The sequence below is a fragment of the Hemiscyllium ocellatum genome, chromosome 16 (assembly GCF_020745735.1).
Source record: "Hemiscyllium ocellatum isolate sHemOce1 chromosome 16, sHemOce1.pat.X.cur, whole genome shotgun sequence".
In the NCBI taxonomy this organism is placed as follows: Eukaryota; Metazoa; Chordata; class Chondrichthyes; order Orectolobiformes; family Hemiscylliidae; genus Hemiscyllium; species Hemiscyllium ocellatum.
Genome location: NC_083416.1, coordinates 74,639,855 through 74,750,408, shown reverse-complemented (window position 1 = coordinate 74,750,408; position 110,554 = coordinate 74,639,855). Strand labels below are relative to the sequence as shown.

The window sequence follows — 110,554 nt, the reverse complement described above, 5'->3', positions numbered from 1 at the left end:
CACCACATCCTCTGGCAGCTCATTTCATACACGTACCACCCTCTGCGTGAAAACGTTGCACCTTAGGTCTCTTTTATATCTTTCACCTCTCACCCTAAACCTATGCCCTCTAGTTCTGGACTCCCCTACCCCAGGGAAAAGACTTTGTCTATTTACCCTATCCACGCCCCTCATAATTTTGTAAACCTCTATAAGGTCACCCCTCAGCCTCCGACGCTGCAGGGAAAACAGTCCCAGCCTGTTCAGCCTCTCCCAATAGCTCAGATCCTCCAACCCTGGCAACATCCTTGTAAATCTTTTCTGAACCCTTTCAAGTTTCACAACTCTTTCTGATAGGAAGGAGACCAGAAATGCATGCAATATTCCAACAGTGGTCTAACCAATGTCCTGTACAGCTGTAACATGACCTCCCAACTCCTGTAGTCAATACTCTGACCAATAAAGGAAAGCATACCAAACGCCTTCTTCACTATCCTATCTACCTGTGACCCCACTTCCAAGGAGCTATGAATCTGCACTTCAAGGTCTCTTTGTTCAGCAACACTCCCTAGGACCTTACCATTAAGTGTATAAGTCTTGCTAAGATTTGCTCTCCTAAAATGCAGCACCTTGTGTTTATCTGAATTAAACTGTTCCTGTGACTCCCTCTGTATTGAATTCCTTTCGCCCTTCCTCACTCTCTGTTCTAAAGTCTATCATTATCCAGTTGTCTGGAATTGTATCTTCTGTGCTTCTTCCTGAAGTCTGTTGCTATCCTCCTCATTTTGTAATTTTTTTGTGGTGTAGGGTAATGCCTACAATAAAGCTGCCAACTTCGCGCAATCCCAAATCTTACTCAAAAGTTTCTCAAGAAGCCAAATCCCTTGCAAAGAGTCAGTTTTCTGGAGGGTTTCTGTGAAGACCAACAGGTGTTCTTGCTACCTCTTATCAAACTTGCCCTGTAAACTACCTCCCATGACCCCCACGGTGCCCCTCCTTCCCCACTCTACCACCCACTGTTCCTGGAACAACTTTCCCTCTCACTGGATATCCACTTAAAGACCTGCATCCCCGCGCCACCTTTGAAAGGCCGCTATGTGCTCAGGCACATGTCTGCAGCTTGGTGTTACCTCTCATCAGAAGCATAAAGGCACAGCAACCACAATGCCAAGGTGGCACAACTGACACTAGAACCAAGTGCCATCTCGTCTTCGTGCTCTCAGGGAGGTAGTCGCAGTCAGCAATGCCCCACCAGCGCCTGTCTACATCATTCTATTGAAAGCAAAAGAAACAAAGCAGCAGTCAGTGGTGACATAGCCTGCTGATACTCCAGCATTCCCAACCCTAAAACAGGAATCTCATCTCCATCATTCAGTCAGCTCTAACCTCAGAGAGTACACTGGCAGTTGAAGTGATAGGCTGCTGGATGGAATAATTAGCAGGATGCATCTTGCCAATTGAAGACCCTTTGTGCACGTTCGCTCCCCAGAGCTCTACAAATGTAGTCCTTTCAAATATCTATCCAATTCCCTCATGAAAAGTACTATCGAAACTGTTTCCAAAGATTTTCAAGGTTGTGCATCCCAGATCACAACAGCTCACTGTGTCTAAGAGAAAGTCTGACATCATCCCTTCTCCTAATATAGCATCTTTACCACATCGTAACTCTGAGGTTTGTCTGCTCCGGTTATTACGTGTCCTGACCTTCAAATTGTTTTGGTTTAAGTGTGCGTCAGATATATTTTTTCTCATTCCTCATCTGGCAGTTTAATTCTTTCGCCTCCAACTTCCTCCAAACGCCTCCCACCCCCGCACCTTCTCAACCCTCTTTCCACTTCGTTTTCCACTTCTCTTAATTTTACTCCGTGAATAAATCAGTGGAAGTTTGAGTTCTTGTAAAGACATAATCTGTTCAATGAAGTGAAGAATACCGAAATTAAAAGAAAAAGATTTCCAACCACAACTCAAAGATTAGACAGGATTAGACCACAGACCCTGTTGAACTATTTGACATTGTCATGATGGATGGTAGGTTTCAACTCCACTTTCCTGCCCATTTCCCCTTCCTTGATTCATGAGAGACCAATTTGTCTATCCAGACTATAAATATATTGAGTGATGGAGAAGCCTCAACTCTCTGGAGTACAGAATTCCAAAGATCCACAGTCCTCTCAGTGAAGTCATTTCTAATAATCTAGAATCTCTGAACATCCACCCTGGCAAGCCCTCTCAGAATCAATGAAGCTGCCTCTCATTCTTAAAATCTTCAGAAAGCAGAAATTATCAGCAGTGCTTCGCCTGGAGTCCCACTGAAGATGTTACCTAGTAGGGTGACGAAACGTCTGGAAATGAGCCTTCCAGCTCAGTGAGCAAACCTACATCCAGAACCTCAACCTGAGCTACAAATCTTTTCAAATCTCGCTTACTCAGCTCGGCATTATCGGACAACTCCCTCAGCCCAGGGACCAACCTTGTACCTTGTATCTCTGCTATGACATTCCATTGTAAGAACATCCTTTCTTATCACTTACGGAGACCAAAACTGCTCACAGCCCTGCAGATCATATCATTCATAGCTGAGGTTGGATTTTTGAATTTGAACTTGTGGCACGTGAGTTTTCTGTGTTTTTGAATTAGGGCAACTCGGCTTACAGTGCTAGGGACCCGGGTTCGATTCCCGCCTCAAGCGACGGTCTGTGTGGAGTGTGCACATTCTCCCCGTGTCTGCGTGGGTTTCTTCCCACAGTCCAAAGGTGTGCATGTTAGGTGGATTGGCCATGCTAAATCATCCATAGTCCAGGGATGTGCAGGCTGGGTGGATGAACAATGGGAAATGCTGGGTTACAGGGATAAGGTAGGGGAATGGGTCTGGGTGTGAAGCTGTTCAGAGGGGCAGTGTGGACTTGATGGGCCAAGTGGCCTGCTTCCACACTGTAGGGATTCTGTGATTCAAAAAGGGTTTAATGATTAAATTGTACTTTTGTCGCCTGGTGTAAACAGGCTGAGAAAGATAGTCTTGGAGGCTCATGGGAATTTGTTTACATGGGGAGAATTTACAAGTGAACCATATAAACATAGAACATAAAACATTACAACGCGGTACAGGCCCTTCAGCCCTCGATGTTATGCCGACCTGTGAAACCAATCTGAAGCCGATCTGTCCTACACTATTCCATTATCGTCCATATGCCTATCCAATGACCATTTAAATGCCCTTAAAGTTGGCGAGTCTACTACTGTTGCAGGCAGTGCGTTCCATGCCCCCACTACTCTCTGAAGAAACTACCTCTGACATCTGTCCTATGTCTATCACCCCTCAATTTAAAGCTATGTCCCCTCATGCTCTCACTGTCCATGTGATCTAACCCTCTGATTATCTTATATGTCTCAATTAAGTCATCCCTCAACCTTTTCTCTAATGAAAACAGTTTCAAGTCCCTCAGCCTTTCCTCATAGGACCTTCCCTCCATACCAGACACCATCCAAGTAAATCTACTCTGAACCCTTTTCAAAGTTTCCACATTCTTCCTGTAATGAGGTGACCAGAACTGAACGCAATACTCTAAATGTGGCTACACCAGAGTTTTGTACAGCTGCAACATGACCTCATGCTCTGAAACTCAATTCCTCTACCAATAAAAGCTAACACTGTATGCCTGCTTAACAACCTTATCATCCAGGGTGGCAACTTTCAGGGAACTATGTCTATGGACACCGAGATCTCTCTGCTCATCTACACTACCAAGAATCTTACCAAAATCCAGTACTCTTTATTTCTGTTGTTCCTTCAGAGTGAATCACTTCACACTTTTCTGCGTTAAACTCTATTTGCCACCTCTCAGCCCAGCTCTGCAGCTTATCTATGTCCCTCTGTAACCTGCAACATCCTTCGGCACTACCCACAACTCCACCTGTAATGTTAAAAGATAAGTTGGAATATCTGTCTGGACATTAATGTAATATTAAAGGGTTAAACTGCACTGACTGAATATTCTGGAAGTGAGTGGGGATGACTTTCATGTAGGAATGTGGATGAATCCCAATCCATTTCGAAAGTCAGTTGCTACTATTCCCCTACTATTATCTAATTAAACTATTGTTTAGCCCCTTCCATTCAGAAAAACTTTCGTAGTCATTTCCCAGCCAATCAGGTTCACTTGTGTGATCATCCCCAATATGAGGCCTATCAGATCTACATTGTCTGGGGAAGTAACGGAGCCAGAACGGAGCCACTCTGAAGCTAGAATGTGTCATGCCTACATTGTCTTAGGGAATCACTGAGCCAGGAAATGGTCTGCATAACGATTCCCCAGGATTATGGCATTTACATTTACATTATCTCTGAGGATGATCTCATCCTACCATTGGTACCTGGGCTAACATATGGTTATGGGGGGAGTGGCCAGAGTATCTGTGAGCATTAACAAAGGGGATATGTTTCCTTATTTGGAGCCTCATTTTGACTCTACTTTACACACCTGTGAGGAGGGTCAAAGGGGGTCACCTAGCTGGCACAGGCTTTAATAAACTTTAAATGTTTGAAGGTGTTGGTGTGTGCGAACTGCATCTCATGTGTGAAACCTCAGGAAAAGAATCTAACTCACCAACTTTAGTGTCATCTGAAAATTTACTGACCATCCTTCTATGCCTTCATCCAGGTCATTTATAAAAATGACAAACATCAGTGGCCCCAAAACAGATCTTTGCGATACCCCACTAGTAACTGAACTCCAGGATGAACATTTCCCATCAGCCACCATCTTCTGTCATCTTTCAGCAAGCTAATTTCTGATCCAAACTGCTAAATCGCCCTCAATCCCATGTCTCTGTATTTTGTGCAATTGTCTACCAAATGCCTTACTGAAATCCATACACACCACATCAACTGCTTTACCCTCATCCACCTGTTTGATCACCTTCTCGAAGAACTCAATAAGGTTTGTGAGGCATGACCTATCCTTCACAAAACTGTGTTGACTATCTCTAATCAACTTATTATTTTCTAGATGACTATAAATCCTATCTCTTATAACCTTTTCCAACACTTTACCCACGCAACCGAAGTAAGGCTCACTGGTCTATAATTACCAGGGCTGGCTCTACTCCCCATCTTGAACAAGGGGACAACATTTGCTATCCTCCAGTCTTCTGGCACTATTCTGTAGACAATGATGACATAGAGATCAAAGACTCTGCAATCTCCTCCCTGGCTTCCCAGAGAATCCTTGGATAAATCCCATTTGGCCCAGGGGACTTATCTGTTTTTACATTTTCCAGAAATGCTAACATCTCCTCCTTAGTCACCTCAATCCCATCTAATCTAGTAGCCTGTATCTCAGTATTGTCCCCAGCCACATTGTCTTTTTCCAATGTGAATACTGATGAAAAATATTCATTTAACACTTCTTCTATCTCCTTAGACTCGATGCACAACTTCCTACTACTGTCCTTGATTGGCCCTAACCATACTCTAGTCATTCTTTTATTCCTGATATACCTGTAGAAAGCTTTAGGGTTTTCCTTGATCCTATCTGCCAACGATTTCTCATGTCCCCTCCTGGCTCTTCTTAGCTCTCTCTTTAGGTCTTTCCTGGTGAACTTCTAAGTCACAAGCGCCCTAACAGATCCATCACATCTCATCCTAACATAAGCCTTCTTCTTCCTCTTTACAAGAGATTAAGCTCCTTTACTAAACCATGGCTCCCTCGCTCAACCACTTCCTCCCTGCCTGACAGGTACATACTTATCAAGGACACACAGTAGCTGGTCCTTGAATAAGCTCCACATTCTAATTGTGCCCATCCCCTGCAGTTTCATCCCCCATCCTATGCATCCTAAATCTTGCCTAATCACATTGTAATTGCCTTTCCCCCAGCCATAACTCTTGCCCTGCAGTATAGACCTATCCCTTTCCATCACTGAAGTAAACATAACCAAATTGTGGTCACTATCACCAAAGAGCTCACCTCCCTCCAAATCTAACACCTGGCAGGTTCATTACCCAGTACCAAATCCAATGTAGCCTCACCCCTTGTTGGCCTGTCTACATACTGTGTCAGGAAGACTTTCTGCACACATTGGACAAAAACTAATCCATCTAAAGTACTCGAACTATAGTATTTCCAGTCAATGTTTGGAAAGTTAAAGACCCCATAAGAATTCCCCTGTTACTATTGCTCCTATCCAGAATCACCTTTGCTATCCTTTCCTCTAGAACTATTTGGAGGCCTATAGAAAAATCCCAACAGGATGACCTCTTCTTTCCTGTTTCTAACCTCAGCCCATACCACCTCAGTAGACTAGTCCTCAAATGTCCTTTCTGCCAGTGTAATACTGTCCTTGACTAACAATGCCACACCTCCCCTTCTTTTAGGATCTTCTCTGTTCTTACTGAAACATCTAAATCCTGGAACCTGAAACAACCATTCCTGTCCCTGCTCTATCCATGTCTCTGAAATGGCCACAACATTGAGGTCCCAGGTACTAATCCATGCTGCAAGTCCACCCACCTTATTCTGGATGCTCCTGGCGTTGAAGTAGACACACGTCAAACTACCTTCCTGCTGGCCAGTGCACTCTTGCGACCTTGAAACCTTATTTCTGGCCTCACTACTCTCAACCTAGTGGATGCTGGAGCTACCATTTAGGTTCCCATCCCCCTGCTGAATTAGTGTAAAACCTCCCAAAAAGCATTAGCAAATTTCTGCCCCAAGATATTGGTATCTCTGGTGGAGACGATAAGACATTGGAGTGGAACTAAGGCCAGTCGGCCCATCAAGTCCACTCCACCTTTTAATTATGGCTGATGGGCATTCCAACTCCACTTATCCGCACTCTCCCCGTAATCATAGAGTCATAGTCATAGAGATGTACAGCATGGAAACAGACCCTTCAGTCCAACCTGTCCATGCCGACCAGATATCCCAACCTAATCTCGTCCCACCTGCCAGCACCCGGCCCATATCCCTCCAAACCCTTCCTATTCATATATCCATCCAAATGACTCTTAAATGTTGCAATTTTACCGGCCTCCACCGCATCCTCTGGCAGCTCATTCCATACACGTACCACCCTCTGTGTGAAAAGGTTGCCCCTTAGGTCTCTTTTATATCTTTCCCTTCTCACCCTAAACCTATGCCCTCTAGTTCTGGACTCCCCTACCCCAGGGAAAAGACTTTGTCTATTTATCCTATCCATGCCCCTCATAATTTTGTAAACCTCTATAAGGTCTCCTCTCAGCCTCCGACACTCCAGGGAAAACAGCCCCAGCCTGTTCAGCCTTTCCCTATAGCTCAAATCCTCCAACCCTGGCAACATCCTTGTAAATCTTTTCTGAACCCTTTCAAGCTTCACAATATCCTTCCGATAGGAAGGAGACCAGAATTGCACGCAATATTCCAACAGTGGCCTATGCCTTGAAGACATTTAATGTCCCGGCCTCCACTGCACTTCGTGGCAATGAATTCCAAAGGCCCACCAATCTCTGGCTGAAGAAATGTCTCCTCATTTCTGTTCTAAATTGACCCCCTCTAATTCTAAGGCTGTGCCCACGGGTTCTAGTCTCCCTGCCTAATGGAAACAACGTCCCAGTGTCCGCCCTTTCTAAGCCATCCATCATCTTGTAAGTTTCTCCAGACCATCCTGTTTGTAGAGGTCCCACGTACCCCAGTATGAGTCCTAATTATCCAGGTATCTGAAACCTTCCCTCCTGCCCCATCCCTGTAGCCATGTGTTCAATTTCTCTCACTCTCCTTATCCTTCACCTCGCTAGCACTTTGCACGGGCAACAAACCAGAGATAATAACACTATTTGTTCCAGCTCTAAGCTTCCACCCTAGCTCCCTGAATTTTTGCCTTAAATCTCTGTCCCTTTTCCTACCTATGTCGTTAGTGCCCATGTGGACCAGGACTTGGGGCTGCTCTCCATCCCCTTTAAGGATCCCCTTTAAGGATCCCAAACTCTGGCATCTGGGAGGCAACACACCAACCGTCAGTCTCTCTCGTCCCCACAGAATCTCCTATCTGTCCCCCCTAACTATGGAGTCCCCAATGACTACTGCTCTGCTACTCTTCGCCCTTCCCTTCTGAGCAACAGGGACATACTCTGTGCCAGAGCCCTGTACCCCATGGCTTACCCCTGGTAAGTCCCCTCACCCCCACCTCCCCCAACAGTATGCAAAATGGTATGCTTGTTATTGAGGGGTAAGGCCACAAGGGATCCCTGCACTCTCTGCTGGTTCACTATCCCTCCCCTGACTGTAACCCATTGCCTTTTTCTTGTACCTGAGTTGTGACTAACACGTCTCAATAACCCACTCACCTCCCAAATGATCTGAAGAGTATAGTGTATTGAACTTTCAGGTAGAAGTTTCTGGAATTGTTTCTTTTCCCACCTGGAGTCCTTTCCTCGTCTACTATATTTTTAATTCTGAAAAAAATGCCTTCTGGAAATTGTGGTGCACCATGCTTGGTTCCTCCTTGTCAAGTCCATTAAGTCACAACCTCAAACAAAACTTTAATGAAATTGTCAAGCAGATTTTTCGGTCAGTAAAGCCATGCTGACTTGTTCTAATCATTCTGTGCTTTTCAAATACATTGTTAAGACCACTTTAAAAATAGATTCCAGTATTTTCCCAATAACCAATGGGAAACTAACTAACCCATGGTTCTCTGATTTCTCTCTCCATCCTTTCTCAAAAGGTAGTGAAATATTCTCTTCACAACTGTTCCTCAGATTACCGTGGAGAGTCCATCAACTCTTGGCGTACCTCAGGTGATGGACAAGTGGCACCCATTAGAAGACAGATATTGTGGGGGTTATTGTGGTAATAGGCGGTATTCATTACTCTGAATCAGAAGTCCATACATTTATAGAGCAGGACAGCATGAAAAGAGGCCATCCAGCCCATCACATTTATGCTGACTCCTTTGAAGGGCAGTTCTTATAGAATCCCTACAGTGTAGAAACAGGCCATTAGACCCAACAAGTCCACATTGGCCTTCCGAAGAGTAACCCGCTCCAGACACATTCCCCTACCCTATTAGTCTACATTTACCCCTGACTAATACATCTAACCTACATATCCCTGAACACTATGGGCAATTTAGCATGACCAATTCACCTCACATGCACATCTTTGGACTGTGGGAGGAAACTGGAGCACCCGGAGAAAACCCGCACAGACACTGGGAGAACGTGCAAAGCCTACACTGATAGTCACCCCAAGGCTGGAATTGAACCCGGGTTCCTGATGCAGTGAGGCAGCAATGCTAACCACTCAGCCACCATGCCACCCCTAATCGTTGACCTGGCCACATCTGCAGTTACAACCTTTTATTTTTCATTGTATCCCAGCATTTCATGGATTTTAACACAGAACTTGAGCACTCTCTCTCTCTCGAGAGAGAGAGAGAAGTGAAAACATTCTCATATTTCGGTTCCATTGTATATAAAAATTAGTTTGTTCCAATCTCCAGTTCTCACCCAATATTCCTCCATTTTGTTACCTCTTTCATGTTTCTATCCCATGCCTTTTTGCTTTCCCTTCCCTGTCGGTGCATTCCAATTGCTAACCACTCATGATATGAGAATGTTTTTCCTCAAGTCATTCTCAGTCTTTTTGTTAGTCACCTTCTATCTGTGCCGCAGGTTGTTAATCACTTCTCTACTCACTTTATCTAAACCCTTCAGAAGTTTAACTCCCCCCTGCCCCCCGTTATCTGCTCTCAGACGTCTCTGTCCTCAGGAGAATCATCTCAACCAGAAATTCAGGCTTAACGTGTAACATCAATCCATCATCAATGGAAACTTCCCAGGAAATCTTTACTGGATCCTCTCCCAAGTATTCATGCCCTTCTTAAAATTTTGCTGTCCAGTAAGGGGCTAACCTTCCAGCAGAAATATTCTAGCAAACAGACACCTGGACCATCCCAACAGACACCAACCCAACCATCCCGTGGCTCAACACTTTAACTCCCCCTCCCAATCCACCAAGGACATGCAGGTCCTTGGACTCCTCCATCGCCAGACCATAACAACACGACGGTTGGAGGAAGAGCGCCTCATCTTCCGCCTAGGAACCCTCCAACCCCAAGGGATGAACTCAGATTTCTCCAGTTTCCTCATTTCCCCTCCCCCCACCTTGTCTCAGTCGAATCCCTCGAACTCAGCACCGGCTTCCTAACCTGCAATCTTCTTCCTGACCTCTCCGTCCCCACCCCACTCCGGCCTATCACCCTCACCTTGACCTCCTTCCACCTATCACATCTCCATCGCCCCTCCCCCAAGTCCCTCCTCCCTACCTTTTATCTTAGCTGCTGGACACACTTTCCTCATTCCTGATGAAGGGCTTATGCCCGAAACGTCGAATTTCCTGTTCCTTGGATGCTGCCTGACCTGCTACGCTTTTCCAGCAACACATTTTCAGCTCTGATACTCCAGCATCTGCAGACCTCACTTTCTCCCCAAATGTTTATTCTTCAAACAATGAAAGATACAGATCTCCTGGTCTTTATTTGTTTGTGGGAGCTTGCTATGTATAGATTGTCTGCTAGGCCTCCTAGATATTGATTTCACTTCAAAATATTTCATTGATATAAAGGTTCTTTGGGACAACCCAAGGTGTCTTAAAGGTTTACAGCAGGTCCTTTGGCCCAACTTGTTCATGCTGCCCAGTTTTCACAATTAATCTCGATCCATTTGCCTCCATTTAGTCCAGATCCCTCCATCCCTATCCCATCCATGTTCCTGTCTAAATGGTTCTGAAATGACAAAGTTGTATTCGCCTCCACCACTACCTCTGGCAGCCGGTTCCAGACACTCCCCACCCTCTGTGTGAAAATGTTTTCCCTCTGGACACTTTTGTATCTCCCCTCTCTCACCTTAAACCTATGCTCTCTAGTTTTAGTCTCCCTTACCATGAGGAAAAGTGCTCTCAAAATACAAATTCATCATATTTTAATAGCAATAATTTGTGAGAAAGTCCTATATTTACATGAAAGTCTCGTGAAATCTGAAACTTTCTCAAAGGATGGGCTCTGTTGGAAACTTCAATTGTGTTTCTTCAGGAGGTGGATGGGACTAGTCAGTTCCTTGAAGCTTATTCCATTATTCAGTAAGATTATTCTTAACTCCACCTTTCTGTCTCAGATTCATTGCTCTTCTGATCATTTCTCAACAGAATTTGATTAACCCCCATTTTCAATAGACCCACACTATTTGGTAAGACTAGGTCTACTGTCAGGTGTGTGAACGTGAACTGTTCTTATTGAATGTAATGATATAGGGGAGATAACAAGAGAGAGTCTGTCTGGGACTCTTCATAATTACCAGGGTTCCATCTTATCCAGCCATCATCATGGCTCCTTACGCACATGCTCAGTAGCTCTTATCAGAGAAGCAGGAGAATCGACATTTCAGGCATAAGCCCTTCATCAGCTCATTCCTGATCTTCAGCATCTGCAGTCCTTACTTCTCCCCAATTCCTATTAGAGTAAAGATACAGTTAACCATTAGGGCTTTTGAAGTACAGAGGTAATGTCCCTACCTCTAGACCAGAAGGTCTAGGTTCAAATCCCAGCTGTTCCAGTCATGTCACGACGTGTCTGAGCAGTTTGATTAAAAATATCTGCATTTAACTCATTAATAACTATGATTTCATGAAGGAATTGGATTTAGCACTTGGAGCTAAAGGGATCAAAGGATTTGGGAGTTGAATGATCAACCATGGTCATTAATGAATGGTGGAGTAGACAGAGAGTGCAGGATATCACCCATTCTGTAGGTAGAAGAAAATTCTCCTGAATGGCCTTGATCTAACTTTGAAGTTATGTCCCCTAGTTTTATACTCTCTTCCTCACATTCCAGATGAGAAAAAAATAGCTTATTCCTACGTATGGTAATCCATTAAGGCACCTCAAATGATCAAGCCCTTAAATCTTCTAATCTCAAGAGAATGCAAGACCAGTCTATGCAGTGTGTCTTTACTACTTGATCCTTTTAACCTTGCTTTCCTCCTGGTGAAGATTTTACCCTCTCTCGAAGGCCCAGCGATCCTCGCTGAAGTCAGTGTCCTCAACTGAACAGAATGTCATTCTCCCCACAATGTTAACAAAACCATCTTTACCCTGACAACTATTTCACTGCCTGTTAATGTCCTGAGGTGCTACTGGCTTCCTCAAAGAAGGCTAATTTTGATTCATTTCGAAATGATATTCAGTGTAAGGAAGTATTTAGTAAACCTCTTTTTATTTTAAGATCTCCCTTCCCTTCTGAGCTGAGGTTTTGTTGGTGTCAGCAATCAATTCTGTTCTCATCTGGGAGTGTTGGTGTGGGTCGCTTGCGTCTGACATTGAGGAGGCTATTAACCTCTGAACATGACACCACAATGTGTCAACTGATTGGCACAGGAATAAACCACGCACAGCAAGATCCCATGTGTGACTCATTTACTCAGTGAAGCTGACCACAGCAAGTACTGTGACAGGTGCCTTACAAATGGAAGCATTAAAAACAGAATATCCTTTATTATCACATACTTGAGTACAGAAGTACAGGCGTACAGTAAAACGTTTACGAGGTCACCCCACATGGCGCCATCTTGGGTACAAAGTACCTAGGCACAGAACTTAGATACAAAATAGAGAAATAAAGGGGGAAAAAGGAAAAAAAAGGAACATTACTTGAAGATATTCAGAGTGTAAGTTTGAAAAAAGTGAAGTAAAGTTAAAAGATGACATGAGCCTTTCTAAGAAGGGCCTGCAGTAGGTCAGTGCAGCGGGTTTCCACACAAGGTCTGACTGGACTTACAGGCTGCAGACTGACCGCACCGGTCCCCAGACCAACATCATCGCCACTCTGGCCTGGGATCCCACCCCCCTGAACCTCCCCATTTTGCCCGGGCTCCCACCCCCCTGACCCTCCCCACTCCGCTCAGACACCCAGCCCACCGACAGTCCCCACTCCGCCCGGGATCTCATCCCCCTGAGCCTCCCCACTCCGCCCGGGCTCCCTTCCCCCGAGCCTCCCCATTCTGCCCGGGCTCCCACCCCCCTGACCCTCCCCACTCCGCCCAGACACCCAGCCCACTGACAGTCCCCACTCCGCCCAGACACCCAGCCCACCTTCAGTCCCCACTCCGCCCAGGATCTCATCCCCCTGAGCCTCCCCACTCCGCCCGGGCTCCCATCCCCCTGAGCCTCCCCATTCTGCCCGGGCTCCCACCCCCCTGACCCTCCCCACTCCGCCCAGACACCCAGCCCACTGACAGTCCCCACTCCGCCCAGGCACCCAGTCCACCGACAGTCCCCACTCCGCCCAGGCACCCAGCCCACTGACCCTCCCCACTCCGCCCGGGATCCCAGCCCACTGACAGTACCCACTCCACCCGGGATCCCAGCCCACTGACAGTACCCACTCCGCCCAGGATCCCAGCCCACTGACAGTCCCCACTCCGCCCAGGCACCCAGCCCACTGACTCTCCCCACTCCGCCCGGGATCCCAGCCCACTGACAGTACCCACTCCACCCGGGATCCCAGCCCACTGACAGTCCCCACTCCACCCAGGCACCCAGCCCACTGACAGTCCCCACTCTGCCCAGACACACAGCCCACTGACAGTCCCCACTCCACCCAGGCACCCAGCCCACTGACAGTCCCCACTCTGCCCAGACACCCAGCCCACTGACAGTCCCTACTCCGCCCGGGATCCCAGCCCACTGACAGTCCCCACTCCACCCGGGATCCCAGCCCACTGACAGTCCCCACTCCACCCGGGATCCCAGCCCACTGACAGTCCCCACTCTGCCAGACACCCAGCCCACTGACAGTCCCCACTCCGCCCGGGATCCCAGCCCACTGACAGTCCCTACTCTGCCCAGAATCCCAGCCCACTGACAGTTCCCACTCCGCCCGGGATCCCAGCCAACCCCCCTGACCCTCCCCACTCCACCCAGCCCACTGACAGTCCCCAATCCACTCAGGACCCTCTGGCTATTCCTGGTCCACTCGGGATAGAGCCATAGGAGCAGGCGTAAGTCAGTCAAGTCTTATTCTGTCATTCAGTAGGATCACAACTGATCATCCACCTCAGTCCCCTGTTCCTACTTTTCCCCATTGCCTTTGAATCCTTTAGCCCTAAGAGCTATATCGAACACCTGTACCACCCATGCCACTGTTAGCCAGTGATTTGGGCTCTAACTGCTTTATCATCCAAACCTTTAAATTCTCTCTCTCTCTCTCTGTCTGCTTGTCTGTCTTCATTTCCAACTCAACCACTTTAGTTGACATTTCTGTCCATGGGATTTATTGAAATTGATGCCATATACACCACATATTGGAGTGTATTCTTGCTGTGGCAGCCTCCAACATCTCCATCTCTATCAATATATTCACATGGATTTGTGAACGAAAAGGTACTATGATCCATCTTGGGCGGCACGGTGGCACAGTGGTTAGCACTGCTGTCTCACAGCGCCTGAGACCCGGGTTCAATTCCCGACTCAGGCAACTGACTGTGTGGAGTTTGCACGTTCTCCCAGTGTCTGCGTGGGTTTCCTCCGGGTGCTCCGGTTTCCTCCCAAAGTCCAAAGATGTGCGGGTCAGGTGAATTGGCCATGCTAAATTGCCCGTAGTGTTAGGTAGGGGGTAAATGGATGGGTTGCGCTTTGGCGGGTCGGTGTGGACTTGTTGGGCTGAAGGGCCTGTTTCCACACTGTAAGTAATCTAATCTAATCTGATTCACTTTCTATCACCCCTGGAACACCATGAGTGGTTAATGTTGAAGTTAATGATTAATGACAGGGGTCACATCTCTATCCATGACTCTACAACAGATCCAGGCATAAAGTGGGGAGAATTCTCGACAGTGGACAGTTTTGGAAGCCACAGATGCTAATTCACATCTTGCTTCGACGCATGTTCAGCCTGTCCCGGATTTTACATCCCTCCCACTGGCAGGTGGGATGGTGGAAGGGGGGTTGGCAAGAGAGTTGGAATCTAGCAGGAAACTTTCTCTCAGCTCGGCCTTCACCTTCTGACCTGACTTGTGTGAAATTTTACAGGCGACCTGTCTACCCTTGGGCTTATTGAGGACCTTGGCGCTAATTAGTGGCCTTATCCCGGGCCTGTGTGTTTGTTTTTAACCTGCAGTGAGGGTGAACGCATACTATATCAGCAGCCTGACAGCTTTAGCTGCACTGAATGCTCTTGGGAAAGACCCCTCCCTTGAAGCTGAGGCCCAGTTTTGCCTGGCATTCCAGCTGGGCTGCCATTAGCACTTGGGGAAGTGGCCTCACTTGTTGTATCAGTTGTGTCTCCAGGTGGCGGTACTGAGGCTATAGAAAGCTTCAGGTTGTGCAGATGAAGAGCCAGAATTGAGGTTACAACTCATCCTCAGGCAAAATGCTGCCCCCAACTGTGGGTTATCTGAGGTTAGGCATCCATCTCTTCCCCTTTTCTATTTTATAGCCTGCACTTTACCAGCTCAGCTCATAGTGTCTCAAAATGACTCACATGCTGAATCCCAACGCTTTATTTCTGATTAGCTTCTGAGCTGATTCCACCGTCTTTGCAGATTTTGTTCTATAGATTGGTGACTCACTCGTTGTTACCGTGAGTGAATTTTGAGGTTTGCCCCTTCAGGGGTCAGGTTGTTGTTGTAGTATGGGCAGGCCAACTCGCTGCACTGTAGTAGCTAGCGCTCCTGGTTGCTCCCTTCAAGTGGAGGAGATCACAGAGCCTGGTTAGTCGAGTGTAGTAAAGGAAAACCACACCCCGGTGCAACTAGAGGAGTTTGAAATTGTTATCATTTACTGGATGTTAGCAACTAGTTAAAGTTACATTGATAGGATAGACGTTGTTATAAATAATTTTAAATTAGATTCCCTATAGTGTGGAAACAGGCCCTTCGGCCCAACAAGTCCACACCAACCCTCTGAAGAGTAACCCACCCCCTGCTGACTAATGCACCTTAACAACTATGGACAGTTTAGCATGGCAAATTCACCTGATCTGCACATCTTTGGATTATGGGAGGGAACCAGAGCACCCAGAGAAAACTCATCCAGATATGGTGAGAATGTGCACACTCCACACAGACAGTCATCCAAGGCTGGGATTGAACCTGGGACCCTGGCACTGTGAGGCAGCAGTGCTAGCCACTGAGCCACCGTAACTTTGATGAAGGATAAGATGTCAGGTCTCAGTCCTTTAAGTCTGTGTGATATCATCATGGTGGGTAGTACTATAGCACATCTCATTTCCAAACACCTGCACAACATCTCCCCAAATCTCTTTGTTTGCTGCTATTAGCTTTGATATTTGTGTGTATAATTACATTTATAACTACCCCTTCATCCCCAAATCGCAAACTTCACAAATTCAGACTCTCGCTCTACTCCCTTTGGGAAGTGAGTGCGGTTCTGGATTCCACATTATAGGAGGGATGTGACTACACTGGAGAAGGTGCAGATGAGATTTACCAGCTGATCACTGACTTCAGAAGGAAAGGAGGAGAACCCACCTGTATCTACATTAATGGATCAGTGGTTGAGAGGATGGAGAGCCTCACGTCCCTAGGAGTGATGGTAACCGACAATGCGAAGGTCAAGAAGGCACAACGACACGTCTTCTTCCACAGTTGGCTCGGACGTTCAGCGTGTCCATACGGACCATCACCAACTTTTACAGATGCACCGCTGAAAGCATTGTATCCGGGTACATAACTGCCTGCTACAGCAACTGCTCTGCCCAGGACTGTAAGAAACTACAGGAGGTGGTGTGCACAGCCCAGACCATCACGGAAGCTGACTTCCCATCCATGGGCTCTATTTACACATCTCATTGTTGCTGAAAAGCTGCAACATTGTCAAAGACCCCTCCCTCCCCCCGTAATGCTCTCTTCCAACCTCTTCTGACAAACAGAAAGTACAGAAGCTTGAACACACGCACCCGCATGTTCAAGAACAGCTTCTTCCCTGTTATTATTAGACTGCTGAATGGGCCTCTCTAACTTCAGATAATATTAATCTTGCTTTGTGCACCTCCTGTAAGCCTCACTCTGTCTCAGCACCCTATGATCTGTTTGTCCTTACCTTCAATAATCTGCCTGTACTGCTCACAAACAAAGATTTTCAGTGTACTTAGGTACACGTGATTACAATAAATCAAATCTAATGTTGCCTGCATTGGAGAGTTTTAGTTATGAAGAGAGATTGAACACACTTGGACTGTTTACTTTGGAGCAGAGGAGACTGAATGGGGCCATGCTTCTGATGTATATAATGACAACGTGCATAGATAGGGCAGCCTGGAAGAAACCTTTCCTCTTAATGGAAGGAGCAATGACAAGGGGCATGCATTTAAGGTGGGGGTGGGGGTGAGGAGGGGGTGCGGTGAAGGTTGAAGGGAAATGTGAGGGAAAATCTGGAACTCACTGCCAATAATAAGTCATAGAGGCAGGAACCCTCAGAACATTTAAGCACTTACAATGTCAAGGCAGACAAGGCTATAGGTCAATTGCTGGAAAATAGGTTTAGAAAAGTTAGATGGTTGTTTTTGACCAGAATGGACATGATGGGCCAAAGGGCCTATTTCCATACTGCAGATCTCTATGACTCTATGACATAGAACAATGGTAGTTGCTCAGTTGGAAGCATGTATCTTTGATTTTCTTCCTAATGGTCTGGAGGTCCCTGTTAACTGGGGGACCTTTAAACTGATGGATTTCCTTTACTGAAGGCACCTTCTCTGCTAAAACAAACACTTTGCTCCTTGCTATCATCAGACCTTGGCCATTCCTTCTCAGTGATATCTTCGACGGAGCTCCATACCAACATCTTCAGCCTGCGTCAGCAGATTTTTATTTTCAAACTGCCTGTAGATTTGTGCTGATGCATGGAAACCTTTTTACTTCAACTTGTTGATCGGTTTGGACTCTCTCTTTCACCGTAATGATTACATTGGTGGTGAAACCACACAATGTTCACTTCCTCAGTTCTGCTGCTTGATTCCTTGTCACTTGTTACTGAGACTTCTTCCTGGGAAGAGAAGAAATTAAAGTGTTCTGTTTGATCTTGTCTCTTCTGCGTCTCCTCAGTATCAAATAGTTGGGCTTGAATCTGTCACAATTATTCGTTCACCAAACTGTATTACATTCTGAGCTACAGCAGCTACAGATTCATCAATCACCTGTTCATTGGCTATTTCTGTTGAGTTAAACAGTAAAGGACTTGCAGAAACTTAAAAGTTTTACAGTAGATTTATATTTTTCCATCACCCTCCAAAAATGTGAAAGGGAAAAGAATGTGGGAGATTGAAGGGAAGGCAAGGGTGAAGAATGGACAACTGGGGAATGCTCTAAAATCCCCTCCTCCAATCAGAAGGGATGGTGCTGAGGGTGGGGATGACAAACAAAGGCGTAAATGTTTCCATTGCAGCAAAGTGGGACTCATCTCTGCAGAATGCTGGAACTGGCGAAGGAGCTCTGTGGAATTTACTGGGGTTCACAAGAATGAGTCCAAAATGTGAAGGAACCTAGAGGTAAACACTGCTATGGGTGCAGGAGAAGTGCATGGAGTAAGTGAGAGGTATAAATGAAGCAGCCAAACCCATAACTATATTAAAGGATACAGGAGCTATTCAAACTCTTTTGCTGGAGTAAGATTTAATTAAAAGGGTGGTATAGTGGCTCAGTTGTTAGCACTGCTGCCTCACAGCGCCAGAGACCTGGGTTCAATTCCTGCCCCAGGTAACTGACTGTGTGGAGTTTGCACGTTCTCCCCGTGTCTGCGTGGGTTTCCTCTGGGTGCTCCGGTTTCCTCCCACAGTCCAAAGATGTGCGGGTCAGGTGAATTGGCCATGCTAAATTGCCCGTAGTGTTAGGTAAGAGGTAAATGTAGGGGTATGGGAGGGTTGCGCTTCGGCGGGTCAGTGTGGACTTGTTGGGCTGAAGGGCCTGTTTCCACACTGTAAGTAATCTAATCTAATCTCAGCGAGCAAACCTACACTCAGAACCTCAACCTGAGCTACAAATCTTCTCAAAACTTGCTAGTATTGGGTTTTGTATGTTCTCCCCATATCTGCATGGATTTCCTCTGTGTGTTCTGGTTTCCTTCCACAGTCCAAAGTTGTGCAGCTTAGCTGGCTAAGCTATGCTATGCTAAATAGCCCATAGCGACCAGTGAAGTGCAGGTTAGGTGGGTTAGTCATGGGAAATGTGGGGTTGTGGGCATAGAGTAGGGATGATGGCCTGGATAGAATGGTCTATAGAAAGTCAGTGCAGACTCAATGGGCTGAATGGCCTCTTTCTGCACATTAGGGAGTCTATGATTCTGTGAATTTTTCCCTGCAAGAAATTCATTGAAAACTGAAGTTTTGGTAAATGGGATAGGTGGGGAGTACATCCCGGTTCCATTCTACAAAATCCAGTTGGCATGTTGTCTGGACTAGTGGTAGTTGGGGTAATTAAGAAATTATTCATGGTTGGAATGGATTTATTCTTGGGAAATGATTTGGAATGAAAATTATAGCTTTGTCATTTGAGACGATGGTGATGGAACAATTATGAGAACAGGTTCCAGGTATTTTTCCAAGGTATGTAGTGACCAGAGCTATGGCTAAGTCAGGTCCATCACCAGAGAGAGGAAAAGTGAGGACTGCAGATGCTGGAGGTCAGAGTTGAGAGTGTGGTGCTGGAAAAGCACAGCCAGCCAGGCAGCATCCAAGGAACAGGAGAGTTAATATTTTGAGCATAAGCTCTTCATAGAAATGTTGCGGGGGTGGGCCAAGGGGGCGGAGACATAAATGGGCGGGAGGGGTGGTGGGGCTGGGGGGATGTTAGCTGGGAATGCGATAGGTAGATGGAGGTGGGGGTTGATGGTAATTGATCAGAAAGTAGGTGGAGCAGAAAAGATGCAAAGGAAGATAGACAGGTAAGACAGTTCAAGGGGGTGGTGTTGAGTTGGAGGGTTGGATCTGGGATAAGGTAGGGGAAGGGAAGATTAGGAAACTGGTGAAATCGGCATTCATACTGCATGGTTGGAGGGTCCCAAAGCGGAAGATGAGGCGTTCCTCCTCCAGTCATTGGGTGGCTAGAATTTGGCGGTGGAAGAGGCCCAGGACTTACATGTCCTTTGCAGAGTGGGAGAGGGAGTTGAAGTGGTTGGCCACGGGGCAGTGGGGTTGGTTGGTGCATGTGTCCCAGAAATGTTCTCTGAAATGGCCTGCAAGTTGGTGGAACAATGTAGAGGAGACTTCAATAGACACAGTAGATAAGGTGGGGCGTTATGCAGGAAAATCTCTATTGGATGTGGAAGGATCCTTTAGGGCCTTGGATGGAGGTGAGGGAGAGAGACGTGGGTGCAAGTTTTACACCTTTTGTGGTGGCAAGGGAAGGTGCCAGAATTGGAGGGTGGTTTGGTGGGGGATGTGGACCTGACAAGGGAGTCGCAGAGGAAATGGTTTTTAATGAAAATGGATAGGGATGGGGAGATATATCTCTGGTGGTGTGGTCCATTTGTAGGCAGCAGAAGTGGCTGAGGATGATGTGATGTATTCAGAGGTTGGTGGGGTGGAAGATGAGGACAGGGGGGCTTCTGTCCTTATTGCGGTTGAAGGGGTAGGGTTCAAGGGCAGATGTGTGGGAAGTGGAGTAGATGTGCTGGCCCCCACACCCAACCCCCCACCCTCACCCCCGACAATCCTGATGAAGAGCTTATGTTCAAAACGTTGACTCTCCTGTTCCTTGGATGCTGCCTGGCCAGCTGTGCTTTTCCAGCACCACATTCTTTGACCCATCAACAGAGATCATAGTAATACCACCAACAGATGTTAGGATAACAGAAACCCTCTTTAAACCTGATAGTAATTCCAAAGAAGCATTTGGCAAGTTTTCATTAAATGAGGCTCAGAAAGAAGTGAATGTAGTTAGCTGACACGGAAGTCAACGTTGAAGGGGTTCAGGAGAGCTGTTATATTAAAAGCTCTATTCTGCTGAGAACGTACAGCGATACCCTCAGACATAACAGATGAAGAAAGGACAGTTATTCATCAAATTATGGTGCCGTCGAGATAGCCTCGGTGATATTGCGAGTAGTGCATGAAATCCATAGAGCAGAAGACTCAAGTCTCAATGAGCAAGTATTTCACATGGCCAAGACTTCATAGGGATATAGTGGAATTTAATAAAATGAGTTATGCATGTCAGGTTATAGGGAAACCTCAATACGTAATTATTGAATTGAATAGCTTAATTGTGACATTGAGTACAACAAAAATCTCCACTTACAGTGCCATCTTCAGAAGTAACACGACACCAAGTTATAGTCCAACAGGTTTATTTCAAATCACAGGCTTTCAGAGCACTGCCCCTTCGCCAGATGAAGGCGCCATCTTTGGTACCAAGGTACAGATTCTTAATTATCAATTCTTCGGAAAAAACATTGAAAAGTAAAGAAATAACATGTCCAGCATTACAGACCATCAGAATAAATTAGAAAAATAGAGAGATAAAAAGTTCAGTATAACAATCCTTCCAACCCAGTCCACATTGCCAGCTAGCCTCCTGGAACTGATACAGAGATCTCCACCATCTCATAACCATCTCCACCAATGTAAAAGTCACCACACTTGAGAAGTCATCTCTTCACCCCTGGGCACACCACAGCCACACCATTGAGTCATGTGTTGATCCCACACTCATCCCACAACCGGGGGTCTCCGGCTCCACTCCTGCCACCACCTCACCCATAACTTCACACCACAAACCAGCACCTTTAGTGGCTACATATATACCAATGTGTGAAAAACCATCTAGTTAAACGATATTAGGTTGTGCAGGACAATGACCAAAAATGAAAGTAGGGCCCCTATTTGCAATCCTTACAATTATGGATATGGGAAAAGTGAGGACTGCAAATACTGGAGATCACAGTCAAAAGTGTGGTGCTGGAAAAGCACAGCCAGTCGTGCAGCATCTGAGGAGCAGGAGAGTTGACACCTTGAACATAAGCTCTTCATCAGGAATTACGGATATGTAAACCTGACTTCCACCAAGCTATTCCCTGAAGGACAATTACAGCTAAGCTCGTAATGGAAAAGTAATTTTTAAAAAATTAATTATGGACCACCAATTGAAATGTAATCAGATGCAGGTTCTAATTTTATGTCTTAGGTTTTCCAGGGCATCAGCAGCAGTTTGGGTATAAAACAGTTCACCTGAACTGTGTCTCATCCATAAACACAGGGAGCTTTGGAGCAATATCATCAGACTCTCAAAATCATAATTAAAGCTTACTATCACGACTTACCCACAGGATTGGGATATACCATTAGATCTCTCATTATTCACTGCCAGAGGGTCCCCCTATGAATCTCTTGGCTTTAATGTGTTTGGAATTGATTTAAGTCAACCTGATAACAGGTCCATTAAATTCAGTTCCTAAGGCAAAAATATGGTCCTCAATATTAGATTGCAAGTTTCTAGAAAGACTCACAGGAACATGTAAGCTAGTGCAAGTGTGTTTAAGCATCTCACAGGCAAACAAATACGATACAACTAAACTATAAAACCGAAATGACTGTGGATGCTGGAAATCAGAAGCAAAACCAGAAATTACTGGACAATCTCGGCAGATATGACAGCATCGAAGAACAAAGAAAATTTACAGCCCAGGAACAGGCCCTTCGGCCCTCCAAGCCTGAGCCAATCCAAATCTACTGTCTAAACCTGTCGCCCAATTCCTAAGCATCTGTATCCCTCTGCTCCCCACCTAGTCATGCATCTGTCCAGACGCATCTTAAATGAATCTACCATGCCTGCCTCTATTACCTCTGCTGGCAATGTGTTCCTGGCACCCACCGCCCTCTGTAAAGTCCTTGTATACCCCTTAAACCTTTCACCTCTCACCTTGAAAGCGTGACCTCTCGTTATTGAATCCTTCACCGTGGGAAAATGCTTATCTCTATCTACCCTGTCTATACCCTTCATGATTTTGTAGACCTCAATCAGGTCCCCCCTCAATCTCCTTTTTTCTAGTGAAAACAATCCTAACCTACTCAACCTCTCTCCATAGCTAGCACCTTCCATACCAGGCAACATCCTCGTAAACCTTCTCTGCACCTTCTCCTAAGCGTCCACATCCTTTTGGTAATGTGGCGCCCAGAACTGTACACAGTATTCTAAATGTGGCCGAACCAATGTCTTGTACAATTTTAACATGACCTGCCAGCTCTTATACTCAAAAGCTTGTCCAATGAAGGCAAGCATATCATACACCTTCTTGACCATTCTATCCACCTGTGCAGCCACCTTCAGGGTACAATGGACCCAAACTCCCAGATCTCTCTGCACATCAACTTTCCCAAGGCTCTTCCATTTACTGTATAATTCGCTCTAGAATTAGACTTCCCAAAATGCATCACTTCACATTTGCCTGGATTAAACTCCATCTGCCACTTCTCCACCCAACTCTCCATATTCTCCTGTATTCTTTCACAGTTCTTATGCTTTCTGCTACTCCACCAATATTTGTGTCAGCTGCAAACTTGCTGATCACGCCATCAGTGCCCTGTTCCAGATCATTAATGTATATCACAAACAACAGTGGCCCCAATACTGACCCCTGTGGAACACCACTGGGCACCTTTCTCCATTTCAAGAAATTCCCTTCAACTACTACTCTCTGTTTCCTGTTGCTCAACCAGTTCTTTACCCACCTAGCTAGAACACCCTGCACACCATGTGACTTCACTTTCTCCATTAGTTTACCATGGGGAACTTTATCAAACACCTTACTAAAGTCCATGTATATGACATCAACAGCCTTTCCTTCATCTATCAACTTGGTCACCTCCTCGAAGAACTCTATAAAGTTGCTAATGCTCAATCTCCCCCGCACAAAACCATGTTGCCTATCACTGACATGCCCATTCTTTTCCAAATATAAGTAAGTTTTATCCCTCAGTACCTTCTCCAGCAACTTTGCCACCACCAATGTCAGGCTCATTGGTCTGTAGTTACCTGAAATATCACTACTGCCCTTCTTGTATAGGAGCCCAACATGAGCAATCCTCCAGTCCTCCTGCACCTCATCTGTATTTAAGGATGCTACAAAGATACCTGTCAGGGCCTCAGCTATTGCCTCTCTCACCTCCCTTAGCAACCTGGGATAGATCCCATCTGGTCCTGGGGATTGGTCCAGCTTAATAATCTCTAGCCTACCCAACACATCTTCCCTACTTATGTCAACGTGCTTCAGAGTAATCAAACTTTTATCTCTAATCTTAACATGCATTATGTCCCTCTCCTCAGTGAACACTGATACAAAGTACTCATTCAAAATCTCATCCATTCTCTCAGGTTCGACACACAGCCTTCCTTCATGATCCTTTAGCGGACCAATCCTTTCACTAGTTACCCACTTGCTTCTTATATAAGAATAAAATGCTTTTGGATTCTTCTTAATTCCGCTCGCTAAAGCTAATTCATGATCCCTTTTAGCCCACTTGATTCCTTCTTTAAGACTGGCCCTACTCTCCCGATATTCCTCCAAGGTCCGTCCTGTTCTTATCCACCTGGACCTTTTCCTCTTGGCTAGTCGTATGATTTCTCCTGTTATCCTGTCATCTGTGGACAGAAATCAAAGTTAACGTTTTGGGTGCAGTGACCCTTTTTCAGAATACCTGCTACAGGTAGAATATTTGAAGAGGGACCTTGTTAGGCACTTGCATGGTGGCAGTGGCTGAGCGTTTGGCTCCTGAATGTGTGGCTCAGCTTCTCATTGTTCATGTGGCGGGTTCTGCTGTATCATCATTAGCGTGATGCTGCTGTCATTTTAAAAAGGTTACTTTGTCCTAGATTTTTTGGAGGAGAGGTTGTAAAGGCAGAGATGCTGCACGGTCTAGGGTGTAACAGCTAAATAACAGAAAGGGGAGTGGCCAGTTCAGGCTTTTTTCTATTTTATTTTAGCTGTAGCAGTCAGGATGTGTGAGTGTAGAAGAGTTGCAAGCTTCAGGAAAAGATTCCTCTGGCTTTCACTGAAATAACCTTTTTAAAGTGACAGTATTGTCACACAATGATGAAGTCGTGTGGATGCAACAGAACACGCCCCCACATGAACCATGGCAATCGATGCTCCTGACTTGAGGTAGTTATAATCTTACTGCAAGATGATGAATCAGGAATAGAAAGGCTAGGAGGGTGATTTTATAAGAAATTAAATCAATACCAGAGAAAGTACTGAACAGCAAAAAATGAGACTTTGGGATTATTTTCAGGTCTTCAACATTTTGCAGTCTATGTCTGACAGGATTGAAATTCAATGATCATCTATGCTGGCAATAATCCACTAGTATTCACTGTAAAGTTGAAATGAAAAATTGCTCAGAGGGAGTTTACTGAGGTGACTATTCAGTGTAATGATTATTCACATTGCTGATAAAAATAACATGATCGTGGATTTTTTGTCACAAACGTAAAGCGATGGAGTAAGTTTACATTTAAGACAATGACAGTAAAGACTTTAAAAGACTGTGGACAATTGGTTATACATCTTGTATTTTGTTGTCTATGTGTGACATATTGAAATACATTTTTGAAATGGTGTTTCGTCTGACTTGATTTATTTATTATTGTCACATGTACCATGTGAAAAGTGTTAGTTTGTGTGCTAAGACAAATCATAACTTACATAAATACATCAGGGAAGGTGCAGAGAAAGATCAACTCTAATAAATGAGAGATCCATTCATAAGTTTGCTAATGGTGGGGAAGAAGCTGTTCTTGAATTTTTTTTGTTACATGTTTTCAAACTTTTGTATCTTTTTCCTGATGGAAGAGGGTAGAAGAGAGGAGAACTGGGTTGGAGGGGTCTTTGATGATGTTGGCTGTTTTCCTGAGGCAGCAGGAAGTGTAGGTGGAGTCCATGGAAAGAGGCTTGGTTTCCACAATGAACTGGGCTGCATTCACAACTCTCTGTAATTTCTTACAGTCTTGGGAGGAGCAGTTGCAGGAGCAGTTGCTGTACCAAGCTGTGATGCATCCAGATAGGATTCCTTCCATGGTATATCGAGAAAAAATGGTAAGAGTCATTGTGGACATGCCAAACTTCTTTAGCCTTCAGAGGCAATAGAAGCGTTGATGTGATTTCTTGACTGTAGCATCTCTCCTAAGCTTGGAGGGTTGTAAAGGCCACTTTAATTCTTTGGATTGTGCACCAAACAAAATGGGAAACATACTGCTTTAAATCAAGACACAGTGGAATGATATGTTGCAGTTTTAAGAAATAAATTACTGAAACTCATTGTGAGTTGTATGTACAATGTTGCCTTATTCAATTTGTGGAGGTGAATATTATGCACCTTAGCTCCATGAGTGTGTGTACAATCAAGCTTTGCCCAGTGATAGGCTTTCCCCTGTTTTTTTTCAACGAGCATCAGAACATAGCAACAATGTCTTGACTGGAGTGGCTCCAGGTTACTGTTTAGACAATACGGCAGAAAAATCTCACCTGTGAAGAAGAAAGAGCAGAAATCTCTCTCTCCTTCTAACCCCCCACTCTCTTACTCCCTTCTGTGAATGAAGTGTAAGCACATTCTGAGCAGCTAACTACCCATCCTCTTTCTGTAAACCCCCTTCACGAAGGGAAAAACAAATGTGAGAAACACCTTCAAAGGTAAACTTTCAACCAATGAGTGAAACATTAATAACCTGGGTCCTCATCAGAAAGTCAAAAGGAATTAGAAGGTAACTGATCCACTGGACTGCTGTCTGACCTGTGCTTCACTGACCGTACTGGTTAGATTAGATTACTTACAGAGTGGAGACAGGCCCTTTGGCCCAACAAGTCCACACCTACCCACTGAAGAGCAACCCACCCAGACCCATTCTTCTACATTTACCCCTTCACCTAACACTACGGGCAATTTAGCATGGACGATTCACCTAACCTGCACATTTTTGGACTGTGGGAGGAAACCGGAGCACCTGGAGGAAATCCACGACACGGGGCAAAAGTGCAAACTCCACACAGTTAGTCGCCTGAGGCAGGAATTGAGCCCAGGTCTCTGGCGCTGTGAGGCAACAGTGCTAACCACTGTGCCACCGTGCCGCCCACAGCAGCAATGTTGTTTCTTCTCCCATAATGTTTGTGTCTTGTCTGTTTAAGCGTCTGTTTGTATGTATGTGGGAATTTTCTTAAAAGGGGTACAGCGTAATCTGTACAGTTAGCAGTCATGTTTCTTTCTTGCCATTGGTTAGAGCAGTTTGATTATAACAAATATGTATTTTCTTGTTCATAATAAAAATAGCTAGTGTGCATTTTCTTGTAAGCTAAATTAGACAGGTTAGTAAAGTTGGGAAATTTGGTTGTTTACTCAAACTTTCAAATTTGCAGCAACTCTGAGAATGTGCAGTCTGAATTCCAGTACTCCAAGGAGTCATTACTCTTTCCTACTTATATATTTTCTGTTCTGTGTGCGGACCTTATATGATTCATGTACAAAGACAACTGGGTCTGCCATTTTTGAGAAGCTCAGGTTGATGGTAAGTATGTAAGTTAGCTCGCTGAGCTGGAAGGTTTGTTTTCAGATGTTTCATCATTATGACTAGGTAACACCATCACTGAGAGTCTCCAGTGAAGCGCTGCTGGTATGTCCTCCCTCTCTATTTATAGGTCTTGGTTTCTGAAGGTGGGTGATGTCATTTCCAGTTCTTTTTCTCAACGGAAGGTAGATGGGATCTAAATCAATGTGTTTGTTGATGGATTTGGAGATGCCGGTGTTGGACTGGGGTGTACAAAGTTAAAAATCACACAACACCAGGTTATAGTCCAACAGGTTTAATTGGAAGCACTAGCTTTTGGAGCGACGCTCTTTCATCAGATGCATAATATCAGGTGATCACCTGATGAAGGAGCGTCGCTCCGAAAGCTAGTGCTTCCAATTAAACCTGTTGGACTATATCCTGGTGTTGTGTGATTTTTAACTTTGTTGATGGAGTTCTGGTTAGAATGCCATACTTCTAACAATTCTCATGCATGTCTGTGTTTCGCCTGTCCTAGGATGTGTGTGTTGTTTCAGTCAAAGTGGTGTCCTTCTTTGGCCTGTATGTATGGAAACTAGTGAGAGTGGGTCGTGTCTTTTGTTGGCCAGTTGGTGTTCATGTATCCTGGTGGCGAGTTTCCTGCTAGTATGTCCGATGTAGTGTTTTTTTACAGTTCTTACATGGTATCTTGTAAATGACGTTAGTTTTGCTGATGGTATCTAATGGATCCTTTAGGTTCATTAGTCGCTGTTTAAATGTGTTGGCCAGTTTGTGGGTCACCATGATGTCAAGGGGTCTGAGTAGTCTGGAAGTCATTTCTGATATGTCTTTAATGTAAGGTCATGTGGCTAGGAGCTAATTTATTTACTTAAAAACTGGGTCCTGTCATACTGATACTTTTAACAATCTATCCCCATTTAATTAATATTCTGCTTCTCTATTCCTCCTGTAAAAGTGGAAAACTTTCCGTATTCTCACATAAAGCTCATCTGTGAAGCTTTAGTTCATTTGCTGAAAAATTAATAATCTTTCGGAGACTCTTTGTACCTCCTCACAACTTCTTTCTTTATTCTTTTGTCCTTACGAGTTGGATCTAACAAGGGATTGGTTGAGGATTCCACCAGCAAATTTTTCTCCAAGATCCAGAATTGGATGATATCTGATAAACAATCTGGAGTGTCACAGGGAAATTAAGAAATCAGTTTTGTAATGTGATTTATATTCTCTTCATGAGACATATATCCATTAATATGGACTCATTCACTGAAAAACAGAAGGTTATTATTTAAACTGCACTTCCTTTGATATATCTAGGACCTTGGGGACTCTATAATTTCCCGTTGCTTCCTTCATGGTCAGTGGGGGACAACTCATCGACTGATCAGCATCTTTTTCTCCTCTATTATAAATTATTGTGATGGTTTGAAATTTGGCATTTTTGCATTTGTCCTGATGAATGCAAGGTGGAAATCTCTAGCAATAATAATATTCCATGAAATTGACTGAATGGGTAAGGATCAATGTTACCATCTAGTTCCATCCAGTCTGTACCTGCTGAGTTGACCTAATTCAAGGTTAATTCCCACATTTGCGTAACCCTGCAATAGAGTTAAATGCACCATACAGTGAAAAAAAATGGTACAAATGCACATCAACAGAATTTTGGTGGGTACATTGGAATGGACCTGGTCAGATTTGCACAAAAGTAGATAATTTGCTATTTTCTTCAGTTATTGTTGAAGTCCAGTGAAATTTGTAGACATTGGAAATCTTCAGGGACCAGATCCCATGAAGTGTGGGAATACTGGTCAATGATCCTGGCTGAGGTTAGTGTTAAGGCTTTCATTCTTCACCTTTTTAAATAAAGATTTTGAGAGCTTTAAGGAAATATAGGGACGGGCAGTCAATTCTGGCCTTGCCAAAGACACTGAATTTACTCTAGTGTTTAACTCATGCCTTCAGGGAAGGAGCTGGGAAAATCAGGGAAAAGTGAAGAATTGAAAGAAAAAAACAGTGAAACCAGAAAAGTTAATGAACGTTTATTTCAAATATAAAACACATATATATTGCAATGATGTTAGAGTTTAGTCACAATGTTTAATGCACTGGAACGGTTATATAAATTGACACTCAACAGTAATATGTACTGAAATAAAACCAGGAACTGAGAATATGGAAGATTTGAAACAAACAAAAACATTGGGTCTTTGTGCTGGAAGCATTAACTCTGCTTTCTCTTCACAGACCTGCTGAGTTTCTCTAGCAATTTCTGTTTTTGCTTTTTAGTTGGTTACACTAGTTAAACCAGTTACATTTGTGATGGAAACTACATTTTTTGTATGCACTTTGTACAATGATTTGGAGATGCCAGTGTTGGACTGCTGGGTGCAAAGTTAAAAATCACACAACTTGAGTTTATAGTCCAACAGGTTTATTTGGAAGCACTAGCTTTCGGAGCGCTGCTCCTTCATCAGGTGGTTGTGGAGTATAAGATCATAAGACATAGAATTCTGTGTCTTACGATCTTATTCTCCACAACCACCTGATGAAGGAGCAGCGCTCCGAAAGCTAGTGCTTCCAAATAAACCTGTTGGACTACAACCTGGTGTTGTGTGAATTTTAAATTTGTACAAGGTAAGCCATCAATCTGAAAATGGTAACATTCAGGAACTATAGAGTCACAATTCCAAGGGATTCTGCCTTTAACTGTTCCAAATCATTAATTACATTCAAACCTGCCACAAGGTGAGACTTGTCATAAAACTTTCAAAAGGTCACTCAGAACAAGTCAAGGTTATTGAATAGGTCACTCAAAGCAGTTAAAAGGATCCAGGTATTAGTCAAGTGTAAGCAAAGACTATCCCGAAGGCTTTCCATCAGAGAGCTGGTAATCGGGTAAAGAAAAGCCTGGAAACAGTGGAAGTCTGTTACAGACGTTGGGGTAAGTAGTCAGTTCAGAGCAGCTAAAGAGGTGAAACTGTGCTGGTGGTGAAATGCAGATTTCTGAATGCAGTAGGACATGGTCTCAGAAGGCACAGTGAGGAATGGGAGGTCGTTCCATAAGGAAGTGTTTTTTTTTGCAGGGAATCCAAATCTACCTCTTCAAATAAGAAATTAGATTCCCCAGTAAGGTTTTCGTGATTCACAGTGCTGCTAACATGCTGAGAAATCTATGGGACTGTTCCCCTACAGGAGGTTGTTAGTGCAATTAAAGCACAAAGGATGAGAGGTAATGTAGTGACATGGATTAACGTTTCAAGAGAGTGGTGCTGGAAAAGCACAGCCGGTTATACAGCATCCAGGGAGCAGAAGAATCAAAGTTTTGGGCATAAGTCCTTCATCCTGATAAAGGGCTTATGCCCAAAATGTCGATTCTCCTGCTCCTCGGATGCTGCCTGACCGGCTGTGCTTTTCCAGCACCACTCTCTCGATTCTGATCTCTGGCATCTGCAGTCCTCATGTTCTCCTATAGATTAATGTTTGTCTAACAGACGGAAAACAGTGGGAATAAGTGGGTCATTCTCATGTTGGCAGACTGTGACTAATGGGGGAAATGCAAGGAAAAGTACTTGGATCCCGGCTGTTCAGAATATATATCAGTGATTTGGAGGTGGGGACTAAATGTAACATTTCCAAATGGGCAGATATAAAGCTAAGCAGGAACTTGTGTTGTAAGGAAGGTGCAAAGGGGTTTCAAAAGAATTTGGACAGGCTTAGTGAATGGACAGATGGAATATAATCTGGAATAATGTGAGGTTAGCCACTGTAGTAGGAGATTCGGATGTGTAGAGTATTTCTTAAAAGCTGAGGGTTGAAACATGTAGATGTACAAGAGGACACACGTGCTCTTCCTGATAGGTAAAAACAATGACTGCAGATGCTGAAAACCAGATTCTGGATCAGTGGTGCTGGAAGAGCGCAGCAGTTCAGGCAGCATCCAAGGAGCAGAGAAATCGACGTTTCGGGCAAAAGCCCTTCTTCAGGAATGAAGGGCTTTTCGCTGCTCATTGGATGCTGCCTGAACTGCTGTGCTCTTCCAGCACCATTACTCCAGAATGCTCTTCCTGATAAGCCACTGAAGGCTAATGTGTAACAAGCCATAATTTCAAGAAGATGTTATTGGACGGGTGGTGAAGTTGAGCTTTACTTGTTTTGGAGTTTGGTTTGACTGCACTGGGAGTAGTACATACAGGTTCGGTCTTCCGTCAGGAACGGTATTATTGCTATGGAGAGAGTGCAACAAAACCTCACCAGACGTTCCCAGGATTGTGTGATTGTCCTGTGAAGAGAAATCGGGCAAACAGGGCCTGTATTCTCTAGAGTTTCAAAGAATGAGGTGATCTCATTGAAACATCCTTAAAGTGATAGACCAGGGCAGAAGCAGCTAAGATGTGTCTTCTGTTCAGGTGGGTCCCCTAGAAATACGGGCAAAATTTTAAAATATCGCAAATACCGAAATGGAAGAAGCACTTTTTACTGAGAGGTTCATAAGATTTTGAAATTCTCTACATGAGAGGCCTGTGAAATATAGAACATTACAGCACAGGAACAGGCCCTTTGGTCCACTATGTCCGTGCTGACCATGATGCCACTCTAAACTAATTCTGTCTGCCTGCACATGGTCCTAATCCTGTTATTCAGGACTAAGATGAGGAGGAATTTCTTCACTCAGAGAGCTGTAAACCTGCAGAATCCTCTCCCACAGAAAGCTGTTGGGGCCAATTCATGTGTCAGCATAAATGCCTCTTAAAGCTCAATCTTCAAGTAGTAGCAAGTTTTGAGAAGGTTTATCACTCAGGTTGAGGTTCTGAATGTAGGTTTGCTCACTGAGCTGGAAGGTGCATTTCCAGATGTTTTGGCTGGAGGCCCACTGAGGATGTTACCTAGTAGGGTGACGAAACATCTGGAAATGAACCTTCCAGCTCAGCGAGCAAACCTACATCCATCTTCAAGTTTATTTAAAGTAGGGGCTGACTGGAATCAAGAACCTATTCGCCGAGCTGGGAATTTGTGTTGCAGGCGTTTCGCCCCCTGTCTAGGTGACATCCTCACCTAGACAGGGGACGAAACGTCTGCAACACAAATTCCCAGCTCGGTGAACAGAACCACAACAACGAGCACCCGAGCTATAAATCTTCTCCCAAACTTTGCTCAAGAACCTATCTCTGACGTTTTGTGGGGATATTGTAAGTGAAAAAACACTGAAGTACTCAATCATCCAAGATTGGCTGATTGGCTCAGCAGGGTGGCTCAGTGGTTAGCACTGCTACTTCACAGCACTGTTTCCTCCCACATTCCAAAGATGTGCAGGCCAGGTGAATTGGCCATGCTAAATTGCCCATAGTGTTAGGTGTATTAGTCAGAGGGAAATGGGTCTGGGTGGGTTACTCTTCGGAGGGTCTTTGGTTGGGCCGAAGGGCCTGTTTCCACACTGTAGTGAATCTAACCTAATCTAATCTTATTGTATTAAATGGCTCAATGGACTGAATTGCCTTCAGCTGTTCTTCCTGCACAGCCCAGCAAATAGATTCCTTTTCAATTATTTATTTCATGCTTTCACTGCTTCCAGTGCCTATTCCAGCAGAAACACTGAATATTGAGTACAGGAGTTGGGAGGTCATGTTGAGGCTGTACAGGACATTGGTTAGGCTACTGTTGGAATATTTCATGCAATTCTGGTCTCCTTCCTATGGGAAACTTGAAAGGATTCAGAAAAGATTTACATGGATGTTGCCAGGGTTGGAAGTTTTGAGTATAGAGAGAGGCTGAGCAGGCTGGGGCTGTTTTCCCTGGAGCATTGGAATCTGAGGAGTGACCTTATAGGGGTTTATAAAATCATGAGGAACATGGACAGGGTAAATAGACAAAGTCTTCCCTGGCGTAGGGGAATCCAGAACTAGAGGGCATAGGTTTAGGGTGAGAGGGGAAAGATATAAAAGAGACCTAAGGGGCAACTTTTTCACGCACAGGGTGGTACGTGTATGGAATGAGCTGCCAGAGGATGTGGTGGAGGCTGGTACAATTGCAACATTTAAGAGGCATCTGGATGGGTATATGAATCGGAAGGGTTTGGAGGGATATGGGCTGGGTGCTGGCAGGTGGGACTAGATTGGGTTGGGATATCTGGTCGGCATGGACGAGTTGGACTAAAGGGTCTGTTTCCATGCTGTACGTCCCAATGACTCTATGACTCTAAGTTTAGAGATCCAGCTACCCACTACCATCTGCGGAAGCGAAGTTTCCTATCTAAAAACCTGCTAAAGGAAACTATTTCTCCTCATTTTCAGTCTTGAAGAGGAGACCTCTTGTTCTTACATTGTGTCGTCCAGTTTTAGTCTCCCCCTTGAGAGGAAATGTCCTTCCAGTATCCACTCTATACAGTCCCCACAAGGTCTTTCATGTTTCAATGTGATCACTACTCAGTCTTCTTTACACCAGTGGATACAGGGTTAACCAGTTTGAATTTTCTTCAAAGATAATCCCTTCATCCAAGGAATGGGGTGAGTGAATCTTCTCTGAACTCCTTCTAATGAAATTATACCCTTATTCCAATAAAGAGAATGAATTTGTACACAATATTATCTTTGTGATCCCACCAATTCCATTCCCTCACAATAAATGCCAATGACAATCAGATGGCAGTGAGTTGCTGTGTAAAAACAATTCTTGTCCCTTCCCACCCGAGATCTTCTGAGAGGAAACAAAGAAACAGCATGGGGTGGTTGTAACAAACTGACTAGCTCTTCCAAAGGGCTAGCACAGCTTGATGGGCCAAATGCTTCCTTCTGCATGGAAGGATTCTCAACAGTATTTTTAATCATCGACCAGTTCAAACATGTGACACATTTCCGGTATCTGTGGGACCTAATCCCAAATCTTCCGGTCCATGGAAATTATTTTGTGACCACATTTGTGTACGCCACTCAGGACTGAGGTGGGGAAGAATTTTTTCACTCAAAAAGTTGTGGTCTTGTGGAATTCTCTCCCACAGGAAGCTGTTGAATATGTCATTAGATATATTCAAGAGGGTGTGGGATGTGGCCCTTGCAGCTAAAGGGAGCGGGGATATGAGGAGAAAGCGGGATTAGGATACTGAGATTGCATGATCATCCATGATCATATTGAATACTGGTTGAGGCTTGAAGGGTCAATTGGCCTACTCCTGTAGCTATTTTCTATGCTTCTATATTTTCTATGTCTCTACATTTCTTTTAGGAGTGATTTGAAAACAATTTGTTCTGAGGATGCTTCACCCACAATTGAATAGACCCTTCTGCATCAGGTTTTCTGCTAACACTATAGCAGTAGTAGTAGCAATTGGGAAGAAGGAAGAGAGTGAACATCTCACTGAGACTGCATGCACTTGCTTCCATTTGATTGTAATATTGTGGCACCTTTTCATTAAAATTATACTGGGGCTAAAAGGGTTAAATTATGAGAGCAGGTTGGATCGAAATGGCTTGCACACCCATAAATCCAGTGATTTATCAGTTTAATCTCTGCTATACTCCTCATCTTAACTTCATGGCATTCCTTTTCCCTATTTCAGAAGCTAAGTGTCAGTATTCCAAAATTAGCAAATTAATTGTTGAGTATAATTTTTTCAAGCAGTATTCCCAGTTTAAAAATAAAATGAAATCCAATTCTCACTGAACATTTCAAAAGCAGTTGAAAAATACAGTTTATATAAAAGTTAATACAAAAGTTCAAAGTTACTACATTGCATAAGCAGTGTTAATGAAAATGTTGAATCCAGGTGTGTTCTACCTGCGGGTCTATGGTACCTGTACCGCAAAGAATGACCCTTTCTCCCGGAGTCGCTTTTAATGCAACATATGCTTTTAATGTGTAAAGTCAGCCTGGGATTTAGTTACAATCTCATGGACCCCAGGCCCAATAATGCCCTTGCTATTTTCCATTACATGTTTCAAGTTTTGAAAATGCTCAGCAGTAATGAAAGAGCACTTTTTGAGAACACAAAAATTAACACACACCACCAGGTTATTTTCAAAAGGTACCATCTCTCCCTCAAATATCTACCTGATTATTCCTTCAATTGAACAGACTACCCATCAAATAAATCCCTTCTGCTTGTAGAAATAAATCTGCAACAATTCAATCAGAAAATATTGTGAAAACATCGAGATAAATAGAATTAAAAGGCACTGAGTCTTAGGAACAGCTGATTGAAGAAGTCTCCTTAAAGATATAGTGGTGTTGGTGTTGACTGCCTGTATTGACTCACACTCACGTACACGTACAAACACATACTCTCTCACGCACGCTCACAGTCACACGCGCACACTCTCACTCTCTCTCATGCACGCACGCACACACACATATGTCTATGGAGTGAATTTAAATTTGCAGAATTATATTTGCATTCTATTTTTGCTCAAAAAGCACACAACCTGCAGGCAGTCAATCCATGTAACATTTTTAAAATTCCTACTTTACAAATAGAACCAATATGACTCAAGATTGGGATACAGACAGAGTCTAACCTCACACCTTTAATACATTGTCTGAGCTGAGATGTTACCTTTTTTATAAATCTTAAGTTATCTCGAGAATGTGACTTAAAAGAACTTCTAGGATTTACATATTAATGGACCAAAAGCTGCAACCCATTCCAAAAGATGAAAGACTTAACAGCAATCTAGATTTGTTCAATATATCATTTGAATTGCACGACACTGTGATCTTTTGCTATAAATTCTGTGTCTTATGAATCTGCCCCACTGGTTACCTGATGAAGGAGCAGTGCTCTGAAAGCTAGTACTTCCAAATAAACCTGTTGGACTATAACCTGGTGTTGTGTGATTTCTCCTTTAAGAGTGAGAGACGACCACAGTTTAATCAGTTTAACTTTGTCGCGCAGGTGATTGTATTGGTCTAGCTTTCAGATCTTGCTGTAAGGATTGATCAGTAACACAGTTTCATCAACCATCTCACAGTTCCGCTGATCTGGAGACTGGAAGGTTGGAGATTCCGGAGGCTTGTACTCTGCAGGCAGATTGGTGTAATCCTAAAAATACAGAGACACACAACATCAGAAACAGAAACACAGAAGAAAATAGAAAAAAAAGGACATTAAGAAGGAGCCTTGTCTCTTTCTAACATTTTTTCACACTCTAATGTCCCCCTGGATTAGATATAGGACTCCTTCCTGAGTCCTTACTGTTGATATTGAGGATGAACCCAATCTCAGGCTTGAAGCTCCAATCTGGAAGAGTTTAAAAGCAACCTCACTACTGCTGCTTCCTGACAAAATTAGCCATGGCTCATTGGATAGCACTCTTGTATCTAAGGCTCAGAGAAAGTGAGGAAGGCAAATGCTGGAGAATCGGAGTCGAAAAGGGTGGTGCTGGAAAAACGCAGCAGGTCAGACAGCATCCAAAGAGCAAGAGAGTCGATGTTGGGCATTAGCCCTTCCTCAGGAACGTATCTAAGGCTGGCATCCTGATGTTGTGAAAGATCCTATCGACCTTGGTCCATGAACATTCACTCAAAAATGCAAATTAGGAGCAGCCCCTTGACCTGCTCTACCTTTTAATAAGATCATGGCTGATCTGACTGGAACCCCAAATCCACATTCCCCCGATAATCTTTCACCCCTTTGCTTACCAAGAATATATCTAGCACTTGCTTAAAAATATTCAAAGACTAATTCCACCACCTCTTGGGAAGGAGTCATAACCCTCTGAAAAATAACTCCATCTCTCTGCCTTCAATGGGTGACTTCTTATTTTTAAAACTAGTTCTAGATTCTCCTCCAAGGTGAAGTATCGCTTCCATATTTACCCTGTCAAGACCCATGAGAATCTTGTGTATTTCAATCAAAACCTCTTGCTATAAACTCCATTTACAACCCGAGCCTGCCCGACCTTGCCTCACAAACAAACTCCTGAACTGTTTCTGATGGATTCACATTGTTCAGTATTGATTAGATTAGATTCCCTACAGTGTGGAAACTGGCCCTTTGGCCCAACAAGTCTACACCGACCCTCCGAAGAGTTAACCCCACCCCCCCCAGACCCATTTCCCTCTGACATGGGCAATTTAGCATGGCCAATACATCTGACCTGCACATCTTTGTGACTGTGGGACGAAACCGGAGCACCAAGAGGAAACCCACGCAGACACAGAGAGAATGTACAAACTCCACACAGACAGTCACCCAAGGCTGGAATCGAACTTGGGTCCCTGGTGCTGTGAGGCAGCAGTGCTAACCACTGAGCCACTGTGCTGCCCCCATTCCTTGAGTCAAGAAGCTAACACTGTACACAGTACTCCAAACATGGTCTCCCAGCGCTCTTTACAATTGAAACATCACCTCCTCACTCTAGTATTCCTTGTAATAAATGATAATGTAGTTTGAGTTTTTCCAATTACTACCTGTACTTGCACAATCACTTTTTGCAGACTCCCAGATCTCTCTGACATTCAGAGCTTTGCAATCTTCCACCATTTAGATAAAGTGCATCTTTTTCGGTCTTCCTGCCAAAATGGACAGTTTCATATTTTCCCACGTTATGCACTATTTTCCTAATATTTACCGACTCAACAGTTTGCTAAATCCCACTTCTCTGCTGACTGCAATTGTCTTGAGTTCCTCCCGCTTTTCCACTTCCTGGTTTAAAGAGGTTTCTTGCATGTTACTTATATCCTCTGTATTGATCCAGCTTGTTCTAACTCCCACTCATCGGTTTCCTACAACATACACTGGGCTGACTTGACTGCTTTACAATGATCCTGGGAGAGTCCACTGCACATTTACAGACAGTGTTTCATCCATTTCCCCCATCCCCCCACCAAAAAGAAATTGGCTAATCTCTGATCAGGACCTTTGATCTCTTCCATGCAGGTTTTCAATAGTTCAATCGCACTCACCTGCTCTGTGAATACACTCCTCTGTTTATTAATCAGCTTCACAATCTGATCAAAGGTCGGCCGATCTGTGGGCTCAAGACTCCAGCACTTCGTCATGATGTCATACCTATTAGGCACAGAGTTCAAAGGTCACGTGCAAGTCTGGGTTAGTTTTACACCAAGATGTTCATCTTAACGTTCATGACTTCAAGTCCCTTTTACCCTCAGGACTTGACCTTAATCCACTAAGCAAAAGATGCAATATCTGGATAAGTCTCGCACCATTGGCTCAGTCTAGAGCATTCAGCGGGGAGTCAGGTTGACACTCCAGTGAAGTACTGAGTGAATGTTGCTCTCTGTCATAGAATCCCTACAACATGGAAGCAGCCTATTCAGCCCACACTGACCCTCTGAAGAGTGTCAACAACCAACCCTATCTCTGAACTTCCCAGGGCTATTCCCTCTAGCCTGTATATCCCTAAACACTATGAGCAATTTAGCATGGCCAAACCACCTAACCTGCACACCTTTGGATTGTAGGAGGAAACCCACACAGACACAGGGAGAATGTGCAAACTCCACACAGACAGTCACCCAAGAGTGGAATTGAACCTGGGTCCCTGACACTGTGAGACAGCAGTGCTAACCACTGAGCCACCATGCCACCCTAAGTATTGGCCAGGACTCACCGAGTCAAAGTGATGGTTCACAGGATCCTTGCTTCCATATAAAAAGCAATGCCTTCATTCCTGTAGCACTCACAGGCTATAGAGTCAAAAATCAGGTTTCCCAAACTAAACTAGTCCATTTGCCTGGATTTCCAGCACTAATGAGTTAGTCTGGATTTCATGTTACAGTCTCTGGAATGGGACATGGACAGGCATCATCTTTCACATGATATGTTAAACAAAGCATCATTTGTCCTCATGTACATTTCACTGTATTTTAACACTCATCTTTCACTTATAACAAGTTTCAAATAACTGAGTGACTTTCTGGACTGTACCAAAGGATAGTTAAGAGTTAAACAATTAGTTATCCATTGGTTGAGCGGACTCAAGATGACAACAATCATTGAATGAAGAGAATGATAAATTCAATCCTTTTCTTGTTATCCCAAAGGAAGATTGCACAATGGCAGAAGTCTCTTACAATTCTGGAGTTGCAGAACTCGGCCTGTCCATCTGGAACCCACTTCTTATCAGTTTGTAGAACCTACTGTTCACAGGAATTCCAGGATAAGGACTCAAACCTGCAACACAAGTACATTTTCACCGTCAATATTTAGGTCGGAATCCTGGGAGTGTGTCTGTATCACCTGGGAGACATTGGGAATGGGTCAGTATTTACAGGGGGGTCACTGGGGAGTGTGTGTGTAATTACAGGGGGGTCCCTGGGGAGTGTGTGTGTATTTACAGGGGGGTCACTGGGGAGTGTGTGTGTATTTACAGGGGGGTCACTGGGGAGTGTGTGTATATTTACAGGGGGGTCCCTGGGGAGTGTGTCAGTATTTACAGGGGGCTCACTGGGAGTGTATGTGCATTTACAGGGGAGTGTGTGTGTATTTACAGGGGATCCCCGGGGAGTGTGTGTGTATTTACAGGGGGTCACTGGGGAGTGTGTGTGTATTTACAGGGGGTCCCCGGGGAGTGTGTGTGTATTTACAGGGGGTCCCCGGGGAGTGTGTGTGTATTTACAGGGGGGTCACTGGGGAGTGTGTGTATATTTACAGGAGGGTTCCTGGGGAGTGTGTGTGTATTTACAGGGGGGTCACTGGGGAGTGTGTGTATATTTACAGGAGGGTTCCTGGGGAGTGTGTCAGTATTTACAGGGGGGTCCCTGGGGAGTGTGTGTATATTTACAGGAGGGTTCCTGGGGAGTGTGTGTGTATTTACAGGGGGGGTCACTGGGGAGTGTGTGTATATTTACAGGAGGGTTCCTGGGGAGTGTGTCAGTATTTACAGGAGGTTCCCTGAGGAGTGTGTGTATATTTACAGGGGGGGTCCATGGGGAGTGTGTGTATATTCACAGGGGGGTCCCTGGGGAGTGTGTGTATATTCACAGGGGTTCACTTGGGAGTGTGTGTGTATTTATAGGGGGGTCCCTGGGTAGTGTGTGTGTATTTACAGGGGGGTCCCTGGGGAGTGTGTGTGTATTTACAGGAGAGTCCCTGGGGAGTGTGTGCATATTTACAGGGGGGTCCCTGGGGAGTGTGTGTGTGTGTATTTATAGGGGGGTCCCTGGGGGGGGGGGTGTGTGTTTACAGGGGTTCACTGGGGAGTGTGTCAGTATTTACAAGGGACTATTTAGAATGGATGACAGTTGCATCCATCCATGGCAAGTAGACAAGGAGACAGGAGGAATATTGACTTGTCAACAAATGAACAGCCATGTTACCCAGTGAGAAGATTTCCCAGAGCAGGATGCCGTAAGACCAGACGTCACTCTGCACTGTGTAAACACAATCAAAGATACTCTCTGGAGCCATCCATTTCACTGGGAGCCGTGCCTGAAAGGCAAACAGCAGGTGATGACAAACACTGAAAGAGCAAACAGGAGGCAAGTTTAGTTTATGATAACCAGACCATAACACCCAGGATGGAAGAACAAGGATGAAAGACTGAAGTAGGCTATTTGGTCCATCAAACATGCTCCACCATTCAGTGTGATCACAGCTGACCCTCTACTTAACTGCCTGTGCAGCACAGACATTGCAAATCAGTGATATTAGAAACTTATGCAGGGCAAATGACCTCCAGAGAATAGATTACAGTCTTAAAGACATCATCTGTGTTCAGAGAGAATGATGTCTTGAGTATGGGATTCTATTTTCCCTTTCAGCTGTTTTTTTATATATTTGATGATTCCGTCAGATCTTCGTGAAGGTCATTGTGATGCTCACACTAACTCTTATAAATCCCAACTGTGCCACAGCTTTACAATAACTCTGCTTACATTTACTCACAAACAAAAACAGAAATTGCTGGAAAAGCTCAGCAGGTCTGGCAGCATCTGTGGAGAGAAATCAGAGTTAACATTTCAGGTCCAGTGACGCTTCCTCAGAACTGAATCATTCGATCTGAAACTTTAACGTTGATTTTTTTCCACAGAGGCTGCCAGACCTGCTGAGCTTTTCTGTTTTCATTTCTGATTTACAGCATCTGCAGTTCTTTCGGTTTTTATTTAAGTTTGAGCCTGTGCCCCTTTGATGAGGCACAAAACAGAAGGAAAGAAATTTAATTTCAAAACTGTATGTCACAACATCAGGCCCATCCAAAAAATGCTTCACAGCCAATGAATTGCTTTTAAAATCTAGTCGCTATGGCAATGTAGGAAGCACATCAAGATCCCACAAACAGCAAAGTGCTCTTGACCTGATAATTGGGTGTTTTATGGCAATGGGTAAAAAATGAGGTCTGCAGATGCTGGAGATCACAGCTGAAAATGTGTTGCTGGTTAAAGCACAGCAGGTTAGGCAGCATCCAAGGAATACCTTGGATGCTGCCTAACCTGCTGTGCTTTAACCAGCAACACGTTTTCAGCTGTTTTATGGCAATGTCAGTTTTGAGTTGTCTCACTGGCCTGAACTCCTTGGTGTTTCCAATTGTGACGTGTGATCCTTTCTGTCTACCTGACAATGGAGCCTGGCACTCAGTTTTAGAATAGATTAGATTAAATTCTCTACAGTGTGGAAACAGGCCCCTCGGCCCAACAAGCCAGCACCGACCCTCTGAAGAGTAACCCACCCAGCCACATTTACCCCTGACTAATGCACTTCACACTATGGGCAAGTTAGCATGGTCAATTCACCTAACCTGCACAACTTTGGACTGTGGGAGGAAGCCGGAGGAAACCCACGCAGACACAGGGAGAATGTGCAAACTCCACCCAGCCCGAGGCTAGAATCGAACCTGGGTCCCTGGTGCTGTGAGGCAGGCAGCACCTGGAACTGCGCTGCCCTCCCTCTATAGCACAATGGCAATGCCAGCCTGCATTACACGTTCAAATAAATGTGAACCCAATGGCCTGTGACTCAGGCAGGTGTACCACGCATTGGGCTGTGGTTAATGACCCCTATTCCAGAGTCATCAATGTTTACTTAAGGGAAGGTGCGGGCCGAGTGGTATTATCGCTAGACTAGTAATGTAATATTCTGAAGTCCCAGGTTTGTCATCACATGGCGGACGGTGGTATTTGAATTTAATAAAAAAAAAGGTCTGCCATTAAGAGCCTAAATTTGACCATGAAAATGTTGTCAATTGTTCTAAAAACCCATTTGTTCCCTTTAGGGAAGAAATCTGCTGTCCTTACTTGGCCTGGCCTACGTGTGACTCCAGACCCCCAGCAATGTGGTTAATTCTTAACTAAGAATGAGTAAACCCTAATTTCTAATGAACAATTCGGGATGGACGATACCTGCTGGCCTGGCCAGTGATGCTCAGATCCCGTGAATGAATAAAAAGAAATAAATTAATGCACCTTCCTCTACCATCTGTGAGCAGCCTGGAGAAACCTGTGACTTCCATCTGAATAATGACAGCAGACATACAGGAACACACCATCAACAATAGTATCCTGAGAGTGTGGAAACATGCCCTTCAGCCCAACAAGTCCACACCGACCCACTAAAGAGTAATCCCCCTACTCTATGCTTATCACTGACTAATGCACCTAACCTACCCATCCCTGAGCACTATGGGCAACTTAGCACGGCCAATTCACCAAAGTTGCACGTCGTTGAAGAGTGGGACGAAACCAGAGCAAACGCACACAGACAATGTGCAAACTCCACACAGACAGTTGCCTGAGGCTGGAATTGATCCCAGATCCCTGGCGCTGTGAGGCAACAGTGCTAACCACTGAACCATCTTGTCACCCATTAAAATCATACATTTTCCTGAGTTCAAGATATGCTGCAACTATTCTTTCAATGCTGCTGGGTCAAAATCCTGGAATTCACCTTCTTAACTTGATTGTGGGTGTCTCTGTACCAATTAGACGTAAGGAGCAACTAGGGTAATGAATGGCAACTTAGTCAGTAGTGATCACTTCTTGAGGATTAGCAGAAAGAAGCAGGGTTGGGATTTGGGACATTAGCTGTGTGTGACTGTGTACCACACAATGAGACACACTAACCCATGGAGTTGGTTCCCATCAGACCCTTTGATTCTGTTAAACTCACGTTGCCTTTGACTACGTAGTTGGAGTCATTCATGATGTCCCTTGCCAACCCAAAATCGCAAATCTTGGCGATCCGTCCCTCGGTCAGTAAGACATTTCTGGCGGCCAGGTCACGGTGAATGCACTGTAATGAAAACCCCATAAACTATTCATTCTCTCCCAAAGAGGCGAGCTGCCCAATAACTCAACACCATCGTTTCAGACCGGGGCTTCACAAGTCAATTTCCCAGTCAGAGAGTCAGACATTTCCCATTGCTAACTGCAAGGATTTTTAGCATCAGGAAGAGAGTGTTTGACTCTCAGAGTCACTTCCCCCTCTCAGGCTGAAAACCTAGAACATAGACCTCAACCCCATTTCTCAATGTCCCCATATCCCTCAATCCACTTATCCACTTTCTTGCCATACCGTCATAGCAGAAAGGACATGGAGGTTTCAGGTAAGATTATGGGATAGGAACCATGAAGCAACCTTTCCTAATATGTAACCTGAGAGTCCTGAGCCCAAGTGTAGCCTTTCCACTAATGGACCACTGGCTAATCCCAGACCAGGGAATTGAGCCTGTGCCCGAGGAGGTGCATGTGGCTCAGTAATACACTGGCTCCAAACTCAGGACAAGGCTTTCTCTTCACTAAAAGAAGCAGGGAAGGGGGCAGAAACAGCAAGTCATCATTTGGGTTACAACCAGAGAGATACCTGTCTTTTGCCCACCAACCAAATTCTGGACAGGAAAACTCATGGGTGGCCTTCCTGCTGTTACCAGTGAAGACCCTGAAATGATCAGTTCATGATCCCAGTTCCTAGCTGTTGAGAATAGAGACAGATTTCCTGACTGGTAAACAGAATGGTCAGCTTCACAGATTGGGAGAGGTGGAGAGGCAGGGGACCCAATCTGGCACTGATTGTGACATGGATTGGGGTCAGGCTCTGGTCACTGAAAGCTCTGTCCTGCCCTTACCCCCGACTCCCCTGGCCACCCCTTACCCCCACAACAGCACCCTCTGATTCTGCCCACCCCCTCCACCCTCCCAAGGTCAATGACCTTCCTACGGCTCTTGGGCTTCAGTTGATGATGGCGTCTCTAAAAATGCACAGTTCCTCTGATTGGCTGTAAATCGACAGGGTGGGCGGGGGGAGAATTGTCTTGTTCCTAAAGATTCCCACCCCCACACTTAAATTACGAAAGAGATAATCCCAGCCACTGCGTTCCTCAATCTGTACTCACATTTCTGGAGGACAGGAAATCCATCCCTGCAGCGACTTGGTAGGAGAAGCTCAGAAGGTCCTCTACGTTCAATGGCAACGAGTCATCATCTTCTGTTTAAAGAACATGGTCTAGTTAGAGGGGGCGCCAGTGAGAAGGCGGATACATTTTGCTTCATAACCTTTTGGTTGGAGACCTATAAGTGATAAGGCGACAATGCTAGCCACACCCCAATCCTATAAAGACATTTTTAAAAATTCCTTTCACAACGTAACTTAAAATGTTGAGGTGAACAATGTCAGAAGGCATAGGTCCTGAATCAACAATGGTCTCATCAGACAAATCTCCAGTTGAACAGTGGAATAGGGTTGGGTTGAGAGACATATTCCATCCGGTCTCAATGTTGTTGTCTGTACAACTCCCAGGCAACTGTTAACTTCTCTCTGACAAAGTCCAGGAAGTGATTCCATTGTATTAAACCCATTTACAATGCTTTTGACTGACCATCATCTCAGGAAAATCAGGGGTTGGACAGTGAACGTCACCTTTTGTCAGAGACACTGCTGGCCCCAGGCTGAATATTTATCTTAAAAAGATTGACAATGACAGTTTCATGCTTACCTTCAATAGTTAAGGAATCTGTTTGAGAAATCATTGGGCTCATACTGGACAACCTGGGTCTCATGGGCAGGTAACCCTCTGTGCAGTCACTGTGGGGAAGACAAGGCGAGTCCGTTAAATCAGTTTAGCTCACGACAATGTCCCAGTTGGAACTGGATGAAGAGTGAAAATGTAAAGCTTGGTTTTCATATCCTTAGAAGTCATCGGAGTGTAGAGAGATGATTAAAGGAAGGAACAAGTGAGGTGAGACTTTGTTTGGACACATAGTGTAGGAGGAAGAGGAAGAGCACAGGTTGCTAACTTTGGTTCTATATAGCCCTGGAGGTTTTGTCACATGGTGACCTGCCCCACACCCTTTCTCCCAGACTCTCCCACCATTGGTTGCTAGATCTATCCATTTTGGTGTTGTCCCACTACCCAAAATCGATCAGATGCTTGGATCCAGCAGCCCAAGTCTTTCCCATTGGTGTTACAGCTCATGAACAAAACTGGTTAAATGGGCGAAACATTACTTTCCTTTCACACCTGGTCAATTTATCTTTTCTTGTCTTGCACTGTGACTGGGAAAGCAATATTCAATTCCCTAAATCTCCAGGGTAACTTTGAAGTATCAGTGAACTTAGAAAGAATGCATTGTGCCATAGGTTTGGAGAAGCAAGTGAAAGAATCTCTGAGGAGAGTTGCACTTGTTACCGCTAAACACAAAGGACAGCTATAAAACCATAAGACCATAAGACATAGGAGTGGAAGTAAGGCCATTCGGCCCATCGAGTCCACTCCCCCATTCAATCATGGCTGATGGGCATTTCAACTCCACTTACCCGCATTCTCCCCGTAGCCCTTAATTCCTCGAGACATCAAGAATTTATCAATCTCTGCCTTGAAGACATTTAGTGTCCCGGCCTCCACTGCACTCTGCGGCAATGAATTCCACAGGCCCACCACTCTCTGGCTGAAGAAATGTTTCCGCATTTCTGTTCTGAATTGACCCCCTCTAATTTTAAGGCTGTGTCCACAGGTCCTAGTCTCCTCGCCTAACGGAAACAATTTCCTAGCGTCCACCCTTTTCAAGCCAGGTATTATCTTGTAAGCTTCTATTAAGTCTCCCCTTAACCTTCTAAACTCCAATGAATACAATCCCAGGATCCTCAGCCGTTCCTCGTATGTTAGACCAACCATTCCAGGGATCATCTGTGTGAATATCCACTGGACACGTTCCAGTGCCAGTATGTCCTTCCTGAGGTGTGGGAACCAAAACTGGACACAGTACTCCAAATGGGCCCTAACCAGAGCTTTATAAAGTCCCAGCAGCACAACGGTGCTTTTATATTCCAACCCTCTTGAGATAAGTGACAACATTGCATTCGCTTTCTTAATCATGCACTCAAGCTGTCAAGGTATGAAAGACTGAAGAGAGGGAGGGCCTAACCCAATATTTACGTTACTCCTGCAGTTCTGCTAGGGGTATAAGAAACAGCTTGGAAAGGTCAGAGCAGGGCTGTTTTGGACTGGAGTTAGCTCTCATGGAAATTTGGGAATCAATGGGACAGAGCAGAGGAACGTGGTGGTTATCTGAGACTGGTTTTAGAGACAGGCCAACACGTGACTTTGAAGATGTCAACAGCCTCTACCTTGGTGGCTTTTTGCTGTGCATGAAGTTCTTATAATCATTCAGTGCATCGTTCCAGGTCAGGTACTGGGCCTTGTTCTTCAGGAAGTTCAATAAATCACCATAGCAACAGTATTCCGTGATGACAAGAACTGGGCCTACAATTAAAAGGAAAATCCCGTTAAAGGAGAGTGACAACCACGGTAGAATTGCCTGCAGAAATTCCAACACTTGCTTTCCGGCTTGTATCATGCCAAATCCTGCCAAACTGTGAGGATTGATCCCACTGACTCAAACTGACTTCCAGATCACAGTGTGACAAGTCAAATATTCATCGTTAATTCCCTCCATATGACCTTATCTCTCCATATTTCTGAGCCTTCATCCACGAACCCTTCAAGATCATATTCTGACATTTTGAACATCTGAATTTCATTTCTTCATCCCTGGTGGCCATGTCTTCTGTTCCCAATCCCTTAGGCACTCAGATTCCTTTCTTCACTCTGTCTTTTGTTTTAGTCTGTCCATAAAACCTACCTCCTCAACTCGGCTAATATAAAGGTAACGTACTGACTGTGCTGAAATCTGAGGTTAAATCTTACCTTCTGAAACTTTCCAGCTTTATGCAAAACTGTGATCTAAATATGAATCTTAGAAAGATTACATGGACCCATTTAATGTATCCTTTTAAACAAAGAACATCTTGGTCAGGGAAAAGCACCGAGTACAACATCATCAATGTTGTTCCCGTAAACAGCAGGGAGCTTGAATGGAGTCGTACAGCCGGGAAACCTTTCAGGAACAGGTCTCGATGCCACGTTTGGGGGTGGGACAGAACAGATTTTGATCAGCACATTGCTCTTTCCCTCTCTCTCTTCCACATCTCAGTTTTATATATACACCAGAGAAACCTCGATTATCCAGTATTCAATTATCCGAACATTCGATTATCCGAACAAAATACTCCCTCCCCGTGTCGTTCGGATGATCGAAGTTCCTCTGTATATAGGGTTATTGATGAACATTTTGGATTAGTATTGTTAGTAACTCTAGCATCTTTGTTTGATTAAGTTTGTTTTTGCTAATAAACTACTTAATGTTGTTAACAAACTGGCCTCACCAGTTCTTAATTTTGAACCTCATGTGGAATGAGACCGATATAATTGACTACATCCCCAATCTGGTTAAAATAAAAATTATTTCAACCAGTGAGGAACATGATTAGAAATGGAAACATTCAACCCCCCACCCCTCACCACCAACTCCACAGCCTCTTCACCAACCCCCCACCCCTCACCACCAACTCCACAGCCTCTTCACCAATCCCCCACCCCTCACCACCAACTCCACAGCCTCTTCACCAATCCCCCACCCCTCACCACCAACTCCACAGCCTCTTCACCAATCCCCCACCCCTCACCACCAACTCCACAGCCTCTTCACCAATCCCCCACCCCTCACCACCAACTCCACAGCCTCTTCACCAACCCCCCACCCCTCACCACCAACTCCACAGCCTCTTCATCAACCCCCCACCCCTCACCACCAACTCCACAGCCTCTTCACCAACCCCCCACCCCTCACCACCAACTCCACAGCCTCTTCACCAATCCCCCACCCCTCACCACCAACTCCACAGCCTCTTCACCAATCCCCCACCACCAACTCCGCAGCCTCTTCGCCAACCCTCCGCACCCCCTCACTGCCAATCTCTCCCCACCCCTCACTGCCAACACCCTGCATCACCCCTCACTGCCAACACCCTGCACCACCCCTCATCACCAACCACCTGCACCTCCCCTCACCACCAACTCCACAGCCTCTTCGCCAACCCTCCGCATCCCCTCACTGCCAATCTCTGCCCACCCCTCGCTGCCAACACCCTGCACCACCCCTCATCACCAACCATCTGCATCACCCCACACCGCCAATCACCTGCACCCCCCTCACTGCCAACCACCTGCACCCCCTCACCACCAATCACCTGCACCACCCCTCATCACCAACCACCTGCACCCCCCTCACTGCCAACCCACTGCACCCCCCTCACTTCCAACCACCTGCACCTCCCTCAATGCCAACCACCTGCACCATCACTCACCACCAACCACCTGCACCCCCCTCACTGCCAACCTCCACACCTCTCACTGCCAAACCCAGCCCACCCCTTACCGCCAAACCCCTGCAGCCCCCCTCACCCCACACCCCTTCACTGCCAACCCCCTGCAAACCCCTCACTGCCAACTCCTGTCCCTTCATCACCAACCCCCTGACTCCCAACACCAAGCCTCCTCACCCCTCCCTCAACAACAGTAGCCATAACCCAACATTTGTTCTTAATTCTCTTTGACTGAGCTTTTGTTCACCTGTACTAGTAGCTTATTAGCTTTATTAATGACTAATTAATGTTAGTTAGTGCTAAATTCTGTTTGATAACACTCCCGTGAAGCACCTTGGGATTGGTTTTAACTAAATGTTACATTACTGCAAGTTGTGTGTTGCTGTGCATGAACCTCACTTGTAGAAACATGGATGGTCATCTCTCACCTCCGAGAGTACAGGCTCCCAGAAGGTTGACAACGTGTGTGTGCTGCCCCAGGTGACTCAGGATCTTCAGCTCTGACATCAAGGCCTCCCTCTCAGTGGAATGGGCACTCGCTGAAAGTCAAAATAAGAAAGAGAGTCAGCAAAATGCCACAGTGTCTTTTGCCCACCTCATTCAGCTGATTATGAAAAAGACTCAAGGGGAGGGGGTGACATTGGCAGCTCTGACCCCTCAGTAAGATGACTTGTAATTGGGTCCTCCAATGGTGAATGTTAGGCCTTAAACAAATCCTCCATTGAGAGCCCACCCCACCCAACTTGAACTCCTTCTTTCAGACAAATTCAGATAAGTTACAGGGAAAGGAACAGAAAACCAGACCCTAGGATCTCATAGTCAACATCAGTGGGGCTCCGCTGTGTAGCAGCTGTGCTAAGGTTCTCACCAGTTTGCTCCTTTCCTTGTTTGAGATGGAACATCAAGTTGAGCCATTGCGTCAAGCCTAGGTCTGTCTAACTCACTCAGTGAGAGCAGGTGGACATGTTACAGGATGAATCAAACAGCTGAGACACTGAATCATACTGACCAGAAACAGCATCATCAGTTAACAGAGATACTGGAGCCAGTGAGCCTGTTCTGGCTTTGGACAGGAATGACAGGAAAGGGGGCTCCATTGATTAACCCTCCCCCTTCAAGATCTGACCTCTCCCACCTCCCCCCTCACCCCAGGCCTGTGCACCCAGTTCCCATCCCACCTGCTTCTTTCTGGGACCATGTCCAGATCTGGCCGTGAATCCTCTGGGAACCACTCACTTCCAGCTGCAGATTCCTTAACGTCTAGGATTGGCTGCAGTCCCAGAAATGGGCTTTGCTCTTGGTGGCGCTGCTGAGCCCAGAGGGTGGCCAGCAGCTCTTGGAGGTGGGGCTTCCTTTCTTTGGAGCAGGGCAGATATCAGGAGCAGGGATGAATTTTTAAAAAATTGATTCACTGGGTGAGGGTGTCACTGGCTCGGCCAACGTTTACTGCCCATCCCTTGATGGGATCCCATTCACCCACTATATTCGACCCTGGTTCACCCTCTGCAAGGGCCTAGCATTGAGTTGTACCACCCCTTCTCAAAGCAGTAAATGCCAACCTGGTTAGCGATGCTCACGAGATAAGAGAGGTTTCCAGTCACAATCACTGGGGGTGATCAGATGAGAACTAAATTCAAGGGTCATTCTCACCAATGTTCAGTGGTTAATATGAGTTGGCCATTGGCATGATCCTTTCTTCTGGTTTGTATTGGAGCTGCTAGAGTTCCCAACCTAACAATAATGACCACATTCCACCGTGTCAGAGAGTGGGACAGCCGTGAGAGATGCTGTACAGCGAAGAAATCTCTCACATGCTCCAAATCATCGGAAGATAGTTTTCCAGCAGGAAAACCTCTCGTTATTACCAGTGAGTTACTGGGAAACATGGCACAGCCCGAAGCCTGGATTACTGGTTGTCTTAACAGTTGGCAGCTATAAGGTGGCGACTTCGGGCAAAATCTAAGGAAAAGAGAAATGCAGTGGTTGCAAAATCTGCCTGAAGTTCAGCTTGAGGATGTCAACAGGAAACCCTGCCTGAGACTTAATGATTTGTACAGCTTTAGGATATTGCAGGATACAGACAGACTTATAATTGGGGTTTAATTTCCTTCATTTTCCCCAATACTGCAAAGAGAGAATCATGCCTCCCCACCATTGCTACTGGACAGGAGGCCATTACTCCCCCAGAGATGGAGGTGAATGGGGGTCAGAGTCGGGCGCAGTTCAAGCTCTTACGTTTCAGCATTTTTACAGCCACTTTGGTGGCTGAGTCCTCTGTGCCCAGTCCATAGGCAGTGGCCTCGACCACCTTCCCGAATGCTCCAGCTCCCAGGATCTTACCTGCAAAGAGAAGGTTGCAGGCAGTTAGTTACAGGGCTGTCAATAGAACAGGGTGATGCAGTACCACGAGGGTTCAGGTTCAACCTAAGAGGGCTCAGTATTGTCCCCAGTGTCACGTACATCAGCTGCTTGAGCCCTGACTTCTGGCATTCCCTCCCTAACCCTCTCTGCTTCTCTCGATCTTGGGGATGCTGTTTAACACTTTTTGATCCTCTGACTTAGCATTTCTTCTGGGTCTTGGTGTCCAATGCTGTCACTCCTGGTCAGTTTGCAACATTTTACCGCGCAAAATGATAGTTGTTGGTGTTGTCACGGGGAAATGTTCCCTGCACTGGGAGAAATTAGAGATGCCATTGGGCACTTCACATGGAGCAGACAAACGCACACACCGGCCTCCTGCCCTCATCTCACCAACCGTGACGTTAAATGGCAGGTACCAACAGTACTGTCCCTGAGCCAATAAGGTCTTGTTTAAAGGCAGTGGCAAAATCTGAACTAATTAATGCACAGTCAAAATTGGACCCGATGTCACCAAACACAATGTTACCACTAGGCCCTAGTGGTTTCTCTCCAGCCCCAACAGTACAGCGGGGTATAGACAGTGACTGTTCTTGGTGGTAGCACGGTGGCTCCAGTGGTTAGCATTGCTGCCTCACAGCACCTGGGCTCGATCCCATCCTCAGGTGACTGCCAGTGTGGAGTTTGTACATCCTCTCCGTGTCTGCATGGGTTTCCTCTGGGAGCTCTGGTTCCCACCCATGGTCCATAGGTGTGCAGGTTAGATGGCCAAGCCATGCTAAATTACCCACAGTGCCCAAGGATGTGAAGGCTAGGTGGGTTAGCCAAGGTAAATGCAGTGTTGGATGGATAGGGTAGGGAGGTCGGTCTTGGTGGGAGGGTCAGTGTGGACCTGATGGGCTGAATGGCCTGCTTCCACATTGTAGGGATTCTATGATGATTCTAGCCCAGTGACTCTACCACCACAAGTCTCCCTCGCCTCAAAGCTTGGAGCTGGAGAAGAGGAAAGCAGAATTAGGAACATTTGATTGTCAATGGAGACCACTTTGAGGTGATCCTGTCCATACCCAAGCGGAGTTTCTCCCTGGGGAACTCCCATTTCTCGTTGTATGGGAGCTGGGTGGGGTCAATGAAGGTATAATCATTTCCGTGCACCACTTCGATGATCTTCCAACGGACCTCATACGTTGGTCTCTAGAATCACAAGAGTTTTGATGATGAATGATGAGTCAGAGCATTTCCCGCTTGGAAATCAAAGAGTAAAGGGATGTGGAACTGACCTGTTTGTACTTGTAGAGCAGCAGGAGAAGGAAGATGAGCAGTAGGACTGCTACAGCCACTGCACCTGACAGAAAGGGAGTGAACAGACCGTTTGTGGCTGGGTCACCTGTGGAAATGTAGGACAAAAAGTTGTTTCAAACAGGCATCTGGATCATCCAAAACAGACTCAGCAACATCGAGTCCAGTGGGGTAGATCTCAGCTGGAGTACAGTTCTTGGCACTACATTGTATGAAGCATTTCAAAGAGGATATAAAAGAGATTTACTAGAATGTACCAGCACAACATAGATTCCAGAAGGAAATGAGAAGTCAGAGGAAAGCTTTGATCACCTTTAATTGTGAGGCCATCACCTTTTAAAGTTCGTGGAGGGCAGGCTCACTCATAATTTAACCCCTTCAACCTCAGCACCTCTCTGGTGTATTTGCACATTCCCCCCCCCTCCCCCAACCCAGGGCAATATCTTCTTTCTGAGCTGTGTGGGAGCACCAGAAGGGAACACAATGATCCAGGTCTTCCAATCAGGTTATTGCTCTGATCCTACGTTCCCACCTGTCCAACGCTGCTTCCTGTTCCTGGATGGGTCAGAAATGCAGGGTCATGGGGAGGGAGGGCGAAATAAGAGGGAACAAGGTGGAGAGATCATCACTCACACACACACACACACACACACACACACACACACACACACACACACACTTTTCTTTATGACATTAAGTTGGTATAAATGCCTTGTGTCAATGTTACTGAAGAAGACAAAACAAGTTGTGGCCTTCATTGCCAGAGCCTTCGAGTACAGGAGCAGGAATATCTTGCTGCAATTGTACAGGGCCTTAGTCAGACCACACCGGGAGCACGTGTGCAGTTTTGGTCTCCTTATCTGAGGAAGAATGTTCTAGCAATGGATCAGTTAGGATTATATTGCCTGAGTTTAGATGAATGAGGTGAGATATTATAGAGGCCTACAAAATTCTACAGGATTAGACAGGATAAATGCAAGAAGGATGTTCCTTATGTCTGGGGAGTCCAGGACTAGGGGTTCACAGTCTAAGGACACAGGGTAGGCATTTAGGACTGAGACAAAGAGAAATACTTCACCCAGAGAGTGGGGAGCCTGTGGAATTCTCTGCCACAGAAAGAGGTTGAAGCCAAAACATTGAATGTTTTGAAGAAGGAGTTAGATATCATTTTTCGGCCAAAAGGGATCAAAGAGATACCGGGAGAAAGTAGGAACAGGGATGATCAGCCTTGATCATAGCAAATGGGATAGTAGTCATGAAGGGAGAAATGGCCTACTCCTGATCCTATTTTCAATGTTTCTATGTTTCTAGTGAATGGGATGAATGGATGGTGGAGTGGAGGGGCAGTGGAAGGATAGGTAGGTGGCTGAGGTAGGTGGTAAAATGCGTAAGCTGAGCAAGGTGGGTAGCACTAGAAGGTGGATGAGTGGGCAGGTTTGTCAGGAGGAGGGGTAGTTCTCAGATTATGCCAGGAGGGTTAGGCATATTTAGAACTAACCAAATTGGTTTGAGGTTGGGATGTAGTCACCTGTTTGGGGCTAGTCAAGTCTTGTCAGGGTTAACAAGACGGTAAGGGAAATGTAGTCAAGTCAAGTCATGTCAGGTATGGTTGGATGGAGACGAGAATGGTCTGAGGGTTGGACGGGGATTAGTCAGGAGCCTTTGTTGGGTCTGGAGCACTGCTCAGCATGAGTGATTGTGGGGGTGCAGAGGGGGTTAGTTGCATAGTTATCCAGGAGTTAACTAGGATTGTACTGTCTAATATCTCCTGGGTCCTATCATGGTAAGTATGTTGGATTTGTCTGAAGTTCTAACTCTGAGGACTGAAGACCACTGTGCCAGATTCTGGGAATTACCCCTTGGAAGTTTAAAATCTCTCGCCAGTACCACGGAGATCCATATGTTGGGGTTTCTGCAGGGTCCAGCAGCTCTCACATCCAATCTAGAGACTGGAACATCTGAGCAACTATCCTAGATGGGTGCGGCAGAGCTCTGGAAATTGTCACATAAACCCAGTTCATTCCATTAGACAGCACAGTGGCTCGATGGTTAGCACTGCTGCCTCACAGCACCAGGGACCCAGGTTTGATTCCAGCCTTGGCGCAACTGTCTGTGTGGAATTTGCACATTCTCCCTGTATGCCCTTCCTCCTACAGTTCAAAGATGTGTGAGATTAGGTGGATTGGCCATGCTAAATTGCCCCTAGTGTCCAGGGATGTGCAAGCTAGGTGGATTAGCCATGGAAAATGCAGGGTTATAGGACATAGGGTAGGAGGTATGTCTGGGTGGCATGCTCTTTGGAGGGTCAGTACGGAGTCAATGGGCCAAATGGCCCTCTTTCACACTGTAGGGATTCTATGATGCATAGGGATAAAGGTCAACATTCCATTACCTCTTCAATTCATTTTGGTGTGTTGTTTTCAAAACTAATTTCTGCAGTTGGAGCCCTATATAACAGTTCTCAACCACAGATCCAATCCTTTTAGAATAGATTCCCTACAGTGTGGGAAGAGACTCGTTAACCCAACAAGTGCATACTGACCCTCCGAAGAGTAACCCACCCAGACCCATTCCCCTACCCTATTTTTACCCCAGACTAATGCACCTAACACTATGGTCAATTTAGCATGGTAAATTCACCGAACCTGCATGGCTTTGGATTGTGGGAGGAAACCGGAGCACCCGGAGGAAACCCATGCAGACACGTGGAGAATGCGCAAACTCCACACAGTCACCCGAAGTGGGAATCGAAATCAGGTCCCTGGTGCTGTGAGGCAGCAGTGCTAACCACTGAGCCACCGTGCCGCCCTCCATTTAGATCCTCCCTCCATTTAGAAAGTAACCCATTGAGTGTAGGCCCAACATGCCTGACATTTCCTCATGGAGAAGGCCACTCACCAAGGAATGAGATGGAAAAGGAACTTTCTCCAGCTTTATTGGATGCATAACATTCCAGCAGGGAACCAGGCTTCACCTTGTGGACTGATAGCACACTCTCCACCTCTGTCCGCCCATACAGAGTCTCAGAAACAATGGACGTCTTCTTTTGAGGTATCAACTTTTCAAAGTTGGTGGTTCCATTTTCCGTGCACCTGTGTTGAAAGAACAGCTTGAAGGTTTATGTGGGTCGGGCTACCTGTTTACCCACAAAGAATACTTGCAGTGTGGTGGTTATCATCACTAACTCTCAGTTGGAAGCACTGGCTTCAAATCCCATCCATAAGACCGTACAAAATCGGAACAGGAGTAGGCCAGTTGGCCCTTCAAGCCAGCTCGGTCATTCAACAGGAATATGGCTGATCTGATGTCCTTCACATCCACTGTCCTGCCCTTTCCCCATAACCCTTGATACCCTGACTGGTTCAGAACTGTTCAGCCTCATGACCTGATGGCCATGAAAAGTGCATTCGTAATGAGGGAAAGCAGGCCTGCAAATCCCTTTACAATGTGCCTAATTGGCAGGTAGTAAGAGTGGAAGCAATTTCTGGTCGGCTACGCAATGGAAGGAAATTGGGGTTGGTTGGCTGTCTGGTATCTATCTGTTGAGACTGTTGCCAATAAATCAGGGTTTCATCTATTTTCCAGCTCAAGTCTTGCCTCTGTAGTGGAGATCATTGATGCACAAATTTGTTTCTCTGAGACAGGTAAGAAGGGGTAAGACTAAGGAACCTTGGATGATGAGAACAGAGGAGCTTCGCGTCAAAAGGAAGAAAGCAGCTTACGTAAGATGGAGGAAGCAAGGACCTAGCACAGCTTTAGAGGATTACATGCTTACTAGAAAGGAGCTCAGAAATGGACTGAGGAGAGCCAGGAGGGGGCACGAAAAGGTTTGGCAATAAGGATTAGGGAGAACCCACAGACATTTTACTCATACGTGAGGAGTAAGAGAACGCTCAGGGGGAAGGTAAGGCCGATCAGGGATAGCGTAGGGAACTTGTGCATGGAGTCTGAGCAGATAGGGGAAGCCCTGAATGAGTGTTTTGCTTCGGTTTTCAACAAGGAAAGGGAATTTGTTGTACATTAAAAATTAGAGGAGCTGGGATACAGCTTGAACAGATCAAGATTGATGAAGATGATGTGCTAGAAAGTTTGGCAAACATTAAGATTGATAAGTGCCCAAGGCCAGACCAGATTTATCCTAGGCTGCTCTGGGAAGTGAGAAAGGAGATTGCTAAGCTGCTGGCGAGGATATTTGCCTCCTCACTCTCCACGGGAGTCGTACCAGAGGATTGGAAGGAGGCAAATGTTGTTCCACTTTTCAAGAAGGGTATTAGGGAAATCCTTGGCAATTACAGACCAGTCAGTCTCACGTCTGTGGTCAGCAAAGTTGTGGAAAGAGTTCTGAGGGATAGGATTTATGACTATTTAGCAAAGCATAGTGTGATTAAAGGCAGTCAGCGTGGCTTTGTGAGGGACAGGTCATGCCTCACAAATCTTATTGAGTTCTTTGAGGACGTGTCAAGACAGATCGATGATGATCGAGCAGTGGATGTGGTATATATGGACTTCAGCAAGGCATTTGATAGGGTTCCCCAGGGTAGGCTCATTCATAAAGTCAGGAAGTATGGGATACAGAGAGATTTGGCTATCTGGATTCAGAATTTGCTGGCTGACAGAAGGCAGAAGGTGGTTGTAGATGGAAAGTATTCTGCCTGGAAGACAGTGTTGAGTGGGGTTCCGCAAGGCTCTGTTCTTGGGCCTCTGCTCTTTGTAGTTTTTATAAATGACTTGGATGAGGAGGTTGAGGGGTGGGTTAGTAAATTTGCAGATGACACAAAGGTTGGAGGTGTCGTCGATAGTATAGAGGGCTACTGCAGGCTGAAGTGCGACATAGACAGGATGCAGAGCTGGGCTGAGAAATGGCAGATGGAGGTCAACCTGGATAAATGTGAAGTGATGCGTTTTGGAGGGTCAAACTCAAATGCTGAATATAGGATTAAAGACAGGATTCTTGGCAGTGTGGAGGAACAAAGGCATCTGGATGTGCAAGTACATAGATCCCTCAAAGTTGCCACCCATGTGGATAGGGTTGTTAAGAAAGCATATGGTGTTTTGGCTTTCATTAACAGGGGGATCGAGTTTAAGAGCCGTGAGGTTTAGCTGCAGCTCTACAAGTCCCTGGTGAGACCTCACTTGGAATATTGTGTCCAGTTCTGGTCGCCCGACAATAGGAAAGATACAGAGGCTTTGGAGAGGGTGCAAAGAAGGTTTACCAGAATGCTGCCTGGACCGGAGAGATTGCCTTATGAAGAAAAGTTGAATAAGCTTGGACTTTTCTCTCTGGAGAGAAGGAGGAAGAGAGGAGACCTGATCGAGGTGTACAAAATAATGAGAGGAATAGATAGAGTCAATAGCCAGGGACGTTTCCCCAGGACATGACTGACTGGTACGAGAAATCATAGTTTGAAGATATTAGGAGGAAGGTATAAAGGAGACGTCAGAGATAGGTTCTTTATGCAGAGAGTAGTAAATGCATGGAATATATTGCCAGCTGTGGTGGTGGAAGCAGAGTCACTGGGGACATTTAAGCGACTGCTGGACTTGCACACGGATAGCAGTGGGTTGAGGGATGCGTAGGTTAAGTTACTATATTTTACATTAGGATTAAGTCTCGGCACAATATCATGGGCCTAAGCGCCTGTTCTGTGCTGTCGGTTCCTATGTTCTATGTTCCATGTTCTCTATCATGACGACATGAGTTCAGATCTGCTCTTGAGCAGACAGCTGAAGTAGAGAATTCTCTGACTGTACAAGTCTTACCTAATTAGAGGCAGCTTCATTCAAAAAGCCAGGAGGAAACATTATGGTCTACATGAAAGAAGTAAACAGTTGTGTGTTTGTCACAATCTCTTCTCTCATTTCAGTTTATCAGTTGTTAAAATATTGGCAATGAAGAAGTGAAGGAATGCTTCATTAACAGTCAACAATCATCCAAGCAAAGAGGTTGTCTCCTTTCCAATTAGTCTTGGGAATACTGTAGACAGTGAAGCACTCCCTCAGTACTGACCCTCTGACAGTGCAGGACTCCTTCAGTACTGACCGTCAGTCAGTATAGCACTCCCTCAGTGCTAACCCTCTGACAGTGCAGCACTCCTTCGGGACTGACCCTCTGACAGTGCAGGACTCCCTCAGTACTGACCCTCTGACTGCAGCACTCCCTCAGTACTGACCCTCTGACAGTGCAGCACTCCCTCAGTACTGACCCTCTGACAGTGTGGCACTCCCTCGGTACTGACCCTCTGACAATGCAGGACTCCCTCAGTACTGACCCTCTGACAGTGCGACACTCTCTCAGTAGTGACCCTCTGACAGTGCAGCACTCCCTTAGTACTGACCCTCTGACAGTGCAGGACTTCCTCAGTACTGACCCTCTGATAGTGCGGCATTTCCTCAGTACAGACCCTCTGACAGTGCATCACTCCCTCAGTACTGACCCTCCGACAGTGCAGCAATCCCTCAGTACTGACCCTCTGACAGTGCAGCACTCCCTTAGTACTGACCCTATGACAGTGCAGCACTCCCTCAGTACTGACCCTCTGACAGTGTGGCACTCCCTCGGTACTGACCCTCTGACAGTGCGGCACTCCCTCAGTACTGACCCTCTAACAGTGCAGCACTCCCTTGGTACTGATTGTTTGACAAAGCGCGACCTTGGTACTGCATTGCCTTGCTGCATTGTTAGAGGGTCAGTATGAATGGAGTGCACTCTGTCAGATAGGCGGTTAAACCATGAGGCCATTCATGTTCCTCATCATAATGTTCCGCAGGGCCATAATTGAGGAAGAGCAGGCAAGTTCACCCCCACATCCTGATACAATGCCTTGACCATGTTGGACATTCCACACTGTCTTGCAGTTGAGACTTTAAACCAAACTCTGCCCTCCCATCTAAAAGATGATTTTGCAGGTTCTGAGTCAATACTCATCCCTCAATGACATCAGTAAAAACAGATTCTTCAACCAGCATCACATTAACATTCCTGGGATCCTGCTGTGTATACATTGGCTGCAATGTTTTCTTTGCTGCATGGTAATTGTCACCACCTTTGAAAGCTGCCTCACTGGCTGTGAGACACTTCCTGTGGTCACCTAAGACTCTTGATAAATGTGAGCCTTTCGTCTTGTTTGCCTTTTTATCCAGGCCTTGTTTAGACCAGGTTTTCTGAAATGCAACAAAGTCAAGGATAGGGCAGGCCTAGTTTGGGAATGTCTGTTTCAGGGACGTGTTCTAGGATCTAATACCGGGGCCTTTACAAAATAGGTCAACACTTGCTGAGTTCCACTATCCTCAGTGTGCTAAGTGGCTACTGCTCCCAGAATCTCCAATCTTACCTGTCTCTGTGCGCTGGACACTGGTACCAGTGAATGGTTGGAGCAGGAAACCCACTGGCTAGGCAGCGAAATGCAGCGTCCTTCTTGTCACCTGCAGTAATTTGTTCCTTCTTAATGGTCACCGTCGGCTTTCCTGGGCAGAGAGACAAAGGGAAGGAAATGTTCATTCACGTTTTTTAAAAAAAAGCCATCGCAGAGGCTTGAATAGAAAAACAAAATCACACACAAATGCAGTGCAAGGCCTTACGGATGGGAACTTGTATCTGAGGGGTCACTGCCTCATTGGCGTTTTTCAAGTTGGGGCAAAAGTGGGGATGTAATTGGGCTAGTAATCCAGAAGATCCAGCCTTGGGGGCTAGAGATGCAGGTTCAAATCTGGCCACAGGGCCTGGTGTCATTTAAGTTCAACTAATAACTCTGGAATTGAAAGCTGGTCTCATTAACATGACAAATGTCAGCAAATTGTTGTTAAAAATCCATGTGGTCCTCTCATATCCCTCAAGGAAGGAAATCTGCAACCCTTAGTGGGAGGCACAGTGGCACAGTGGTTAGCACTGCTGCCTCACAGCGCCTAAGACCCGGGTTCAATTCCCGACTCAGGTGACTGTCTGTGTGGAGTTTGTACATTCTCCCCGTGTCTGCGTGGGTTTCCTCTGGGTGCTCTGGTTTCCTCCTACAGTCCAAAGATGTGCAGGTCAGGTGAATTGGCCATGCTAAATTGCCCATAGTGTTAGGGGCATGGGTGGGTTGCGCTTCGGCGGGTCGATGTGGACTTGTTGGGTCGAAGGGCCTGTTTCCACACTGTAAATCTAATCTTACCTGACCTGCCTACATGTAACCCACAACAATGCTTTTTTATTTAATCACAGGAGGAAGGTGTCACTGGCTAGGATGACATTTATTGCCCAGCCGTAAATACCCAGAGGGTGGTTAACAGTCAACCACATTGCTGCGAATCTGAAGACCAGACGAGGTAAGGATGGCAGCTTCCTTCCCTAAAGGCATTAGTGAACCAGATGAATTTTCCCAACAATTGACAATGGATTCATAGCCATCAATAGACTCTTAATTCCATTTTTTTAAAAAATTGAAGTCAAATTCCACCATCTGCCGTGGCTGGATTCAAACCCAGGTCATGACCTGCGTCTCAAGGTTAGAAGTCCAATGATAACACCATGAGGCCATCACCTCCCCATTGTTGCTTCCCCCTGTTAACTTCCCTCTGCAATGGTCTCGCAAGCCACTCAGTTCAAGGGCAATTAGAGATGGGCATCAAATGTTGACCTCGGCAGCAAAGTCCACATCCCATGAAAGAATGAGTTTATTTTGTTAAAAGGTGCGTCAAGTAGAAAAAAAATAGCAAACAGTGAGGAGAGTAGCAACAGACTTCAGTGGAGGTGTCATGACCTAGCAAAATGAAAATCACACCTACGCTAATTTTAAAACTTAATACAGGGAAATGGGAAGTGATACATTCTGTCGGAGAAATAATACAAAAAGTGAGCTAAAAAACTTTAGAGAGGCTACAGAAACTGATAGCCTGGACCAGTGCCAGTGGTGGAGTGTGCTGGGTTATGTGGAGGATCTCGAGAAGCTGCTGTTATTTGCCTTACAGCAGAGACAAGATTTGACGGAAGTGTTCAAGATCAGGAAAGGCTTTGCTTTATAGTTAGGGAATTTCCACTGACAGGAAGGTGAACAAATAAAGGACTGAGATTTAAGGTAATCGGCAAAGCAGTCAGAATGGGAAATTAAGCGTATTCTTTTAAAGCAGTGAGCTACTGTGATTTGGGTTGCCAAAAAAATGTAGGAGCAGATGTAGGCCATTCAGCCCATTGAGTCGCCCCCATCATTCAATGAGATCATGGCGGATCTGATAATCCTCAACCTCATTTTCCTTCCTTTTCCTCATAACTCTTTATCCCCTGCTGATTAAAAAGCTGCCGAACGTTGCAAGGACAGTGAAAACAAATTCATTAGTAACTTACAAAGGGGAATTTGGATAAACACTTTAAAAATTACTTAAAGAAGCTGTATTGCTTGGTTAAAGCAGGGGCATAAACTCAACTTCCAGGAGGACTTCCCAAAGTGAGGGGAGATGAGACTCCAAGTGGATTGTGAGTTGAGATTTTGGGATTGTGAGTTCCATGGCTTCTGATGGGCCAAATGGCCTCTTTCTGTGTTGGAAGATTTCACAATTTCTCTGATCTCTCAGATGAACAGCTGGGGAATAGGGTCGTCAACCTCTCCACCTCCAACCCCACCCCTTCAACCCTCAGGACTATCATGGAATCTTTAATAACAGAAGCTCCTCACCTGAAAGTGAATGACTGAGGGCTAACCTGCTAAAAGATCATTAATGCTGGCAGAGAGAGGGAAAGAGAAAAATGTAGCTTGCAGGAATGGGGCTGTCTCTATTTAAGAGAAATTTGGATGAATGCAGGTATTATGAAAAAGTGATGAGAATTTCCCAGGAGGCTAGCCAGATGGATGGGTTTAAGGGGAAGCTTCTGAGGAAAAAATTAATGAAAGAAACTGCATTTAGGATTCAAAGGAGAGGAGTGGATGCCATAAACATTGGTGTGGACTAGTTACCCAGAATTACCTTGCTATTATCTCTCCACCTATATATCCCATGCCTGTATGCTTCCCTCCACTTCACCTGACTGAGGAACAGTGCTCCAAAACCTTTTGATTTTAAATAAAGCTGTCGGACTATAACCTGGTGTCATGAGACTTCTGATGTGGACGAGTTGAACTGGGCAGTCATGTTACTGAAATTGAGGCAGGAAGACGATTGAGAGTAAAGAAAGGTTTCCGTTTGTGAAATCCCCAATTTGGAAGGAGATGGTTGGAGCTGGAGGTCTAGCCAACCTGGTTATTGGAAAAGATTCTAAGAGAGAGTGTAGAGTGATCAAAGGATTGGAAAGGGGAGAGGTTCGAAGGAAATGAAGATGATTGAGGGTGTAGAGAGAGGCTGATAGAAAGTGCCCTGGGGGGGTTGGGACACTGGTGTCTGAACCCTGCCAATAGAGAGTGGCTCGGTCTGGCCCCGAGGGTCTCTGAGTCACTTTAATGAGTTGGTGCTTACGATTTATCAATAAATGGAAGGTCAGGGATGAGTTTGCTTCTCCATTAGATGCAAAGAACGTGTATGTGCCGCTCTCACTTTCCTTCAACCGCACCAAGAACAGAGAACTCTCATAGCTGCAAAACAAGAAAGGGTCACAAAGTCACAGCACTGAATCTTGCCTCTATTCTATTCCCTCGCCCTCTCCTCCTCCTCCCCTCCTCTCTCCTCTACTTTTAGGCTCCTCCTATTCTGAGCTATGGGGCAACACAACATCCATTCTGGTTCACATTTCGGTCATTGGAGAGTGATCAGGGGCAAGAACTCTATCTGACTGTGTCCTTCTCCAGTCTGGAAGTAGCCAATCTAATGGCAACACACCATTCAAACTGAGATCAGATAACTCAATGTGGACTAAGGAAGGAGTAATAACCCACAGCACCACACCAATTGACTCCCACAAGCAATGTGGACACTATTTCATCTCTGGCACTGTGAGATAGCAGGGTTAATCGCTGAGTCTTGGTAGAGCATTGAGGGACAGGCAACAAATTCTGGCCTCGTCAATAACAAGCACATCCCTAGATCGATTAAACTAAATCCTGTTCCACCTTGATCAAATTCAGAGCTTGACTTACAGTCTCCACTCTCCAGCACAGGCCGGTACTATCTGGTCCATTAGGAACCATCAAGTAGGAGAATTGTCTACAAAATGCCTCACAGCACCAGCGATCCGGGCTCGATTCCACCCTCAGACGACTGTCTGTGTGGAGTTTGCACACTCCCCGCCCATCCGTGTCTGCATGGGGTTCCTCCAGGTTCCTCCCACAGTCTGAAGATGTGCAAGTTAGGTGGGTTGACTGTGGCTGAATGGCCTCCTCCTGCATTGTAGGGATTCCATGTGTTGATCATTCAGGTTCCTGAGTTGCCCTCACAAGATAACCAATTACAAAATAGTGGCTCTCACCCACTGGCAACAGGCAATCGATGATTAGAGTAAATAAAAAGTTCAACTGTGTAACTCAGAGGAACCAGGCACCATGTGTCTCTTTGTTTTTTTCTGATACAGCTTTAATACCTAACCTCCGGGCTTCCCCAATTGTGCTGTCAGGAGAAAAGATTCTGTCAATGTGACTCCGGAGCAGCCAATGCTACTGTGAATCTCCCACTGAGTGTTAGTAGCTGTGAGGCTCCTTTCAATTCTCACATTGTGTGCCCTAGCTGACCAACATAGAAACATAGGAGCTGGAAGAGGCCATTCAGCCCTTTGAGCCTACTCCACCATTCAATATAATCAAGGCTGATCTTCCAACTCAATCCCCCATCCCCTCTTTCTCCCCTATGACCCTTTTAACTCTAAGAACTAGACCTAGTTCCTTCTTGGAAACATTCAATGTTGTGGTCCCAATTGCTTTCTGTGGCAGAGAGTGCCACAGGCTCCCTACACTCTTGGTGAAGAAATGTCTCCTCATCTCAGTCCTCAATGCTTTCCCTGTATCCTTCGACTGTGACTCCTGGTTCTGAGCTCCCTGGTCATCAGGAACATCCTTCCTGCGTTTACCCTGCTGAGTCCTGGTAGAAGTTTATAGACTCCTTATTCTTTGAAACTCCAGCAATGTAATCCTTACTGATTCATTCTCTCTTCATCAGGAACACCCTTCTGTGTCTACCCTGTTCGAAGCTTATAGGTTTCTATGAGATTAGATCGGTTTTAAGGCCTGATTCATACTTCAGAGAAGCTCATGAAAACATACATGTTCCAAAATCCCTGAAGATTAATAACTTGGTCTCTCTGCCTGGCCTCACAGTTTACCTTGCCCGCCCCCTTGGTCTCATTGTGGAGTATCAGAAATTTACAAGCTGTGAAATGGGGCCAAGGGCCTGGAACTTACCTATTGTGTTTTGCAAGGAATGTAGACTTGTGATCAGCACTATTGTTCATAGTGTCATATATCCACTCATGCTCCCTTAGTTCAGGGTAGGCTTCAATTCTCACTTGGAGCTTGAGGCAATCCCCAGCATCTGCTTGCAGAACAGTCTCTTGATCAGTAAATATTTGCACATAACCTTTCTCTGTCAATGCACAAGAAAGAATTGAGTTATTACCTGCAACTGGCAGCCCCACACATGTTCCTAAACAGTGGCTCAGTGGTTAGCACTGCTGCCTCACAGCACCAGAGACCTGGGCTCAATTCTTACATTGGATAACTGCCCGTGTGGAGTTTGCACATTCTCCCTGTGTCTGCGTAGGTTTCCTCTGGATGCTCTGGTTTCCTCCCACAATCCAAAGATGTGCAGGCATGGCGAATTGGCCGTTCTAAATTGCCCATAGTGTTAGTCAGGAGTAAATGTAGGCTAGGGGAATGGGTCTGGGTGGGTTACTCTTCAGAGGGTCGGTGTGGACTTGTTGGGCCGAAGGGTCTGTTTTCATACTGTAGGGAATCTAATCGAGTGCATAAATTGTCACAAGCCCATACCTCCAGGGTTCTGTTGCCTTTTCCCCTCAATGTGTCGATAACTTAGTGAATGAGAATTCAAATCCCATGGGCATTTGACCTTTTATAAAAGCATAAATTTGAAGATTTGGTTTCAGTTAGAGATGTTAAAGCAAAGCACTTAGAAAATCACAAAGCAAAGAACCAGAGTCAATGGGGTTTTATAAAAGGGGAGTTGTGTTTAATCGAGATCTTTGAGAAAGCAACAGGCATTGTGAATAAAGGGAACCTGTCAATGTACGGTACTTAGATTTCCAGAAAACATTTCACAGCATATCACAGCAAAGATAGTGACACAAACCAGGAGCTCGTGGTATAAGAGGCAACAAATGGGGTTATGTAGAAGATCAGTTTGTTAACAGGAAACATAGAGTAGGTTCAATTCAGTTATTTTTAGTTTCGCACAATGCAATGAGTGGAATGCCACAAGGATAAGTGCTGGGAGTTGATTTATATATAATTTATCACAATGACTGAATGGGCTAAATGTTACTAAAGTTGCTAATGACTCAAATACGGGTGTGAAAATAAGTTGTGAAGAGCACCTGTGTAAAGGACATAGATAGATTAAATGCGGAGGAAAAGGTTTGGCAGATTGAGTGGACTACAGTGAAGCATTAACATGTCCAATTTGACAGGTAGAAAAAAAAAGCATCATGTTCCTTAAATGGAGAGAGATTGCAGTACTCTGTGGTACAGAGGGATCTGTGTATCATTGTGCATGAATCACAGAAGTTTGGTTGCAAGGACAGCAAGTGAGAAGGAGGGAAAATGGAGTGTTGGTTATGAAGGGAATGGAAAACACAAGTATGGAAGTTTGGTTACGTTTGTACAGGACAGTGGTGAAACCACGCCTAGAGGACTGAGTGGTGTTTTGGATGTTTTTAACTAAGAAAGGACATGACTGCATAAGGAAGAGTTCAGCGAATGTTTACTTAACTAATTCCTGACATGGGCTAATTACTCTATGAGGAAAGGTTGGACAGGTTAGACTTGTATCTGATGAAGTTTGTGGTTTTACTATATACTGGTCAATACTTTTTACTACTTTTTGTTAATTTACTATGCTATGGTTAACTATGTTTTACAAAATGTTAGCTAACATATATCACAAAACTTGATTTCTTGTTGAACGAGCTATCTTAAAGTTTATTTACAAAAATGACTACTTACAGGGCTATGATATCAAAAACCCACGCACATGGAATCACAGAATCCCTACCTGTGGGAGAAGGCCATTTGGCCCATCAATTCCAGACTGACCCTCTGAAGAGCATCCCACCCAGACCCACCTCGCCCCCATCCTGCATTTCCCATGGCTAATCTATCTAACCTGCACATCTTTGGACTGTGGAAGGAAACCAGAACACCCGGAAGAGACCCACAAATATGCAAGGCGAATGTGCAAACTCCACAAAGACAGTCACTCCAAGGTTGGAATCGAACCCGGGTCCCTGGCACTGCCCAGCCCAGCATAACATAGTACGAGTTCTAACCCTCCTGACACTATTCTACATTACACAAACATAACTGACTGAATCCATTGACTCCATTGTACCAAGTTCATGACTGATCTTGAAGCAGATACCTTTATACCAGAACATCACACATTGTAACATTGTAAAGGTACATGCCTGTCTAGTCTGGAATCGATGCCATACAAACCCAATGACATTTTGGAACAATGGCAGTCAATTTGCTGAAACCTGGAATAGTGTAGGATAGATCGACTTCAGATTGGTTTCTCAGGTCAGTGCAACATAGAGGGCCAAAGGCCCTGTAATGTTCTATGTTCCACACAAAATCCTGTTGAGGTTTTAACAGGGCTCCCTTTGTGGGAGAGACTGGAATGGGCGGACACAGGTTAAAGTTAAGGGATTTTCCACTGAAGATGGAGAGAAGAAGACAATGTTTCTCTCTGAGTCTCATGGGTCAGGTACGGTCACTGCATGTTTTTAGGGCAGAGAGTGATCGATCCTTAACTAACAAGGGTAACAGGGTATTGAGGGCCAGCAGAAAAGTGGAATTAAGACCACAATCAGATCATGATCCCAGTGTCAAGCAGTTGCAGGGCTAGCTGGCCACTTCATCTCTATGTTTGAAAATTCATATCATTATGAAATGCCCAGGTTGTTGGAATAACACAACGGTGTGCACCCATTATGTACAATGTTCCAGATGGCACTAGTCTAACACTATGATAACAGGATCTTAATAGCTGATAGAGTGTCATAAATTCCATTGGCAACTCTGATACATTAAAAAGATAATAGTGGAAATCTGAATGGTGATTTTACGACCTCAGATTGGATGGGAATACAGTTCAAAGCTAACTGGTGAATCAAGATTGTGTGATCTATTGAAAAAATGCTTTCATCTCAATTCCCAGGTTAGCCCAATGATGACAAAGCTGTTGGTCACATTGTGAACACCTCACCACCACCACCCCCACCCAGCGAAAGCAGCTCAATCTAACACCCAGGAGGGAAATCACCCTAAAGCTAACTTTAACCTCAGTCCTAAACTTAACCTTAAACCAAATCCCAACCTTAACTTCAACCTTTACTTCAACCCTAACCACAATACTTAATTTCAACCCTAACCACAATACTTAATTTCAACACTAACAATAGTACTTAACTTCAACCCTAACCCCAATACTTAATTTCAACCCTAACCCCAATACTTAACTTCAACCCTCACCCCAATACTTAACTTCAACCATTAACCCCAATACTTAATTTCAACCCTAACCCCAATACTTTGCTTCAACCCTAACCCCAATACTTAATTTCAACCCGAATCCCAATACATAAGTTCAACCCTAACCCCAATACTTAATTTCAACACTAACCACAATGCTTAACTTCAACCCTCACCCAAATTTCTACCCTAATCCCAAAACCTTACTTCACCCTAACCCCAATACTTAGCTTCAACGCTAACCCCAATACTTAACTTCAACCCTAACCCCAATATTTAATTTTAACCCTAACCCCAATACTTAACTTCAACACTAACCCCAATACTTAACTTCAACACTAACCCCAATACTTAACTTCAACACTAACCCCAATACTTAATTTCAACTCTAACCCCAATGCTTAACTTCAACCCTTATCCCAAACCCTAACACCAAGCTTAACCTCAACCTTGATTTCAACCCTAACCCCCAAACTTAGTCCCAAATATACCTCTCATCAACATTCAAACACTTTAGTTTCAAACTCACCCAGTGGATGTTTCAAGAATCTAATCCTAGATTTGCACTAATCCTGAACCAAATCCTTCAATGTAAATCTTAAAATCTCAATTTAGAAATCAGAAATAAAGAGTTTTTTTTTCAAGGACTGACAGTGTGAAAGACTTCGCCCAAGACCAGACCCTAAAACTACCCACTTCCGGTGAGCTGAAGATACACTCCAATCCCAAATGCTAACAATAAAGGTAAAAACAATGACTGCAGATGCTGGAAAGCAGATTCAGGATCAGTGGTGCTGGAAGAGCACAGCAGTTCAGGCAGCATCCAACGAGCAGCGAAATCGACGTTTCGGGCAAAAGCCCTTCATCAGGAATAAAGGCAGAGAGACTGAAGCGTGGGGTCCACCCCACGCTTCAGTCTCTCTGCCTTTATTCCTGATGAAGGGCTTTTGCCTGAAACATCGATTTCGCTGCTCGTTGGATTCTGCCTGAACTGCTGTGCTCTTCCAGCACCACTGATCCAGAATCTGGTTTCCAGCATCTGCAGTCATTGTTTTTACTTTGCTAACAATAAAACCTAATCCCCATACCTCAAGACATACATGGAGCCCCACCTTGAGCAAACAAAACTATATCCTAAACTGGGATTAACATAAGTGGAGAGCAGGAAGAAAACAACAGAAAGAAAGGCCTGACCACACTGAGAAAGTCCATCTCTGGGCTAAGGAAGCTCTCCTGCCTGAGGCATCAACTCCATCTCTAAACCTGACTCTTCAATGACACTGATTCAAGTCTGTTGTGATAATGCTTTCAAATTGCAGATTGGGAGAGAGGGCAGAAGAGGTTTGAAGTTGTATTTTCTATGGGTAACAAGCATATTCACACTCATAGATGCATAGAATCTTTCTGAATCGAAGGAGGCCATTTGGCCCATTGTGCTTTGCAGCTCTTTGAAAATGTAATTCAATTAGTTCCGCACTCCTATTCATTCATGAAGGCTCTTCGTTTACAAGAATTTATCTATTGCCCTCATTAAAGATACCACAGAATCTGCTTCCATCGTCTATTTGGATCTTTCACATTAGATCCTAAAACCTTGCTGCAAAAAGGTGCCAATTTTTCTACAGCCCTCTTCAGTTCTTTTGCCAGTCATCACTTTGCTCTGTTACCTCTGGTTGCTGACTCTCCCACCACTGGAAGCAATTTCTGTTCGTGAAACCCTTCATAATTTTGAAATCTTCTGTCAACCCTCCACTCGATCATCTGCTCTAAGGAAAACGACCCCAGCCCTCTTACAACGTTAACATTGCAAAGAGAGTGGAGAGAAGATTTGGCAAACTTTTTCCATTTTCGAAGATGATGGAAGGAAGGGTTTGGACCAGGACTATACTCTAGCACCACCTCTAAACATGTCACTTGCTACGCCTCACACCCTCTGGAGACATAGCCTTACCAACAACCCGCAGCATTGTTGCAGCAGTTCGTATCTCCTTCTCCCCTTTCACAGTGCAGGTGAAATTTCCCGAATCACTTCCATTCACACCGTCGATGTGCAGTGTTGCTACCACTGTGAATAGATTATCGTATTTCCAGGAGTAGGAAACAACGACAGGCTGGAGGGAGAAAAAAATAAAACTCATTGCAAATGGTTTTTAAATGTCCCCTGAATTCCTTTGGGAGGACAGCAAACTACCATTCAGGCCATTTGAACAGCTTCTAACACAGCCCACGTATTCCCAAACTGAATTTGGAAACTACTCACCCATTTAATCTCCTTCTATCTAACAACATATAGAGACATAGAGTCACAGAGATGTACAGCATAGAAGCAGACCCTTCGGTCCAACTTGTCCATGCCGACCAGATATCCCAACTCAATCTAGTCCCACCTGCCAGCGCCCAGCCCATATCCCCTCCAAACCCTTCCCATTCATATACCCATCCAAATGCCTTTTAAATGTTGTAATTGTACCAACCTCCACCACTTCCTCCGGCAGCTCATTCGCTATGTGTACCACCCTCTGTAAGAAAAAGTTGCCCGTAGGTCCCTTTTATATCTTTTCCCTCTCGATATATTCTATTCTCTGATGAAATGTTGAACTAACCACCCAGTGTTGGCATTTATTTTGAAAGGACTTCAATATAAAAACAGAGAGGCTCTATAAGGGTCTGGTCAGACCACATTTGGAGTATTGTGCGCAGTTCTGGGCCCCATATCTCAGGAAGGATGTTCTGACCCTGGAGCGGGTTCAGAGGAGGTTCACATGAATGGTCCCAGGAATGAAAAGCTTAACACATGAGGATCGCTTAAGGATTCTGGGTTTATACTCGATGAAGGTTGGAAGGATGAGGGGGGATCTAATTGAAACTTACAGAATACTGAATGTGCTGGACAGAGTGGATGTTGGGAAAATGTTTCCATTGCTAGGAGAGACTAGGCCAGAGGGCACAGCCCTAGGGGAGGCCTTTTAGAATAGAGATAAGGAGAAACTTCTTCAGCTAGAGAGTCGTGAATCTATGGAATTCATTGTCACAGAAGGCTGTGGGAGGCAGGTCATTGAGTATACTTAAGACGGAGATAGATAGGTTCTTGACTAACAAGGGGATTGAGGATTATGGGGAGAAAGCGGGAGAAAAGAGTTGAGAAACTCATCAGACATAATTGAATGGCAGACCAGACTCATTTGGGCTGAATGGCCTAATTTCTGCTCCTAAGTCTTATGATTTTATGTCTTATGGTCTAGCGTCTTAAAGAAAACAGTGCAGGAGCATCCACTGACAGGTTCAAGCTCTGTCCTATTCTGAGGCAGATTAGAAACAATTTGAAGAGAGGATTTAATTTCTATTTTACAGGAAAGGTGGTGGCATAGCAGTCATGTCACTGCCTAGTAATCCAGAGATCCAGGTTATAATCCTGAGGATGTGGGCTCAGATCCCATCACAGCAGCTGCAGAAGATTAATCCCATCTGGAATTTTACGAGCGCTAATGACACAATGGTAGTGTCCCGATCTCTGACTGAGGACACCGCGATTCAAGTCCCACCTGCCCCAAAAATGCTCTGAACGGGTTGATTAGAAAATATGTCGAAGAGTGTGGTGCTGGAAAAGCACAGCAGGTCAGGCAGCATCTGAGGACCAGGCGAGTCAACGTTTCAACCATAAGAATCTTCATCAGGATTCCTGATGAAGGGCTGTTGGGTGAAATTTGATTCTCCTGCTCCTTAGTTGCTGCCTGACCTGCTGTGCTTTTCCAGCATCACACTCTCGACTCTAATCTCCAGCATCCACAGTCCTCACTTTCTCCTAGCTGATTAGAAGGTATCTCAGTCTGGAATTGAAAGTTGACTTCCCATTGATGGTGAACATGAAGCTACCATTAATTGCCATCTAGTTCATTAAAATGCAGAATTATTCACTAAACAAGCACTAGTTTGCCAAAATTACCCAGCTTGATCCACAGTAATGTGCTCTATTACCCTCTGAGGTGGCATAGCTAGCCATTCAGTTCAAGGGCAGTTGGGGGGGGATGGGGGGGTGGTGGATGGCTAAGAACTGTACGCTCTGTCAGGGACACACACATCCCATAAAGGAATATAGAAGATCCATTCTAATTGCTGGAATCTGAGACAAATTTCACCCAAATAGAGCCTTCAGAAATGGTCAACGTGGGGGCGGGGCTTGGATCAGGATTCTGAAGTTAATGTTGTGTGCCACTCCCAACACTGTGTTGTACCAGGAAAGGAAACCAGACGTTGACTAGGATCTGTTGAAGGGTCACTCAACCCGAAACCTTAAATCTGATTTCCCTTCATGAGGCACAGTGCCTCAGTGGTTAGCGCTGCTACCTCACGACGCCAGGGATCAGGGTTCGATTCCCCCCTCAGATAATTGTCTGTGTGGAGTTTGTATATTGTCCCCGTGTCTGGGTGCTCCAGCTTCCTCCCAAGGTTCAACAACTTGTAGGGTGGCTGGATTGGCCATGCTACATTGACCGTAGAGTCCAGGAATGTTTAGGTTAGGTGGCTTAAGGGAAATACAGTGTTACACAGACAAGGTAGAGGTTGGGATTCTCTTCAGATGGCTGGTGTGGACTTGATGGGCTGAATGGCTTCCACACTGTCGGGATTCACCCAGACCTGCTGAGCTTTGCCAGCAATTTCTGTTTTCGTTTTCGATTTCCAGGCATCAGCAGTTCTTTCAGTTTTTATTGATTCGGGCTGAGCTGGAAAGGGGCATGAGGTTGGAATGAAAGTTTTTGGCCTGTCATTACCACTTTAATACAGGAGCCAAAGCATGATTATTCAATCTGGCAACTCAATTGAATAGAAATAGAAACTTAGCAATAGAAATAGGCCATTCGGCCCTTTGATCTTGCTACGTCTTTCCGGGTGATCACCCAAATTGAATGACAGCAACAGAGATAGAAATTGCTGGAAAAATTCAGCAGGTCCAGCAGCATCTGGAGGAAGAAAGCAGAGTTAAAGTGTCAAGTCCAGTAAGTCTTCATCAGAACCAACAGTATCTCAGAAAAAGTGATAGTTTTACTTGGCCCAAAAACTGCTAGAATCCATGTAAGATCCTGTAAATATATTTTTTTAAGATTAGAATCAGTCTAAACATTGTGGAACAGACAGTATCACACAGGGGAACTCACACTTTCAATACATTATGTAGGCTGACAGACACCAATTGTTAAAATTCACTTGAGAATATAACTTTTTAAAGAGGTTTTGCAATTTACATATGAAAGAACTGAAACCAAGATGGCCATTCTGACAAATGAGAGACTGAACAAACAATCCAGGTCATTTTCAATATATAATTTCAGCTACATCACACAGAAAGCTTTTGCTATAAATTCTATGTTTTACGATCTTATGCTCCACAACCACGTGGTGACGGAGCAGGGCTCCAGAAGCTAGTGCTTCCAATTAAACCTGTTGGGTTGGTGGCCTGTGACCAGTGGAGTGCCACAAGGATCGGTGCTGGGCCCTCTACTTTTTGTCATTTCCATAAATGATTTGGATGCGAGCTTAAGAGATACGGTTAGTAAAATTTGCAGATGATATCAAAATTGGAGGTGTAGTGGACAGTGTAGAGGGTTACCTCAGATTACAACAGGATCTTGACCAGATGGGCCAATGGGCTGAGAAGTGGCAGATGGAGTTTAATTCAGATAAATGCGAGGTGCTGCATTTTGGGAAAGCAAATCTTAGCAGGACTTATACACTTAATGGTAAGGTCCTAGGGAGTGTTGCTGAACAAAGAGACCTTGGAGTGCAGGTTCATAGCTCCTTGAAAGTGGAGTCGCTTGTAGATGGGATAGTGAAAAAGGCATTTGATATGCTTTCCTTTATAGGTCAGAGTATTGAGTACAGGAATTGGGAGGTCACGTTGTGGCTGTACAGGACATTGGTAAGGCCACTGTTGGAATATTGCGTGCAATTCTGGTCTCCTTCCCATTGGAAGCATGTTGTGAAACTTGAAAGGGTTCAGAAAAGATTTACAAGGATGTTCCAGGGTTGGAGAATTTGAGCTATAGGGAGAGGCTGAACAGGCTGGGGCTATTTTCCCAAGAGCATCGGAGGCTGAGGGGTGACCTTATAGAGGTTTACAAAATCATGAGGGGCATGGATAGGGTAAATAGGCAAAGTCTTTTCCCTGGGGTGGGGGAGTCCAGAACTAGAGGGCATAGGTTTAGGATGAGAGGGGAAAGATATAAAAGAGACCTAGGGGGCAACTTTTTCACACAGAGGGTGGTATGTGTATGAAATGAACTGCCAGAGGAAGTGGTGGAGGCTGGTACAATTGTAACATTTAAGAAGCATTTGGATGTGTATATGAATAGGAAGGGTTTAGAGGGATATTGGCCGGGTGCTGGCAGTTGGGACTAGATTGAGTTGAGATATCTGGTCGGCATGGACGGGTTGGACCGAAGGGCCAGTTTCCATGCTGTACATCTCTATGACTATGACTATAACCTGGTGAAAGTGAGGACTGCAGATGCTGGAGATCAGAGTCATGCTTAGAGTGGTGCTGGAAAAGCACAGCAGGTCAGGCAGCATCCAAGGCGCAGGGAAATCGACGTTTCGGGCAAAAGCCCTCCATCAGGAATAAGGTGCTGTGTGATGTTTAACTTTGAACACCCCAGTCCAACACTGGCATCTCCAAATCATGATAGGTTTGCTGAAGCCAAAGGGTGTTGGGTAGGAGATTACCTCTGCTTTCTCTCCACAAGTGCTGCCTGATCTATTGGGTTTCTCCAGCAATTTCTGTTTTTGTTTCAGATCTCCAGCATCTGCAGTTACTTGTTTTATCTGAATTAAGGCAAGTTTTAACGAAAATGAAATAGAAAAGCTAAGAAAATTGCAGACTTACAAAGTGTTGTGGGTGGATCCATTGCACTATCAGATGCAAACTTTCAGCCTGTCCAATGCAGTCAACGGAATAGTTCTCACCTTGCAGTCTCACCTGCTCCCTGGTGTCCAGTTGAAGCTGCAACACTGAAAGTGAACAAAGCTCCATTTCAAAACCATCCATGGATTTCTCCATCAGCTACTTTGTAGTAAATGGTTTGAAAAAAGGGAGACATTTGTTAGGGAGCACAGTCTATGGCACGAACCTATGTGTGGCGTCTTTTAACATGGGAAAGTTGATGTCCTGCAGTTGCTATGTAGTCTTTTGGCATGGAGGGGCTGATATCCTGCAGTTTCTACATGGTGGTGGATGACACCCCCACTCTGACATCGGAATATGGGAAGGATTAAAGCAGGAGTCTTCCCTGTCTCAGTGTGGGTTCCTCCAGGTGCTCTGGTTTCCTCCCACAGTCCAAAGATGGGCAGGTTAAGTGGATTGGCTATGTTAAATTGCCCATAGTGTCCAGAGATGTATAATTTAGGTGGGTTAGCCAGAGGAAATGCAGGAATATGGGCTTAGGGGAGGGGGATGGGTCTGGATGGGATGCTGTTTGGAGGGTTACTGTAGATTCAATGGCCTGCTTCCATACTGGAGGGATTCTATGATACTATGACAGGCAGGATCACCTAGGACATTAACTATACACTCAGCATATAATCCAAAGTCATCCACTCAAAATCAAAATACCTAGAAGGATGATGTTGGGGGATTTGCTTTCTCTTCGGGCATCTGGAACACTTTCCCTGAAAGGGTGGCAGATGATGATTCTATTAAATAATTTCAAAATGGAGTTGGATCTGAAAATTTAGAATTTACAGGTAATCTTGGTCAAAAAACATGGTGGGGACGAAGTGCAATTGCTGTTTCCAAGACCCAGCAGAAGCACAATGGGTTGAATGGCCACTTCCTTCATTGTAGGTGGTGATGATACTGTGTCTCTGACATTAGAGTGAATCAATTGCTGACTTGTTAATGTGTGTACGTTACGCAAACTGGAAACAAATTAACAATGATTTACTGGAAGACTAAAATTTCTCGGATTGGTTCGCATTCTAAATCTGCAACGACATTAAAAAACCCATAAACACATGACCATAAGATGTAGGCCATTCAGCCTATCATTCACTGAGATCACAGCACACCTGATAGTCCTCAACTCCACTTTCCTGCTTTATGCTTATGTTCACTTCCTTTACTGATTAACCTTGTAGCAGTGATCCCAAACATAGGCCACGTTTGTATAAACCACTGTGAGTTCAGAATATGTGATAAGCTTTAAAAGTAAATTCAAACAGAACTTTCCTATCAGCTTGCTGGCAAAATGGGTGATTTCCTGCTTTTCGCTGTCTAGTACATAGAAGGATACAGCGCAGTACAGGCCCTTCGGCCCTCGATGTTGCGCCGACCGAATCCTACCTAACCTATACTAGCCCAATAACTTCCAAATGCCTATCCAATGCCCGCTTAAATGACCATAAAGAAGGAGAGTTCACCACTGATACGGGCAGGGCATTCCATGAACTCACAACCCGCTGTGTGAAGAATCTACCCCTAACATCTGTCCTATACCTACCACCCCTTAATTTAAAGCTATGTCCCCTAGTAACACCTGACTCCATTAGCGGTAAAAGGTTCTTAGTATCTACCCTATCTAAACCCCTAATCATCTTATACACTTCTATCAGATCTCCCCTAAACCTTCTCTTCTCCAATGAGAACAGCCCCAAGTGCCTCAGCCTTTCCTCATAAGATTTTCCTACCATTCCAGGCAACATCCTGGTAAACCTCCTCTGCACTCGTTCTAAAGCTTCCACATCCTTCCTATAGTATGGCGACCAAAACTGCACACAATACTCCAGATGAGGCCGCACCAGAGTCTTATACAACTGCAACATGACCTCAGGACTCCGGAACTCAATTCCTCTGCCAATAAAGCCCAGTACACCATATGCCTACATGATGCACGCCTTTCTCCATGACTTCCCCAAAGAAAGCCTTATATGCCTGTGGCCTCAATAAATTCTTCCTTCCAGATCCCAGCTTTAAATAATGGATCTCCACCTCTGAATGCGTTAGGACCTTGTGAAGTGGAGATTGACATTGACAGGTCCTCTCAGAGTCTACATGACATGATTTGTATATAGCTAAATTGTTTCATTATTTATTACTGGGATGTCAATGTTGTTGGTGAGGTCAGCATTCAAAAGGAGGCAACTTTGGCCTTTGAGCTTGTCACAGTTCTGAAGGCAACTGTGCCATTGTTACTCATTGTAACAGAATCCAGGGAGCATAGATCAGGGTGACATCCTCACTAAGTGAAACCACAGCAGATGCCTTCAGCAGGGTACACTGGAAAGTGAACTCATTCCATTTCAACGCTGACCAAATCAAATAGAGACAATTACACGCACACAAACGCACAGACACACCCATAGCCAGTGCCATTCTGTATCAAATTAACACAGAACGGGAACTGAAAGTCATTGCATCCAAATGAGCTGGCAATATACAACAAGAGCTGCAATCCAAAAGAAAAGTCAAGGAAAAGCTAATGTTGTGACAAACTTGAACCAGAAAGGCACATCTAAAAAAACTTGCAATTTCAATTCTCATTTCTGAATCCCACTTCTGCTTCTATACTCCAACTTCCAGATTACACAAGTTTTCCTGGACCCGCAGCCAGGGTCTTGCTTCATCAGTACATCTGCCCTCGACAGGGACTCTGAGGTATCTAAAGACAAGAGGCCACTTCTGGGGAGTGCAACCTTTGGGTTTTCTTGCATTTGCAACATAAGCAGAATCTGATGGGAACTTGGAAGTGGTTTGGCAGCTTTGGGGAAGGAGATGAACGTAGCTCAGCATCGAGAGTCACTACCCTCACCCAGTACCTAAATAATTCAGGAAGATAGCTCCTGAACATTAGGGAGATTTAACTGAGAGGAAATGGAGTCTTTGGGAGATTCCTACAATGTCAAATTACCTGTTTGCGACTTTATTAGAATTCAAATGAACACATGGCCTGACCTTGAAATATGATTTCAATAAACAAACTTCCTAAGCATTAGTGGGCTCTACCCTTTTCTCATCCCTATCCAACCAAAGCTCATGATAATGTCCTACATAAAATTTTTAAGAAACTTGATGAATGATTAATTGAGGGAAATCATTCAAGAATGGATATGTAAATGGCCAATGGTGTTGAATATAAGTAAGTCTGAAAAGCCATATTTTGGAAAGAAAACTACAAATCCAATTACTCCTTGAAAAATAAATGTCCAAATGGGTGATTATACCAGAGGGATCTGAGGAGACAGATATACAAATCATGAAAAGGAATAATGCACGTTAAAAACGATTGGGATTCATTTCCAGAGGGATAGAATTGAGATATTGACATTTTTTTTTAAGCCAGCATGGTTAGTTCATCCATGAAGTACTGTGAACAGTTCTTGCCTCTGTGTCATCAAGAGTTATGCAAAGGTGTCAGAGAACGTTTAAAAATATTGAAGGGAATTATATCAGAACGGAGAGGATACAGCCATTAGCAAAGGCTGGACAGGCTAAAGTTCTTTATTCTGAAATAAACAGAAGGCTGATGGCCACTGAATGGTCTGATAGTGGTTAATAAGGTAGGTTTATTTAAAATTCACTCATGGGATGTGGGTGTCTCTGGCTTGGCCAATATTTATTGCCCATCCCTAACTGCCCTCAGAGAAGTTAAGAGTCACCCACATTGTTGTGGGTCTGGAGTCATATATAGACTAGACTAGATAAGGATGGCAGCTTCCTTCTCTAATGGACATTAGTGAACTGGATGGGTTTTTCCAACAGTTGACAATGGTTTCATAGTCATCAATAAACTCTTCATTCCAGATTCTTTCCATTAGCAGCTAATGGATAAAGGATAAGACAGAGCTGGGAGACTTTATTTATAACATAAAGGCTGGCATGAACCTGTTGGGATGAATGGACTGCTCGTGAACTGTGGATACTTTGAAATTTTATATTAACAGAAGTTTTTCTCATATGTGGTGACAGAAAGCATGCATCCACAAAAACAGGTACAGACCTAACCTAATGACCATAGGTAGGGAGTCAGCTGCTGACCAGACCAGGTGAGTACTGCTAAACAGGTTGGAATTCTGCTCACTGAACTGTAGAAGAATGTGAGGAGATATCATTGAAACAAAAAGGATTCTTAAGGGGCTTGACAGGGTCAATGCTGAGAGAATGTTTCCCCTCATGGGAGAGTCCAGGATCAGAGGGTACAATCTCAGAATTAAGAGGAGCAGGTTAGGGGAGGTTATGGCCTAGTGGTATTGCTACTCAGCTATTAACCCAGAAGAATATTCTGGGGACTTGGGTTCAAGTCCTGCCATGGCAAATGGTGGCATTTGTACACAATTGCTTTAAAAAATCTGGATTTAAAAGTCAACTAATGACCATGAAACCATTAATGTCATTTAGGGAGGGAGATCTGCCATCCTTATCTGGTCTGGCCCACACGTCACTCCAGACCCACAGCAATGTGGTTGACTCTCAACTGCCCTCTGAAATGGCCAAGCAAGCCACTCAGTTGTATCAATCACTAGAAAGTTACAACAAAGGAATGAAACCAGACGCACCACCTGGCATTGACTTTGGAACTGGAAAGGACAATGGCAAAAACACAAACAGCCCTGTTGACCGGGCAAAGTCCTCCTTACCAACATCTGGAGGTTAGTGCCAAAATTGGGAGAGCTATCTTACAGACGAGACAAGGAACGACCTAACATAGTCATTCTTACGGAATCACCTTACAGGTAACATCCCAGACACCACCATTACCATTCCTGGATATGTCTTGTCCCACCAGCAGGACAGACCCAGCGGAAGTGGCAGCACAGTGGGGTACAGTTGGGAGGGAGTTGCTCTGGGAGTTCCTTGACATCGACTCCGGACCCCATGAAGTCTCTTGGCTTCAGGTTAAACATGGGCAAGGAAACCTCTTACTGGTTACTACGTCCCGCCCTCCTTCGGCTGATGGATCAATACTCCTCCATGTTGAACAACACTTGAGGAAGCATTGAGAGTGGCAAGGGTGCAAAATGTCCTCTGGGTGAGGGATTTCAATGTCCACCACCAAGAGTGGCTCAGTAGCAGCATTACTGATCGAGCTGGTTGGGTCCTAAAGGATATAACTGTGAGACTGGGTCTGCCGCAGGTGGTGAAGGAACCAACAAGAGGAGAAAACACACCTGACCTCATCCTCACTAATCAGCGGCTGCAGAAGCCTCTGTCCATGACAGTATCGGTGAAAGTGACCACCACACTGTCCTTCTGGAGACGAACTCCCACCCTCACATTGAGAATACCCTCCATCGTGTTGTGTGGCACTATCACCAAGCTAAATGGGACAGACTTCGAAATGATCTGACAGCTCAAGACTGGACATCCATGAGGTGCTGTGGGCCATCGACAGCAGCAGAACTGTACTCCAGCATAATCTGTACCCTCATGGCCCGGCATATCCCCCACTCAACCATTACCATCAAAGCCAGGGGATCAACCCTGGGTCAATGGAGAGTGCAGGAGGGCATGCCAGGAGCAGCATCAGGTATACCTGAAATTGAGGTGTCAACCTGGTGAAGCTACCAAACAGGACTACCTGTGTGCCAAACGGCATAAACAGCAAGTGATAGACAGAGCTAAGCGATCCCACAACCAACGGATCAGATCTTAGCTCTGCACTCCTTCCACATCCAGCTGTGAATGGGGGGAAACAATTAAACAAATCACTGGAGGTGGCTCCACAAATACACCCATCCTCAATGATGGAAGAGCCCAGCACATCAGGGCAAAAGATAAGGCTGATGCATTTGCAACAATCTTCAATCAGAAGTGTGGAGTGGATGATCGGGCTCTCCAGTGGTCCCCAGCATTACAGATACCAGTCTCCAGCTAATTAAATTCACTCCACATGCTATCAAGAAACAGCTGGAGGTGCTGGTTACTGCAAAGGCAGTGGGCCCTGATAACATTCTGGCAATAGTACTGAAGACATGTGCTCCAGAACTTGCTGCTCCACTAGCCAAGCTCTTCCATTACAGTTATAGCACTGACATTTACCTGACAATATGGAAAATTGCTCAGCTATGGGGAGAAAGTGAGGTCTGCAGATGCTGGAGATCGGATGCTGAAAATGTGTTGCTGGAAAAGCGCAGCAGGTCAGGCAGCATCCAAGGAGCAGGAAATTCAACGTTTTGGGCATAAGCCTGATGAAGGGCTTATGCCCGAAATGTCGAATTTCCTGTTCCTTGGATGCTGCCTGACCTGCTGCGCTTTTCCAGCAACACATTTTCAGCAATTGCTCAGCTATGTCCTGTACACAAAAGGCAAGGCAAATCCAACCCTATTACCACCAATCAGTCTACTCTCCATCATCAGTAACATGATGGAAGGGCTATCAAGCAGCATCTGCTCAACAACAACCTGTTCAGTGACGCCCAGTTTGGGTTCCCCCAGGGTCACGCAGCTCCTGACCTCGTAATGGCATTGGTTCAAACATGGACAAAAGAGCTGAATTCCAGAGGGAAGGGGAGAATGACAGCCCTTGACATCAAGGCCACGTTTGACTGAGTATGGCATCAAGGAGCCTTGGCAAAACTGGAATCAATGGGTATCAGGGTGCAAACACTCCGCTGGTTAGAGTCATACCTGGCACAATAGAAGATGGTTGTGGAGGGTCAGTCATCTCAGCTCTAGGACATCTCTGCAGGAGTCCCTCAGGGTAGTGTCCTAGGCTGAACAATCTTCAGCTGCTTCATCAATGACCTTCCCTCTGCCATTAGGTCAGAAGTGGGATGTTCATTGATGATTGCACAATGTTCAGGACCATTCACAATTCCTCAGATACTGAAGCAGTCCGTGCTCAACCACAACAAGATCTGGACAATATCCAGGGCCTGGGCTGACAAGCGGCAAGTAATATTCGCACCACACAAATGCCAGACAATGACCGTCACCAATAAGAGACACTCTAACCACTGCTCTTTGATATTCAATGGCATTATCATCACTGAATACCCCACTGTCAACTTCCTTGGGGTTACCATTGACCAGAAACTCAACTGGATTCACCACATGAACGTAGAGGATACAAGAGCAGGTGAGTGACTAGGGATACTGTGGCACATAACTCTCCTCCTGACACCCCAAGTCTATCTGCCACTTACAAGCCACAAATCAGGAGTGTGATGGAATGCTTTCCCAACTTACCTGAATGGGAGCAGCTGTAACAACACTCAAGAAGCTTGACACCATCCAGGACAAAGCTTGATTGGCATCACATCTACAAATATTCAATCCCTTCACCACTGACGCTCATTAGCAGCAGTGTGTACTATCTACAAGATGCACTGCAGAAATTCACCAAAGATCCTTAGGCAGCACCTTCCAAACTGACAGCCACTTCCACCTAGAAGGACAAGGGCAGCAAGTTTCCCTCCAAGCCACTCACCATCCTGACTTGGAAATATACCGCCGTTCCTTCACAGTGTTGGGTCAAAGTCATGGATATCCCTCCCTACTGGCATTGTGGGTCAACCCACAGCAAGTGGACTGTAGCAGTTCAAGAAGGCAGCTCACCACCACCTTCTCAAGGGCTACTAGGGATGGGCTATCAATGCTGGCTGGCCAGTGACCCCAAAGCCCACAAACAAATTAAGACTGAGATAAAGAAGAATTTCTTTTCGCTGAGGGTTTGTGAGTCTGTGAAAATTCATGCCACAGAAACGTCTGGAGTAAGAATCCTTGTACATATTTAAGGCTGAGATAAATTCTTGATCAGTCGGGGAACCGAAGGTTATTGGGAAAGGACAGGAAAGTGGACCTGAGGAGTGTTGGACCAGCCATGATCTTACTGAAAGGCAGGGAAGGCTCAAGGGGCCAGACAGCTTATTCTTACTTCACTAACTGATTGGAGATACCCAAATGGGTTTTAATGGCAATCAGTAGTAGTTTTGTGACACCATTACTGAGGCAAGACTTAGCTTCCAGTTTTACTCTGTGTATTTAACTTCCAATAGCAGCCATAGTGAGATGTGAATCCAAAACCCCAGAGCATGTGACTTGGTCATTAGTCCAGTGATATTATCACAATGTCACCATTATCCCATAGCCACTAACACTTGGCATTGATCACCCAGAGTTAGACTGGCATCAGTAAATTGGACCAGATCTTCATTCCATCTCTAACACAGCGTGAACAACGTCATGCATGAATTTCTACACCAGTGCAATGCCAGCTACATTGGCCCTATGGCCCAATGATTGGATGGTCAAAACAAACAGCTTGTTCCTTTTGGTTATTTGCAATAAGCTGTATCCAGATTGGAAAAGCTGAAACGAATTACTCACTGATGTGTTTCTGCTGCCCTTGCTCAACAATGCTGAATGCATGGGTCACTAACAACTTATTTAAGATAATCAGTTGAACTTATAACAAGATTTGTTTGCACTTGCTGGAAGTGACCTACATTTATAAGTAGTGAGCCCTGGTCTGCAAACAAAAGGAATATGTTCAAACCTTGCACCTCTTCTACATGACCCAGGAGCTCAGGGACCCTGTAGTTCCCTATTGCTTTCTCCCTGACAATACCCTGATCAACCAGAGTCAACTTGTCACCAAATCGGCATCCTTTTCTCTTTCCTACACATGTTTGCATCATTTGAATTTTAACATTCTTGAGTTTGCTATGACAAATGCAGAATAAAAACCTCAGAAACATCTCCCTCACTCTCTTCAGCATGATTCCGGTTCTGTTGGACCAGGTGAGCGATGTGTGACTGTAAGCTTTCCACGCAGCTGAGTAGAACTCAAAAGAATCTCAAAGCTAACGACTTGCACATCATCACTAACATCACAAAACTTCCCCAGAAAATTCACAGGTGTGTTGTAAGAGAGAAACTAACTCCGAGCCATATATTGAGCTGTTAGGGCCAGTGTCTCAAGGCTTTCCTGCAATGAAGCTTCCCCAGTAGAGTTTAAGGAGATGTTTAAATGAGGAGGAGAGAGATCTAGAGGCAGAGAGATTCAGAGAAGGAATTCCAATGCTTAGGGCCCAGCCAGAATTGGAGGAGGGTAATTTTGGAGGGTTATAGGGCTGGTGGAGGTAGTATAGGCTGCGAGGCACTGTCCATCGGCAAAAAGAAGCCTGCTTGATTGGCACCTTGTTGCTGGATTTGTATCCACTCAGGTCATCACTGGTACACAGTAGCAGCCATGTCACCATTCCTAAGATGCACTGCAGTATCTTGCTAAGGCCCATTTGAAAACACCTCCCAAACATGTGACCTCCGTGAACCGAGAAACATGGGAGGAGCAGCTGCATGGGAGCACCACCACCTGGAAATTCCCCTCCAATCCACTCACCATCCTGACTTGGAAATATATCACCTTTCCTTCACTGTCACTGGGTCAAAATTATGGAATTCCCTCCTTAACAGCTTTCTGGATGCATGTTCAAAACTGAACCGCAGAGGTTCAAGAAAATAGCTCACCACCATATTCTTAAGTAGTAACTAGGGATGGGAATAAATGTTGGCTTTCCCCATGAAGTCTGGTTTGAACATGCTCAGCAAAGGAGATGGAATAGGCCTTTGTAGCAAGAATTTTAAAATGAACTATTCATAATATACATAACAGAGGGAGGTCCATAGAACATAGAACATTACAGCGCAGCACAGGCCCTTCGGCCCTCGATGTTGTGCCGACCTGTGAAACCAATCTGAAGTCCATCTAACCTACACTATTCCATTATCATCCATATGTTTATCCAATGCCCATCTAAATGCCCTTAAAGTTGGAGAGTCTACTACTGTTGCAGTCAGGGTGTTCCATGCCCCCGCTACTCTCTGAGTAAAGAACCTACCTCTGACATCTGTCCTATATCTATCACCCCTCATTTTAAAGCGATGTCCCTGTTGGAACATCTTACCGTTAGGATTTCTACACATTGCTCATCACATAACCTGATGTCATCAGCTTCCATTATACCACACCTCTCCCCAAGTATTCATTCTGCCTTGAACTCTTTACATTTCTATTGATTAACCTGTGTCCCAGTCTTCTCCCCAATGAGTATCTTACGGAGTGGTGTCGATAGCTGGCCGCGTTCTCCGTCCTCCTGGAGAATGGGAGGACAGGTGCTGTGTGTGCGTCTTTTTTCTTTAGAGTAATGAGGAACCTTGTCTGTTCTTCTTTTCTCAAGGGGAAGTGTCCCATAATGGATTGTCTTCCACTGCTCATCCTAACAGAATGAACCATACCCCATCTTCCTAGTTTGTTGTTTGGCTGAAGCTGATTGGATTTAATCCAGTGTGGTTTGTGTATATGGAGTAGCTGCAACAGCCACTGTCTGATGAGGGATGGTCGGGGGACCTAGCTGAAGCAGCTCCAATCGTGCGTACTGTGCTGTTTCCATGTTGGGCTTAATGTGTGGGGTGTCCCGTGTCACTGGGTGTTGCTGGGTGTCACTGAGTGTTGCTGAGTGCTGTTGGGTGTTGCTGTGAATTACTGTGTTGCTGGGTGTCACTGGGTGTTGCTGAGTGTCTCTGGGTATTGCTGGGTGTCACTGGGTGTTGCTGGGTGTTGCTAGGTGTCACTGGGTGCTGCTGGGTGTTGCTATGTTGCTGGGTGTCCCTGGGTGCTTCTGGGTGTCGCTGGGTGTTGCTGTATTGCTGGGTGTCACTGGGCATTGGTGCGTGTCGCTGGGTGTCACTGGGCGTTGTGGGTGTCACTCGGTGTCACTGAGTGTTGCTGGGTGTTCCTGGGTGTCGCTGGGTGTTGCTGGGTGTTGCTGGGTGTCACTGGGTGTTGCTGTATTGCTGGGTGTCACTGAGTGTTGCTTGATGTTGCTGGGTGTCGCTTGATGTTGCTGGGTGTCGCTAAGTGTTGCTGTATTGCTGGGTGTCACTGGGTGTCACTGGGTGTTGCTGGGTGTCACTGGGTGTTGCTGTATTGCTGGGTGTCACTGAGTGTTGTTTGATGTTGCTGGGTGTCGCTAGGTGTTGCTGTATTGCTGGGTGTCACTGGGTGTCACTGAGTGTTGCTGGGTGTCTCTGGGTGTTTCTGTATTGCTGGGTGTCACTGGGTGTCACTGAGTGTTGCTGGGTGCTGCTGGGTGTTGCTGTATTGCTGGGTGTCACTGGGTGTTGCTAGGTGTCGCTGTATTGCTGGGTGTCACTGGGTGTCGCTGTATTGCTGGGTGTCACTAGGTGCTGCTGGGTGTGGCTGGGTGTTGCTGGGTGTTGCTGTATTGCTAGGTGTCCCTGGGTGTCGCTGGGTGTTGCTGTATTACTGAGTGCCACTGGGTGTTACTGGGTGTCGCTGGGTGTCGCTGGGTGTTGCTGTATTGCTGGGAGTTGCTGGGTGTTGCTGTATTGATGGGTGTCACTGGGTGTTGCTGGGTATTGCCGGGTGTTGCTGCTATCATTCACCATGTGTTGTGTGTTCCCTGATGAATTGATGGGTAATTCTGCTCGCTGTGAGCTCTGCAGCCTGTGATTACTGAGACTTAGTCCCCTGGGTAACTCCTTCGATGTTGTCCTCATGAAATAGGATGCAGAGAGTCTCCATTTCTGTTTCCTTTTGGTTGTAGCATGCCTTTTGCAGAAATTATCTTGAACCCTTTGATGGGGGCAACCCTGGGACCTTCAAGGAATGCTTTTCCCGTTGTCCAATGGTTTTTGAGCTTCCTGAGTCTGCATGGACCCCAAGCTGGATTCCATACTTGATAGATCTTCCAAGGCATTTGTCATTGTTATTCTGCTGACTCATGATGGTTCCTCCTCAGGCTCTGTGTTTTACTGAATCATTGCTGCCATGCCAATAAAAACTAACAATCAGTGAAATTTCACAACAGATCTTGGAGAGACCTACACAAAGGGTGGTGCGTGTATGGAATGAGCTGCCATGAGGAAGTCAGGAGGCTGGTACAATTGCAACATTTAAAAGGCATCTGGATGAGTATACGAATAGGAAGGGTTTAGAGGGATATGGGCCAAGTGCTGGCAAATGGGACTTGGCTAGCTTAGGATATCATGGACAAGTTGGACCAAAGGGTCTGTTTCTGTGCTGTACATCTCTATGACTCTATGGCTCATTGTCTCTTCTCCAGGGTGCTAACTGTAAATTGAATAAACTTGGGCTCCCTGGCATGCCGTATTGCTGAACTGGGTTAAACTACCTTTATGGTCCTTTAGTGGTCACACATCCCTGCTCCTCTACCATACTCAGTCACTCTTCAAAGAGCAGTGTGAGGTCTCCTGCTTTGACAAGTTGCCATGATGAATAGTTCTGTACTCTGCACGATCTTCTCCCTGCTCCCCTGAAGGGCAGCAAGTTGCTGTGGCTGCTCATGTCAGTGTCAGTCATCTTTGATGGTGGATGCTTCCAAGTGCCCTGGATCAGGTTGATTTCTCGCTGCTGCCAGGGGTTCTGAGGTCACACAGGCCTTCCTGCTCCACAAAGAGTCACGTTGATTCTGAAGGACGTAGACTGGTCTGTGAAATCTTCCATCCTCTGTGCTGAGGTCATGTAGCCTAAGAGTTTCAGTGAGGCACCGTCCAGGCTGTGTAGACAGACCATGGAGTGCTGGAGGAAATCTGCTCTCAGCCAATGCACAGCGTCAGAGGATGTGAGATGGCCACTCCAGATCAAGTTTAAATGTTTGTCTTATAGCCATTGACAGAGAAATCTGCACTCCAGAAATCCTGTGTCACCTCGACCACCTCTCCCGGGAAAGACGTTACAAATGACTCTGAGCCTCCCCTTCTCTTGGATCTGTGTGGTTCAGGTGAGGACTTGTTTTGGAGGCAGAGGCTTCTTGCTGTGGTATGCCACTTTGAAATGCATTTTTCTCCCATAGCCCATGGCACTGCATGTTTGGCAGAACATACTGTGTCAGAAAAAGTGTCTTGATCTTCAACTGTTATGGTTAGTTGTTGAAATGGAAGTATGAGTTAATACTAATTCCAGATCTACTGGCCTGATTTCCTGTTTCCATATTGAGATGATGAGTGAATTTCTATGTAGATCAGTTCAACAATTCTCCGAACTGGCTTCACCAGGTCCATACTTGATGTTGGTGCTGAGATAGTTCATTTAGTTACTTTTGTGCAGTTAAATTGTTCGGTGTAATTTTTTGCCCCCTAAATCCTACTGCTTGTGTTAGCCCACTAACAATTTGACATTGCAGCAATCATCAACTCTGAAAATGGGTGGGAGAGAGAGCCATTACATTCCAAAACAGAAATGTTCTGAACGCTGTGTGCTGGCATTTAATTAATATCAAACAAAAATATGAGATTTTCAATTCATTTGACACATGGACTTGTGTGTGGAACATCGGGCGGCACGGTGGCACAGTGGTTAGCACTGCTGCCTCACAGCGCCAGGGACCTGGGTTCAATTCCCGCCTCAGGCGACTGACTGTGTGGAGTTTGCACATTCTCCCCGTGTCTGCGTGGGTTTCCTCCGGGTGCTCCGGTTTCCTCCCACAGTCCAAAGATGTGCGGGTCAGGTGAATTGGCCATGCTAAATTGCCCGTAGTGTTAGGTAAGGGGTATATGTAGGGGTATGGGTGGGTTGCGCTTCGGCGGGTCGGTGTGGACTTGTTGGGCCGAAGGGCCTGTTTCCACACTGTAAGTAATCTAATCCCTCAAGGATGTCTTTGAATCTTCGAAATTTGGAGGCTTTTTTTTATTCTTGACACAGGATGTGAGCATCAATGACACGATCAGCCTATATTACCCATTCCTAATTGCCCTCAAGAAAATGATGATGAACCACTTCCTTGGACTGCTTCAGTCCTTGAGATTGAGGGACACTCACATGGTTGTTGAGAAGGGAGTTCTAGGATTCTGAGCAGGTGTCAGTGAAGGATCAGTGATAAAGTTCCAATTCAAAATGGTGATTGGTTTGGAAAGAGACTTTCACACAGTGGTCTTCCCATATAACTGCTGCCTTTGTCCATCTAAATCAAAGAGGTTGGGGCTTGGAAAGTGCTGTCATAGGGGCATTGGTGAGTTACTGCAGTCCACCTTGCAGATGGTAAACACTGCTGTGACTGTGCACATCGATGATGGGAATCCACAGTTAATAGGCATATTCTAGTATGGACCAAACTGAACCTCAGAACAACTTCCCTGTTTTTGTACTCAATATCTTTATGAAACCCAAGATCCAAGCACATCTAATGACGCTCTGTGGCTGCACACACACTGCTGAGAACAAGTAGGAATATTGTGACTTCCTCTAATTGCCTGGAACACAGCCCCACGAGGAAAGCTGACCTTTCTACTTTGAGATAGCCTCCAACGCTCCAGGAAAAACAGCCCCAGCCTATTCATGGTGGCTCAGTGGTTAGCAATGCTGCCTCAAAGCACCAAGGACCTGGGTTTGATTCTAGCCTCAGGCAACTGTGTGGAGTTTGCATATTCTCCCCATGTCTGCTTGGGTTTCGTCCCACAATCCAAAGATGTGCAGGTGAGGTGAATTGGCCATGCCAAATTGCCTATAGTGTTCAGTGATGTGTAGGTTGTATTAGTCAGGGGTAAATGTAGAGTAATAGGTTAAGGGAATGTGTCTGGGGCGGGTTACTCTTCGGAAGGCCAATGCGGACTTATTGGGCCTAATGGCCTGTTTCTACACTGTAGGGATTCTATGAGAATTGCCCTTCAAAGGAGTCAGCATAAATGTGATGGGTTGGATGGCCTCTTTTCATGGGGCAGCACAGTGGCTCAGTGGTTAGCACTGCTGCCTCACAGTACCAGGGTCCCAGCTTCGATTCCAGCCTCAGGCAACTGTCAGTGTGGAGTTTGCACATTCTCCCTGTGTCTGAGTGGGTTTCCTTCGGGTGCTCCGGTTTCCTCCCACAGTCCAAAGATGTGCAGGTTAGGTGAATTGGTTGTGCTAAATTGCCCATAGTGTTAGGTGCATTAGTCAGAGGGAAATGGGTCTGGGTGGGTTACTCTTCAGAGGGTCGGTGTGGACTGGTTGGGCCGAAGGGCCTGTTTCCACACTACAGGGAATCATGCCTGGTATATTTGTCAAACCCATTCGCCTGCCTTCTCCCTGTAACCCTTGACCCCCTTACTAATCAAAAAACTATCTCTGACTTAAATATACTCAATGAGTTGGCCTCCACAGCCTTCTGCAGCACTGAGTCATACAGATTCACCCCACTCTGGCTGAAGAAATTCCTCCTCATCTCAGTGCTAAAGACTGTTCCTTTACTCTGAACCTGTGAACTAATCTCTCCTGCTGGACGCAATATATTCTCCACACCCACTCTATTCATGCCTCTCAGTATTCTAACCTTCAACCTCCGAAACACGGGAAGCAGCACTCCGAAAGCTTGTGATTTCAAGGAAACCTGTTGGACTATAACCTGGTGTTGTGTGACTTCTGACTTTTTATACCAAGACCGAGGCCATTAATCTATATCAGGAAAAGCAAGGGTCCCAAGATTAGTGAACTTCACCACTGGCCTTTCTCAGCCCAAAAAATATCCATTGACCATTACTTTCTGTATCAATATTATATTGTGTATTCTCTCCTTACTATCACCTTGCCAATTCCACCTTGTGATTGTCCCTTTTAATCCATGATGTATCACTTCCCTCACAAATCTATTGGGTGACAGTGTACCAAAAGTCTTTTGGAAATTGCTGCATTTGACACACCTACAACCTTACTCTCATCGAGCCATACTGTTATCTCTTTAAAAAGCCCAGTGAGTTAGGTAAATATTTTCTTTTAGAAATCCATGTTGATTCTTCCTAATCCTGATCTTTAACTGATCCACGATCAATCAACCTAGAGGGATACAGAAGCTCAGTAGCTCCAGTTATTGAATCAAATACAATATGATTCCAGGTGCAGAGTCGGGAGAGCCAATGGCTAATGGATTTCGAAAGGCCTTTGACAAGGTTTGTACAGGAGGCTGCCAAATAAGATAATCCAAGAGGCAAGGTACTGACATGGAGACAGGATTGGCAGAAGGCAGAGAGTGAGGATAAAGGGCTTTTTTCAGGATGGCAGCCAGTGACAAGTGGAGTTCCACAGGGGTCAGTGTTGGGATCACAACTATTCACGTTTTACAGTAATGACCTGGACATTGTTAAGTTTGAAGATTAGTGGAGGGGACACGTAGTGCTGAGAAGGTGGGGAGAGCTACAGAGGGATTTGGAAAACTAGGAAAGTGGGCAAAGAAGTGGCAACTGGAATACAATGTGGGAAAGTGTGAGGTTATGCACTTTGTGTGGAAGAATAGAGGTGTAGACTTTTTTCTAAATCTGGAAATCTGAAGCACAAAGAGATTTAGGAGTCCTAGTTCAGGATGCTGTTAAGGCAAGTTATTGGTTACAATAATTTGTTCATGGAAAGAATCTATGTGTGGATATTCCTCTAACCTGAATTAGATATTTGGGTAAAATACGGTAATTTGGTGCTTCAATCAAATTTTCACATTTGCTCTGGGAATAGTGTGCTCTACTCTCAGTGTCAAGTGGGGAGTCATGATATCAGCGATTATGAAGAAGCTCAGTAGATAGGTCTCTCTCTTTTGAGTTCTACCTACATATCCATATGACATAATGACAGTGCACATGCTTATGGAACTCTTCAAATCATACACTAAAGTTTGAAGCAAACGTTTGCTACATTGTGAAATTATCCTTCATTTGATTTCTCCTCTTGATTTCAAAGAACAGAAAATGAAAGTTGCGCCTGGGTGAATATTGACAACGAACTCCAATTCTCACTTGCATTTCTATTAAATGCAGAACTGGAAAGGTCAAGAAAAATATCAGCCGTTAGAAATTAGATTCTCACCCCAACCCAAAAAGTATGGAGAATTTTTTTAAAAATGTATTCATGAGAATGTAGGTATCGCAGGCTAGACCAGTAGTTAATGCCCACCCCTAACTCTCCAGGGGGTAGTTAAGAATCAAACACATTGCTGTGGCTTTGGAGTTATGTGTAGGTCAAATCACGTAAAGATGGCAGTTTCCTTCCCTAAATGACATTAGTGAACCAGATGAGTGTTTCCCCCTGAGAATTGACATCGGTCTCACGATACGCTTAATTCCAGATTGTTAATTGAATACAAGTTCTACCATAATAGGATTTGAACCCAGTACCTCAGATTGTTACTGGGGTCACTGGATTAATGGTCTGGTGATAATACCACCAGGCCATTGCCTTACCCAGTGACACCAATCCACTGTTTTATAAAGCTATAACCACACTTGGTGCCAATTTTCAACAACCAATCCATCAGACCAACCATGATCTACTTCATCCATTCCCTTGAAAGGTTAATTATTTGCAATCACTGATTCAGAAAATTCATGGCTATGGTTCATGAAACTCCAGAATGCCTTCTCTCAGTGACACAGGAAGGAAGGTTTCACTGAGAGAGACAACCAGAAAAGCGATATTGTCATGAGCTCAGCCAAGAATTACTCAGAGAGAATTTTCTTCAAGTTATTCTCTTCCCTCCATCAAAACCGTCAAGGCTTGGGATGATTGCCATAAATCGATATGGTTCACCATATCACAGAACGGAACTATTGACTGAATGCAGAACATCGGCATGCTTGCATATTGAGGATGAAGAAGCATTTTTGTGTTGGAGGGATCACTGCATTGTAAGAGGGTCACTGGGATCTCCTCCAGGGCAGGAGGGACCTGTACACAAAGGACAGGGTGCAGCTGAACTGGAGGGGCATCAATATTCTTGCAGGGCTGGGAGAATGGAAAGCAGAGGAATAAGTCAGCATGTGGAATGATGGAGAAGAAGGTAGAGGTTAGGTCTAAAGAACAGAACAGGCCGGGCCAGGTTAATGAACACAGAGAGAATGGCTATCTGAAGTGTATTTACTTTAATGCAAGGAGTACACCAGGTGAGGCAGATGAGCTTAAAGCCTAGATTACTACATGGAACTATGGTGTTGGAGCTGTTACCGAAATGTGGGTAGAGAAGGGTAGGACTGGCAGTTGAGTGTTCAAGGGTTTATGTTTCAGGAGAGTTACAGAAGAACATAAAAGGGCTGGGGAATTTCACTATTGATTAAGGACAATGTCATAGCTGCACTGAGAGATAACGTTTTGGAGGGTTCATCCAGTGAGACCATGTGGGTTGTACCCAGGAATAAGAAAGGTGCAGTCACTATGATGGGGTTTTACAGTGGGCTGTAAATAGCTGGCACGAGATAGAGGAACAGATATGGAGTAAATCATGGAAAGATGTAAAAACAACAGATTGTTTTAATGGGTGATTTTAACTTACAAGGCCACAGAGTCATACAGCATGGAAACAGATCTTTCAGTCTAACTTTTCCAAGTCAACCAAATATCCCAATCTGACCTAGTCCCATTTGCCAGCACTTGGGCCACATCCCTCTAAACCCTTCCTATTCATATACCCATCCAGGTGCCTTTTAAATGTTGCAAATGTATTCACCTCCACCATTTCCTCTGACAGCTCGTTCCATACACGCACCACCCTCTGTGTAGGTCTCTGCAAGATCTGTGAAATTTCACTGATTGTTAGTTTTTATTGGATCAAACTCCAATTTCTACACGAAAAGGTTATTTCTCAAGTCCTTTTTAAATCTTTCCCCTCTCACATTAAACAAATGCCTTCTAGCTTTAGACTCCCGTATCCTGGGGAAAAAAACCCTTGTCTATTTACCCTCATGATTTTATAAACCTCTATAAGGACACCCCTCAGGCTCTGACCCTCCAGGAAGAAAACAACCCAGCTTATTCAACCTCTCCCTATAGCTCCTGATGAAGGGTTTTTGCCCAAAACGTTGATTTCGCTGCTCCTCAGATGCTGCCTGAACTGCTGTGCTCTTCCAGCACCACTAATCCAGAATCTGGTTTCCAGCATCTGCAGTCATTGTTTTTACCTATAGCTCAAACTCTCTAGTCCTGGCAAGATTTGCAAATGTTTTCTGAACCCTTTCAAATTAAACAACATCCTTCCTACAGAAGGTTGACCAGAGGTGTATGCAATATTCTAGAAGTGGCCTCACCAATGTCCTGTACAGCCGCAACATAATGCCCCAACTTTTATCCTTAAATTTCTGATCAATGAAGGCAAGTGTGCCAAAAGCTTCTTCACCAACCTGTCTACCTACAATGCCACTTTTAAGGACCAATGCACAAGCACCCCTAGGTTTCTTTGTTCGGCAACTCTCCCCAGGTCCCTCCTATTTATTGTATAAGTCATGCCCTGGTTTGCCTTACCAAAATGTAACATTTATCTAAATTAAACTCCATCAGCCACTCCTTGGCCCATTGGCCCATCTGATCAAGTCCCATTGCTCTCAGAGATAGTCCTCTTCATGGTCCATGGCATTACCTACTTTGGTGTCACAGAGTCACTGAGTAGTACAGCATGGAAACAGACCCTTTGAGGGAGTGCTGCAGTGTCAGCAGGACAGTCCTTCAATTGAGATATTCAACTGGTACAACAAAATGCTTTATCAGTGACGCCAATTGTACAACAAATAACTGTCACAAGAATCCATCTGGTCCATTACAATCTGTAAGAATATCCAAACCAGTCGATATGTGTTTCCAGACCCACAGTGATGTCCCTGAGTCTTAGGTGACCACTGAGTACGCAGGATACAGTAAAGAACCCAGCAAATTCCCAATTCAGAACGAACTGTACCCTTATTCAAACTGTTCCAGTTCAATTACAACATTGGCAACTATCTGACAATGTGGAAAATTGTCCATGAAAACCTGGTAACCCAAAAGAGGATAACTCCATTTACTACCCATTCAGTCTGCTCTCAATCATCAGCAATAGGTATGGATGTTTTATCATCATTACTATCGTGCAATTAGTAAATAGCTCAGTGATGTTCAGTTTGGATTCTATCAGAGGCACCAGCTTCTCTTTATAGCCTTGGTCCAAGAGTCAAAATTCGCAGGTAAGCTGGGAATGACTGCCATGACATCCAATGATTGATTTGACCAAACATTTGACCAAGAAAACTGGGCATAATTGAAGTCAATGGGAAGGTTATCTACTGGTTAAGGTCACAATGATAGATGGTTGTGGTTATTGGAAAGCAATCCTCTCAATCAAAAGTTGTTTCTGCAAGTCTTCCAACTAATAGTGTGCTGGTCCCAGCCATCTTCAGCTGCTTAATACTGGTCTGTGCTCTATCATTAGCTCCGTTGTGGGAATTTTGGCTAATGATTGCACATTGCACAATGTTCAATATATTATTCACAACTCTTCAGATAATATAGCATGTGCCTGCACGGGGAATGATTTGGAGAACATTCGGGCTTGGGCTGACAAGTGGCAAGTAGCATTCATACCACACAAGTGTCAGGCAATGACTATCTCCAGCAAGAGAGAATGTAATCATTGCCCCTTGACATTCAATGGCATTACCATCACTGAACCCCACATTATCAACATCCTGGGGGTTACCATTGACCAGACACTGAACGGGACTAGCCATCAAAATGCTGTAGCTACAAGAGCAGGCCTGAGGCTGTGGATAGCACATCCCATTAGTCTCAAAGATCTTTTTATGAGGAAATGTCAGAAATGCAATGGGATATTCTCCACTTGGCTGATTAAATGTGACTCCAACAAAACTCAAGAAACACAATACCAACCAGCACAAAGCAGTTGCTTTGTTAGCACCCCATTCGCCACCTTAAACATCCACTTCTTCCACCTCTGGCCCAGTGGCAGCAAGATGTACCATCTACAAAATGCCCTGAAGTTACTCTCCTGGTTTCTTCAACAGCACATTCCAAACTGTGTCCTCAACCACTAAGAAAGGTAAAGAGCAGCAGAGACAGGGAATACTATTGCTCAAACGTTCCTTTCCATGCTGACTTGGGACTATATGCCATTTCTTCACCACTGCTGGATTAAAATCCTGGAATGGAACCCCTTCTAACAGTGGCCATGGGTATACAACCCTGCATTGGACTGCAGAAATTATAGAACGTGACTCACCACCGAAGTAAACTCAGGCCATGCAATAAATGTTGGGCTTGCCAATGACATTCAAGTCCTACAACCAAATAAGTATTTTTTATAAAATCCAATTCCATTTTGGAGGTTACTGCTGAATCTAGAGACAAAAAAAAACTGCAGATGCTGGAATCCAAGGTGGACAAACATGAGGCTGAAAGAACCCAGCGGGCCAGGCAGCATCAAGAGGGGGAGAATTGATATTTCGGGTGTAACTCTTCTTCAGCACTGAGGATGGGTGTAAGGGGAGCTGCAGATAAAGTCTTTGGGGGGAAGGTTTTGGGTGGGGAGAGAGGTGGAATGATGAGGTGGTGATGGGTGAACACAGTTAGAGGGTTAGTCGATGGGAGAGATTAATCCAGTTGGTAGCTGGAAGGAAGGGCTGGTTTCTCCTCATGTTTCACATTGTGTATTCTAATCACAGCAAGCAAAATATTCTCAATTCTCCTGGTGAGTTTGCATATTGTTGTAAACCTGTGTTAACCAGTCCATGAACAGCTTTTCCTTATTTGTTCTGTTACAAGCCCTCAGAATTTGGAACACATTAACTGGAGGAGCAAGAGGATGCCATTTATAAATCTCTGCAGCTGATCTGTGTCTTATCTCTATCCACATGCCTTGCTTCTGTACCCTTGATTTTGTCTTGCTCCAAATGCATCAAAGATCCTCCTAAATTTCATTACTTTTAAAATGTTCTCCCTCAGGAATAAATATGGTGGCTTTGCTCAGAGTAATCCTGAACTAGAGAGGAACAGAACAGGTAATGTTCTATTCCTGATCACTCCTCTGTGGTGTCTGTTGGAAGGTGTGCACGTACTTTGTAACACTGCGGGAACAAACTGACAGACCTGCAATAAAAGCCTCTGGTTTGTAAAGAGACGTGAACTGGCGATGGAATATGAAAGTGAAGAGCCAAAAAAACCCTCTGTAAAGCTTTAAGACCTCACTCAGCGTATTGTGTGTTACTGGACTATTTGCCAAATGAAGAATATTTGGGGTTTAGACCCTGGATTCATTGGGATTGAGCCTGACATTTAAAACTGAGTTTGACAGAACTTTGCTAATCAAAAGTATTGAGCAATACAGAACAAAGTCAGTTGTATGAAATGATCTCACAGATCAGCTCTGCTTTCATTGAATGACAGAATGGAAATGAGGTTTTGAATGGCCTCTTCCTATCCTTACATGTGTGAAATATAGACATATTAAGAAAAATGTGAAAAATTGAAGTTAGGGACAGATGGTGGCATAGTGATAATATTATTAGACTTTACTCAGACTAATGTTGTCAAGATATGGGTTCAAAAACTCATTTAACAAATCTGATATTGAAAGTTATTTTTGATTATTAAATTACCATTGATTGTTGCAAAAGCCCATATGATTCACTAGTGTCCCCTAGAGAAAGAGGTCTGCCATCCTTATCTGGTCTAGATGCAGAGTTCCAGATGGAGGAAGAACCCATGACAAGATATAGAATAGATGGATGCCTATCATTGCTGATTCCAATGCTCCCTAATAGCCTTGGGTGTGTACCTACAACAAATGGACTCCAATGGCTCAAGAAGTTAGCTCAGCACCAGGGTAACTAGTGATGGGAAATAAATGTTTGCCCAACTCACATCACATGAACACAAACATTTTATATGAGTATTCCAGACCTTAGAGTGTAAGGTAACATGCCCAAGTGTGCAAATTCTAGAAAACATCGAAGAATTATTAGGGTCTGTCCTCTGAGCCAGGACACCCAAGTCTCACCGTCTCCAGAAGTGTGTAATAATAATGAGTTAATGAGACTGATGAGAAAATATCTAGAAGAATTGTAAACTGTGAGGACAGTGAAAAACTACAACAGGACGCTGACAGTTGAGGTAAGCAAATAGATGGCAGATGAAGTTCAATGTAGACAGGTTAGGCAATAAATTTCAGAGTAAAAAATGAGGTCTGCAGATGCTGGAGATCAGAAGAAAGAACATGAAGAGGGAAAGAAATTAAACAATGTGCAGAGACAGAGAGATCTTGTGTGCATATGTATTGGGCACAGTGGTTAGCACTGCCTCACTGCGCCAGAGACCCGGGTTCAATTCCCCCCTCAGGCGACTGACTGTGTGGAGTCTGCACATTCTCCCTGTCTTTGCGTGGGTTTCCTCCGGGTGCTCCGGTTTCCTCCCACAGTCCAAAAATGTGCAGATTAGGTGAATTGGCCATGCTAAATTGCCTGTAGTGTTAGGTGCAGGGGTAAATGTAGGGGAACGGGTCTGGGTGCATGCGGGTTGGTGTGGACTTGTTGGGCTGAAGGGCCTGTTTCCACACTGTAAGTAATCTAAACTAATCTAAAGGTGGCAGGACAGATGGCGATAATAAAAATCCAGGATCCTAGACTTTATTAAGAGGGGTATAGAGAACAAGATTAAAAAGAGCAAATTACTGCAGATGCTGGAATCTGTACTGAAAATAACAAATGTTGGAAATTACAACAGGTCAGAGAGTATCCATGGAGAGAGAGAGAGCAAACTAATGCTTTGATTCTAGATGATATGCCATCAGAGCTGAAGTTGTGATGAAGAGTCATCTAGATGTGAAAAATGAGTTTGCTCTCTCTTCACGGATGCTGCCTGACCCGCTGTGATCTCCATCCTTTGCTGTTCTCAGCAAAGGGAGTATGCCGACCTTGTATGAGACATTCATTACAGCCCAGATACATTATTGTGCACAGTTCTCAGCATTCCACACTACAGGGAAAGATGGAAACACATTGGAGAGACCGCTGAAGAGACATATAAACAAGATTCCAGGGATGAGAGAAACTTGAGGTATGAAGATAGTTTGGAGATATTTGGATAGTTTGGAGATGGTTGATGGGAAATGTTCATCTTGGAGTTCAGTTAGTAGTGGGGTACCGCAAGGATCTGTTTTGGGTCCACTGCTGTTTGTCATTTTTATAAATGACTTTGATGAGGGCGTAGAAGGATGGGTTAGTAAATTTGCAGAGGACACTGAGGTAGTAGAGTTGTGAATAGTGCCGAAGGATGTTGCAGGTTACAAAGGGACATAGATAAGCTGCAAAGCTGGGCTGAGAGTTGGCAAATGGAGTTTAATGTGGAAAAGCATGAGGTGATTCACTTTGGAAGGAGTAACAGAAATGCAGAGTACTGGGCTAATGATAAGATTCTTGGTTGTGTAGATGAGCAAAGAGATCTTGGTGTCCATGTGCATAGATCCCTGAAAGTTGCCACCCAGGTTGATAGAGTTGTTAAGAAGGTATATGGTGTGTTAGCTTTTATTAGTAGAAGGATTGAGTTTCGGAACTATGAGGTCATGCTGCAGCTGCACAAAATTCTGGTTACTGCATCATAGGAAGGATGTGGAAGTGCTGGAAAGGGTTCAGAGGAGATTTACTAGAACGTTGCATGGAATGGAAGGCAGGTCTTACGAGGAAAGGCTGAGGGACTGTTTTCATTAGAGAGAAGAAGGCTGAGGGGTGATTTAATTGAGAAATATCAGATAATCAGAGGGTTAGATAGGGTGGACAGGGAGAGCCCTTTTCCTCAGATGGTGATGGCTAGCACGAGGGGACACAGCTTTAAATTGGGGGGTGAAAAATATAGGACAGATGTCAGAGGTAGTTTCTTTACTCAGAGTAGTGTGGGCATGGAACAACAATAGTAGACTTGTCAACTTTAAGGGCATTTAAATGGTCCTTGGATAAACATATAGATGAAAATGGAATAGTATAGGATAGATGGGCTTTGGATTGGTTTCACAGGTCAGCGCCACATCGAGGGCCGAAGGGCCTGGACTGCGCTGCAATGTTCTATATTTGATATTGGACTTTTTTTTGGTACAGGATAAGAGGTTAGATGTAAATTACAAAATCTTGAGGAATGTGGACAGATTAAATAGGAAGAACCTCTTCCCTCTCACCAAAGGATTAAGAATGAGAGGGTGCAGGTGCTAGATAATTTGCATAAAAAGCCAACGTGAGGGAAGGGAAAGCTTTCTTCATACAGTAAGTAGTTAGAGTCTGGAATGTAATGTCAGCAAGTGTGGTGAAGGCAAGCTCAATCGAGGCGTTCAAAAGGAGTTGGTTAATTATTTAGGTAAAAACACTGTGCAGGATTATGAGGAAAAGGAATGAGAATGGCACAAACGTAACATTTCTTCTAAGAGTCAAACAGGCTCCTTCTGAGCCGTAACAATTCTGAGAGTTTGGACCAGTTCTTTGAAAGACCACTGCTCCTTCACTTTCTCCTTGTATATTTTTTTACGTTTTCAATTTTTTTATCCAATTCTTTATTCAAAGTTATTCCTGAATCTATTTCCCTTGCTCTTTCAGGCAGCACACTCCAGGTTCTGTGTAAACGGTCTCCTTGTGTAAAATTTCCTCATGTCAGCCTTAACTCTTCATTTAACTTAATTCCTTTAAATTTCTATCCTCCAATTATTGATTTCTGCCAATGGAAACACTTAGTCCTTGTTCTTTAAAATTCCTGACATAATTTTTAGCACGTCAATTAAACCTCTCCATTTAACCTTCTCTGCTCCCAGTCCAGCCAGAGTGCACCAACACCACACACACACACACACACACACACACACAACCTACAGACACACACAACCACGCACACAGACCCATATACACATGCATACGCACACACACACACACACATGCGCAAACACACACACAGGCACACATTAATGTACAGACACACAACAGACACACACACACAAACACGCACACAGACTGTCACACATGTGCATACACAGACACACACACACACAGAGTCACACACGCGTGCACACACACAGGCACACATAAACGTACAGACACACAACACATACACACACACACACACACACACTCACTCACACAGTCGCGTATGGAAACACATCAATCTTACAGCACATCAGGAAGATTTGAGTGAATGGAAAGACAAGGTTGACAAAATATGTAACAGTAACATTCCTACCTGCCATGCAGCCAAGAGGCAGGACAGCGAGGGCCCAGTATAGGTACATTGTCAGCTCAGTTACTGGGTTAGAACTGATCAGGATGTTGCCCCCATTGTGAAAATCACTGAACTGATTCTTCATGGCTCAGCAGAAACTGCAACCTGACTTCTGCTTTTAATGGTCTGCTGAGAACATTTCTGACACATCCTCTGTCTCTCAGACATGATCCGAAAATAACCTGACCACTGACAGCTAAACCATTGACAGCAAACAGATAGCCACCGGCACCACGTAACGATGAGGACATAATAGCAACGTACGTTTTTTTAAAAAAAGATAAATTAACTTGTTCGGATGAGTCATGACACACATTTGTGGTCTGAGCCTTCCGTCCCAGAGGTAGGGACACTACCACTGTACAATAATCCCTACAGAATGCCTGTGTAACACTCCAACATTGCAAAACCTTCCAACTTGTCTCACAGGTACATCTCCAAACAAGATGTGATTCCCAGCCACCTAAGACAATATATGGGAAGATTACCAGAAGCTAGTTCAGGGAGATAGCCACTGTAGGTCAGGAGTCTGGATAAACCTGATTCAGTATAGCACAGGCAGGAGGAGATTAATCAATGGGTTTAACAGGGCATTCAACTCTGACATCAGGAAACAGTTACATTGTGAATTCCTACTGCAAGTGGGCGATGGGTAGGAAAGGGACAGAGGGCTGTTTGAAGGTCAGGGGAGGTGGGTGTTAGGGGTCATCAATTCATAAGGTTGAAGTTCCAACTTTTAAATTCTCTTCGATGATTCTGATTTGTCAGGATTGGAGTCATACTGTCAGTACAGGCCAGAAGGAGGCCATTCCCACCCCTGGGTCCATGCAGACACAACCAGGTGATCCCGGAAGCTCTGAGAGTTTATTTTCTTCAAGTCCCCGACCGATTTCTCTCTGAAATCATTGATCATCTCCATTTCCAATACCTTTTTAGACTGTGGGTTCCAGGTCATTGTCATGTGCTGTGTCAACCTTTTACCTCTTAAACAAAACTAAATCTGGCTCCCCTAGTCCTTCTGGCAGCAGTTATTGAGAACTCATACAACATAGAAACATAGAACAATATAGCGCAGAACAGGCCCTTCGGCCCTCGATGTTGTGCTGACCTGTGAACTATTCTCAGCTCGTCTCCCTACACTATCCCAAAATCATCCACGTGCTTATCTATCTGTGTACCTTAGTTCAACCTCCCGTTATCTTATACATCTCCATCAAATCCCCTCAACCAAATGACTTTGCCAAAAGGATAAAACCCTGGCTTCACCACAGTAGCTAAACCTCCTTATTCCTGGCACCAATCTGATACATCTCGTTTGCATTCTTTCAAGAGCTTTCAATGTGTGGTGGCCAGAAATGGACCCTATACTTGTCAATTAATCAGCGTTTTATCAGTAAATGTTCTGCATGGCTGTTTTTATGTTCGATAGCTCTATTTTCGATGTCCAAAACCCCACATGCCTTGCTAACCACTCAGTCAATATGTCCAGTCACCTTCCAAGAACATAGGTAGCCTCAGTCCCTCAGTTTCTTTGGAACTGTGCCACTAAACTATATCAGGATTCTGTGCATATTTGTGAATGCATGGGGTATGGTAACTGGGATTGATGCATTACAGGCGTAGACAGTACTGTGGTCAATTCTGGTCACCCTGCTACAGGAAAGATGTTAAACTCAAAAGGGTTCAGAAAATATTTACAAGGATGTTGCTGAGGTTAGAGGGTTTGAGTTATCAGGAAACACTGAATAGTTTTCAGTGTTGAACTTACAGAGGTTTATAAAATCATGAGGGGCATGGATAAGGTGAATAGTCTAGGTCTTTTTCCCAGTGTCGGGGGTGGGGGAGTCCAAACCTGCAGGGCATGGGTTTAAGGTGAGAGGGGAAAGGCTTACCTGATGAAGCAGCTGCAGTCCGAAAGTTTGTGTTATTTTCAATAAATCTATTGGACTATAACTTAGTATCATGTGACTTCCGTCTCTCAATTACCAACAAAACGTAGATGATTTTAAAAAGTGGGAAAGTTTCTAAAAATTATAATTTGGGACAAAATGATTAGTCGCTTGGGAAAATGAAGATTATAATGGAAAGACAGCGTGAATGTGTTCAGGGTAAAAGATGATAATTTTCTTTTTTGAAGAAGAAGAAACACATAAAATTGATCAGGGTAATGCTGCTGATGTAGCATCCAAGGACTTCCAAAAGGCATCCAGACAGAGCTGGACAACAAACCTGTGAGCAAAGTGAACACTTGTGGAATAAATGGGACAGCAGCAACACAGATACAAAATTAGCGGTGGCAGAAAACAAACGGTAGCAGTTAATGGGTGCATTTTTTGGACTTGAGAAAGGTTTTCAGTGGAGTTCCCTAGGGGTTCAAGTACATGAATAATCTTATTGTACATTAATAATCATAGTCTTTGCACACAGGACACAAGTTCAATATTTGCAGATTAAGTGAAATTTTGAAAGCTTCATGAGCTATGAATTTGATAGTGTAGAACATCAATAGGGCATAGAAAACATAGAAACATGTAAACATAGAAACTAGGAGCAGGAATAGGCAATTCGGCTCTTTGAGTCTGCACCCCCATTCAGTATGATCATGGCTGATCATGCAATCTCTGTATCTCACTCTCCTTCCTCCCCAAACCCATTGATCCCTTTAGCATCGCAAGGACGATGTCCAGATCCCTCTTGAATCTATCTAACGAACTGGCCCCAACAGCTTCCTGTGGGAGAGAATTCCACAAGTTCACAACTCTCTGAGTGAAGAAATTCTTTCTCATGCCAGTCCTGAATAGCTTGCCCCTTATTCTTAGACTGTGACCCCTTGCCTTGACTTTCCCAACATCGGGAACATACTTCCCGCATCCAGCCTATCCAGCCCAATCAGGGATTTCATATGTTTCTCTGAGATCCTCCCCTCATTCTTCAAAATTCCAGTGAGTACAGGCCCAGTCAATTCAATCTTTCTTTATATGTCAGTCCTCCCATCCTGATGAACCTTCACTGGACTCCCTCAATAGCAAGAATAGACAAGGCAGTAGAATTGGCAGATGGGCAGCAGATGTAATTTAAAGCAGAAAACTGTGAATTAATTCATCTCAACAGGAAGAACAAGGAGGTAAAATATGAAATGAAGGATATTATTGCTTAGAGAGTGCAAAAGTACCTGGGTGTACATGAATATAATTCATTGAAGTTGACAGGACAGGCTGAGTAACAAGACAAGGAGGTTTGTTAAACTTAAATAGAAATCTGATTCCATTTTAACTGGAGTATTGCGACTAAGTCTGGGTGTCAGACTTGATGGTGTGTAGACATAATAGGTGCAAAAACAGCTCATGAGAATGATTCCAGGGATGAGGAACTCCATCCACATGGATTAATTGGGGAATATAGTATCTTTGCCGTGAACAACAGAAGGTTGAAAAGAGATTTGATAGAGGTATTCAAAATGGTGAGGGGTCCCTTGTCCAGTTTCCACCCACCTACATCCATTCTTCTGACATCCTCCAACATTTCAATAATTTCCAGTCTCCTGAACTGTCTCACTCCGGGTGTTCAATCTTTATCATTTTGAAGTCGCCATATTCAAAGAGAAACATTTCTCTTCTTCTTTCACAAATGTTACCTGACCTGTTGAGATTTTCTACCATTTGTGGTTTTTATTACCACAATCTCCCATCCTCCAGTCAATTCTGAAAACAAAAAAGGCTGGAAATCACAGCAGGTGGAGAGAGAGCAAGCTAACATTTTGGGGCTAGATTGCTTTTCACCAAAGGTGACATGAAGTGTGGAGGGGGCCACATTGATGCATTAGTAGGGGGTGTGGAATGATGGGGGAGAAATCGTGTTGATAGGACAGATAAGTAAACATATACCTTCTAGTTTTGGACTCACCAACACTGGGGAAAAGACCTTTACTGTTCACCATATCCATACCCCTCATGACTTTATAAACTTTTATAAAGTCACCCCGTGGCCTCCTAAGCTCCAGGGAAAATAGGGTTAAGAAGAATCCAAAGGGCTTTTATAAATACATGAAGGATAAAAGGACAACTTGGGAGAGAATAGAGCCCCACAAAAATCAGCAAGGCAGCCTATATAGAGAGCTGCAGGAAATGGGAGAGACACTAAACGAATATTTTGCATCAGTGTTTAGGATATGGAAGATATAGACTGTCGGGAAGTAGATGGTGACATCTTGAAAAATGTCCATTTTACAAAGGAGGAAGTGCTGGATGTCTTGAAACATTAAAAGTGGATAAATTCCCAGGACCTGATCAGATGTAGAGCTGAAAATGTGTTGCTGGAAAAGCGCAGCAGGTCAGGCAGCATCCAAGGAACAGGAAATTCGACGTTTCAGGCATAAGCCCTTCATCAGGAAGCCCTTTCCTCATTCCTAATGAAGGGCTTATGCCCGAAATGTCGAATTTCCTGTTCTTTGGATGCTGCCTGACCTGCTGCGCTTTTCCAGCAACACATTTTCAGCTCCGATCTCCAGCATCTGCAGACCTCACTTTCTCCTGATGAGATGTACCCTAGAACTCTGTGGGAAGCGAGGGAAGTGATTGCTGAGCCTCTTGCTGAGAAATTTGTATCATCGACAGTCACAGGTGAGGTGATGGAAGACTGGAGGTTGGCTAATATAGTGCCACTGTTTAAGAAGGGTGGTAAGGACAAGCCAGGGAACTATAGACCAGTGAGCCTGACATTGGTAGTGGGCAAGTTGTTGGAGGGAATCCTGAGGGACAGGATGTATATGTTTTTGGAAAGGCAAGGATTGATTAGCAATAGTCAACATGGCTTTGTGCGTGGGAAATCATGTCCCATGAACTTGACTGAGCTTTTTGAAGAAGTAACAAAGAGGATTGATGAGGGCAGAGCAGTGGACATGATCTATATGGACTTCAGTAAGGTGTTTGACAAGGTTCCCCATGGGAGACTGATTAGCAAGGTTAGATCTCATGGAATACAGGGAGAACTAGCCATGTGGATACAGAAGTGACTCATTGGTAGAAGGCAGAGGGTGATGGTGAAGGGTTGCTTTTCAGACTGGAGGCCTGTGACCAGTGGAGTGCTACAAGAAGCGACGCTGGATCCTCTACTTTTCATCATTTATATAATGATTTGGACATGAACATAGGAGGTATAGTTAGTAAGTTGACATCAAAATTGGGGATGTAGTGGACAGCAAAGAAGGTTACCTCAGATTACAACAGGATCTTGATCAAATGGGCCAATGGGCTGAGAAGTGGTAGATGGAGTTTAATTCAGATAAATGTGAGGTGCTGCATTTTGGGAAAGCAAATCTTAGCAGGACTTATACACTTAATGGTAAGGTCCTAGGGAGTGTTGCTGAACAAAGAGACCTTACAGTCCAGGTTCATAGCTCCTTGAAAGTAGAGTTACAGGTAGATAAGATAGTGAAGAAAGTGTTTGGTGTGCTTTCCTTTATTGGTCAGAGTATTGTGTATAAGGGTTGAGAGGTCATGTTGCAGCTGTACAGGACATTGGTTAGGCCACTGTTGGAATGTTGCGTGCAATTCTGGTCTCCTTCCTATCAGAAGGATGTTGTGAAACATGAAAGGTTCAGAAAAGACTTACAAGGATGTTGCCAGGGTTGGAGGATTTGAGCTACAGGGAGAGGCTGAACAGGCTGGGGCTGTTTTCCCTGGAACATTGGAGGCTGAGGGGTGACCTTATAGAAGTTTATAAAATCATAAGGGGCATGGATAGGATAAATAGACAAAGTCTTTTCCCTGGGGTGGGGGAGTTCAGAACTAGAGGGCATAGGTTTAGGGTGAGAGGGGAAAGACCTAAAAAAGACTTAAGGTGCAACTTTTTCACGCAGAGGGTGGTGTATAATGGAATGAACTGCCAGAGGAAGTGGTGGAGACTGGTACAATTAGAGTATTTAAAAGGCATCTGGATGGGTATATGAATAGGAAGCGTTGAGAGGGATATGGGCCAAGTACTGGCAAGTGGGCTAGATTAGATTAAGATATCTGGTCGGCATGGACGAGTTGGACTGAAGGGTCTGTTTCCATGCTGTACATCTCTATGACTCTATCCAGCCTCTCCTTATAACTCAAACCTTCAATTTTCATAATTCCTTATAAATCATTTTGGCACCATTTCCAGTTTAGTAACAACTTTCCTGTAGCAGTGCAACCAGAATTGTATGTAGTACTTCAAACGTGGCCTTACCAATATCTTGTACAGCTGTAACAAGAAGACCTAACTCCAGTCCTCGGTGCAGTGACTGAGGAATGCAAGTGTGCTGAATATCTTCTTCAGTACCTGGGGTCATAAGGTATCCAAACAGGTTGATTTAAAAAAATATATTTCAGTTACTATTTGTTTTTCAAATACATTACTATGTTTTTATAACTGTATGTTCATGCAAGGAAAGAGTTACATAGAAATAAACGAATAATCAGCTGGAGTAGACCTTTTAGCCTCTCGCATCCACTCTGCCATTTAATAAGATCAACATTAATCTGATTGTAACCCTAAATCCACATTCCTTCCTACTCCTCATAACCATTTCACCCTTTTGCTTCACCTCTGTTTGAAAAATATTCAACGGTGGCTCAGTGGTTAGCACTGCTGCCTCACAACAGCTGGGTCCCAGGTTTGATTCCAGGCTCAGGCGACAGTCTGTGTGGAGTTTGCACATTCTCCCCGTATCTGCGTGGGTTTCCTCCAGGTGCTCTGGTTTCCTCCCACATTCCAAAGATGTGCAGGTTAGGTGAATTGGCTATGCTAAAATTGCCCATAGCGCTAGGTGCATTAGTCAGAGGAGGGTGGGCTACCCTTCAGAGGGTCGGTGTGGACTTGCTGGGCTGAAGGGCCTGTTTCCACACTGTAGGGAATCTAATCTAATCTCAAAACTCTACTTCCATCACCTGTTCAGGAGGGGAACTCGATGATGTTCTGAAATCAGACTTTTGGCCAATCTCTGTTTAAAATGAGCAACCCCTGATGTTTGAACAGTGACACCTCATTGTAGATTGTTGCATAAGTAGAAACACCGTCTCCTCATTCACCCTGTCAAGACCCTGAAGGACTTTAAACACTTCAATCAAGTTGCCTTGTACTCTTCAAAGCTCCGGCAATATACAAGTCTAGCCTATCCAACCTTTCCTCAATGCAGATACATCTTTTATTTAAGAAGGTATCAACACGATGCACTAGATACAGTCTCATCGGGGCCCTATATAAATAAAGTATACCCTCCCTATTTCTGTATTCAATTCCTCTTATGAAAAATGATACCATTCCATCAATTTTCCTAATTACTTGCTATATCTACATATTCACCATTTGTAATTCATACATGAAGATATCCAGGTCTCTCTGGCATCTCAGAACTCTGCAATCTCTCACCATTTAAATAGTATGTTTCTTTTGTTTTCTTCCTGTGAAAAAGGAGAATTTATAGTTTTCCCACTTTATACTCCATATGCCACATTGTTGTCCACTCACTTAATCTTGCTATTTATTTTTGCAGTCTCCTTATATTCCCTTCATAACTTACTTTCCTATTTTTGCATCATCAGCAAATATGGCAACCATACCTTTGCTCAGTTCATCCAATCATTTGTATAAATTTTACAGACAAGTTACCAACATCAATTCTAGTGCAACACTACTCATTACATTTTGCCAATCTGAACATTTATGTCTATTCTCCACTTTCTGTTCACCAGCCAATCTTCTATCCCTGCCAATATGCTACCCACTACACTAGAAGCTTTTATTTTCAACAATAATCTTAGATGTGTCACCTTATCAAATGCCTTCTGGAAGTCTAATGACAGCACATCCACCTGTAACCTGTATCCACAGCACATGTAACCTCCACAAAGAGCTCCTATCGATTTGCTAAAGAATGTTTCCATTTCACAAAACCATGTTGACTCTACCTGATTACCTTGAACTTATCTAAGTGCCCTGCTATAACTTCTTTAATAATGGTTTCTCACATTTTCCCTAAGAGAAATGTTAAGCTGTCTAGTCTGTACTTTCCCGCTTTCTGTTACCCACCCTTTTTGAATAAAAGATTTATATTGGCCTACTTCCAAACCAATGGGGTCATCCCCAATCAAGAGTGTTTTAGAAAATTAAACCAATGCATCAATTATCTCACTAGCCACTAGACTCTAAGATGAAATCAATCAGGATCTAGTCACTTGTCAGCTGGCAGCCCTAACCATTGACTCAGTACCACTTCTCTGGTGATTATGATGTTCCTGAGCCCCTCCATCTTTTCCATTTCCTGACTTAACACTGTTTCTGGAATGTTCCACTACAATGAAGACTGATGTAAAGTTCAGCTGCCATTTTCTTTTTTTTCATTATTAATACTGCAGTCTGACTTTCTAATGGACCAATGCTCATTTTGTTAACTTTCTTTTTATAAGTATTTGTAGAAACTCTTATTATCTGTTTTTGTATTTCTGGTTAGCTTTGTCTTGTACTCTACTTTATCCATTTGTTTTTGCTCCTTCTTTGCTTTTTTTAAAATATTCCATCCAGTCTTATGTCTTTACACAATCACAGGCCTTTTCTTTTGGTCGTAAACTATCTTCAACATTTCAAGTTACCCACGAACAGTCTGTCCTAGCCTTGGAATTTGTCTTTCTCACTCGTAAGCACCTATTTTGTATATTCTGAAATAACCCCTTCGATGCCTGTCACGATATCACTATTGTGCTACAGTTTGAACTAATTCATCAATTCATTTTAGCCAGCCAACACTCCCCAGGGCCTTACCATTAACTATGAAAGTCCTGGCTTTGTTCATCTTACTAAAATGCAAAACTTCACATATATCTAAATTAAACTCCATCTACCACTTAGCCCGTTGGCCCACTTGATCAAGATCCCTCTTCATTCTTAGATAACCTTCTTCACTGCCTACAATACCATCAATTTTAGTGTCATGGACAAACTTAGTAACCATTCCTAAATTCACATCCAAATCATTTAAATAAATGTCAATCAACAGCGGACCCAAGGCCAATCCCTGCATGTTTTTATTCCCCAGACGATAAACCTCTTTTTAACTTTCCCCTAATAATGACAATACCAGGTACTTGATGAGAATGAATGATGTGCACTGCTCATTTTCAACTTTGAAAGCTGTATGAAAGTAAGTATGAGCTGATTTACTCA

The 110,554-nt window shown here is 44.6% G+C and overlaps 1 protein-coding gene across 1 annotated transcript; it reads right to left on the bottom strand.

Annotated features, from left to right (window-relative positions):
- Window positions 1–35,335: 35,335 nt before the first annotated feature.
- On the bottom strand, window positions 35,336–101,525 carry LOC132823477 (macrophage colony-stimulating factor 1 receptor-like). The gene is made up of 19 exons (XM_060837384.1): window positions 101,330–101,525; window positions 75,256–75,380; window positions 70,330–70,489; window positions 65,073–65,253; window positions 63,202–63,317; window positions 60,111–60,243; window positions 55,678–55,871; window positions 52,761–52,867; window positions 52,548–52,674; window positions 51,358–51,462; window positions 49,551–49,661; window positions 47,026–47,161; window positions 45,395–45,483; window positions 44,795–44,886; window positions 43,573–43,695; window positions 40,788–40,899; window positions 39,543–39,642; window positions 38,412–38,517; window positions 35,336–36,546 (listed from the first exon to the last, which is right to left on the bottom strand). The coding sequence occupies exons 1-19, from the start codon at window positions 101,451–101,453 to the stop codon at window positions 36,421–36,423; spliced, it is 2,367 nt and encodes a 788-aa protein (XP_060693367.1). The 5' UTR covers window positions 101,454–101,525; the 3' UTR covers window positions 35,336–36,420.
- Window positions 101,526–110,554: the final 9,029 nt, after the last annotated feature.

What these genes read in the sequence shown, in the direction of transcription:
- LOC132823477 (XM_060837384.1), bottom strand. Translation starts at nt 101,453, where the DNA reads ATGAAGAATCAGTTCAGTGATTTTCACAATGGGGGCAACATCCTGATC. An exon ending in TGTCCAGCGCACAGAGACAG is followed by an intron (nt 55,872 to 60,110) that starts GTAAGATTGGAG and finishes CTTTCAACACAG; the next exon opens with GTGCACGGAAAATGGAACCA. An exon ending in TGCTCTACAAGTACAAACAG is followed by an intron (nt 52,675 to 52,760) that starts GTCAGTTCCACA and finishes TTGTGATTCTAG; the next exon opens with AGACCAACGTATGAGGTCCG.